Raw genomic sequence first — 144,179 nt, 5'->3', positions numbered from 1 at the left:
AATGGAAAGAGGAGAAGGACATTTGCCATCTGATGGTCTGATATCTGAGAGGTAGCTGTTAAACCAGGAGGTAGTGGAAGTAGAGAGTTGTAGATTGGAAAGTTTATTTAGGAGGATGGGATGGGAAACAGCATCAAATGCTTTGGATAAGTCAAGGAATAGAGCTGATATGAGCTAATTATTATCTCTGGCTTGGGCAATGTAGTGTGTGGAAGATAGGAGGGCAGTGGTAGTACTGTGTGAGGGTTGTAAACGATGCTGTGTGGGTGTAATTAGGTTTGCCTGAAAGAGGTAGTTTAGCATTTGTCTATGTATACATGTTTCCAGTATCTTAGAAAAGGGGGATGATATGGCAATAGACCTGTAATTTGAGGGTTCTGTAGAATTTCATCCCTTATGGAGGGGTTTTATGAAGAATTTTTCCAGATATCTGGTACTGTATTTTCTTGGCTGGATCTATTGATAAGTATAGATACAGGGTATGCTACGGATCTGGCTGCATGTTTGAGAAATAATGGAGGGAGTTTGTTGGCTGATGGGGAACAGGGCTTGAGTTTGTTAAGAAGTGAGCTGATGAAGGAAATTGTTACAGGTGCTAGAGAGAATGACGTGGAGTCTTAATATTGAGAGTGCCTGGTTTAGTAAGCTTTTCAATTGTTTCGATGAAAAAGTTGTTAGGTAGAGTTGTAATTTTACTAGAATGTTTATTAGGGAAGGGGTTTGGTGAAGAGGGGTTCCCTGGAGATAGTAATTTGTTTATTGAGTTCCAGAATTTCTTCGGGTTGGAATGTGGGTTGCTCAGAGATTTTTGATAGAATTTTTTTTTGTCCAGCAGGACCTGCTTTTTTGTTTGGTTACAAAGCTGTTTTATATAAGTTTAGGTGGAAAGTTGAGTTGTTATTTTTTTTCTATGTTCTCCAGGAGCTGTGTCTGTTGTTCATAAGGGCTTGAGTTGCCTGGTTTAGCCATGGTGCATAATTACATTTTAGCCAACTTTTTCTACTGGTAGCCAGGGTGTTAAGTCTTTCTAGAAATATATTGTTGAAGCTTTGGACAGCCTCATCAATGTGTAAAGTGTGTAGGAATGACCAGTTTACAGTGCATAGTAATTCATTTAGATTGACAGGTTTGATGTTTTTAAGGTTACGAGACTCTTTGTATTGCTGGCTTTTGTTAAGAATGGGAGAGTGTCTTACTACTGAGTTAGGGAAGTGGTCACTAAGGGAATTAGGTAGGGTGGAAGGGTTATGATAGCACTGGGGGTAGGATACTAATATCCAGTCGATGACTGAGCCGTTCTGGGAATTTTTGTGTCAGTGTGAGGCAAAGTGATCAGCTTAGGATGGCAGTATTAACAAGGTTCCAGTCAATATTTATATCCCCAAAGATGATGGTTTCATAGGGAATGGATATAGAAATCCAAGAAAGAAACTGCTCGAGTATGGGAATGTTTTACCTAGGGGTATGTAGATCACTGCAATGGCAAGTTTTTTCTGTTGATTTAGGTTACAGGTTGCTATAAGTATTTTGGCAGGGCAGAAATCAGGGATAGCTATTGAGAGAAGAGAGACAGAGGGGTCTGGTCAGAGTAGAGTATAGCTACTCCGTAATCCTTTTTTTTTTATTTCTATCCAGTCAAAGAATACTATAACCAGGGGGGAGAATTTTACAGTTTGTAATATGAGGTTTTAGCCATGTTTCAGATAGGGCAAGAAGGAGGGAGCTTTTATTGGCAATGTTTTGTATATTCATTGACAAAAAAGATAGATTTTTTTTTTTGGAGGCTTGTGATCATGATGAGTTACCGTGAGGCAGTTGGAAGGGGAGTGCTGTTGGCAAGGGCCTGGGTTGGAGTAAATATCACCAGATAAGAGTAGTATTGACCTTTGAAGTATTTGTAGGAAGAAACATTTGCAAAGGAACCGATGTTTCCTTTTGATGAGAGGTTGGGCATTCGGTCTGTACAATACTTTGAACGTGTGAAATGATTTCGTGGAATGGTTAGAGTGGGGGAAATAGGGGTGGAGTAATTATTTGTATGGTGTGTAGTGGGATAAGAGAGTGTGGGAGCTGGGTTGGTAAGCAGGTAAGGATGATGGTAAGTGGTTAGAGGTGAGAAAAGAATTAGAAAAAGGAGTGAGAGAAATAGAGTTTTGAAAGGTACAGCCATGATTTAGTTTCAGGTCAGAAAGAATTAAAGGGTAAATAATGTATTTGAAGTTAGTAGAAGAAATCAGGAATGATTGAAGGAGTTTTATTAAGTGAATAACTGAAAGAGTTAATAGCAGGTAAGGCTCAGGAGGGGAGTGGGAGTTATAGTTAATAGTGATGCAGGGTATAAGTAGAGGAGTGGGGATGTTTCTTGGCTAGTGCAAAGGCAGGGCAAAGCAGTTTTAGCTATAAAGGAAATAATGTCAGAGGTGGGTGGGAATAACGGAAGGGTAGGGGAGTGGAGTGTGCCTGAGTGCAACAAGAGCAAATGGAGTGAGACGAGCCAGAAAAACTGGACCGGGCTGCCTTCCAAGTAAATCAATCAGAAAAACCAAGCTCAGTCAATTCCAGGTCAGTGTATCACAGTATCTTCCTTATAACTAGACATTTTGTGCTACTAATCTAGTAGAGTTTGATGACAAAGAGCACTCCTTCTATAAGGAAAACATTACAACTAAGGGGTTACATAGTTGAACCTTCTCCAAGAGAAAGAAAGTAGTTTTAAGTAATTGACCCAGGAGTACAATAGGAAGAGAAATGGGGAGACCAGTAGTGTGCACACTTACAGTAAAAGGCTATAGCAAAAATTTCTTGAGTTTAGAGGACAGTTTAAGTGCAACTCTAATATACACTAGTTTAGCTGAAAGCACTTTAGCATTCCACCGATACAGGGTCTCACAGTGCAGGGCAACTGGACAGCCTTTGGTTTATTGGCGACTGGCCAGGACACAGATAAAACTTTTGCTAAGGGAACTCTCTCCAAATGCTTTATCCTGGTTCTCTAGTTACCTGTCAGACAGATCTCAAGCAGTCAGATGGAAGAACTCCACCTCTTCCTTCTTACCAACCCCCACTGGTGTATGTCAGGTATCCATCCTCAGCCCTATGCTTTTCAACATCTTCATCAATAACTTTCACACTACCATCCCTGACACAAAAGTTATCCAATATGCAGATGACTCAACTTTAGTCTGTGCTACCTCCAACCTTCCTGAACTGCTGACTAAAACCCAAACTGCATTTTTTACCACTGAAAACTGAATGCACCAAAACCACCTCTCTCTCTCAACTCAAATAAATCAAAAATATTACTTTTCCCTCCCTACAGGACTTTCTCTTATGACAAAAGTGCATTCAAAGTCCTTAGACAAACCAACTCAGCTATAGAAGTGATGCCTTTTTCAAAACTTTTTGGCATTACTATAGATGAACACCTCAAGTTCGATATCCACATTCAACAAAATATAAAGAAAACCCACCAAAAACTAGGTATGCTTTATAAGAATAATCTCTTTCTTTCCAACTCCAGAAGGTGTACCCTAGCAACTACTTACCTTCTGCCATCCTTATTATACGAAGCCCCTCTTCTAACTAATCTGACTTCTTCCATCACCTCTAAACTTGAAAATTGCTATAATAAGATCTCTAAATTTGCCACCAAATCCAAAAACTCTACCCATCATTGCCTTACCCTACAATCTCTGAACTGGCTAGAACTCTCTAACCACCTAGACTACCTATAACTTACCACTGCTCACAAACTTGTATTTCACCCAGCTAAATGCCCAGCCCTAACAAACATCCTTCCCCCATACATCCCAAATAGAACTCTGAGATCTGAACACCAAAACTTAATTTCTACCCACAAACCCAAACGACCTGCCGGCCAGCTTCTCCTCTCTCACTAGGCAAGAAATGGAACTCTCTCCCTCCCTCACTTAGAACAATATCAAACTCAGAAAACTTCAAAACCCAGCTTTTCTCATACCTGTCATCCAAATGGAAATGATCCTGCTTTCACCCTACCTAAATTCTATTAAGGAAATTCCCCAAGGAGTTCTTTATACTCCTTGTTCCTAACCTCTCTCTAACTCATATTTCTATTCTCCTGGAATGGACTCAAGCTCTTGGTAACTGATTAAGCAACTCTCACTTGATTTCAAATTTGTATATAATGTAAATAGCAACTTACTTCAATTGACTGCATGTAAAGTGTATACCTTACTTATTTTGGATAACTGCATACAAAATGTCTCCTCTCTACTAGTATAAGAATGTAAGAACCCTTAGATATTTTACTATGAAGACAGTTGATCATGCTTGCTCTGAATGCTAACATCTGTAAACAAACTGTGCTGTATTCTAATATCTGTAAACTGTGCTGTACGCTGTACTTTTTATACTTATGCATTCCTTATCATAGTGTATTGTATCTGTATTATTTACTGGACCTTTTATAATTATGTAACCCTTACTGTATTGCTTATGGAGCTTTTCTCCCCAGGCCTCCACTGAAAACTGGCACTTTTGGGCCCAGTGGACTTCCCCGGTAATCAAACTGAAAATAAAAAATAAAAAAATAAATAAATAACTGGAAATAAAAAGGAAAAGTAGGAAATATTATGTTTGAAGTTTTAAAACACTCTGATTACCAAGTAACCAAGAAGATAGAGGATGCAGGAGAAGGGCAGCAAACCTTGAAAGAAACAGAACAATTCTTTAAGCAACACAAATGCAAGGAAAGCAGAGAAAAAAAGTAAATAAAATGGTAACTGCAGTTGATACCAATTGATTATATCATACACTACACTATTATGTATTGTTATAACGGCTATGAAAAGAAACATTAACTACTAAGACACTACACACAATTATGCATTCTCCACTAAAAGATAAGAATATCAACAGTGGTATTATATAGAAACACAGAGTTGCTCCTATCCCTTGGAGGTTACAGTAAGTTCTATTCTAATTGCCAGACAGGTTAATGATCTATAAGTACAGATAGCAGGTGACAAAATTCACGTAAAGCAACATTGTACCTGCAATTTAAAGTCACAATGTGCTATGAGTATAATTGCATACCTGCATAACAAAACGCTCACATGCAGGGCAAGTAGACTAGAGCAAAAAGCAAAAATGCTTGAAATATAGGTCCAGAATATAAGTGACCATATAGAACTGTTACCAACTGAAAAAAACAGATCACGTGTGAAACTTCACAAAATAGGAATAAGGATTGCAAACAAAAAGCAATACCAGGTATTACTTATGTGCACGCACACTACTGGGGATTCCTATGAAGCAAGGGCAGGAAAACTAAGTCAAAGATGGTGCCTTTCTACTCCAGGTTTTTTGATACCTCTGTAATGGAGCAGGAGTGGGAGGGAGAAGAGCAGTTTCAAGGTGGGGGAGGGAGATAGAAAGTAATACAAGATTGTGAGTCAGAAAAAACAGACCAAACCAGCTTCCAAGAAAACAATCAGGAAAACCAAGCTCAGTCAATCCCAGGTTAGTGTATTGCAATATTTTCCTCATAACTAGAAATTTTGTGCTACTAATTTAGTACAGTGTGATGACAAGGACCGCTGCTTTCATAGGGAAAACATTACAAGTAAGTGGGTACATAGTTGAACCTTCTCCAAGAGAAAGAAAGTAGTTTTAAGTAATTAACCCAGGAGTACAATAGGAAGAGAAATGGGGAGACCAGTAGTGTGCACACTTACAGTAAAAGGCGATAGCAAAAATGTGTTGAGTTTAGAGGACAGTTTAAATGCAACTCTAATATATGCTAGTTTAGCTGAAAGCACTTTAGTGTTCCACCGATACAGGGTCTCACAGTGCAGGGCAACTGGACAGCCTTTGGTTTATAAGAGGCTGGCCAGAACACAGATAAAACTTTTGCTGAGGGGAATACGAGCACACTACTGGGGATTCCTATAAAGCAAGGGCAAGCTGTCAAGTACTTTGTTTTAGCCTGTCAAGTACTTTTCTTAGACAATCATCACATTTTTGTCTTCTTGTCTTGCTAAATAGAACAATGCCCTTATTGTACATTTTCAGAGTATGTATCTTGTGAATATCCTGTTCTCTGCTATGATAACATATTCCTTTATGCAAAGTCTACCCCAAAGATCAGCTTCTTATATCTTATGAGGCCCATGGGACTTGAAAATATAATCCTCTTGTATCTTATGAGGTCCATGGGACTTGAAAATGTAGTCCTCTTATATCTTATGAGGCACATGGAACTTGAAAATGTAGTAATACTTGTCTCCAGAGATAATTCCACATGATGACAATATGATGTTAAATTATTTTTGCTGAAAACTGTAGCTCCAATTAATTTACTAAATTATGTCATTCACAGTCAGCGCTAAATATGTTAATTTTTGTATGGACCTGTTTATCATTTTCATATCTATGCATATTTTCACTTTAGTTGGATTTCTGGGGGGGGTGATAGTTCAACATTTTATGAAACCTATGATAACTGGTCTGGTTATTTTCTTAATCATGTCTAATTTCTCTAACTTTTCAAATTCTTTCACAACTTTCTGTTTTAGGTTATCAAAGCAGGTATATTTAGATTAGATTAGGTAAAGTAAAATTAGATTAGATTAGATTAGATTACCAGATACTTGCTAACTGACAATTTGTATAGCTTCAGCATGGCATATTCACTGCCTCCCTCAGGCTCTGACTGATTCTTTAATAAAAGCAATGGGCAGTGGTGAGCAAAACAAAATTACCTTCCTAGCCTTAAACCCAACCAAAGCATCTAATTCTGTAAATCATAGTTTGCTTTCTTCCATAAATAAAAAGCTGTTGTCTGAGAAACAAACAAATGGAGTAGTTCCAAAGTAATCTAGCTTTCACTGTGGTCACAAATAATCCTTCATCCTTGCAGCCTGTCAAAAAAAAAAGAGAGAGAGGCGCCCACAAACCCTCCCATCCACCCCCTGTTATTTGAATTATTCATAAATGCACTATTTTTATTTATTCAGTCTTTGTTGACCCGGTACATGGGCTGGTCCTAAGATACGTTTTCAATCATGACGCAGGTGTAAGATGCAATTCAAATATATACATATGCAGTCATTTTCTAATACAGAAAACTTACAATTGGTACAATACAAATACCATACAGTCAACATCAATGTGTTAATATTTACATTTTTATTCCATAATCAGATGTGCAAGTAAACAAGAAAGGGAGAGGTTTCATTCCCAGAAATAATATTCCCAGTCATTAGTACAACATATATTGCAAGCCGCGGTGGTACAGAGTTAGCATTGTTGTCTCCCAGCAAGAAGTTCTCCTGTTCGATTCTCGGCTGGAGTGCCTTCTGTGTGGAGTCTGCATGTCCTCCCCATGGTCGAGTGGCCTCCGCGAAAGACATGCGTGAATGGGTGTGCCTTCGCTGAAGGTTGGACGTCAGGCTGGCAACTTGGCACCATAAAAAAAAATCGACTGCCAATCATTAGTGGTCCGGAGTTCTGCTGTGGTGTTCCCTAACCGGGAAAAGACAAACAAGTACAACATATATTTACAAGTGAGCGTTTCTAGTAATACACTTGTAGGGAGGTTTTGTCAGAGTGTAAAGCCAAGTTTTGTATTAGAGCAGGAAGTAGAAAGGAAGTTATCCAATGTCCCTAAACCAGCTACATTTGTGAGTCTCTCTCAGATGCTTGTCTTAACTCAGTAGATAGAGGATTCCAGTATGCTGGAATAATCTTGCTAAAGCTTTCTTATCCATGGGGTGGCAGAAAGGAGGTGTGTAGAGTGAGAGTATAATTTTCTTTGTTCCCGAATTTATAAGGAAATGTATTCATTTGCAGTGTGCTTTTGAGAGACGGACAGAAGTTTTTATGCAAGATTTTAAATGTAAATTAGAAGAAGAATAAGACCAACATCGATGTTAACTGGGATCCAATTTGAATTTTGCAGGGATAAGCACTGATGTTCTGCTCAAGTGAATGAAAGCTAAATCAGCAGATGCCATTAACAGATGTTGGACTCCTATTTGTGTTGTATGCGAACCTGTGAACCTTTGATCTTTAAGACTTTTGCTGTATGTCTCTTACTTGCAATAGCAAATATTATCTTTTACATTAGTGCTAGGCAGACAAGCATCTTATTAATTTTTTGAGGTCCTAGTGTTTCGTGCAGACTCTGTTTGCCTAAAGATTATTCCTCTTGTAGAGATATCTGCATGTTTGTTTAGAGGTTTTATTTCTGGTTCATATGGTGCATTGCTTATATTATTGGAATATTCATTTTTGTTTGTCTACCTAGTAAAAAAAGAAGTTGAATCCAGGACTAGGACAACTGATAATGCAACAACTGAAAATTTTGGTTTGACTTTGATTAAATAAGTAAATGTTTACTGGTTCGGCACATAAGCTGCACAGTGTTTTACCATTTAGAGAATATGGTGCTTTGACATGCAAGTTCCAGCAGAGTATTAAAGATGCAATGGCAATGAAACATAGAAGCAAGCAGACAGTACAATCTGTAACTCCCAGTAACAAAGGATTTTTTCTCTTTCTAGCCATTTTAATTTATAATTGTAATAACAACCCTGCCAGCATACATTCAGCACAGCTTTCTTACTACTATAGATGTACCACTTATTAAGTGGGGTTCCTTTTAGCTAATACTTCTTTAATTGTTAGTCTTGATTCTTCTGCTTCTGTTAATTCTAACTGTCTTGGGATAGACGTACTACTGCTTCTAAATAGTAAGGGATAAAAATGTTCTTTACAAGTTTATTACCAGGTTAGCTTTTGGAATAAATGCAACCAAAATAACCAAGTTGTCCAAGTTTTTAGATGTAAGATTGTGCATGTATATTAAACCTTCAGGAATAGATAATACTGCACATATTGCTGAAGCAAGTTTACTAAAATGTTTTAAGCCAAGTGGTGGTGATTTTACTAATTCACTTTTGAACACTAGAGATCTATTTAATGGCTTCACCACTATACCATTATTTTCTACAAGCCATATAGTCAGGGGAACATTAAGTAGCATTCCACTGTGTCTTGGGATAGAGAGAATTTTCAATAGAGTGAAAAGGATACAACAAAGAGAAGGAAAGGAAAGCAATCCATGCCTGACCAGTGATGAATTGGTAGTTGTTAGTTTACACTTATTACACCACAACTACAACAGATGAATATCATACAAATGAAACAATTTATTTTACAAGTTCATTATTGGCTTGAGTACTGGAAAATGTTTACACATACCAGTTATTCTACATTGAAAGGGGAAAATTTTTCTTCTTGACAACAATTACTTCATCTGATTGTACCTGCTCCATTTTATTTTCTGTTTTAAGAAATCTGCTTGGCCTGGTGTGTTTGTTCAATGTGGCAAATGGACACTTAAATTACAAAGGCTTTATATTTCATGTGTTTTTTTTCCATTGGTCAGTTTGTTTATTGAATGGTACTTAAATACACAGAGTATATCTGTGGCCTTGTCTTTTCTGATAAGACTCAAGGCCTGTAAAAACTGCAAGCACTGTTGGTGACTCCCTGCTGGGTGAGGAACGTAAATCTACTTTTTTGTCTGTGAGTTGCTTAAATTGATAGAGCTGCTTTCTGTTTTACCTACAGCATTTTGCTTTCTGTTTTATGAAATCTGCTAGGCTGGTGTTTTTGTTCTGTGTGGCAGATAGACACTTAAATTACCCAGGCTGCACATTTCATCATTTTTTGCATTGGTTAATTTGTTTCTTGAGTGATACTTAAATACACAGGGGATATCTGTGGCTTTGTCTTTTCTGATAAGACTCAAGGCCTGCAAAAACTGCAAGCACTATTGGTTACTCTCTGCTAGCTATTTTTTCTACCCACCCTACTTTTTAAAACTGGTGATTTTAAGTTGCCCACCCTTACTGTAAATTGAGCTTTATACATTACTCCCTTTCTATACTGCTGTTTATATCTTGAAGTATTTATTTGCCTTTCCTTGTGCTTATTTTGAGTGAAAAGAGTTCATATTGCTCTCATTGTCAATTCTACTGATTTACTTGCTCTGAATGCATTATCTAGCTAGCTGTTGGATAAAGTAGTGTATTTGTATACTCTGGCAAGCTCTTTACTGCATTTTTACACTAAGAGGACTGATAATTTTCCATCTAGTGTCAGTGGGTGATAGCCTGATATGTATAGGTTGGGGGAACAAACTAGAGATTCTTGCATAAAATTTGTTGTATTGGCAGAAGGACATATTAATCAGCTTCCCTTGTTTTTAGTGCCTTTGGAATTCTGCACAACGGACTGGCTCTTGGCTGATTTCTACAAAGTGAAGTACTTTATTGAATAATCACACTTTCATAAGTTGTTTTAAGTACACTGCAATTATCTTAAATTACGTATTGCCTTTCCTTAAGTTTAAATTTGTTTGTGGTAGTATTTCACTCCAGACAATGTCTTACAGTGCTTTTACATTAGGACTGGAATTATTCATATAGTGGCAGTAGATGCTTACCTGGTCTATCTGAGGTGGGAAGCACACAAAAAGGCTGTAAGTGTAGTCATTTTATTCCCAGGGGGCTCAGTAGTTAGTTTTCTGTATTTCCAGTGCTGGTATAAATTTGACACATTGGCATGGAGTTGCTCTCCGTGACAGTGCCCTGTACAGATACAAACATCTGAAAATATTGCTTATTTTCATTATACTTTGGAAGTTTATTGTGCTATTTATTGTTTTTGTTTTTTGCACTTTAAAGTTTAAAGTTGCATTTTCAAACTGTACTAAGGGCTGTGGTTCTGCACTGAAATACATTGTATCTAGTGTTCCTTAGTTAGTATTAGACATCTGTTTGAAATTCCTTAACACTTGGGTTCCAAACCAGTCATTTTACATTACAAGGATCAAAGTCTGTACTCTTGTGGCAAGAGATGGCTGATATCACCTATCTGAGCTGGGCATTGGTAATGGAAAGATCACTGTGTGCTTCCCTGATTGGTCTTAAGGCATAGTTAATATAAAACGTATGTTTTACTGATCATATATGAGCCTCACATTTGCAATACGTTGCTGTTCAAGCAGCAATGGTTACTGATACCTGGTATACATGCAATCACCAGCAGTTGAATATTCCCTATAAAAAGCACCTCAGAACTTTACCTCAGTCCTACGTTACTCACGGGGCAACTAATTTCCGTGGTGAGCAGTATTTATGTATTAAGCTAGGACTATTTAGGTCTATCTTACCTTATTGTAGCACCCAAGACTATTGCTGCTCAGAGAGCATCTGGTTTGGGTGCTGGGCAGCATCACTGGGTAGGTTAGGTGCAGATTACATCAAATAAGCACTCTTCCCTCATCCATTTACATTATCCACTCCTTAGGGCCTGCAAACATGGATGAGCACTGTCTTGCTATCTCTGCTTCCAGCTTGGTGGGCATGGGCATCTTGAGGTAATGTAATAATTGCCTTATGTACACTGACAACCACTTCAGTCTCAAACAGGTAAATACAATATGTGGAAGATGCAGGTACACATTGGAGGCTAGACTCTCACAAACGGACACAAAAAGCAACAAACAGGTTGTCAGCGAATTGCACACATCACTCACCACCCCCACAATGGACCTCACACACAGACCCACATATGCGGAGGTGCTCACATATAACTTACCTAAACCTGAAAGGCCTCTCAGGCACAGTCCTCAAAAACTCTGCATGCACATAAACAAGACAATTCCTATCACAACACACAAAGCCACATCTCAGTATGTCTGAACTACCAAGCCCATAAGGCAACACACTGTACCAACCAATAGCCTGGTCACAGGAGACTCCATTGTGATACACACCGATGTTTGTCTTAAAATACTGGATAAGGAGAAGATTACAGTTAGTAGCCTGGCAGACATCAGAATTCACCAGATCATGCAAGCACTCTGGTCACTTACCCCTAAGTACCAGTATGGCTCGGTCATAGTCCATGTGGGTGTGAATAACCCAAGACATACCTCCTTGCTATATATGAAGAGAGACATGATTGAATTCTCAGAATATGTGTCATAGGCAGGTATGAGCCTAGCATTGCACAGCATCCTACTATATTCAAGGATGATACCACAATACCAGCAGGTATGAGCCTAGCACTGAGCAGCATCCTACCATCTCCAAGGATGATACCACAATACCAGCAGGTATAAGCCTAGCACTGAGCAGCATTCTACCATCTCCAAGGATGATACCACAATACCAGCAGGTATGAGCCTAGCACTGAGCAGCATTCTACCATCTCCAAGGATGATGCCACAATACCAGCAGGTATGAGACTAGCATTGAGCAGCATCCTACCATCTCCAAGGATGATGCCACAATACCAGCAGGTATGAGACTAGCATTGAGCAGCATTCTACCATCTCCAAGGATAATGACACAGTACCGGCAGGTATGAGCCTAGCACTGAGCAGTATCCTACCATATCCAAGGATGATGCCACAATGCCAGCAGGTATGAGCCTAGCATTGCACAGCATTCCACCATCTCCAAGGATGATGCCACAATACCAGCAGAAAATGATTGACATTAAAAACTGGCTTAGCTACTGGTGCCATTCCAATGGGGTCCAATACTTGTCAGTGTAGGTGATGCCATCTACAATTAATTCTGCACATTTCTGGGTGTTGCCCTTATGATTGCAAAAACATTATCCACCCCTACAGTCTCTTTTTTTGGTATTGCCAAACAGACAAACCTTCCAACATAAATGCTACTCAGGACAAGCTAAAGGTTTTACTGCTCAAGTGCAAACTGGAACAATGGATGGGTCTTTACAGATTTATATATTGTTTCGAGGATAATAACCTGGGGGCCTTTCTTACCCTAGCCAAGTTTTTCTGAAAGAATAATGATGTCCTGTATCCAAATAGCACACTGAAGACCAGACATTTATAAGCTACCTCTGAACATAAAGGACATGGGTGCCAGGCCCTGTGTAAATTTCTTATTCCCCATCCACTTGTCTAGGTTGTGCTTAAACTGGGCAATAGACAAACTCAGCTGGGACACATATCTGTCTTTCCAGCATGTTCTGTTTAAGTCAAACACAAAATTCAGGTCCCTAGACCTTGTATTTCTGGTACTCTTTGACTTACAGATATGTAGGAGATTCATAAGTGTGGGGTTTTTGGATGCCATATAAGCCAGGCATAGATCACCCCTCAGCAATCTACAGGAGACTGAGTAGAAGGAAAGGGCTTTAAGGCAGTCTGCATAAGGCAGGTTTGTTACGTCTTCTATTCTTTTTGTAAGGAAACTTTGAAGTTGCTCTAGTTGCTGCATATTCCTGGTGAGGTACATGACAAAGGGAGCATTGTACTCTATGATTGGTCTGAAAAGGGAAGAGTACAGTGGGACAATGACCTCTTTGAACCTAGATGTCATGCCCTTACTTACAGTATAAGTTGTACAACATAAAAGGATTTCCTCACCACTGTGGCCATGTGGTGTTCAGAGATAAGGCTACTGTCTACATGCGTACCCAGGGTCTATGTTCAGCTACTGAAAAATAAAAAGTCAAACTGCTAAATTCTGAACTCAAAACAGTGAAAAGGACACTGAACAACAGCATCTGCAAAAAAAAAAAAAAAAGATTCATCAAATGACCATAGTTGGCCAACAACCAGGACACGATGCATAAGGTAAGTGAAGAGAAACCTTTAAAATTTGCCGTATTCCCCAGTGTAGTGCAGTCTCGGAGCTGGTAGATATAAACTCAAAACTAGCAACAAACAGGCACTAGGACGGAGAAATCACTTGAAGTCACCTGATAGTCATGCACTTAACTTTATTCCAAAAAAATAATAAAACACATAGCATAAACGCTTAACTGAGTGACCGCATTTTCATCTTCCACAATCAATTACTTTATCAGCTGTGTCCCTTCCCACTTCACAGTCTCTTAAATAGCAACTTACTCAATTAAGAAATCAAATCATTATATTAATACTAATTAGAGATGATTAAACATAATAAAACATAGTAAATATTAACGAACCACTGCTCTAGTTCAAATGCATACGAAATACCCCAAATAATTTATTAAAACCACACTCTGTTAACAGTAACCTACATAAAGCGTATTCAATTCAATACCTAAAAAACTAAAATATATTATAGTAATGAAAAATAAATAAAATATAGTATATTAGCTCATAACTGCATAATTCAAATGAAATACAAAGTCTCCATCTACTGGCCAAACAGCAGTAAAACAAGTAGCAACTTGGAAATCTTTAACAAGTATATACTAAATAAAAAATATATATAAATATATAAATAGATGTGCATACAACATACATATGTAAACAAAGGACTTCATAACCTAGTTCAAAAACCCTTTTGAAAAACTTTTAAAACTTTTAAGGCCTGAAGTCAACCCCTCATTGGTCCGATCTGACCATAAGCTAACTACCCTTGATATCCACATCCTGCCTCCACCCCCCATTAAGCAAACCATGGTAAAAAAATTTCTCCAAAGGCCAACTTCATGCTTCTTAAGACAGAAGTGGTGAACTTCATGACACCCATACAGATGGACAATACAGTTACGACTACTGAATCCTACACAATTGTACTTTATAAGCACTTACATGACTGCATGGATCATGCTATCCCAAACAGAACCAATATGCTATCCTCCAAAAAAAGGAAGCCAATCTGGTGGTGCCCTGCCATAAACAAACTGTACAACAGAAGGAAGAAACTTTTGCAAAAGAGAGTAAAATCCCACGAGTGGAGGAGCTCCCTGGTCAGCCTCAGTAAGAAGCTGCGATCCCTGATAAAATCCTCCAAAGCTAGTTGCAAAAACAAAATCGTCACTAATTCTAAAGACAACCACAAAGCATTCTATAGCTATGTCAAGAATCTCAATGGCAACACTCAGATCTGCTCTGAGTTACAGCACAATGGCACTGAATATACAGACCCAACTGATATTGCCAACATCCTGGCAGATAGGTTCAGTGCTAACTTTACCCCCCTCTCACCCCTAAAGAGCCCATCTCTATACCGGAAGAATGCAAAGTTCCTGTAATCCTGGCTGCAGAGGTAAAAACCACACTCTCCAAAGCCAAGAACACAGCATCCATGGGACCAGACAACATCCCAGGCTGCGTTCTACACAAACTACAGAACAAACTGGCACCCCACCTAAGTACCATGTTCAATCATAGCTTCACCTCAGGCTTTGTGCCTGCTGAATGGCGCACAGCAGTGGTTATCCCACTCCACAAGGGGGGAGCCACCACGGACCCCGGGAACTACCACCCCATTAGCCTGACGAGCCTGGTCTGCAAGGCCATGGAACGTATCATCATGGAACTTATAAACAAAGACATTGGTAATCTCCAAACTTTGGATCCCACCCAGTTCGGGTTTGTAAAAGGCAGATCATGTCTCCCAAACCTGATAGACTTCTTTGAAGCAGTCACCAAAGCCGTAAACAAGGGTAAGGTGGTTCACACAGCCTATCTAGATCTTGCCAAGGCTTTCAACACCATCCCCCACTCTGGAATTATAGATAAACTCACTAAACTAGGTATAAATCCCTATGTCAAAAGATGGGTTGCCAACTGGCTTACTGACAGAACCCACACTGTGAAAGTAGCAGACTCCAAATCCGACTTCAGACCAGTGACAAGTGGAGTACCACAGGGTTCAGTCCTGGGTCCTCTCCTGTTTGGTATCTACTTCTCTGAAGTACAGGCTAACACAGAAGGTCTTTGGCTAATGAGGTTCGCAGAGGACTGCAAACTAGGAGCCATAATCGAAACTCCTAACAATGTGCACATCCTATAAAAGGGCCTCACTGAGACAGATGCCTGGTGTCAAATTCATGGCCTCCAGCTCAATGCCAAAAAGTGCATTATCATCCCCTTTGGTAAAAACTCTGTACCCATGAACTACAACATAGGCGGTAGTATACTTAACACCAAAAGTGTGATAAGAGACCTTGGGACACAGGTGGACTCCCTTGATAATCACATCACCACCGTAGTCAGGAAATCCTTCTACATGGCACATCTCATTACAAAAGGTTTCTCATCCAGGAAAAAAAGAGATCATTGTTCCCCTCTACTCATCACTCAGACTCATTATAGAGTACAACGCCCCTTTTGGTATGTACCTCATAAGACATCTACAACAACTGGAAAGGCCGCAGAAATACCTCACAAAGAGGATTACCAGCCTCAAACAGATGCCCTACACAGATCGTCTCAAAAAACTCCAGCTTTACTCCATCGCATATCGCCTACTCTGAGGTGATCTCTGCCTAACATACAAAGCTATGTCAAACCCAGAGCTGTTGGACATCCTCCACTTAAAGAAATCCCAATCCCTCCGAGCTACACGCTCTAGGGACCTAAACCTTGTCACCACAATAAACAGAACATGCCAGAGGGATAGATTCCTGTCCCAGACACTTCCCATACTCTGGAATAAACTACCTATCTATATCAAACAAAGCTCCTTATTAGCACTCTTCAAGAAAAACCTTGATGATTGGATGGGAAATAGGAAATTCACCCCGGGGATCACCTCTGTGGTTCTGCTCAACAGTGGCACAGGAAAATAATTTTCTTGGTTGGCAAAAGCAAGGGTACCTTTTTGGCTGGGCTTGTATAGGCCCCAGGGCCAATAGCCTAGTACCTACCTATGAACCTATGACCTGATAAAAGCTTAGAAACTAATACATATTACAATTTGGCTGCTCTAAATTGTATCTAGTGAAAAATAAAAAAGTTGAATGCTAAATGCTGAACTCAAAACAGTGAAAGGGACAATTACTGAACAACAACATCTGTAAAAAAATTCATCAAATGGCCATAGTTGGCCAACAACCAGGAAGTAACATGATGCATAAGGTAAGTGAAAGGAAATCTTTTAAATTTGCCCTATTCCCCACTGTACTGCTTGATCTTGGAGTTGGTAGATATAGTGGGCGGGTGGGAAAGCAGCTCCACCTTGGCTGGTTATGTTTGCTGTGTTTGCAATGTTGTCTGACTATGTCCATTTGCTGACTTATTTTATCTAGTAACCTAATAATGGTTTACACTGAACCCTGTTCCTCTGATTTCTAAAGAAATCCATTTTATATACTCAATTTTAAGATTTAATTTGAAAAAATAATTTATATTAAACATAATACTTTTGAATTTTGTTTGTCCATAACTAATTCACATTAACTACTTCAATTATGTTTTGCCACATGTGTTGTCCTTTGTCTGGGCCAGTAATCAACGAGCCTCAATCCTCACCACTGACACTGGTGGAGAATGTTCACTTGGAACAAAAATGGATACACACACTATTTTCAGATGCAGCTCTATGCGCCAAACCCAATTTCCCTGAAGAGCACACAGGGTGCACACTCCAGTCCTGGGGCTGGGTTTTCCTCTCCAGGCCCCAAATAAGACTCCCCCTTTCTCACTGCAGAAATCAGTGCTCTGTGTCCCTGTTCCAAGTAACTGACACACAAACACACACACACACCTGGGAAGCGATGGCAGAGATTTACCCGCTATTCCACCTCCACCCAGACTATGAGGTAGATTCACTGCCACCAGCCAGCTACTTTAAGGCTCTTACCAGGTTATCCAATTACTCTTATTATAATTAATACTTATACAAATGTTAGTATTAACCAATCAGCAGGACTTTCAGCGTGAAACAGGCCACGCTGTCACTAAATGAATGCAATTACTCTGAAAGGTTAAACTATTTTCTAAAAGACGAGCCACATTAAAAGGTTTAGATATATTTCATAATAAATAATAAAATAGAAAACATGAAAATACCGAATATATATTTACAAATGTACTGTGCTATCTTCTCTCACAAAGCACGAGGAAACACAGTACAAAGCGGCTGCCAGAACTTTAATTAAACTTCAAACATGAAAGTGCAGAATTTAAACATAAAAATCAATAATACATGTGACTTAGAGTTAAGCGCTTTCACCTAATCCATCATAGGCTTCTTCAGAACTCATTAAAAATTTTTTAACTACTCCATCTTAAATAAACTTTTTGGCGCCAAATAAATAAAATCACATCTGATTTAAAGTGCCATTGTCATTAAATAAAATGCATAGACTAGTTCAATACAATTTCACATTCCTAAAGTATTACTTCATTCTACAGTTAACAACATGAATATATGTTAAACTGATGTAATAGCTTGAGTAGCATAAAAATAAGTGTTATAATAAATTATGCATCAAAAACTGTACAAAATGAATATTAAATAAATGAATGATTCTAAAAATGTATAATAATGCTCACCTCTACACTTATAAACGTACGCTTAATGAAAAATGCACTATAAAAAATTCACTATAATGGCTGCATTATAACTGTTACTCTATACATCCCTAAAAAATAAGAAATAAGATTCATAATTAACCTAAGTGAACTGTACGAAAAATGTATACAAACTACTCTAATGTACTGTGTTCTCTTAATTCTATAGAATGTTAAAAACTCTTATTAATAATAATTTGCTTGATATTGTAATAATTAATTGTGTATAAGTATGTTGTAACATATAATAATTGTACTTATTTCATATTTTGTAAGCATAAAGTATTTGAATAAATATATTAGTATACTGAAGTATTTAATATAACTTAATGTAAATAACTATTAGTAAAATTATGTTAATATAAAAAACTGTTGTTAAAAACTGTTCAAAATTAAAAACTACTATATATAAAAACTGTTGTTTGTTAAAAACTGTTTTAAAAAATGATTTCATAAACTATTGTACCAATGTTATATGTGCTAATCTTAGAACTAGTATCTTACCCCAATAAGGGTTTAATAGCAATAGAGTCGTTTAACCCTGGAATAGTTGCAGCATCTGTATATAATTGCCACCAAACTTCTCTATAGCTTAACTGTCCTTTTGTGTTACCTCCTTCCAATCGCTAGTAATATGTTCAATGATAGCAAATTTAAAATTGTGTAAATCACCTTCACTCTCAATATGTCTATACAATGCATTATTGCAATCTTTTCGAATGCAATATAAGTGGTCGTATATTCTTTTCTAAAGCCCTCTCTGTCTTCCGATGTAATAAGCAGGGCAAATTTCACACGGCAATGTATACCACATACGTAGTGTTGCAATTCCCTTCTCACACCATATTGTTGTCTTGTTTATATTGTCTAAGACAATTTTATTGTAGCTAATAATATATCTGCACTGGTTGCAATTACCACATTTCAGTGTGTTTTCCTATTCTTTTAAAGTATTAGCTCCTTTTCTACTGTAAGGTTCCCAACTTTGGTGTGTGAGGTATGCCCACTTTCTAGTATTCTTTTCAAATTGTATGACATTCTGTACACAAACACTGGTCTCTAGCCTACTATTCTAGAAATCTCTGAATTAGTTGTAAAATGGGCCAATGTTTGTACAAGATTTCTTGAACCATACTAGCGTAAGGTGTGTATGGTAATATATATACCATTTTGTACCCTTGATCTGTTTGTTTGCTTCCTCTGGGGTTGCTTGCAAGCGTTTTCCTAATATTGGAAAATATTTAGTCTCCCTTTGAGATGTAACATTGTAACATCATGTAACATGATTTTACTGTACTTCCTATCCATAAATAGTCTAGTAATATACTCAAATTCCAATATCATGTCATCTTGTCTGGATGTCATTCTGGCTGCTCTGATTAGTTGCCCTTGAATATGTTTTTTAACATCTTTTTAGGGTGATTACTATCGTATTGTAAATAATCGTTTGAGAAGGTACTCTTCCTATATATTCTTGATTTGAATCCTTTTCATCTCTGGTAATTATTGTGTCCAAATATGGCAAACCTTCCTTGTTAAATTAGTAAGTAAATTTCAAAAGGAACTATTATTAATAAAAGTGAAGAAGTCTTTTAATTAGTCTCTATTTCCTTTCCACAAGATGTAGATGTCAAAAACCTTGTGTAGTGGGAAATTAGAGGAAATATTTGCTCTTAAATAAGACTTCTTCTTCCCAATTTAACATAACTAGGTTTGCATAGATGGGAGCACTGGCCCCATAGCTACTCCCTTGCTTTGTTTGTAAAACTCTCCCTCAAACGATATAAAATTGTTTTCCAACACTATGGACATACAGTCCATAATGAGGCAGATTTTGTCCCAGTCAAACTCTGTGTATTTTTTGATGCTTGCACAAAACATTTGTAAACCTTCTTCACTAGGTATACATGAGAACAAATCAATGACATCTATAGTCACAAAAGTTAGATCACTAGTAAAATTGTCTATAGGGAATTTCCTTAAGAAATCCCAAGAATCTTTTAATACATGAGGTAGATTTTTGTAAATGTCTTTTAACCATACATCCACTAGTTTGCCTAGTGGAAATGTTTTTGATTTGGTGCCTGAAACTATGGGTCTGAATGGTGGGTTGCCCACATCTTTATGTATTTTGGGTATACCTACCATGTGGTTGGATATGACACCTTTAAGAAATTATAAATGTCATTATTAATTCTACTGTCTATCAAAACTCTTCCAAATAAGAATTTATCCTCTGATAGGCTATATTTATTTCATTCAAAGAAATTGTGGTGTAATTGCCTGATTCTGTCAGAATGGCTTGTATTTTGGATAGATATTCCAATTGGTCATATATAACTATCCCACCTTGTCAGGCTTCATAATACGTATACTTTTGTTTTCCTTCAATTTCTGTAACTCATTTCTCTCTTCAGTGGACAAATTGTCTCTCACTTTAATATTTTGGAATTGTTCTTTAACTTGTAAATTTCTCTCTGTACTTGTTTTCAAATAGTTCTACTACAGTATTCATGTGTGGAACAAAGAACTTTTGGGTTTTAGTAAATGGCTTTCCTTCATTGCTGGGTTTATTATTCATTTTGTTCTTGAACATAATTGATAAATTCAATTCTGGTGTACATTTTAGTTTCTATCAGGTGGTCCACTAAACCAAATTTTGGGGTAGGAATAAATTTCATACCCTTAGATAATAGTTGTAATGAACCTCTTCCACCTCAAAATTGGTGTAATTGTATATTTTAAAATCCCTTAATTCATTCATTTTATTATTGTGGTCACTTGTGTTCATTACTACAGATACTTCACTATCATTTGTGTAAGTAAATGTTAATTCCATTTGTTGCCCCTGTAAAATTTTGGTCTTGGATCCTGGGGATAATAATTTTTCTTGTTGTTCTTTCTTCCAATACTGGGGTTCCAATTCCTTGAAAATTCTGATTGTGTCCTTCACCTTCTTCATACCATTCATTTGTTCTCTCCCTCGTCATATGCCCCCCCTACTTGTTCCTCTGCTGTGTCTAGTACCCCGTACCCCATGTTCATAAAATCCTTTGATTCCGTTGCCCCTATCCTTGTTCCATCTGTATACCCTTTTTTCTTTGTACTGTGTCATGTCTCTATTCATTTTTTTGCATTTTCTTTCATGTGTAATATTGGATTTCTTTTCTACAATGGAAAACTGTTTGCTGTATAAGTCATTCCATTCGTCAAACAATAAGTCACTTTTAATTTCAGCATCCAATGTTTCTACCTCATTAATTAATTGTACTAAACTTTCATCATTATACTTAATCAACATTTTCATAAACTCAAATCCACATTGGTCAAAAAAATTATTAAAATCATCAATTACTGTTTCCTTAATATCTATTCCTAAAGGTACCTTAAAAAAACGAAGTCCCATTGGGACTATTTTCAAATTTATGCATTTGTTTAAATAAGCGTTTTCTATTTTATCAACTCTACACCGGATGGTTTATCTGATGGGTTGATTCATTCCAAACACATCAACCCTTCTGGGGACAGCGTTGACATCGATTTACCAGCAGGACAGCGGACAAGGAACATCACTGGCAGCAACCGTATGGACTCTACAGGATTTACTTTCGATTTTTCGATTTACGATTTCGAAGAAGACGAAGATTACATGGCAAGAACTGGGACCAAATCTAAACATATCAAGCCAGTAAAGACCTACGCTAAATCAGTGGGTACTTGCAAGGCCAATCAAGGTACTGTTTTACATTCTAGACCATTGAATGAGCGTAAAGATGACTACAGAGAGAAAAACAACTTGAATGATTTTTTAACTAGTGAACGCAAGTTCGATGAGGTTAACAAGGGGAAGGGAAGAACCCCAAATAATAGAAATGTTAACAATTTAGTTTTGAAGGACAAGATTTACAAAATGGGGGATATTATGTGTAAGCTTGATAACATCAAAATAGAAAACGCTTATTTAAACAAATGCATAAATTTGAAAATAGTCCCAATGGGACTTCGTTTTTTTAAGGTACCTTTAGGAATAGATATTAAGGAAACAGTAATTGATGATTTTAATAATTTTTTTGACCAATGTGGATTTGAGTTTATGAAAATGTTGATTAAGTATAATGATGAAAGTTTAGTACAATTAATTAATGAGGTAGAAACATTGGATGCTGAAATTAAAAGTGACTTATTGTTTGACGAATGGAATGACTTATACAGCAAACAGTTTTCCATTGTAGAAAAGAAATCCAATATTACACATGAAAGAAAATGCAAAAAAATGAATAGAGACATGACACAGTACAAAGAAAAAAGGGTATACAGATGGAACAAGGATAGGGGCAACGGAATCAAAGGATTTTATGAACATGGGGACGGGTACTTTAGACAGCAGAGTGGGAACAGTGCAGTAGGGGGGGCATATGACGAGGAGAGAACAAATGAATGGTATGAAGAAGGTGAAGGACACAATCAGAATTTTCGAAGGAATTGGAACCCCCAGTATTGGAAGAAAGAACAACCCAAGGGGAAGAAAAATTATTATCCCCAGGATCCAAGACCAAAATTTTACAAGGGGAACAAATGGAATTAACATTCACTTACACAAATGATAGTGAAGAAGTTTTAGCAATGAACAGAAGTGACCACAATAATAAAATGAATGAATTAAGGGATTTTAAAATATACAATTACACCAATTTTGAGGTGGAAGAGGTTCATTACAAACTATTATCTAAGGGTATGAAATTTATTCCTACCCCAAAATTTGGTTTAGTGGACCACCTGATAGAAACTAAAATGTACACCCGTAAATTGAATTTATCAATTATGTTCAAGAACAAAATGAATAATAAACCCAGCAATGAAGGGGAAAGCCATTTACTAAAACCCAAAAGTTCTTTTGTTCCACACATGAATACTGTAGTAGAACTATTTGAAAAACAAGTACAGAGAGAAATTTACAAGTTAAAGAACAATTCCAAAAATATTAAAGTGAGAGACAATTTGTCCACTGAAGAGAGAAATGAGTTACAGAAATTGAAGGAAAACAAAAGTATACGTATTATGAAGCCTGACAAGGGTGGGATAGTTATATATGACCAATTGGAATATCTATCCAAAATACAAGCCATTCTGACAGAATCAGGCAATTACACCACAATTTCTTTGAATGAAATAAATATAGCCTATCAGAGGATAAATTCTTATTTGGAAGAGTTTTGGATAGACAGTAGAATTAATAATGACATTTATAATTTCTTAAAGGTGTCATATCCAACCACAGCGACCTTGGTAGGTATACCCAAAATACATAAAGATGTGGGCAACCCACCATTCAGACCCATAGTTTCAGGCACCAAATCAAAAACATTTCCACTAGGCAAACTAGTGGATGTATGGATAAAGACATTTACAAAATCTACCTCATGTATTAAAGATTCTTGGGATTTCTTAAGGAAATTCCCTATAGACAATTTTACTAGTGATCTAACTTTTGTGACTATAGATGTCATTGATTTGTTCTCATGTATACCTAGTGAAGAAGGTTTACAAATGTTTTGTGCAAGCATCAAAAAATACACAGAGTTTGACTGGGACAAAATCTGCCTCATTATGGACTGTATGTCCATAGTGTTGGAAAACAATTTTATATCGTTTGAGGTCGAGTTTTACAAACAAAGCAAGGGAGTAGCTGCTCCCATCTATGCAAACCTAGTTATGTTAAATTGGGAAGAAGAAGTCTTATTTAATATTTCCCTCTAATTTCCCACCAAGGTTTTGGACGACATCTACATCTTGTGGAAAGGAAATAGAGACGAATTAAAAGACTTCTTCACTTTTATTAATAATAGTAGTTCCTTTTTGAAATTTACTTACGAATTTAACAAGGAAGGTTTGCCATATTTGGACACAATAATTACCAGAGATGAAAAAGGATTCAAATCAAGAATATATAGGAAGAGTACCTTCTCAAACGATTATTTACAATACGATAGTAATCACCCTAAAAAGATGTTAAAAAACATATTCAAGGGGCAACTAATCAGAGCAGCCAGAATGACATCCAGACAAGATGACATGATATTGGAATTTGAGTATATTACTAGACTATTTATGGATAGGAAGTACAGTAAAATCATGTTACATGATGTTAAGCAATATGTTACATCTCAAAGGGAGACTAAATATTTTCCAATATTAGGAAAACGCTTGCAAGCAACCCCAGAGGAAGCAAACAAACAGATCGAAGGTTACAAAATGGCATATATATTACCATACACACCTTACGCTAGTATGGTTCAAGAAATCTTGTACAAACATTGGCCCATTTTTACAACTAATTCAGAGATTTCTAGAATAGTAGGCGAGAGACCAGTGTTTGTGTACAGAATGTCATACAATTTGAAAAGAATACTAGAAAGTGGGCATACCTCACACACCAAAGTTGGGAACGGCGACAGTAGAAAAGGAGCGAATACTTTAAAAAGAATAGGAAAACACACTGGGAAATGTGGTAATTGCAACCAGTGCAGATATATTATTAGCCACAATAAAATTGTCTTAGACAATATAAACAAGACAACAATATGGTGTGAGAAGGGGTGCAAACACTATGTATGATATATACATTGTGTGGTGAAATTTGCCCTGCTTATTACATCGGGAAGACAGAGGGCTTTTAGAAAAGAATATACCACTTATATTGCATTCGAAAAGATTGCAATAATGCATTGTATAGACATATTGAGAGTGAAGGTGATTTACACAATTTTAAATTTGCTATCATTGAACATATTACTAGCGATTGGAAGGGAGGTAACACAAAAGGACAGTTAAGCTATAGAGAAGTTTGGTGGCAATTATATACAGATGCTGCAACTATTCCAGGGTTAAACGACTCTATTGCTATTAAACCCTTATTGGGGTAAGATACTAGTTCTAAGATTAGCACATATAACATTGGTACAATAGTTTATGAAATCATTTTTTAAAACAGTTTTTAACAAACAACAGTTTTTATATATAGTAGTTTTTAATTTTGAACAGTTTTTAACAACAGTTTTTTATATTAACATAATTTTACTAATAGTTATTTACATTAAGTTATATTAAATACTTCAGTATACTAATATATTTATTCAAATACTTTATGCTTACAAAATATGAAATAAGTACAATTATTATATGTTACAACATACTTATACACAATTAATTATTACAATATCAAGCAAATTATTATTAATAAGAGTTTTTAACATTCTATAGAATTAAGAGAACACAGTACATTAGAGTAGTTTGTATACATTTTTCGTACAGTTCACTTAGGTTAATTATGAATCTTATTTCTTATTTTTAGGGATGTATAGAGTAACAGTTATAATGCAGCCATTATAGTGAATTTTTATAGTGCATTTTTCATTCGTTTATAAGTGTAGAGGTGAGCATTATTATACATTTTAGAATCATTCATTTATTTAATATTCATTTTGTACAGTTTTGATGCATAATTTATTATAACACTTATTTTATGCTACTCAAGCTATTACATCAGTTTAACATATATTCATGTTGTTAACTGTAGAATGAAGTAATACTTTAGGAATGTGAAATTGTATTGAACTAGTCTATGCATTTTATTTAATGACAATGGCACTTTAAATCAGATGTGATTTTATTTATTTGGCGCCAAAAAGTTTATTTAAGATGGAGTAGTTAAAAATTTTTAATGAGTTCTGAAGAAGCCTATGATGGATTAGGTGAAAGCGCTTAACTCTAAGTCACATGTATTATTGATTTTTATGTTTAAATTCTGCACTTTCATGTTTGAAGTTTAATTAAAGTTCTGGCAGCCGCTTTGTACTGTGTTTCCTCGTGCTTTGTGAGAGAAGATAGCACAGTACATTTGGCATTGTTTGGTGGTTTCCCTCGAATATATATTTACAATAAACACCAGAGTTTCAATTCACAGGAAATATAAAAATAACATAGATGTAACAATTCAGACAGATAAAGAAAAACAGTATTTAACTAGACTCACTATATTTTCCTGACTGAAGAATTATTATTCCCTGGTTACTTACTAAAGCAAGGTAAGATGAAATTGGTGAGTGATCTTGTTAGTTCCAAAACAGAGTGCTGAGTACCATCTGTCACATCCCTCACTAGTATCTAAATACAATGTCAGTGCTGGCTATAGAATGACATCACATCTGGCTACCTAATTCTGTGGTTCCCACACTACCTCCTCACTGGAAATTGAGCCATGATCTAGCACAGATATACAACAATACACACACAGAACCTTGCTAAGACTTATTCCAGCATCTGGAGATTGTAAAACAATTCCAGTACTTTCATCCTTCCTGCAGAGACTAACCAGCCATTCTCTGGCACCCCAGGGTAGCAATTAGTTCACCACTAAGGATAATAAGAGCAGAATCCCAACCCAGACATTGTATATCTAGCTGCTTTCAGACCTGTGAGATAAAATCTTTATGGCCTAACCAAGTCATTTAATTTCAAGCTATTTTTCTTAAGGTTAGCTAGATTGAGCTTAACCCCTTCCATTCCAGCATCCTCTTTTAACATATATGTATTTCATCAGTTACAATACAGTCTGACATACTATATATATATATATATATATATATATATATATATATATATATATATATATATATATATATGTATATATATATATATATATATATATATAAAACATAACATAATGTATATTTCTTTTCACTCCAGCAGGACCCACTGTTGATTCATTTTTAACACAAACAATTTTGCAAATACATCTTTAACACAAGCATCTGTATGTATCAGTTTGATGTACAAATGACACAAAATTCTTTACAAAACTCCAGTTAGATATGATGGCATATGTTATTCATGCACTGCCCTACTCTAGCTGGTATAGCTGGTACTACCCCACATCATCACACTACATATCAAGAAACAAAATGTTAACCTGATACTAGTTATTTACTGTGACTATATGATGTATTTAATCATTGCAAAATAGTTATGCGTACAATCCAAAATCAATTCTGCTTATTGTGACAGTAAAGAACAGGTTAAACAATGAACTTCAGTGGATTTTTTCTGAAAATGTAAAATAAATGTTCTGCATTTCAGTGTGTACGGTGCACGCAGTTAACTGACTTGGCAAAAACATATAGCTTGGCATTCATTGTTAATAAGAATCAGAAGTAAAATATTTTATCTCTTATAAACTATGCAGCTTGTGAAATTTATTATCTACAAGCAGGTCAAGATGAACTCTTGTATGCAGCTGTGTCTCATCAATAAGATACGCAAGATAGGCCAAGGACGAAAGGAGTTATTCTTTAGGAACAGAATGTTTAAGATATGAAAAACAAACTGTCAGCAGACCAGCTTGAGAGGAAAGATTTATTATTCTGGCAAATTCCCAAAACTGCTGATGCAGGCAGAAAAGACACTATAAAGATTGGTACTTTTTCTTTTGTATGAGAGACTTTGATTATTCTAAGCTGAAGTACGTTTTGATGTATTATCTTTCATTGTTAATCTAGATGAAAAACCTTGTTTGCAGTAAAACGAATGTCATAACAGCAGAACTGTCTCAGTGTCTTCATTGAGTAAAGGTACAGACTACCTGAATAGTGTAGTATCACTTTAACTTAGCACTTGTATATGTAGATCTACAGGAGTCATCAAAAAGACAAATCGATGAAACACAACTGGAAATAATGATGATAACAAACAAGAAGAGCTGCAATAAAATGTAACTTTGATTCTAATTCCAGTCCCAGTTATAAAATTGTAGCTTACTCTTATCTATTTTAAAATTTTGAATTTAATAAAATGGAGTGTATTATCTAATTTATATACTATAGTTTCAATCTCTTCTAAATGAAGTGATTTCATATTTTACACATGGCATTCTGTTCTGTCTGGGACTGTTCATAATTGGGTAGTTGGGCTTAGATTCTTAAGCTAGACAAAGTATGTAGCATCTGCATTGTGAGAATTTTTTAAATTTTAAATTAGCTACATTTGTAGTACAATGAGTAGGCTTTGGATTTTATTTTACATCCAATCTTGGGCTTATTTGAAAAACTATGTGAAACATAATTACGTGCATATTGTAACAATGTGACCAAGAAATGTTTACATAACATTTTCCCAAATGTGTTAGATATTATTAAAAGAACATGGAAAAACACCATTGCCCAAGATGTATATACCAGCATATTAGATCCAACGCCCACCTTCACATATATAGTAGAAGCAATATTAAAAGAATTTTTGAGAATAACTAAAAAATGTTAGGACAAATTATTACACAAATAAAGAACATAAAAGGGCAAAATGCAGGACCTGTAAGCATTGTAAATACATCCACAAAGTACCACACATAACAACAAGCAATCATGACAGGGACTCTAAGATCCACAGGCCTGTATTCTTGCAAATGTGCAGGGGATGTATGCTTAGCCAGGTTCCCGTTCTGTGATACATTTTACATAGGTAAAACAGAGAGGAAGCTGTGGCAAAGAATTTATCAACACACTTATGATATTAAAAACAAGGATGATAAAAACTCCCATTACAAACATTCCACCCAATGTGTTAACTTAACAAAAATCTATTTTGTGCCATCAACAAAAGTGAAAAGTCTCCTAGGGGGGCAACTGGGAGGATCCCTTAACATATAGAGAATTGCATTGGAAACTGGTTAAATGAACACATCTCAGTTACTAAAACTATTAGATTAAGAGCTGCAAATGTGTAACCCATCTATAGTAAATATGTGTTATATATCTAGTTTACAAATATACCTTTCACACACTTTTAAATGCATAAGGTTTAACATATACATCCCCATGAATTACCCTGCTTTTGTAACTTTTCTAGCAGCAAAGCTTTTAAGTTCTATTATTCTAATTTTATGTATAAGTAATGTCTTTTACTGTATTAACTGCATTTGGTAATATTTAAGGCCTCTACATTTAAAAAGCTTTGAAGGACATTCATTCAGTATCAGCTGATTTTATGCCATGTGACTCCTTCTTTTAAAATAGAAAACGGTAGACTGTAATAAGATGTTATGAATGAAAGATATAAGATGAAAGCACTTAGCCAGATTTTTATTTTCATTTTTAACTATTAAAGTGATTATTTACTACATCTTGAGGCTTGCTTTACAAGCTTGGATACTTTGCTTTTATTTTACTTAAATTTCATATTTCTTTCTTAAAAGTTTATAATATCATACATCCAAATCACTTGAGTTGATTAAATGAAAACTATAATAACCACAAGGTTGACATCATCTCACTTAAACATAAAAGAAGATTTAGAATAATATATGGAATCACAAAAATGGTATATGTTAATACTTATGGTATTAACAGTGAAAATAAAATATGTGCTCTTTTTAAATTTTAAAATATTAATAAAGCAAATATAGTAGTCCATTACAAAACATGTTTATTAGACAATTATTGTCTTTGTTTAGGGATAAAATAAGAGCAGCTATGTTGTGGAAAAAAAAACAAATTAACAATTATGCCCAAACTTATATCAATCCACTCAGACACAAATGACATGCTAACAATAATAATCTTAGAATGGAACACAATTATTTATACAATAGTGAATACATATTGAAAACTAGGGTTTGGAACAAAACAGGAACAATTTTAAATTATATTAAGTAAAGCAGTTTAATTTTAGGTGATTACTTCAATTGTATTTTAGAAAAAATGGATAGGAATGCAATTAAGGGCAAAAAAATATAAGTCCCAGGTAAAACATGAAAAAATTGGACTGGCAATTTAAATATTAAAGATGTGACATTATGTTTAGAAAAAGATTCTCTGTTTTACACTCACTACTTTTACATACATGGCACACATAAAAATAGACAAAATGTATGTTTAAACTGAACTGCAAAATAAATCACATAAAGTTAAAGTTTTACTATGCCTGTTATCAGACCATGATAGCATTAGTTTTAATTTGATAATGGATTTTAGAAGACTTTCTTTACCTTTCAGGATTCTTGCATATTTAAAAAATCAACTAGACTTTAAAGATTGGCTTCAGGAAGAAATTAAACAATATATGGATTTACAAGGGAAAATTAAATCTTGGTGTTGCTAGAGAATTATACAATGGGATAATGATATAGGAACAGATTCATGAATGCCTACAGTAATGTAAACGATCTCCCAACCACATTTTTGTATTGTCTATTCACCCAGAAAGAGTATAGCAAGTATACACATGGTCTACACTCCATTGTAATATTTACAAATTCTCAATATTTAAGGCTGCAAAAAAAACAGTAGGAAAACTAAAATTAGGAGGAAGAAGGTAATTGTGTTGTCTATTCACTCAGAATGGTGTACACTTAGTATGCACTTAGTGTAAGTATTCATGAGTCTTACTTATAATGTTTTTACAAAAGAAACTAAAAAAAATAAAAAAATAAAATAAAAGTTCAAACCTGAGATAATGATAACATTGATGAGGTTAGGGAAATAGCAGTGAAGTCTGAGAGTTTATTGTCACCCAAACCAGAATTGGCTCAAGAAAAAATGCACTCTTACTCTGCTACACGGAGGGAATTGCATAGATTAGCTAATGGAACCAAATTATTATATAAAATACTCAAAACATCTTAAATCTAGATGGGGAAAAATGTTAAGATAGAGAACAAATTTTACAATTATTTGATAATCAGTATAAGATGCTGAATTAGGAAGAAAATCAACTAGATAAACATCTTAATTCATTTTTAAATAAAAATATAAAGAAAATGTTAAACTCTTCTCAATGTATACATCTTATGACAGAAATTATTTTGAATGAGATTAATCACCAAGTAAAGAAACTCAAAAATAATAAGACTCCACGATGGGGTGGGCTAATTCCAGAAATTTACAAATTATTACCTTCAGATATTATTCTATTGTTTAAGTAAGTTTTTAAACCAGTTATAGAAGATAACAATAACCCTTCTTTCATATAATTATTCTTTAACTTCACCAGTATTAAAAGATGGCAAAGATCTTGACTTATTCTCTTCATATAGACCAATAGTTTATTAAAGGCTGATTATAAAATATTTATCTCAATAATTATTAATAGATTGTAAAATGTTCAAATTATATAATACATAAAAAACAAACAATATTTTAGGAAATAGACAAGCACAGGATAATATTAAATAAATCATAACTATCACTGATTAGACAAAAACAAATGGTTCCAAATTAGCAATCATAGATCTAGGTATAGAACAAACTTTTGACTCAGTCATTTTGCCTTATTTGTTTAGATCCTTGAAAATATGTGGTTTTCCTGAAGAACATATTTAATTAATAAGTATCTTATATAAAGACTCCAAATCCTGTGTTAAAATGTGTTCATTTTTCTCCCAATGATTTCATCCAAGTAAAAATACAAAACAGGGTTGTCCTCTACTCCTGATATTATTTACCTTAGTAATTGAACCATTTGCCAATTACACAACAGATAATTTCATATCAAGAGTTGTAAAATAAATGAAATCTTTACCTCTAAAAAAATTATATTTCCAGATGATATTCTTTTAACCATTGATATCAATAAATCCTTTAAAGAAATACAACAGTCAAACTTGTTGAGAAAGTATCTAAAATGAAAGTTAATGCTAAAAAGCTGATTTTTAAATCAAAAACTAAAAAAAGCAATTTATGGATAATTAAAACACATGATCAGTATAAACTGTATTAAATATTTGTGGATTTACATATAGTATAATACTGATTCTATTTTAAGAGAAAATTATATTCATATGAGATCTCATAACATTGTCTAGAAACTGGAAGGATTTTCTTTTGAAAACAGACTTGTTCTCATAAAAAATTGTTTTATTGCATAAAATATTATATATTATTCAAATCCCTGCTTTGGTTCCTGATTAAAAAATAATAATTAAGCAATATAATGTTGAAGTTTCTTTGATAGTTGACAAAACCAAAAACTGAGTTTGCTAATCATATTAGAACATTGAATAATGGTCAGATCGTTTTTTTTCCTACAAAAGAGGCATACTCCCAGGCTGCTGTGATTAAACCATTTCATTTTAATTAGATAATTACTACAATGCACAATGGAAGATGCTTCATGTTATTATCTATTAAGATTCACCTCTAAGAACTTAATTTGCCTTAGATGCTGTGAATAACAAAGTGTTCTGTATCCTAAAAAATATGTTAATATCCCTGGTAGCACTTTAACTAAATCAAATTATATTAATATTGTATTAAACATTTAGAAATTATATTTAAACATTCTAATATTAAACATTTTTTTTTCTAAATCTGTCTGGCAGTTTGGTGAAAAGGCTTAAATAGCTGCTAATAAGCTGTTTTCTGTAGTCCAGGTTTTGGTTTCCCTCAGCCTCCATTGTCTAACTTTGTGCTTCTAAGCAAGTCACTTAACCAGACAGTACTCTCTTTCTAAGCCTTAAAAAGGTTTGTGGTCATCAGTGCTTTACACAGGTCAACAAATACAAATACATTAGTGCTTTACACAGGTCAACAAATACAAATAAAATCAAATACTAATACCAAACTCTCCTGGATTTATTGGCAATAGTATTCACACTAACTTGGGTGAACTGAAATATAACAATCTTATGTATTAATCTAATTGTTTAGATGGTACCAATGTGTTGCCAATAGATATGAATACGGCAAACTATGAAATAGACCATAGAAATTGGATCTTTTTAAGCAATGTTACATTAAACACGGGGAGGAGAAAAGATCTAATGACAGATTATGAAAAGAACAACTACCCAAAATTATAGATTTTAAAATAGAATAACTACCCAATTTTTTAAAATACTTATCACTATTCATAATTGGAAATCGATCCCAGATTATCAAGACTATATAAATTAATGTTACATAGACTTAAAATGGATAATAAATATTGAAATGTTATCAGACAATATGGTCTTAATGTTGTTGACAATGATAGGTCTAAGTTATACAGACTTTTAGAGTTTGTCTAGTTTCCTTGTGCTCTTGCACAAAACAAGGATAACTCTTCTAACTAAAACTCTTCTAGACAACTCTTCTAGTGTGGGTATTTCTGTTAGAATACAGCTGGGTATCTCTCCTTAGGGATAGCTGTGATGTGCTTGGTTTCTTGGTGGAGTTTAATGTTGCAGAGATTGTGCTTTTTAGTCACATGGCTCTAGCGAGCTACACATTAGAACCCACTGAGAAGGATCCTGAGTTCAAAGTACCATATGATGAAAGGAGATACTACCGGCCCAGCTAGCTGGAATTTTGTAAATAGTCATTTGTGAATATCAACATTATCTATATAAGATGTTTGTGTTACAAACATATTAGAACTGTATGTCATGGGTATATCAAACTGGTCTGTGCAGACGTGTGTTAAAAACATATTTTATAAAGTGCTTGTGTTTGAAATGTAACCACAGTGTGCCCTACTGGAATAAAACAGAAACTTATATGCACTACTGTAATAGTTTAAATGTATATATTTTAACAGTGGAAACTGAAATACAGGAGGTTACCTTCAGAAAAATAGCTGAAATTAAATTACTTTATAAAGTAAGATGGAGACATAATGTCTGTGCTGAGAAACTTTCTGTATTGTCTTCGGAGTGAACTAATCACTACCTCTGAAAGTATGAAGGAATGCAATTATTTTATGACTTCCAGCATCTGCCAAAGATCTGAGGTCTACGTATTTTAATAGGTAGATGCTAAATACTACCAGCTTCCAGCAGTGGGAGATTCACCTGGGACAGAGTCAGATGATGAGAAATTATGTCATTCTGCAAGATATCCAAGCTGTAATATTTGAGATATTAATTTGAAAACTCGCTGGTACAGACAGTGCATTCTGTATTATATCTTGTACCTAAGAAGAACCATTCACCACATCTGCCTTGCTCTATAAGTAAGTTTATAGGGTCTAATAACTCTCTTATAGTCAGGAATATCACAAAGCTTAATTTAGAATGTTTTCTTTATCTGAAACTGTCCTGCAATGTTGTTTTAAATATTTCCTCTGATTTTGAACTCCAATGTCACTGTGAATATATACTGAGTATTTTCTTGCTCTTTTATTATTTATTATTAAATATATTTGAACCTTTCATTGTGGTTGATCTGTCTAGAGATATTTATGTTTTGAGAATACTTGCTTATTTGTGTGGGGCATTCCTAATAGCCTTGCTCTTGGTCAAACTACCATTTGTATTAATATTAATATTACATAGTAAGACTGGACACCCTTTGTTAAGGGCCTTAAAGTAGCTGATAAGGAGTTGTCTGGTGGCAGTGATAACTTCCTTATAGTCTGAGCAAAAGAGGGCATAGCTAGTAAACCTGTGGCAGCCTTTCCCAGGTGTGTGTGTGTGTGTGTGTGTGTGTGTGTGTGTGTGTGTGTGTGTGTGTGTGTGTGTGTGTGTGTGTTTGTGTGGGTTCATGTCTACGGATCGACAACTTACTATATCGACATCCACTTCACCGGCATCTGAAATAATCGACACCGCAAATCACGGACATTTAACAGGTAAGAGATTTAAATTTCGCTAATCATGCCTACCATGTTTTAGTAAGTATGGCAGTGTTATGCATGTCTGGTAGGCATGATTAGCAAAATTTAAATCTCTTACCTGTTAAATGTCTGTGATTTGCGGTGTCGATTATTTCAGATGTCGGTGAAGTGGATGTCGATATAATAAGTTGTCAATCCGTAGACATGAACCCGTTTGTGTGTGTGTGTTTAAATCAAACCTCAGAGAGTGTGCATGTATCAGCTATTTGGACAGGTACAAGAAGCACTGGTTGGACAGAGAGGATGCTGGAGGTCTTGACTTGGCCACTCAGCTGCAATCTCAACTCTATAGCTGTGTCAGTGGCGAGTCTTACTGGGGGTTCTGGAGAAATAGGGAGAAACCACCTGTGGACTGACTGTGGTCTCTGTATGCTATTAAAGGAAATTGCACTTGATGCAGAGAGCTGCATCTGGAAACAGTGTGTGTGCACTTTTCATCCTCACAGTGTACATCCCCCACTGGTGCCAGTGGTGAGGATTCAGGTTCCTTGATTACTGGTCCAGTGCAGGCTCATCACATACCACATGGCATATATAAACCAGACCTGAACAGACCAGATGCTGGTAAACTCTGTATGCTCTCATGTGGGTGATTCTCTGCGGATACCTTGAAATTCATCTCTGAAGATGACCATCAGGGTTGCACCCCTGATGCCGTTAACTAGTAATAAATTTAAACTCATCCCCACACTAGTTAAATGGGAATTCACAACCCAATAACAATGCAAGGTCAACTCTTGTATAGATGTGTTAAGAGGAGGATGTGACTGGTGTCTTGCCTTTAACTCCTTTACTTTCTCACACCAGTCCAGCAACAGCCTGGGATACCTTGAAGGACATCCCTACTGGTCTGTGTTCTAGGTACCCTCCTCAGGTCCCATACTAGTAGAGGTGAGGTAGACCTTGAGCTTTTCCTCAGAGGGTTAATTTGAAATGCTGGCACTTGTGACAATGCTTCACATTGTGCGCTATTACCAAGTAGAAGACAGAGTGCTAGTATGAACTCCAGTTCATGAGCTAGCAACTGCAGGGACACATGGATGGTTTCAGCAACTTGGGCACTGGATAAGGGATCTTTTCCATGAAGATTATTAGAGTCAAAATCAAAATAATAAATTAATTATTTAATTAGTAAGTAAGTGAAAAAGAAAGTGATACTGGGGCTGGCACACTGAGCTAGACCAATGCATGGCACCACAGCATATAATGACAAAGGTAGTATCCACTCCCAAGTGTAGGAATGATAGGAAACTCAGAAAACTGCTGTTTCAGTGCTGTTCCTGATGCAGATCTCCAGGCTGTTTTGATTTTATGAAGACAAAATATTAGGAAACTCAACTAATAAAATGTCAGAGGCTTTTCGTGGTGAGCAAAAAGGACTGCAGGGCAGATGACAGGCCAATCATTTTTACTGTCTCACAGCTTCAGTGAGTTCAGGTGGAGAGGGAGGTAGCCCCAGAGGACTACTGGAAGGTCTAAAAACCTAGAGACCTGCAACAGGAACAGCACTAGACCAGACAACATACACCAGGTACAGCACCGGACCAGCCAACATGCACCACGAACAGCAATGGAATGGTCAAAATGAAGAATGATTTGAACACAACAATTTCATTTTCCTTCCTAGTGCACCTGAAATTCAATGATCCCCTGAGGATCCACCTCCAGACTCAATATATGTCAAGATTATAGTCATTTTTCTTGCAGGGAAAACAGAAAGCACACAAATTGTAGCCCACCCACTAATTTTTCCCAGGGAATGTGTTTCCTTCAGCATTACAAATGCCTGCAGACCTTTTCCCACTGTCTCCTCTATCACCAGCCCGCTTGCTTATTTTTTCAGTGCAATGGAAGTCACATATTCCCAGGTTAGGTGAAAGCCCAACAGTCCATTTCTTCCTGCCTGTGAATCCTATCACCCCTCCACTTTCTGGCAAGAAATGGGCACAAAGGAGCAAGCCACCCTGCTGATCTCATGGGTCTGCATACCCTCTCTGCTTAGAAATACGCTCCCTACAGTGGCTGCTCTGAGCCTGTAATCAATGACCCCAGGAGAAAGTGAGATTACACATGCTAGCTTCCCTTCTGTGAATGCACTAAGGCAGTGCAGATTTGGAGGGCTAAGAACTCCACTAGGTAAACACCTAGTGTACCAGCTAGATGTCGTCTTTGTGGTGAACTGGAGCCACCATCCCATCCCTCCATAAAATGGGCAAACTAGCAGTGGCGACTCACTCCTATACTCCCCAGCCAGTTCCTACAGGAACCAAAGCCAGTAATACAAGTCTAGTCACTTGTGGCATAGTCTGGGCCTTATCCCTGTTTAGCACAGAGCTGGCTAAAGATTATTAATATTTAAATTCTAGAACATATACCCATGTATTCCAAATATTTTAACTTCAAGGCTGCACTACCTCAGAAAAAGAGGGAATATTTTGTTTCAAAGAAGCACAGTATGACCTCAGAATTAATACAGTTAATATGCAAGGATGAATGAAGGCACAATCCCACATTTAAAAGCAAATCAGTTACATGTGATGCATTGCATATTTACATTAACTTCAATATTATGCAAATCTATATGAACTGCAAGCATGTTTCCAGGAAATACATTTCTGTATTGCACATTAGTGATTCATTAAAAGTGCCCATTTTAAACGACACCAACAATGTTGTATTAGCAAATTATCATCATCAGCCCCCCTTTTCCCATTTTTCTACATGGGGTCGGGGTATCGTGTTAACTGTTGCCAACTTTTTCGATTCAGTGCCACACTCCTGCCTTCTTCAACACTCATGCCTGACTGTCACAGATCTTCTTTCACACAGTCCATCCACCTCTTTGCTGGATGTTCTTGCTTCCTCTTACTTTCTGCCTGTCTGTCCCAAATCTTCCTCACCAGATTGTCATCTGCTTTTCTACACATGTGCGCAAACCACCGTAATCTGTTCTCATTGATCTTTTCTGCAATTGGAGCGACTTTGGCTTTTACTCTTATGTCCTCATTTCTTCATCTGTCCCACAGTGTGCATCCTATCACATTTTTCAGGCACTTCATTTCCATCACCTCTAGCTTCTTCAACTGTTCTGCCTTTACTGCCCAGGTTTCTGTACTATACAGTAGCACTGGTCACACCACTGTCTTGTACACCTTACTTTTCAGCTTCTTTGGCATTCTTCTGTCATAGACGACACCTGACACTCCATGCAAGTTGGCTGCAGCACCTCTGATTCTAGCTTTGACCTCTTCATTCTTTCCTTCTATCTCTACTCCCAGCTTCTTCTGATTTCCCCAATTTGCTGCCATTACCACTGTCTTACCTGTGCTTAGTTTTATCCCATGTGCCTTCAGATTTGCATTCCATTCTCCAATCCTTTGCTGAAATTCTAGCTCAGTCTGCCTGTACTGCCACATCGTCTGCATACAGTAGCTTTGTTGATCTGTCACCTCCAACCTGTTTGCTAATGTAGTCCATCACCAGTATGAACAACAGTGGGCTCAGAGCTGAACCCTGATGTATACTGACACCAAGTAAATATATGATTTAAAATGCATTCAATTTCTAAAGCCATCAATGTGCTCCAGATGTAGTTAAATTAGTAGCAATTCAGCAGACAGACTAGGTTAATGTGTTTATTGCTTTATTCTTAGTCATTGTTAAGTGCTCCATTTCAGTACAGGAAGTTTACTGATTACATCATATACTGATGCAATTGAACTCAAGCTAGATGCTTTTTCTGCTATCTCACTATATGAATCAAATATCAGTACTGACAATGCAGAAATCATTCATTTGTTAGGAAACAGTAATAATATTACTATAATAAACGAAGAAAACACAGTAACACTGTGAAAGACAGATCAGTTTGCTATACAGTTATTCTCTGTACCTATTTATTGAGGCTACTCTTGAATCAGTGTGTGTGTGTGTGTGTGTGTGTGTGTGTGTGTGTGTGTGTGTGTGTGTGTGTGTGTGTGTGTGTGTGTGTGTGTGTGTGTGTGTGTGCGTGCATGTGTTTATGTTTGTGTTTGTGTGTGCACCCAGGGCCCTGCAGCACTAAGGAGAGTGAATTAGATTTTGGCGGTGAGAGTCATTTGAGAAATAATTTATGTGGGTGACTTCTGCGAAGGTATAAAGAGTTCTGGGGCTTAAGGCTTTTGTTAATTTATGTGCTCCCGTGACCTAGATGCAACTAGTGCTTCTGGGTTACTCCTACAAAACCAGTGACACCTTACTTAATATGCACACATTGATAGTGAATATTTTATTTGCCTTGAGTTGATTAGGGATTGTTGACTTCAGCTGTGGTTGAAACCTCAGATCAAGACCTTAAGAAAGACTAAAGGGTTACCCTGGTTTAAATCTAGGGATAGACCTGATGGTGGGTCTTTATCTGAGGTTTCAACCACAGCTGAAATGTGTCATCCCAGAGTCATATTACATAATAATAGTGATATAAAAAAGCATTTGTGCTATAATTAGAAGGAGCTGGAAAATTCTTCAGACAGATGATCAGTTAAAAAGAGTGATAGGGGAGTTTTCTAAGTTCACATTTAAGAATAATAAGAATCTAAAAACATTTTATGTAAGGATGTTTGTCCACCCTCAAAGTTATATAGGAGTGTAAGGAAAGGTACTTATACATATAGGTGTTGTAAGGGCTGTCAGCATATTGATAGGTCTGAGATATTTTTACATCCAGTTACTGGTAGAACATACCATGTTAACACGGTAGAATTTATGTGCTGATTGTCGTACTCAAAATGTTGTTTGATTTTTATCGGTTGTTGGATATTTTAAAATGTATGATGTTGGTGTGATTTTATATGATCTGAAGAAGAGCAGTGGCTAGAAAGCGCTTATCTATCTAAATAAAATTTTATTTTGTTTTACCTGCTGTAGTGGATATCAGTGGGTTCTTTTGTTTTTTGGACTTTATTTTGTACCACTGCTAACCTTTGATACTTCTGTGGCTGTTTTGGATATATTAACTATGACTTCAGCACAAATCTGGGCCTTACCTTTGAAGTTACAGATGTTACTAAAGAATGCCCTGTGGTTATCCTTAGTAAGGGAAGATAATTTGGATTCATAGTTAACTTTGGAGGACTTCAGTAGGAGTCTTACTTGCTTGTTTAAGTTGAGGAGGGAGTGTTCCCAGTTTTGAGACCATTCCTTCCTACTCTTAGACAGCATTTTCTGTCTCCTGTTGTATAGCCTATTAATGGCAGTTGTCCACCAGGAAGGTTTGTTTTTCCTTCAACATCTTGCTTTAGTTCTATCAGGTACAGCAGATCCCTACATAAGATCTTGTACAGGTGCTTGTATAAGTCACAGGTGTATAACTCAGCATAGGTGTCTGTTCCATCAGTGGGGGAGTGGCTATGAATCTATATATGCCTTCACATAACAGGCTGTAATTGGCTATGGAGATGTCTTTTAGTCTAGTTGTTGCTAAGGGGGGGGGGGTCTTGTGTTATAGTTACTTCTAACAAGACTGATTTGTAGTCAGATCTCACCAGAGATGGTCACACACTAGGGGTGGTGCAGTAGTTTCCCATGTTGGTGTGCACCAGGTCCAGGATTTTTTTTTGCCAACTTTATTGAATTATCACTTGTGACATAGACAAATTTACATTTATACCAAAGTAATCAAATTGTATCAAATCAACATTAACAAACATTATACTTTACATCTATTGATATATATCATAGAACCTAAGCAACATTACATTCCTGCCCCTTTTTATAAACAAGAAACATCTTTTTTAAACCATCACTTATGACATATGCAATTATACATTTATATAAATGAAAATGAACCACGCCGACACAATCCTACTTGCAAGCATTTTACATGACAAACCATACTCACACACTCCCAGCTGCAAACATTATACATAATTTATAATCTACCCAATCATCTTCAGTCAAACATTACATAGCTCATGTAAGTCCTGCCTTCTTTTACACTTCATTCCTCCTCTGCATGCATTGTTCCCACAATTCCCATTTTTACTACATAGTTTGCTCCTACTCTTTTCTAAAGATCCCAATTCCACTTGTTTTATCTCTGTTACTATATTCACTACTTCTAGTATAGTTGGTTTAGATTTTTTTTTCCATTTCCTACTCACTGCTTTTTTAGCAGCCACCATAATTAGACACAGCAAGGCCTTACCATGTCTAGGAAGTTCCGATGCTGTATCATAACTCAGAAAAATCATCTCCCTCGTCACACCAATCCATCCACCCAGCATCTCCAACAGTGCTTCCGCAGGGGAATTCTTAAAGTCCCAGGTACAGGATGTTTGAGCCACTTGTGTGTGTATAACCACCTGGTTCAGAGCACTGGAGTTAACAAAGTCCAGGAAACTTTGGGAAACTGAGTTAGAACACATATAATTTACCCAGTCTATGGACGAGTAATTAAAGTCACCCAGACCAGAGTGTTTGGTTGTATCTTGATTGACTCAAGTAGATCCAAGTAGGCTGAGTAGATCGCCTGATTCATGGAGGGGTTCCTATAGTTGGAAATGACCTGAAGAGAGGACTTACCTACAGTCAATTGCCCTTGAAGTAATTATAGGGAATCATTCTGTTTACGCAATCTAGAAGTGCATTTACCTTTAATGAATATTGGTACACCACCTCCTTTAGTTCTTACACCTTCAGTTTGTGGTCTGAATGCATGGAAGGAAATGTAACCTGGTACAGATGGGGTGCTCTCTGCAGCCTTAAACCAGGTCTCAGTGACTGCTCAAATGTCAGCACCTTCCGGGGTGAGGACTGCTTCCAGTGAATGCAGTGTTTGGGTTAGACTCCTAGCATTTAGCAGTATAATGTTGACATTGCTTTTAGAGGGTATTTTTGTGTCAGGAATTTTGTTCTTGTGACATTACCTAAAAAAGGCACTATGAGTTGACTAGAGCCTTAGTCAGTAACAAAATCCCAGGGATGACAGATAAAAACCACCTCTGGCAGAGCGCTGAGGTCTGTTGACCATGTCATTCCAAGCTTACAGATACTGGATACCCTTTGAGTGACACCAGAAACTAAGCCAATTGTTAAAGTCAATCATTTTTTGTTTGTATTGAAGTTTCATCCTAGGCAAGGGTAAAATGCTAGAAAACACAAAATACTGTGGCTGAGATGAATAATCCACTGGTAAAATGAATAAAAAATAAAAGGTAAAATGCTGCTTAAGGCTAGGGACATACCTGCCTGGGACACATAATCAGAGAGCTCAGTCATGTCTCTCTTTATATAGTCCAGTGAGGTACTTCTCAAGTAATTCACACCAACATGGACTATGACGGAGTCATAACAATGCCTGTTGTTAAGAGACTTGGGTGCAATGTGTGATGTGGCAGAACTTGACACCTGGCACACAGCTGACAGTGACCTTTTCCTTATCCAACCTGGTGGGAGAGACATCTGTGTATCTCACAAATGAGTCGCCTATGACTAAGATGTTTATTTTTGTGTTATATTATGTGTACTATGTTCTGCAGAGGATGTATTATGTGTAGCATGCTTATGTTTGTGTTTGGGAGGTCTCTGATGTTTAGGTAAGCTTCTTGTAAGGGCCTCAGCATATGTAGGTTTATCTGCTGTTGGCTTAGTAGGTGTAGAAGGTGAGGTGTGCATGCTGACAACCTGCTTAGTATCAGATGAACTGATTGGTGAGCAAGAGAGCCTGGATTTTAGGTTTGTGATATAGATGCATCTCTCACATAATGAATTTGTGTGGACTAGAAGAAGTGGGTCATCAGTGCACATGAAGCAATTGCTACATTGCCTCAGTATGCCCATGTTGACCAGGCTGGCTGGAAAAACTGTGGGAAATTGTCCATCCATAATGCTAAGTAAGTTGATATGGTCAGAAAACAAGACGAGGACAGGAAGGACTAGGTAAAGGACAGGAGAAGTAGACAAAAATATGAAGCACTATTGAGTAGGATCTGTGTTGCTACCTCAAGAGCTATGCAGAATGTACCACCTGTCATTGAAGGACAATCACAAGAACTCACTGATGGAGCACCAGCAAAGTACTAAGGGAAAATTTGCAGGCAAAAGTGTTTGCCTTTATAAACACCAACAGTACCCACTGCTGTGCAGCAATGAGCAATGTGCAAATGCAGGGCTTATGTAGCAAATGAGTGCAAAGTGAAATAAACAAATTAACCAATAAAAAAGCTCAAAACTGAGCTCTGTTCTAGCAACCTTTAATCAGATGAGTTCTGATTGCACAATCCTGCCACTAGGGTGCAAGGGAACCCTCTCCAACAAAAGAAGGAGTGGTTTAGTACTCAGGTTATACAAACAGAGCTAGATTCAGCTGGTCTGAATCTACTCTATTCTACAGCAAATAAAATGCTATTATTCCTTATGCAATTACTTCTAAGAACAATTTCTCAATTTATAATTTTACGGATATGGAGGTTAATAATGTACATTTTGATTTGTTCACTAAAGGCTTCCAATTTGTTCCTTTGCGCCCTATGGATGTGACTAAAATGATTTTGGAGTTAAAGCTTTTTACTAGGAAGTTGAATTTAAATGTTTGGTTTAAAGGACAGGAACATGCTCAAGAAAAGTTTTCAAGAACAAGTACATTTAACCCACCCATGCATCCAGTACTAAAAACTTTTGAGGAATTGGTTGAAGGAGATATACGCAATCAGGTTCATTCTCACACTCCAAAGGTTCAAAATCTGTCCCCAGAATGCTGGCAAATAATGAATCTTATGAAAGCTGATAAGGTGAGAATCATGAAGCCAGATAAAGGGGGGGGGTGGTTTTGATGTATGGTTGTAACTATGAGGCTGCTATGTTTGAAATTTTGCATGATGCTGAACAGTACATCATCACCTCCATTAATGAAGTGAATATTGCCTATTCAAAGATTAATTTTATATTACATGACAATTTAATGCAGGGAGCTATTAATGAAAAATTATTTAATTTCTTGTTTGTTAACAAACCTGTAACCCCCACAATGTTTGGTATTCCCAAAGTGCATAAAGGGTTGAACCCTTTAAAATTCAGACCGATTGTTGCCGGGGGGGTAGTATTAGAGAACCGTTGGGCAAATTCATTGACATTTCTTTGAAAAATGCAGTCAGATCTTTGAAGCATGTATGTAAGGATTCTTGGGAATTCTTGAAAAGTATCCAAGCAGAATTTTATGAGAAGACTAAATATTTAGTGACGATTGATGTAGTGGAACTTTTCCCAAGTATCCCACATTTGGAAGGCTTAGAGTTGTTCAATGAATTTTTAGTTACTTCAGGTGAATTTAGTGCCAATGTTGTTAGATTGTTGGTTGAATTCATGGAGTTAATTTTGAACAACAATTATATATTTTTTAATGGTGAATTGTTCAAGCAAAAGAAAGGGGTAGCGATGGGTACCCCTTGTGCTTCGGCATACGCCAATATTGTTTTGCACATGTGGGAAAAGAAACATGTATTTACTTCAGCTTGGGCAAAGAATATAGTTCACTATCAGCGTTTTTTGGATGACATTTGTATGCTTTGGGATGGTACTTCACAAGAGTTTCAGGATTTCTTTGCTTACATCAATGAGACAACACACTTCTTAAGATTTACTCACAATATTAGTGAGAGTACTGTGAACTATTTGGATGTTCTTTTAATTAAGAATTTAGAAATAGGAGGTTTTCAATCAACAATTTATAGGAAAGCTTCATTTTCAAACTCATATCTCCATTTTGATAGTGGGCACCCTTTAGCACAAAAAAGAGGTATTTTGAAAGGGCAATTAATTAGAGCAGCTAGAATGTGTAGTACTACAGAGTTATTCTTGAAAGACAAATGCTGTTTTGGAAAGGAAATACCCTAAATGCTTATTTGACAAAATGTCAGAAGAAGTAAATAAGCAAATAAAAGATAGATATGCCCCCTTGCTGGGTAAAGGATTGAATTACCCCATGAATCTGAACAATGGAGAGGAAGAGGAATCTCACAATACTTTGGTTCACACTTTCAACAATGATTCGATTAAGTTTAGAAATTTAATTTTAAAGTATTGGCCAATTTTAAAATCTAATGATGATATTAGGAATTTTACTGCTGCACAACCTAAATTTGTTAATACTAGAAATATCAATTTAAAAGGTTTATATGAGAGGCAAGATATAATGAATTCCATTTCTCACAAGTCTAAAGTGGGTACTTACAAATGTGGGGCTTGCAAACAATGCCCATACATTTTGAATGAAGGCAACTATTATATTGCAGCCAGAAATTTTAAAATAATACCTAGGAAGTACTACAATTGTGGCACAAAAGGCTTAGTTTATCTGGGGTTCTGTACAGGTTGTTCTGGTTTTTACGTCGGGAAGACGGAAAGAACACTTCGCAAAAGGATATATGAACACTTATATGAAATTAATAACAAGAAAGAATCAAATGCGTTTTACAAGCATTCCTTAGTTTGTTCTGCTATGTCCTTAAAGTTTTTAGAGCAGGTGTTACAGAACCCTAGAGGTGGGGAATGGGAAGCATCATTAGAATACAAAGAACTTTTATGGCAGATTAAGTTAAATGCGACAAAACCCCCAGGAATGAATGACACTATTAGTATTAAAAGTGTTTTGAAGATCAGTCAGGCAAGATTATGATTACAACTTTGATTGAATAACAATTGAATGATTAATTTTAATAATTTAATATTTATAATCTATTACTAGGTTATTTATAAATTAATTTTTATAATATAATACAAAGCCCACATAATAAATACATTAATGGAGGGGGTATGAGTTTGTATTTAACATCTCTTTATTGTGTAGGTTTTAATGTGCTAGTTTTAGGTATAATACAGGCTATCTAGTTTTGTGTTCATCTTTTAACTTAATAGTATTTATTAATGGTTGAGGTTTGCAGCTTAAAGTATTTGATATGGACAATTTATATATAAAAAAAAATTTTATAAAAATTCTTTAGCATACAATGCCTTTTAAGTATTTTTTAAGGATGTTTATGTAGTTCTTTATTTAATGAATCATTTATTATTCCTTCTTTGTGTGCGTTGGCATTAATGGTTGTAGGATTTTTGGGTTGGCTACACGCATAGTCAAATTTAGTATGAAACGTTTTTCACTAATACAGTAAGTGAGTTTGACAACATGGGGTAATTTAATTATTATTTTTGAATATGTTAAACAATTCTTAATAATTTTAAAATGAGTACTAAGTAATGTTTTAAGCAAAATGATAATGAATTATGTGATCTTGATTTGTTTGTATAGTAATCAAGTTATATAACTCATTTTTAAAAAAAGTACACAATGCACTTGCACTTTAAAAGTCAGTTAATGAGTTAATTTCTGTCAATTTAATTGTGATTGTTAATTGATTGTAGTATTTAAGCTTGTGCACATCCATTAGGAAATTGTCTTGATAAAGCCTGATATTAATCAGGCGAAAGCGCTTGTTTTACTTGTGTGTTTAAAGAATGTTTCGTATCGCATTAAAGATTTTTGGATTATTTGGCTAGTTCATCTGTCGTGGTTTTTAAGGATTTCTCAAATAAAATGCACCAATTTCAGAAAAAAACAGCTCAAATATACAGGCACAATAAGCCTTCCACCAGCATTTCCCAGCTCGGAAGAGCAGAAGTTACCCTCTCCTCCCACAAGAGTGTAGACTGCAAACCTTCTTAATGTAAAATAACTGGTCTGAAGCCCAAGTGCTTAAACCAGAACTAAGGCACTTTTAGAATAACAGACACACTAAGCCTTCAACCAGCAATTCCCAACTTAGAAGGATGTAAGCTACCTCTCCTGCCACAAGAATGTAGACTACAATCATTATTAATGCAAAACAACTTGCCCGAAGCCCAAGTGCTTAAACCAAAACCAAAAGGCTTAAAATAGTTACAATTTAATCAGGCTACTAACACGTGTCAATAAATGTAGCAGAATAAATGCAATTGAACACTTTTAAGAACAAGCAGCAAAAGCAAAATAAAGTAATAAAATAGGAAGAAACACAAATATAGGAAGAAACACAAATACAGTAAAGGCAGCTGAATAAAGTGCAATTTTTTAACTTTCAGGATTGTTAACTAGTTCACAGACAGAACCAAGGAAGTCAGGATTGGTGATACAACCTCTACTAAGAGATCAGTCACCAGCAGGGTATCTCAGGGAGCCATGCTGGGACGGCTACTATTTGGCATATACTTTTTGGATTTAAAGGCTAAAGTCACATGCCTTTGGCTGATCAAGTTCACAGATGACTGCAAATTGGGAGCTATCACAGATTCCTCCCAATGACACAAACATCTTACAAGATGGTTTAAAATAGACAAATGACAAGTGCCAAAGTCACAGATTAAAACTCAGTTCTAAGGAGTATATTATAGTGCCTTTTGGGAAAACTGGCAACCAAGCCAATTACTCCATCGATAAGATACTCCTAACAGCTGACCCGATAGTCAGGGATCTGTAAAGCCTAACAGTAATCCGGCCTTTGACCAGCATGTGGCCATGGTAGTAAGAAAATCATTATATATCACCTAACTTATAAGTAAGGGTATGGTGTCCAGGCCTAAGGTGCTGCTTTATTCTCATCTTATCAGACCCATCATTGACTATAATGCCTCCTTCGTCATGAACCTCACCAGACATTTGCAAAAGTTAGAACGCCCATAAAAATTCCTTACAAGGAGAATCCAGGGTATAAACACATTGTCCAATATGGGTCACCATAACCCTTGTGACACCCCTGCACTGGCCCAGTAATGAAGGAGCCTCAATACTCACCACTAGCAACAGTGGGGGATATACACAATGGGAGGATAACAAGTACACACACAGTCAAATGCAATTTTCTTTAAGAGCACACAGAGATCATAGAAATCACAGTCAGTCTGAGGCTGGTTTCTCCCTCTTTCTCCAGATCCCCAATAAGACCTCCCCACTGTCACAGCTATAGGGTTGAGACCTCAGCTAAGCTAAGACCTCCAGTACCCTCTCTGTCCAACCATTGCTTCATGTCCCTGCCCATGTAGCTGACACACACACACTTTGAGATTTGATTTATACACAAACGCAAACACACACCTGGGAAAGGCTGGCACAGGTTTACTAGCTATGCTCCCTTCTGCCCATACTATAAGGTAGTTCCAACTGTCACCAACCACTACTTATCAGCTACTTAAGGCCCTTAACAAAGGGTGTCCAATCCTACTGTGTAATGTTACTATTATCCAAATGGTAGTCTGACCAAGCAAGGCTATTGGAGTGGCCTGGACAGTGTCACCAAATAGATATGCAAGTTCTCTAACAGCTTAAATATGTCACAAATATCAGCCACAAAAGATAGATTTAAATATATTTAATACCAATAAAAGAACAAGACAATACTCAATAAATCAACATAGTTACTTCAGAGTTCAAAATCACAGGAAGTATTTAAAACAATGCAGGACAGTCTCAAATAAATACAGAAAACATCTAAACTAATCTTTACTATGTTCCTAACTATATCTAAAAGAGTTACTATGCCCTAAAAGCTTACTTACAGAGCAAGGCAACTGCAGATGGTGATGGTGAGTGGATGTTTCCAGGTCAAAGACAAAATACAAAATGCACAGTCTCTCTCTCTTTCTCTCAGAGAGTTCTTAAATTAATATTGAATATTACTGCTGGTTTAGCTTGGATGACATCACTTTTTGTCACCTGACTTCATTTCCCAGGCTAAACAGAAACAGAATTTAACATCTCTGTGTGAAAATACATATCTCTCAGATGTCTGCAGATCTTGGAAGTAGTAAAACAATAAAACACTTTTACATTTTAAACATAGTAATTACTTCTCTTTCAAGACAATCCAAAAACTTTTAGCTCTAGACACTGTGTCTGTTGCACTGAAACTGAGAGAGAACTTTTACAACACAATTATAAAGCAATTTAATTTCAACTTATTTTCTTGAAGCTTTACTTTGTTCTAGTTTCTACTGTTAAAACATACATTTGCACAGGTATAGAGTTTATATGCATTTCTGATCTAAGTCAGCAAGGCATGCTGTGATTACATTTTAGCTCAGTACATAATAGGGTCTATATCACAAGATTGAAACCTTAGGTAGTCGAATACCTAAAGGTCAATCTCTAAATATCGAAGTGTGAAAATCACAAACAGCCATTTCTATACAGGGAAACAAGTCATTTGGCTGTTACGCAGATTTTGCCCTTTTCACAATGTAGAGAGATCTCAGAGTTGGTATATTTAGTTAGGGGGTGTGGGGGCCACAGCCCCCCACATCAGGGGATGTGGAGGGCAAAAAGCCCTCCACTTGATTTCTGTTTACAACATTTTTTTTTTTAGTTTGGCCAATGGCATTGTTTCCCTGTGTGGAAACAGCCATTCTCGATTTTCACATTTCTATATTTAGTGATTGATGTTTATGTATTAAACAACCTAAGGTTTCAATCACATAATATAGACCCTACATAACATACAGTTCTGTATAAAGCATATCAATATTCACAAATGACATAGAATTATTTATAAAATTTCAGATAGCTGGGCTGGCAATATGTCCTTATATCACAACCCTATTCAAGTGTAACCTTGACCAACGGATGAGAAATTAGAAATCCACCCTAGGTCTGGCCCCCAAGTCTCACAGTAATGCTCAAACTAATATACCCCCCACATAACCTCTAGAAACTTCCTAACCTAACATGCCCCCTCCTAATAAACACCCATGATACATAAGAACACATTTGGGTTGGACTGCACAGCAGGCTTTATAAACTCCCTGGTGGTCATTTCTTACTTCCCCTTCCTTATGGTCAGTTACTGTAACTCTGGCCTTAATGTAAAGTTTGGCAGGAGTATTCAGGCTCAATACCTCATTCCTGTATGCACTAGTCACATATAAGGGGTGGTCATGGTGAGTGGCATGTTATTCTAGGTTTAATGTAAACTTCAGCAGGTGCTTTCCAGTTCTAGACCTCCTTCCTGACTGGCTATTCTATGATTGTACTGGATGCTGCCCTGGATGAGGGATGCCTATTCCAGGTATAATGTAAATTTTAGTAGAAATGTTTAACATGAGTGCCTTACTCCTATCTCTCTGCCCTATTTTTGTATGGAGAGGCTGTTTAGGAAGACTAAACCCTCTTCCAGATTTGATACAACCTTCAGCAAAAGTTTTCATGTTTAACGCTTCATTCCTGCCTGATTGTCCTATTCATGTATAGCTAGCCATTTAGGGTGACTGACCCTACCCAGGTTTAAACCAAAGTTGGCGGAAGATTTTGGGTTCAGTGTTTCACTCCTGTGTGGCTGCAGGTTAAGGTGAAAGACCCCCATTCTGGGTTCATGCAAACTTCAGCAAGAGCAAATGGGTTCACTGCTTCATGTCTTTCTGGTTGATCTACTGTTATTAAGATGCCTGGTCATCTTGTTTGGAAATGCAAATTCATTGAGAAATCTCAGGAAACATGCACTATAAACTGTAAACCTAATCCAGATAATTTGTAGCACATCAGTGATAATCAGAAATGAAATGAGATTCTGCAAAATCATTTTATTGGAACTTCCACAGAGGTTTCTCACTAAAAGAATAAAGGGCATAAGTAATATGTCCTATGCAGACCTCCTCAAGGCCCTATCCCTGTATTCTGTCTCCCGCAGGCTGTTGAGGAGAGATCTATGCCTGGCATACAAAGCATTATCAGACTTCACTCTGATGGACCTCCTGCATATCTGCAAAACAAATAGTACCAGAATTACCCATTCTAAAGACTTAAACCTTTCCTGTGTTATAAATAGGACCTGCTGGAGAGACAGGTATGCATCCCTGAAACTACACCTTCTCCAGAACAGGTGACCCATCCATGTGAAGCAGAGTCCCTCCCTAACCCAGTTCAAATGTATCTTGGACAATTGGAGGGGGAACAGAACATTCATCCCTGGTTTGTCATCTGTTTCTCTAATGGACACAGGCAGCCTGTAAATGGTTCATCTTCCATGCCCCTTCTTGTAAATGCTTCATCTTCCAAGACCCTGGTTTCACTTACCAAGGGTACCAGAATTTGGCAGAGATTTGGGGTGCATGGCTAGGCTTAAAAAGGCCCTTGTGGTCATTAGCCTACTAAACACCTATGAACCCTGACATAATAACAAAGATGTGTGATTAAAATTTAAGAGACAAAGAGGAGATACAACTATTGAAAGAACATTTCTGAATATCTTATATAACTACTGCATAAGACAGAAACAGAAGCACTATAATTCAGGGAAACTCCCATATGGAGACAATATTAAAGCTAAACATATAGGAAAAAAACAAGTAATAAATGAAGCTTGGCAGTTTCTTCAAAAATAGTGACATAATTTTGAGTCCTGATTTGTCTCTCCAATGAAAATGCCTTAGGGAAGGAAAGAAGTGGCAAAGCCATTATAACTGAATAACGACATGCTAAAATACAAAATATGATGTGTGGTACAAATAACGAAAGGTTATACAGGATGTAAGATAAAGTTGGTCCAATGAGGATGGGGAGGGTGATAATTCCTGCTTTGTGATCAGACTGCATATCTCTGGTGTTGTTGCTATGCATCATAGCCTCTGCACTTAGAGCAACAGGAACCGAATATAGAATTGGTGCAACAGACAAATGTCCCACTTGGGCAGAATAAGCAAGTGTCACTAACAGAGGTCTGCACATAGTTACCATGACAGCATCACCAAGTGCCAAATATTTAAAGCCAATACCCATTAAAAACAAAATAAACCATTAGCGCAGTTGATTTGCTGTGGCGACCCCTAATGGGCACAGCCGAAAGAAGAAGAAGAAGCATTAATCAAATAATTAAAATAAATATGCAAACACAGTTGCTCTCCTCTGAAAAATACAAAAAATAATTTTATTGAAAAGTGGTAGCTACAATTTTTAACATAAAGATGTCTGTAAAATACAGACATTAACAGAACAGATGCTGTCATTACAATGTTACATGTGAGAGGTAAGAACACTGCCATACTGGCGTTAAAACTAACTTGTTTTAGTCTACAGAATTGCGTTCAACCCATACTCCTTTTTTATTCCAATTGTTATTTATTTTTATACTTTGTTAAACTTTTTAGTCCCACTAGACTAGTAACCTCCTTTTAGGAAATATCTCAGATGGTATTTTTGCTACAAGGGGAAATTTAGCCACGGCATCGGAGAGCTTTCCCTACTCTTTTCAACAGGTGCCATGGGAACTATTGCATCCACCTCAGCTACCACCAACTCATGTAGATGGGGCCTCGGTTTAATGTCTCATAGTTTCTTAGGTTCATAGGTAGGTACTAGGCTATTGGCCCTAGGGCCTATACAAGCCCAGCCAAAAAGGTACCCTAGCTTTTGCCACCCAAGAAAATTATTTTCCTGTGCCACTGTCAAGCAGAGCCACAGAGGTGATCCCCGGGGTGAATTTCCTATTTCCCATCCAATCATCAAGATTTTTCTTGAAGAGTGCTAATGAGAAGCTTTGTTTGATATAGATAGGTAGTTTATTCCAGAGTATGGGAAGTCTCTGGGACAGGAATCTATCCCTCCGGCATGTTCTGTTTATTGTGGTGGCAAGGTTTAGGTGCCTAGAGCGTGTAGCTCAGAAGGATTGGGATTTCTTTAAGTAGAGCATGTCCAACAGCTCTAGGTTTGACATAGCTTTGTATGTTAGGCAGAGATCACCTCTGAGTAGGCGATATGCGATGGAGTAAAGCTGGAGTTTTTTGAGATGGTCTGCATAGGGCATCTGTTTGAGGCTGGTAATCCTCTTTGTGAGGTATTTCTGCGGCCTTTCCAGTTGTTGTAGATGTCTTGTGAGGTACATACCAAAAGGGGTGTTGTACTCTATAATGGGTCTAATGAGTGATGAGTAGAGGGGAAACAATGACCTCTTTTTTTCTGGATGAGAAACCTTTTGTGATGAGGTGTGCCACGTAGAAGGATTTCCTGACTACTGCGGCGATGTGATTATCAAAGGAGAGACTACTGTCCACCTGTGTCCCAAGGTTTCTTATCACACTTTCTGTGTTCAGTATACTACCGCCTATGTTGTAGTTCATGGGTACAGAGTTTTTACCAAAGGGGATGACAATGCACTTTTTGGCTTTGAGCTTGAGGCCATGGCTTTGACACCAGGCATCTGTCTCAGTGAAGACCTTTTGTAGGATGTACACATCGTTAGGAGTTTCGATTATGGCTCCTAGTTTGCAGTCATCTGTGAACTTCATTAGCCAAAGACCTTCTGTGTTAGCCTGTACTTCACAGAAGTAGATACCAAACAGGAGAGGACCTAGGACTGAACCCTGTGGTACTCCACTTGTCACTGGTCTGAAGTAGGATTTGGAGTCTGCTACTTTCACAGTGTGGGTTCTGTCAGTGAGCCAGTTGGCAACCCATCTTGTAACATAGGGGTTTATACCTAGTTTAGTGAATTTATCTATAATTCCAGAGTAGGGGATGGTGTCAAAAGCCTTGGCAAGATCCAAAGGACAACACACTCAGGAGTGCAGAACCCTTCTTATACTGCTCTGTAACATCAGCGATCCATCTACCTGATGTAGGAATAGAACTCTCAGCTTTCTGCACCAAAGGCAAGTGCACTACCTGTTGTGCCAGTGACACTGCAAAGTTACATTAAAACTGTTTGTTAAATGTTATACAGACTGTACAGCACACTCAAACATAATACCATACGGTGGTATGGTGTGTGTGTGTGTGTGTGTGTGTGTGTGTGTGTGTGTGTGTGTGTGTGTGTGTGTGTGTGTGTGTGTGTGTGTGTCTGTGTGTGAGGGTATTTGCATGTGTGTGTGTGTGTGTGTGTGTGTGTGTGTGTGTGTGTGTGTGTGTGTGTGTGTGTGTGTGTGTGTGTGTATGTATGTATGTATAACTATATATATATATATATATATATATATATATATATATATATATATTTATGTTTACATATATCCACCTCCATGTAAAACCACAGTTCAGTGAGCATGCTCTGAGACATAAACCTCAAAGCATCCAAAATAAAAAGAATGCTTTTTGTAGGGGACAAGCCCCCCTTCCCCACATGTGAAGGGATCCACACCCCTTGCTAATTAAATGTGCCATCTAAGAGATCACACAATACTGGTAGAAAGGGCATATTCCCCAACCTAGTATTATGTCAGTTTCACAGCAAAGTCAATCAGGTTCCCTATTAACCAAATTAAGCAAGCAGGAAAGCTGACAACTTTTTTACAAGTTGCTCAATGTATCCAGACTTGTGTGTGTGTGTGTGTGTGTGTGTGTGTGTGTGTGTGTGTGTGTGTGTGTGTGTGTGTGTGTGTGTGTGTGTGTGTGTGTGTGGGCAGAGGAGTAGCTAGACCACTGGTGCCCAGGGCAAGACCCTCATTTGAACACCCCCACCATCTACACGAAATTTTTACTTTTTTGGAACAGGTGTTGGAAAAATGCCTTGACAACAAATTTTCACAAAAACATAGACCAAGAGGTTCAAAAGCATGACAAAACAGAAAGTTACACAACATAGCTTTAGCAATTTAAAGAAACCACACACATATTAACAATAAAACAGAATTCAGCACAATCCACATCTCTCTGCAGGTACAGTCCAAATGCCAACAGCAACTTAACAAATTATATTATCAATAACTTGGTAATTATGAACTGCAACACAGGAAAACATGAACTAACTGTGGCAGTAGCAGCAACAGAAGAATCATGACTCAAGGGCGAAGCAGTTAAAATATACATCCTGGCCCTTTAAAATATATCTATAATGTATGCTGCATAAAAAGTTTAGTGTGCATTGTGATACCATTTGTACCTAAAGTATGCATCATACTGACAGATAACCAGTGCTTTTCAATGACCACTGGATCTTCTAGAGAGCAGTGTGCATTTTATTGTCTGATAACAGCATCCCCAGGGGCATAATGAGATGATAGACATTTACACAGTGTGTGTTTACTGCTTAGCAACAGGGGTGTGATCTAATACGCAATATAGGCTGTACCTCTGAGAGCCTTTTCAGTTATAAAATGACTCCCAAAGTTAACAAATAAAGATAAATCAAAGTGTACACAAGTAAGCAAAAGACACTTTACTAGAAAGGCTCACCCAGACTCTGCTACACTTTGCTGTGAAGGAAAGGTTAGTTTGCTTTTTATTTGCTGTATTTTGTATTAATTTATTGCCTTTATATATTTTGACTACTGTGATTTGTTTTCTTTACCTTGTGTTTTATTTGTATTCTGCTTTTAACTGCATGTTAAAACTTCAAAAGAGACCACAGCTCTGTCTCTTGTGAGTCAGGCAGAAATTAGAACTGACCAATTAAGGACTCATACATAAGATAGAAGAGGTCACTTAAGGTTAATTATTTTTGAACTGAGGGGGTGGAGCTAGGAACTAAACCTTCTATTTAAGGGGTAAAATAAAAAGGTACTTTTCGGTTATCGGGCAACACATGGGCTTCCACCCAGTTGGACTATCCTGGTAAAAAAATGTAAAAATAAAATAAAAGTAAAATAAATTTAAGTTTATAAAACCTAGCCAAACTATCCATTTATGCTGTGCAGATGAGATCAGTAAAAGAAAACCTGAAACATGCATCCATTTGGCTTTATTGGCCTGCCCCTAATTCTGGACAAATCTAGAGTGAACATTACATCTACTTAAATGTTTCAAAACCGTACACTTAAATATCCATTTACTTGTTCTTTGTGTTAAGATGACGCGCAATGAAGTTACGTTTCAAATCGCTACACTTAAATACCCATTTGCTTTTTCTTTGTGTTAAGATGACGCACAATGAAGTTATCTGGACTGAGATTTTCTTTTGAATAGTTGGACGGTAGACGGTGGACACATGCCGTGACATAGCAAGATTTCTTTTTATCTACACAAATTATGCCTTGTGACATTTTAAAGATTGGTAGATATAAACTTATGTTCAGAGGGTGGCATAATGGTTAAGGTGTTTGCCTTACAAATACAAGGTGTGGGGTTTGAGTCTCACAAGGGATAATTGGCTAGGCTTAAAGTTGCTCACAAGGGCAGTTAGCTTAGTACTAATCTGTGAACCTATGGATCTAAGTATACATTTTCACACGTGTTTGTACTGCAGGAAATAAAACTGGTTATTTTTCATTATACATGAGCTAAACAATATATTTCTGTAGCTTAAAAGACGTCTTCCAAAACTGTCTTAGAATACAAAGCAAGACTATGGTTGTGAATAAGAGCATGCCATGCTACTGTTTTACTAAATATTCTGTAGAACAAGGTGCATTTTTTTTGGAGAATGGCAGCAACACTGCAAATAAAAAAAGAAAGATTACAGCATAATATAAAGTCCAAATCACAACAGCAATTGCGAGCTCTTGCAAAGATTCCAAGCGCTCAAATCACTAATTACAAGTGTTGCCCCGATAATGGAAAAGTACCAATAAAACATTTCAGAGTTTTACTAGAAAGGCTCACTCAGACTCTGCTACACTTTGCTGTGAAGGAAAGGTTAGTTTGCTTTTTATTTGTTGTATTTTGTATTACTTTATTGCCTTTTTATATTTTTAATACAGTGATTTGTTGTCCAGAGTGGCACCATTCTTTATTAACTACCTCTCCTCCTGGCTGCTGTGTACCCTGGCCCAGTGGGTCTGCCTCTTCTCACACTTGTAACCTCCTATCCTGCTGCAAGACTTCCGACATGTCTGCCTTTCAAGGACCCCCAAAACGAATGTCAAACATCTCAACTACATCCTTGAGGAAGTTGCTGACCTATACTCAAACTACCTTCCATCTAAAGGATCTGTGAAACTTGTAACCTCCTTTCCTGCTGTAAGACTTCTGACCTGCCTACCTTTCAAGGACCCCCAAAACTAACGTCAAACATCTCAACTACATCCTTGAGGAAGTTGCTGACCTATACTCAAACTACCCTCCATCTAAGGATCTGTGAAACTTGTAACCTCCTATCCTGCTGTAAGACTTCTGACCTGCCTGCCTTTCAAGGACCCCAAAACTAACATCAAACATCTCAACTACATCCTTGAGGAAGTTGCTGACCTATAGTCAACCTACCCTCCATCTAAAGGATCTGTGAAAGTATGTTTGACCTAGCACCTAAGCTGTATAGTTAAATTGCTCTTCTCTCTGAAGAATAAAGTAACCATTTCTGGTAAATCAATAATTTTGTACTAAATCTCCCACCTGAGTATATTACCCAGCAGCCATACCCCCTATCTATCCCATAGGACTTTTTGCTCCCTCCTCAACTCAGATCTACCAGCTGTGTCCTCTGTTCTCTGCTTTACCTGAACAGCTGAACTGTAATTTCTTCCATCTCACCACTAGGTGGCAACCTTACCTAAGCTTCAATAGGCTTCCGAATACTCCTGACTGTCATTTTTTATGAAATAAAACTTGACCGCTCTGAATCCTTTTTAGTTATCTGGCATTGTATCTGTAAACTATCCAGTCCTTTTTTTACCTTAATTTCCTTACAGCAGTCCCCTATCCATGTTACTTACTACCTATATGAGCACTCCCCTCTTACCTGAAACTACTAAGTGTGTAGTAGTAATCTGAAGGTTTCTCTGATTGTTTCTGTGAGCTTGTCTTTCAATTGCTCAAACTCGCTCCATTCGCCCTGCAGGCTCACTCCGCTCCCCTACCATACCCCCAAATTCCACCCACCCCCAGTTCATCTAACCTTATACTTCTCAAGCTACACCCCCATCCTACACTCAACCAATCAGCCCATTTCATCTCATTAAACACCTTCCCATTACCTCCATTTTTCACGTGTGCACTCTCTACCTAATCTATTGCTCAACTTCACCCTATCTATTAACAACCCCCCCGCAGATTCTATCATTCTCTCCAGCCATGGCCATTATAGTTAGGCCAGGACTCACTAACAAGTTTCTCTTTCTCTTAATCCTTACCCCTCTAATTTTATCATATTTCCTTACTTCCTATGAATATCTAACCCTTTCTTTATTTCATCACCCCCTAAAACAAACTGCTCTATGTACTAATCTAGCCCCACAAATACACAGTAACATTACATTCTCATCAGCCTACCATCCTCCACAATTTCATAGACTTTACCATATAAATTATCACCAGACTAGAAAATCTATCCCCTTTTTATGTAAGCTGTTAAAACACTCTCATACTCCTCTGCAGCATCTACTACTTCATGGTGATATTCAACCAAATCCAGGTCCAAACACCTCCATCTCTGATCCCAATTCATCTTATCCCAACACCTCCTACACTCTCAATAATTCCCATAACTCTCTTCTCATAGGCCACCTCAATGTACGCAGCTTGAATAATAAAATTACCCAACTACATGCCCTCCTAGAATTACACTCCTTTGACATCCTATGTCTAACTGAAACATGGCTCAAACCTGTTATTAAGGATAATGATATAATCCCACCAGGTTACAACATCCTACGTTTTGGCCACCTAAATAAAAAATGTGGTGGGGTTGCTATACTGTATAAATCTAAACTACAGGTATTATCAATAGATGTAAAACCTCCCCCACCTAGTAATGCTGAAATGTTAATCTCTAAACTCCAGATTAACACCAAATAAATCATTAAATATAATTTGCATCTATATCCCTCCAGGTAATAACATTAATACTCTTGAGAATATCCTTAGTTGGCTATCAATTTCCTTCCCACAAGAAACTATACTCCTTGGAGACTTCAACATAGACTGGAACTGTTGTACCTCTGGCAAACCAACTACCCACATACACCTTTATGGCTTTAATCAAATTATCACCTCCCCTACTAGAACCCATAAACCCAGCAATAAGCAAGACACCTTAGACTGGATACTGGTAAACAGCAATCCCCTCTCTTATAAAACAGGTATACTCCCTGATAATATTAGTGATCATTCCTTACCTTCCTAACTAGACAAAAAAAATTATATCCAACCAAGCAACCTTTAGAACTACCCACAACAAAAAAAACTTCAAACCAGCTAGCTTCCAAGCAGAACTTAAAGCATGTAATTGGCCACCTCTAAAATACCTACCTCTTGACAAAGCTGTATCTTATTTTAACACTAAATTCCTACAAATCCTAGAACACCATGCCCCCTCTCGCACAGTTAGGACTAGGAACAAACCAGCACCTTGACTAACAAAAGAAACAAGACAAAAAATAATTCAGTGAAATATAATTTGGTCCAAATGGAGAAATACCAAAAACCCAACTGAACAGGAAACCTTTAGACAGCTCAGAAATACTACAAAGAAATCAATACTCCAAGATAAAAAAAAAATACTACCAGGAATTCCAGCAAGCCCAGCATCAAAACCCATAAAAATTCTGGACAGCTATAAACAGCCTACTCCACCCAGGACACTCCAAAACACCTACCCCTTCCAATCTGACTCTGAATACTCCTAGCCAAATAGCCAATACTTTTAACAAATATTTCTCTGAAACAGCTCAATCCTTAGCAAATACCCTATCTTCCACTAGCATCTCTAAGACATGCTCTCTAACCAATTTACCTCCAGCCTTATAACTGCAGCCTGTTCCAACAACTCTCATCCGCACCCTACTTCACAAACTAAAACCTTGTACTCCTTCTGCTGACCTCCTCCCTGCTGAATTTCTACAAATGGCAGCTGGTGTACTTGCTTTCCCTATCTCCACCTTAATAAATAGAACTATTACAGAAGGTTCTGTCCCATCACTCTGGAAAGTCTCACATATTATCCCATTACACAAAGGAGGCAACTCAACTGAACTCTCCAATTTCTGTCCCATAGCACTACTCTCTCCATTAGCTAAAATCATGGAAAGATGCATTCATTGGCAACTACTTGATAATCTCCTACTAAATAATTTCTTAGCTGACTACCAACATGGCTTCAGACCATTTCATAGTACCACTACTGCACTACTATCCTTTTCAGAGTGTATTAATAAGAATTGCAATAACAACTTGCTCTCCTCAGCTCTCTTTTTAAGCCTCTCCAAAGCCTTCGATATGATGAATCACCACCTAATGTTAGACACCCTTCAATCACTTATAGTAGACACTTTAACAATCAAATGGTTTAAGTCATATCTAGAAAACAGACAACAAGCAGTCCTCTGGGACAATAACCTATCAACTCAGCTCCCTATCTCCCTAGGAGTCCCTCAAGGTTCTATTCTTGGACCCCTCCTCTTTTCTATATTTATTAATGATATGAATTCATCTCTCCCTCAAACCACCTGCATACAATATGCAGATGACTCTACATTAATCTGTACTGCAGCATCTCAGGCTGAACTACAGTCTAGCACCCAAAAAGTATTCAACTTAGCAGAAGACTGGTTCTCCAAACACTGTCTCCTCCTAAACCCTAAGAAAACCAAACATCTACTTTTTACCACTACCCAAAAGTCTCCCCTATCTACTTCTCAGTAGCATCAAATAATGGCTCTGTAATAGTACCTGATACCACAACTAAACTTTAGGTGTAACAATCGATAATAATCTTAGTTTTGACCCACACATAAACTTAACCATTAAATCACTTAATAGAAAACTTGGTTCCCTTTATAGGCTAAAAACCTTCCTTATTCCCTCTGCCAGGACTATAATCTCCCAAACACACCTAATTTCCACTCTTCTATATGCCTCACCTATCTATACTAACCTATCCAAAAATAACCTAAACAAACTGGCCACCTCTTATAATAACATTGCCAGATTTGCAACTGGTTCCCCATTCCGTACGCATCATTGCCAAAGTCTGAAAAGGTTAGGATGGCTGGAACTGCAAAACCAACTTCTTGTCCAACAACTAACTATTACCCATAAGATCCTGTATCATCCTACAAATATACCCATAATCTCTACCCTTATTAGCTCTTATAAAAATCTAACAACCCTACGCTCAGCAAATAAGTTACTAGTTGCCACCCTTAAATCTAACAACAAATCTGGAGATTGTCTTTTCAATAATACCATTGGTAATTCTTGGAACAAGCTTCCTAACAAATTAACATCCCTTAAATCCACACCACTTTTCAAAAAGCAACTAAGAATCTACCTATCTTTTTCCATGTACTAATCCTGACTAATTTTTCCTCCTCAATCCACCATCTTCACATGCACAAAATATGCATCCCTTGAAAGAAAGAGAAAAAAAAACTCACCCTGTCTTGCCTTTTTATAGTAAGTTTGTGTTTTTACTCTCTAATATTGCCTTTTCACATATTAATCCTGTTATAAACATGTCATTTTTGTATTCTCTTATGTAATGTATATTCACTTTTATTGGTCTCTATGTCTAATTATTTTTTTAAATATGTATTCTTACGTACTATTTTTGTTTTCAATTTACATAATGCTGTAGTGGAGCTTTTCTCCCCGGGCCTCTACTGAAAATGGACATATGTCCAGTTAGACTAGCCCGGTCAACAAATGTAAAATAAAATAAATAAAAATAAAAGTTGCCTTGTCTTTTACTTGTATTCTGCTTTTAACTGCATATTAAAACTTCAAAAGAGACCACAGCTCTGTCTCTTCTGAGTCAGGCAGAAATTTTTTTCCCACCCACTTACTGTCATGTGCTTAAATACCACTGTCTTTCTAGTTGCCTGCCTCTTATGTTAATTTGACCATATATCTCATTTCCCCTTTGCTTTCACTGGCTTGTGTGAATAAGCACAAAATTTTCATTTTGTGAAATCACTCCCCTTCAACTATTTAAATTTATTGGCCATCCTACTGTATTCCATAGTACCAGAATACAAAAGTGACCGCCCCCTTTCAATCTATCTTGCTGTTTTAAAAATAGTGACTCTCCACTAAAACTTAACTTTTTAGACAGGTAAAACTTAAGTTACCTACTTTCACATCTAACTTATCCAGTGCACACTGCAGTGTTTAGGATAAACTATTTTTTTTTTCATCTTACCTTTAAGCATCCCTGTGACTAGCACTTGCTCTAATACCTGCTGGAAAGCTCTAGGAAGCCTTAAACGGATACAAGCACTCAACTCTCCTTGTTAATGAGAAATTAATCGTAGGCACTAAACAGCCTATAATTGCAAAGTACCTTGCTAAGGCAAGGGAAAACAGCTCCTGTACTTTACAAAAAAGCACCAAACCAGGCATGTCCAAGGGTCAGCTTCTGGTGATTTCTCCTGTCCACATGGTGAATCTGGGCATACTGGGGCAATGCAGCAATTACCTCATGTACATAGACAACCCTCTCCTCCTACTACCCAACAATACAACCTGTGAGGGATGCACTTACATAGCCAAACTGGAAGCAAAGCTCTCTGTCCACCCAAGATTGTGCTATACAGTCAAGAGGGGAAGGTTAACACATGCACTACACCGCAAACAACACATTGCCCTTCTAAACCCACACCACCAACACCCACACATAGCAACATTAAATCCACATATGCGGAGGCCCTTAACTGTAACCTGCCCAAGCAACAGCCCCTAAGGCAAGAAAACATACCTAACACTTTAGTCTTAAGTGACTCTATAGTCAGGCACACTGATGTGCCACTCACCAGTATGAGTACAATGAGACAATGACCTCCTTTTTTCTGGATGAAAAGCCCTTAGTGATGAGGCGTGCCACATAGAAGGATTTCCTGACTGTTGTGGTGATGTGGTTATAGAAGGTGAGACCACTGCCCACCTGTGTCCCTAAGTCTCTTATCACACTTTTGGTGTTTAGTGTACTGCCACCTATGTGGTAATTCATGGGTACATGTTTTTTTCCCAAAGGGGATAACTATACATTTCTTGGCATTGAGCTTGAGCCCATGGCTCTGGCACCAAGCATCTGTTTCTGTAAGGCCCTTTTGTAGAGTATCCACATAATTTGGGGATTCAATAATAGCTCCCAGTTTGCAGTCATCTGTGAACTTTGTTAGCCAGATTCCCTTAGTGTTGGCCTGTACTTCAGAGAAGCAGATGCCAAACAAGAGCAGTCCCGGAATTGAACCCTGAAGTACTCCACTTGTCACTTGTCTGGAGCTGGATTTGGAGTTGGCTACTTTTACAGTTTGGGTTCTGTCAGTAAGCCAGTTGGCAACCCATCGAGTGATGCAGGAATTAATGCCCAGCTTTGTAAGTCTATCTATGATTCCAGAGTGGGGTATGGTGTCAAAAGCCTTGGCGAGGTCCAGATAGGCTGTGGGGACTGCCTTACCCTCGTCCACAGCTCTGAAGACTGATTTGAAGAAGTCAATCAGGTTCAGGAGACAAGATCACGCCTTCATGAACCCAAACTGGGTGGGGTCCAGTGTTTGAAGGTTGCCAATGTCTTTGTTTATAAGTTCCATGATAATACGTTCCATGGCCTTGCAAATCAGGCTCATCAGACAGATGGGGCGGTAATTTCTGGGATCCAAGGTGGATCCCCCCTTGTGGAGTGGGTTAAATGTGGCTGTGCACCACTCAATGGGCATGAAGCCTGAGGTGAGGCTATGATTAAACATGACACTTAGGTGAGGTGCTAGTTCATTTTGTAGATCATGTAGTACACAGCCCGGGATGTCATCTGGTCCCATGGATGCTGTATTCTTAGCTTTGGAGAGTGCGTTTTTTACCTGTGTGGCCATTATTACTGGAATTTGGCAATCTTCCAGTACTGAGATGGGTCATTTATGGGGTGAGTGAGGGGTGAAGTTGGCACTGAATTGATCTGCCAAGATATTGGCAATATCCTTGGGATCAGTATATTTAATGCCATTCTGTTGTAGCTCGGAGCAGATCTGAGCATTGCCATTTAGCTTCTTGACATAATTATAAAATGCCTTGTGGTTGTCTTTGGAATCTTTGGCAATTTTATTTTCATAACTGGCTTTGGAGGATTTTATGAGGGATCTCAGCTTCTTACTGAGGCTGGTAAGGGAGTTTTTTGCATCCTGGGATTTTCCTCTTTTCTGCAACAGTTTCTTCCTTTTGTTGTAAAGTTTGTTTATGGAAGTGGACCACCAGATTGGCTTCCTTTTTTTTGGAGGAGAGCATCTTGGTTCTATTTGGGATGACACGATTCATGCATGAGTGGATGTGCTCATACAGTCCCTTAGTGTAGGAGTTGAACTTTCAGTTCCCGTCTGCATGGGTGTCATGAAGTTTGTCACTTCTGACTTGAGTAGCATGAAGTTGGCTTTGGAGAAGTTTTTTATGGAGGTTTCCTTACTGGGGGGTGGGGTTGGGATATGGATGTTAAGGGTGATTAGCTTATGGTCCGACCTGACCAACAAGGGGGTGACCATAGTTGTGGAGCATCGATTTCCCATGTTGGTAAAAACCAGGTCTAGGATATTGGACTCCCTGGTGGGACTATGGATTAGTTGATCCAGGGCGTTGGAATTTATGAATCCCAAGAACCGCTAGGCAAAGATGTTGGTACACGTGTAGTTTTCCCAGTTAATGGCAGGGTAGTTGAAATCACCCAGTATTAGGGTGTTTGGTAGTATCTTAATATTTTCCAGTATGTTAAGAAAGGTGTAGTGAGAATCTTGGGGCATGGTGGGGGATCTGTAGAAAACTACAATTTGGATTGCAGTCTTACCTAGTGTTAGTTGCACCTGGAGAATTTCAGACACATTGTGTTGGGCAACTAGTCTGGTGGTGTGAATATCCTTGGTGAATATGGACACTCCTCCACATTTAGTGTTTTGGTCCTGGTTTGATGGCCGAAAAGTGTGGTAAGAGTTGTAGCCTGGTATTGCAGGGGTGCTCTCTGCAGGCATGAACCAGGTCTCAGTTACTGCACAGATATCGATGTTCTCCATTTTTAGGAGTGCCTCAAGAGAGTGCATTTTGAGATTTAGACTTCTAGCATTTAGTACCAATACCGTAAGAATTTGCATGCTTATACCTGTTACGGTGGTGATTTTGTCCTTTGAACTTTGCCAAAAAAGGCACTATGGGGGTGGCAAGAGCCTCAGCCAGTAACCTGAATCCCAGGGATGACAGGTGCAGACTATCTCTGGCAAAGCATCGTGGTCTGTCAATCAGTTGTCCCAGGCAGATACTGGATCCCCTTTGAATGACACCAGAAGCTTAGCCACTTGTTGAAGTCAATCATTTTGTCCTTATATTGTGATATCATTCTGGGCGAAGGCAGGAAACTACTCAGGGCTAGGGTCATACCTGCCTGGGCCACATGATCTGAGAGCTCTTCCATGTCTCTTTTCATGTAGTCCAGGGAGGTACATCTTAAGTAATTCACTCCAAAATGGGCAATGACAGAGTCATATTTGTACTTGTTGTGGAGTTATTTGAGTACATGCATTATGTGGCGGATCCTGGCTCTGCCATTACATTGTACTTCATATAGCTCCTTCAGAGCTGGAAGTGGGGATCCGATAATCTTCTCCACTACCTTCACCACCTTCTGTAAGGTCTTTCAGTTCAAGGATTTGCAGTCCTAGACTAGTCAATGTGCTTTCAATGGTACCCCTATAGAAGTTTTGAGGACAGAGGAAGGGAGACTAGTTTTCTTCAGCTTCTGCAAGAAGTGCAGGTGTTGATGTGCTTTCTTCACAATGTGGTCCATATTTGTTGCCACTGCTAAGTCCTCAGAAATATACACACCCAGAAATTTGGTGCTACTCACTCTCTTCACTGTTTCCCCTTTAATTATGAGTGGGTGATTCAAGTCCTAATTCTTTCCGAAGTCCATTACTAACTCCTTGGTTTTATTCTCGTTTAGGGCCAGGTTATTAATATCACACCAGATAATGAGGTGGTTCACCTCACCTCTGTAGACAGTCTCGTCTCCACTTCTGATAAGACCCACTACAGTGGTGTTATCTGCAAACTTGATGACCTTGTTCGAATTATGTCTAGTGATGCAATCATGTGTTAGTAAGGTAAACAGCAGAGAGCTCAGGACACATCCGAGGGACTCCTGTGCTTAGTGTTAAGCTCCTTCAGGTGTTGTTGCCCATACATACTTTTTGGGGTCTATCATTGAGAAAGTCCAGGATCCATTTGCATAAGTGGGTATTGATGCCCACCTGGGCAAGCTTCTCAGTCAGGTGTTAAGGGATGACCGTATTAAAGCCAGAAATAAAATCAATGAATAGCATCCTTACATACCTACACACATACATACAAATGCTTCAAGCATGGGCATTAATGCCCTTCTAGCTTGCCAATATACCAAAACATTTGTTCCCATAATAAATTTCCAGGCTGTTCTTAAAAATATCTAAGCTAGTACTTGCTTTAATGTAATTCGGTAGTCTGTTCCAAGCATCAGCTACTCTGTCAGAGAACCAATTAGTACACTTCTCATTCCTATAGAATCTTCTACATAGGTTATCTGATGATTCTCTAGTACTTTTTGATAACCTCAAACATTCCCAGAGGTAGTTGTCCCTAAATGCTCTATATACCTGAATAAGATCTCCTCTTAAATATCTGTAAGAGACACTGTACAAGTTCAGATATTTTAGTCTTTCGTAATAACTTAGATTTTCACATCCATGGATGCCCTTGGTATATTTCCGCTGTACTCTTTCCAGTTTATTCATGCTTGTTTTCCTGTATGGTTTCCATATTGATATTCCATACTCAAGTTTGGGTCTAATGTAACTAACAAACAATGACTTCATTATGTTTGATTTCCTAGACTTTATCAATCTTTTTATACAACCTATAGTTCTATAACTATCATTAGCCAATTGGTTGATATGATTAGAAAATCTCATAGCTGAATCTACCCATATACCCAGGTCCTTAAATGAGTCTACAGCTTCAATCATTGTGTGCTGTATTAAATACTCACCTTTCAGTTTATGTCTCCCAAATCTCATATGCTTAGTTTTTGATGCATTTATCAACATATTATTCTCCTGTGCCCAAATGGTCAATTTAGTCAAACTATTTTGCAGACATGCCTTATCTGTAACACCTGTAATCAGTTTACCCAATTTCAGGTCATCAGCATATAGACTGTAGAACACCTCAGATGAAAAAGTAAGGTCTGAAAGATACAATCTAAACAAGGGCCTAAGAGAGAGCCCTGTGGGACACTTTGACTGTAACCAAGGATTTCACATGTCCAGTTGGTGTGTGATACTTGCCATGTCCTATTTGTAAGTCATGCAGCTATCCATCTTATCAACAGTACATCAATACCTAGTACTAATTTATTGATCAGTGTTTTGTGTATGACCCTGTCAAATGCTGAAGTTAAATCTATATAAATCACATCACAGCACAATTTTTCATTCATAGTTGTTATTATATTGCTATAGAACATCATGTTACTGGTGGTAATAGATATATTTTCAACATATGCATGCTGATATATGGTTTCAAGTCCCAACCTATCCAGTTCTGACAATAACTTATCCAGTATTACCTTCTCCATTATTTTTCCACAACAAGAAAGTAGACTTAAGGGTCTGTATGACTCTGGGTTTGTCCTACTCCCCTTTCCCTTAAGGACAGGTTTAATAAGTGCATGTCTCCAATCTTGAGGAATCTCCCCATATTTATATGACCTAGTGAATAATAGATATAATGGTAGTGTACGTTCTTGCTTAAGTGTTCTCATGTCATTATTACTTATTCCATCTCCCCCCTGTGCTTTGTTTGGATCCAGTTTGCACAGTTTTTTTTCAATATAATCTAATTTGATTCCAGTATCTGGAGTTACCTAGATGTCACTAGGACAACTTACCACCCCTTTTGTGGAGCCAAACTGTTTTGCATAAGATTTTGTAAATATATCTATAATCTGTTGTGTCTGAGAATAAATTTTAGAATCTGCAGACAGTTTATCAGTTTGTGTATCTTTAGTCCTTCCGCATCTTATGTATCTATAAAAAGGTTTCCTATTATGCTCAATATCTTTATATAAATTTTCTTCAAATTTTTCTTGATTTTGTCTAACACTATGCTTAATCTGTTTTCCAGCTTGTTTATTTCATTTTTCAAAGTTGTAGTTTTACCTCTCTTCCATTTCTTATATTTTTTGTCTCTCACCTTAATCAGGTATTTTGTTCTTATGGGAATATACCCCCCCTGAAGTTGCGTGCCTAGATCCTGATGTTAAACATTTTTTTTTACTTTTTGCACTAAAACAGTTTCTCTTTCAAAACTTTCCACATTCTATCCGCAGTTTTTCCACTGAGCACCTCACTCCAGTTAGTTTTATATAGTAACTGTTTTACTTCCCTATAATCTGCAATTAACCTTCTGTGCATTGGCTTAAATTTCAGTTTGGCAGAATTATCTAGCAACAAATTAACCTTAATAACCCCATGATCACTGCGCATCAATGATGGTAAAACTTGACTTGAAGTTACAGTAATTTCTTTGTAGTATATTCCTTTCCCTGGTAGTTTTTTTAATAATCTGAAGCATTTGTTTTTCCTGAATATACTCTGTGAATAATTTCTTTACTAACATTGTTGAATCAATATTATTCCAGTCTGTTTCTGGTAAATTTAAGTTCCCAGCCCAATCAATTTTTGTGTGCCAAGGATTTATGAAGAGCAAATGAGATGGCATATGTTGTTGAGCAGCCAAATTGAAGTGAGTCTAGTGATGCTAGTAGGTTTGCATATAGGTGGTTCTTGATCAGCTGCTTGAAGCATTTCATCACCATTGAGGTTAGAGCAACTGGACGGTAGTCATTTAGGCTGGCTGTGATTTCTTTGGTAGGGGTATTAGAGTAGTATTCTTGAAGCACCTTGGTACTCAGGCCTGGCACAGAGATATGTTGACAACGTCCATGAGTACTGTTGACACTCGAGCAGCACAGTCTCTCAGCACTCTCCCTTGAATGTTATCAGGGCCAGCTGATTTACTGGGATTTACCCTGCTTAGGATCCTCCAGACTTCCAGTGGGTTAAAGCAGAGTACTTCCCCATTTTGTTGGATGGGGAGTTTAGTTGCATGTTTAGTTGTATGCACAAGCACCAAAATTAAACACTTCACTCATGACCCATTCAGTAGTTTGTCCATGTATGCACAAGCACTGAAATGATACCAGAATGAAACAGTTCCCCAACAATCCCTTCAGTAGTCTTAAGTACTCAAACAACACCAAAATTAATCATTTCCCCCTCAAATGTCCCTTCTGTAGTCTGTCCAAGTATGCTGTAGCACTCTTATAACAAGAAAATCAATAATTTCCCACACAAAGATCCCTTCAGTAGTCTATCTAGGTATGTACAAGCCTTCCAGTGACATCGGAATGAAACGTTTTCCCCATTGACCCCTTAGTAGTCTGTCCAAGTATGCACAAGCACCAAAATGAAGCATTTCCCCCAACAGCCCCTTCAGTAGTCTGTCCAAGTATGCACCTGCATCAAAATGAAACATTTCTCCCAATGTCCCATTCAGTAGGCTGTCCAAGTATGCAGAAGCACCAAAATGAAACATCTCCCCAACAACGCTTTCAGCAGTATTTGTAAGTATGCACAAGCACCAACACAAACTAGTAAATAACCTTACTTACTTCAGGGACTTGTTGTTTCTTACTTCCTGGTCTCTGTCCCCACACACCAAATGCACCCACAGCAAGTGATTTCAATTTAGAAAAGACTGCATAACTCAGCTCAGTGTGGGCACCAATGATACAGCCCAAGATGCTATCTTTCTTGCACTGCAAAATTACTTAAGCAAGTGTGGAAGGCATGTAGCAGCATCTCAAACATCCATTCGAAAATAAAATGTTACGCTAAAATATATATTTTTTTATTTTATATCTGCAAGTTGTACCCCAGGCAAGACAGCACACAGAGCGATTGCCCCATTTGCCCCACCCTAACTACTCTGCTGTGTGTGTGTGTGTGTGTGTGTGTGTGTGTGTGTGTGTGTGTGTGTGTGTGTGTGTGTGTGTGTGTGTGTGTGTGTGTGTGTGTGTGCGTGTGTGTGCGTGTGTGTGTGTGTGTGTGTGTGTGTGTGTGTGTGTGTGTGTGTGTGTGTGTGTGTGTGTGAAGTGAAAGCATTTTAGTATTACTATACAGTTATGTTTTCCTGATTTTAACTGCCTTTTCATGGTATATTCAAAAATCTTTCTAAGTGACCTCTAATACTCTGTTGGAACAGATATATGTCATAAGCCAAAACCTGAGTTTTTATGTTGAAGTACAACTATAACTTCTTGCTTTTTACAGTATCTATGCAGCTAGTATTTCACTTAACTCTCACCTGCCAACAGAAGCATAGCTGGCTTGCAGTTTATACCCTGCTTGCACTGGCTGCCACTGAGATCAAGTTTTAGTTAAAAAAAATCTTGTTTTAAATTCTAGCAAACTACTTGCTACAAACATAGCATACAGTTGCTACAGTTTATATCCTTACTGCATGAAGTACTGTAGCACTCAGATTTTAGTTAAAAAATAGATGATTTTGTTTTCTTTTAAACTGTAGCAAACTGCTATAATGCAGTAAGCAGTTGTTACAGTTTAGACCAAACAAAAAGTGCTACAGTTCTCAGATTTGACCATAAATGCAATACCAACTTTTAAAAGCTAGTATGGCATTACATATCAGCATCAACTGATGCCCCCAAACACTTTGTGCCTGGAGCTGTTGCCCCTCTTGCCCTGACCTAGCTATGCTACTGCCTGTCAAGGTTAATACTGCCACCTCTGATTTCAGTGAAGATCCTGTAGGCAAAATCAGAGTCTGAAGCTGGAACTCTAAGCAGTTTACCCCAGTGATTGCCAGAGACTAGCAATTAAGGCAGATAATTAAGGCTATCAGTTGGCAAGCTGCTGCTTTTAGTACAGGGTTTGATTCCCTCGACCTTCATTTGCCTACTATGCAACTCTGAGCAAATTATTTAACACTACAGTGCTCTGGGGAAATATGGAAATTCATCTAAACTTTTCAATACTCCAGTAACTACTTATGAACCTATTCATTATCCATATCCGTTATTAAATGTAAAGAAAACACTGCCTCTTTCCAGGGTTTTGCACTTTTCATAACTTTAGACACAATGGGAACAGTGGTGGAGTCTCCATATTTGTTAAGGAACATATTACCTCCAGGCAGATCCTAGGGACTCACAAACTGATGTCAACGAACTTCAAATCACTCTAGGTAGGATTATTTATCAACTAATAGCCTGTTGCAGAACACCCACTTTGCCCCCTAATAACCATGTAAGATTCCTCGGTGTTCTAAATGATCTCCCTATTAGCAAACAATCTCTTATTCTGGGTAACTTTAACTACCCATTACTAAACTGAGACACTTATACCTCCAATAAAGGATATGCCCAAAAATTCCCTTGAGCAGCTGGTAAATAAACCACCTAATGTATACAGTGTTCTCGACTTGATTCATAAAGATATGGCTTGACTAATGCACTACTCCTCAGGTATCTCCCTCCCCAGTGAAGTCTGACCAAAACTTGAGACTTTCTCCTTTAAACTCCTAAAAGCTCCTAGAATAAACCTCACAGAATTTAAGGACTACAAACATGCCAACATCAACCAGCTCTATGACAAAATAAAAAAAAAAAAAATACCTTAAGATTGCAAATCACATGACCTTAACATAGCAACAAGTTTCATTGAGGAATTCTATACGTATTTTAAAAAATGCATAGCGTTAGCAGTCCCCACCAAAACCAAGTTATCATGGAAAATTAAAAAAAAACACCATGGTGGACCACTGCCATAAATAAGCTTCACAATAAAAGAAAGAAACTCCTAAAAATTATTCAGTAGATCCAAAATCCCTGTTCTCATGTTTAATATCAAAAGCATTACAAAAAATGACGAACACTAATAGTTCTACTAAAGAAGCACAACAGAAAAGCATAGGTGCACCAAAGACAAATACACAGTAAGTAAAAAGGCACAGTGCACCACAATGAATCAAAATCCACAGGGCACCACAATGAACCAAAAGTCACAATGCCCACAGTGAACCAAAAGCCACAGTACACCACAATGAACCAAAATTCACAGTGCACTACAATGAACCAAAAGCCACCAATGCAGCATAATGAACCAAAATCCACAGTGCACCACAATGAACCAAAATCCACAGTGCACTACAATGAACCAAAAGCCAAATGCAGCATAATGAACTAAAATCCACAGTGCACCACAATGAACCAAAAGCCACAGCACACCACATTGAACAAAAACCCACAGTGCACTTTACAGGTCTGCCACAGGAACCAGAAGAACAAGTACTTCTTCCAACTTTTAATGAAACCATGATAGAAGTTGCAGTACCAGTTCATGAAACATGTCTCAGTAAAATCTGAGCAACTACTTTCATCCTTTTCATCAGAACTAATCTGTTTTTGCAGGAACAACTGTCCCGTGGTGCAAATTAGAATTAAAATACTATAATGAAAAACTTTAAAAGAATCCACTACAATTCATAAAAATACAAAGATGAATTAAAATTGATTATTCTCCTGTGAAGCTTAAAAACAATATGTTGTTATCACAATATATTGTTATTGCGTTACAAATACTTTTTTATGTTATAATAAAGAAATGTATATAAATATAATGTAAATATAAATAGAATCATTTGATAAGAATTAAAGCAATGCCAGCAGTTATTGCCAAATATAACTGAAGTCAAATTTAGTGCCAGCTTCACCCATGAGCTGTCTCTTCAAAACCCTGAAATATCTAAATCCCTGAGCCCCATAATATAATAATCTATAAAGATAATTTAATGAAAATGATAGCCAAAACAAAAAATACTTCCTCCATGAGATCTGCAATATACTCAGTTGCTTAATTAATAGAGTTAAACATTTTCTTGCAAACACATTCTTTAACTGTTTAACATGAACACAATTTAATCTGAGTTTAGCAATTGGTTTTGTCCCTGATGAGTGGCGCACTACAGTGGGTGATGCCCTCCATGAGGGTGGCCTTACAACTAACCCAGGTATAGACCTATCAGCCTAACAATCCTCATCTAAGAGCCATGTAACATACTTTGGCCTCATAAACTATTATATGAAAAGTCCTCATAGACTTTGTGAAGGCTGCCAGCTAGCCAGCTAGAATTTTGTAAATAAGTCAATGTCATTTGTGAATGGTAATATGATTTGTATGATTGCCTTAGAAATGTAAGAAAACATTATGTTCTGTACTGAGTTTCAAGATTGTAACCACAGTGCACCCTGCTGGAAAAGAGCAGAAATGTGTATAAACTACATGCCTTTGTAAATGTATGTGTTGGTGGTAAAGGCTGGAATATACAGAGTTGACTTGCAAACTCTAAGAAAACAAGTAAAGAGTTTTACAATGTGTATAAAGTTAGTTTATCTCAGCTAAGATTTAGAATGTCTACAGCTAGAATTTCTTTCTATTGTCTTAGGACAGAGATATAATTACTAGGTTTCTGATGTAAAGTGTTTTTGTATTGCTCTGTGACTTCCTAGCAGCTGTACATCTGAAAGATAAGTATTTGTGACAGAGACATGTTAAATTCTCTTGTTATCTGTTTAGTCTAGGAACTAGATGCAAGTGTCAAATAGTGATGTCATCTAGCTAACCCAGTAGTAATGTGTATTATTAATTTAAGAACTATCTGAGAGAGAAAGAGAGTGCATTTTGTAACTTGTTCTGGATCTGTAAACATCCCAGCATTTTTCTTCTATATTTGCCTTGCTCTATAAGTAAGTTAGTTATGGTACAGTGATTTCTCTTAGACAGAGATAGGAATACAGTAATATTAGTCTAGATGTTTTCTGTATTTATGTGAGACTGTCTTGCAATTTTGTTTTAAAGTATTTCCTTTAATTCTGAACTCTGCTGTCACTGTGAGTTAATGAGTATTGTCTTGTGCTTTCATTATTTATTATTAAATATATTTAAACCTTTTAATTGTGGCTTATTTTGTTTAGGGATATTAAACTCTTAGGGTACTTGCATAGGTGTTTGGTGATACTGTACAGGGCATTCTAGACTAGCCTTAAATGTTCTGGTCACACTTACCATTTGGGTAACAGTAACATTGCACAGTAGAATTGGTCACCCTATGGTAAGGGCCTTAAGTTGCTGATAAGTAAGTAGTGGTTGGTGGCAGTGATTACTATCTTTTAGTCTGGGCAGAAGGGGGCATAACTAGTGAACCTGTGCCAGTATTCCCCAAGAGTATCTGTGTGTTTGTATATAAATCAAATCTCAAAGTGCATGTATGTCAGCTACTTGGGCAGGGACACGGAGCACTGGTGGGACAGAGAGGGTGCTGGAGGTTTTGGCTTGACCACTCAGCTGAGGTCTTAATCCTATAGCTGTGCCAGTAGGGAGTCTTATGGGGGATCTGGAGAGAGAGGGAGAAACCAGTCCCAGACTGACTGTGATTCCTGTAGGCTCTTAAGGGAAATTGTACTTTACTGTGTGTGTACCTGTCATCCTCCCAATGTGCACATCCCTTACTAATGTTAGAAAAGAAAGTATTGTATAAAGATAGAGTTAACATTAAAAGGCATCAAGCACACTTACAGACCATAGGAATCCTGTGATTTGGATTAGCTCCGCTCTGCTCAGGCTCGCTCCACGCCCCACCCTGCCCCCAAATTCCACCCGCCCTTAGTAGTGCTAAATTTATAATCACCTTGCCACACCCCTCTCATCAGAAACAATCTGCATTACCCTATTCATTCATAGGACCCAATCCTAATTACTTAAACTCTCTCCAGTCACTTACTCCAATCTAGTTAGTAACCCTCCCATCTCTATTTTTAAACAAGCATTAGTTAAATATCTCTATAATGCCTCCACAAACCTTCACCATACCTCCAAAATCAAAGCCTTATTACTGCCTAATACCCCCACTGATAATTCTCTATCTTCTCACAGCCTATGAATATTATTACCTCCCAGGCTCTCACTACCCCAAATCCAAAACCAGCACTCCTAATCTACCAAATAACTTTTATCAACTACTACCCCACCTCTCATCTAACTCCTCTAATGCAAAAACTCAGCATCCCATTCGGGCCACATATAATAACCCCAGAACTAAATATTATCACGAACTCTTACTAAAACTCCAGAGACTCACAATCAGATTACAATCTAACCTCATAATTGATGGGGACATGCACCCTTACCCAGGCTCAAGCCCACCTGATGTAACCATCCCCACAAATAACAACCCTGCTAGCCTGCAAAACCTAAACAAACCCTCCAACTCACTCCTAGTCTGTCACCTAAACATTAGAAGTATAAATAATAAAATTCATTACTTGCATACCCTCTTGGCTGTGCATTCCCCTGATGTACTGTGCCTTACCTAAACCTGGCTCAAACCTTCTACTACTGATAATGAGGTTATACCTCCAGGTTATAATATATTAAGACAAGATTGCATCTCTAGGAAGGGAGGGGGATAGCCATTTTGTATAAATCCACTCTAGATGTAACCAAATCTAATACTCCACATGCCTCACCAACTGATAATGCAGAAATACTTATTACTACGTTACAAATCAATAAACACAAATCTATAATATAAACATTGTGTGCATCTATATTCCTCCAGGTAACAACACAAATACCCTGGAGGGCATCCTCCAATGGTTGTCCATAATCTTCCCCCAAGAAACCATTGTTCTTGGGAACTTTAATATCAACTGGAACACCTGTTCCTCAGACTTCCCTACTACCCATATAAATTTGCATAGCTTTACCCAGGTCATACCTACCCCTGCTAGAATCAGTAAGCCTAACAACAAAGAAAGTATTCTTGACTGGATTCTAATAAACAACCACTCCCATACGTATAAAGCAGGCACCCAACCTGAGGACATAAGCAATCACTTCCTCACCTGTATACTCAGGCAAAAAAATGACATCCGTCAACTATCCACCTTCAAAACTATAAGGAGCAATAAGAACTTTAATCAAACTAAATTCCAAGATGAACTTAACTCATGTGACTTGACTGACTTAAAACTGATTCCACTAGATGAAGCAGCTTCATACTTTAACTCCAAGTTTCTTGCTATCCTAGATAACCATGCTCTCAAAAGTACTATCAGAACCAATAATAAAGTAGCACCATGGCTGTCAAAAGATACCAGACAAAAATTCATATGCAGAAATAAAGCGTGGGCCTCCTGGAGAACCGCTAAATCCCCAGAAGACCAGCTTATATTTAAACAACTAAGGAATGATACAAAGAAGTCTGTTATGCTAGACAAAAAGACTACTACTGTCATCTGCAACAAAAACACCAAAATCATCCGCAAAAATTTTGGTCTAGCATAAATAAACTTCTCCACCCAGGACAATCGTCTACCCCTACCCCCTTGACTACCTTCCAAAAACCTTCAAAAATTGTTGCTAACACCTTTAACACTTTCTTTACAGAAACCATTGAATGCCTTGCCAACAAACTATCTCCCAGTAGCCTAAGTCCTACCGATCCCACACCCAATAATCATATCCATTTCAACTTTCAGCCAGTACCAACATCTTTTATTAGGTCACTAATCAAGAAATTGAAACCCACCACCCTTTCGGTAGACCTACTACCCGCAGAGTATCTCCAAAAAGCTGCTGATGAAATAGCATATCCCATTTCAATACTAATCAATAGATCTATTGTTGAAGCTTATATCCCCTCTATCTGGAAAATCTCCCACATTATTCTTCTCCATAAAGAGGGAAATTCCACTGAACTCTCAAATTACAGGCCTATAGCCATCCTGTCACCCTTGGCAAAAATTATGGAAAAATGTGTCCATAAACAACTCCTAGCCTCTCTTAATCTGAACAATCTCCTAGCCCCCTCCCAGCATGGATTTAGACCTTACCATAGTGCAACCTAAGCCCTTCTTTCCTTTTCTCACACAGTAAATCAAAACCGTAATAACAACAAGCTATCCTCTGCCCTCTTCCTAGACCTTTCCAAGGCATTCGACATGGCAAACCACCAGCTACTCTTAGGGATACTAAAAACATTTTCCATAGATAACCTAGTAATTAACTGGTTTCATTCCTATCTAAGTGGCAGACAACAAGCTGTACTATGGAAGGATAACTTATCTTCCCTATTACCAATCACACTTGGAGTCCCCCAGGGGTCTATATTAGGCCCCCTCCTACTCTCCATTTTCATTAGCGATCTGTATAAAGTCATCCCAAATGCAACATGTATTCAGTATGTGGATGACTCGACCCTAATCTGTGCTGCCACCTCCCCCACAGACTTACAGTCTTTATCCCAAAACACCTTCAACAAAGTAGAAAACTGGCTCACTGGTCGCCATCTACTATTAAACCCAAATAAAACTAAGCTGCTACTCTTCACTCCAACTCATAAGGTCCCTTTACCATCACTTACCATAAAATCTAACAATGGCACCATAATTTCCCCAGAACCAAGTATTAAACTACTAGGTGTAATAATCGACAATAATCTTAAGTTTGATGCTCAAGTCGACAAAACTATTAAAACAGTTAATAAGAAACTAGGCTCTTTATATAAGCTTAAACAATTCCTAACCCCATCAGCTAGGACTGTGATGGCCCATACACATTTGCTATCAACCCTTCTTTATGCCTCACCTATCTTCACAAACCTAAACAAATCTGACCTCAATAAATTCACTAACTGCTACAATAATATTGCCAGATTTGCCTCAGGTTCAGCATATATAACACATAACTGTCTAAACCTTAAATCGCTAGGCTGGCTAGAACTACCCTGCCAACTTCAATATAACCAATTAATAGTTGTTCACAAAGTTCTCTCCCAACCAGACAACACACCCATACTGAAACCCCCTACAGTAACCTAAAAACACTCCGCTCCTCCAACAGAACGCTAGTACAAACTGTTAACTCCAACAATTTGTCTGGTGAATTACTATTTACCAACTCTTTTGGCAAAACTTGGAACTCACTTTCTGTGGAACTCACTACATTTCCCTCCTTAACTCAACTCAAAATATCTCTTAAAAAACACCTAAAAATGCATTGGCTATGTCCCTGTACAAACCCTGACTAATCCCTCCTCAAATACTATCTATAAATGAAAACCTTGCTACATGTAAAAACTTTCATTGTTATTACTCTGATACATTAACTGATTTAGAAGATTGACTACATGTCTCTTACCTACTGGAATGTACTACAGAAAGGATGATAACTTGGCACAACCATGTACTACTAAAAATGCATGTGTTCTCCCTTAAAAGTTAATAATTTCTAAATATTTCCTATATGTATTCTAGAAAATCTCGAATATGCATGTATCTATTGTTGAACAAATTTTGTAATATTTCACTGTATGTATCCATGTAAGTATATCTGGAGCTTTTCTCCCTGGGCCTCCGCTGAAAATGGACCTATATCCAGTACGACTTTTCCCGGTTAACAAATGTAAAATAAATAAATAAAGGATTGCTGGGCCAGGGCAGGGGAATCCCATATTAATTGTTTGGCAGTGGTGGGATATCCACATCAAATATTAATTGGTTGATAGTGGTGAGATAGCCACATCACATCTTAATTAGCTTGTAGTGGTGTGGATACTGAATTCCTGTAGCTTGTGTACAGTGGTCACTGAAGGTATTTTTGTACTCTAAATCAGCCATGCAGTGAACATTCAGAGTTCATATCACAATTGTTTTATTTCTTTTGTTAGCTTAGTTAGTCAGGGAGAGCAGGCAAGCATGTCAGCAGAGGAGTATGGCAAGCTGACAAGGAGCCAATTGGCTGAGATGTGCCAGGCTAAAGGACTGGTGCATGGAATCTTGACTAAAGCAGACATGATTGCAGTTTAGTCACAGCTGCATCGGAGAATAGCAACCAGGAGGATGATCAGACTGACCGTGGGGATGTACAACTCTCAGAAAATGGACAGCTCAACCTTTCCACAGAGGACTTAAAAATCCGTCTGAGCTAAAGAGACTTGAGTTGGAGGCCAAGCATTTGGAAATGGAAGCAGCAGAGAGACTGAGACATCTGGAAGCTGAGGAGAAGGAGAGGCAGTGGCAACATTAAAAGGAGATGCTGACTCTACGCCAGAGTCTCGGAGGTAATGGAGAAGGGAGTAATCGAACCCCAGAAGTAATAAAGGTCAATAGATTCCATCCACAATTTACAGAGGGGGATAATTTTGATAGTTTCATTCATATGTTTGAGAGGGTATGTAAACAGTATAATGTTGACCAAGGGCTCTGGGTATGGTTCCTGACCCCCTTACTCCATGGAAAAGCTGTAACTGTTCTGGCCAAACTGTCTAATAATGAGTTTTTAAATTATAATGTTGTAAAGAATTGTTTGCTAGAATTTCTTAAGCTAACCTGAAGCTTATAAGAAAAATTTTCATGAGCATAGACGCAAGGCAGATGAAAATGAGTGTGAATATGTTGCTGAACTAAGCACCTATTTTCATATGTGGATGAGTGGATGCCAGGTCACCACTTTTGAAAGGCTGGCAGACCTTTTGGCGAGGGAACAATCCCTTAGTACTTTGACTGAGGACATCAGCATCTGGTTAGTTGATAGACAATGTCTTATTGTAGATGAGCTGGGGAAGAAGGGAGACCTATACCTAGCAAGCAGGGCATCACTGCACAGGAAAGGAACACCCAGTGCTCCTCATGGGTCTAAGGGAACCCATGGTAGGCAACCCAGACTGCCTCAACAGAATCTGCCAGTAGAAGGGGAAGCCACTAGTCCAGGTATACATCCAGGACCTAGGGTTAAATGTTTTAATTGCAACCAGTGGGGACATGTAGCATATAGATGCCCATGGAGGCAAGGTAGGGAACAAAAGTTGGGAGAACCAGTAAGTGGGAATGACAAAATCCCAACAGGAAGTTGTTTCAACACAAAAAGGGTACCAAACTATCACAAGAGGTTATATCCTATCTTAATGAAAAGCAAAGAGACCATTGCTAAGAGAGACACAGCCTGTGACATAACCATTGTGAAGCTTGCAATGGTTACGGAGGAGCACTGCTTGCCTGGGCAGTCTACTCCAGTTAGAGTTTTAGGAGGGACCCCATTCCAAATACCTTTGACTAGGGTTCACCTTGACTGGGAAGGTGGAAAAGGAAACCAGCAAGTAGGTGTGTTTGAGGATATCCTTGAAGATGTCCTGATAGGGAATGATTTTGATAATGCAATACATGTGTTCATGCAGTTATATGCAGTCAGGCTTGGAGACAAGCATGTGGGTATGTTAGCTTGGGGGTGACCTAGACAGACCGCACACTTGCAGCCTTGACTGGTGATGTGGTTACTTCAGGGAGGGAGCTACCCTGTAGCAATGAGACTGAAGGTGATCCACAGCTGCTTGTGGGTACTGATGTTCCCTTGGACAGAGTGACTCCAGGGGCAGAGGTGAATAGTAGTACCCAGGCTGACAGTGAGGCACCGCTGTCAGAGAATACCAGACTTCCTGTGGAAGAGGAGCTGGGAAGGGTTACTAAGAGAGAGTTGAGACAGGCTCAGCACTCAGACCCTACATTACAAGGCCTTGAGAGAGGTAGCTAGGGAGGCACCTGATTCTCAAGGGACAGGACAATCTGTATACTGGGACAAGGGATTACTGTATAGAGAGTGGAGGGCTAGAGGGTGGGAGAATACAGCAGTTGGTAGTGCCCAGAGCCTACCATCTGACACTTCTAGCCATAGCCCATGATATTCCCTTTGCAGGTCATATGGGCATAAAATGTACAAAGAGATGTATTATGCAGAACTTCTATTGGCCTGGGATTTCCAGAGATGTAACAGGGTACTGCAGGACCTGTGAGCAGTTCCAAAAGATAGTCAAGGCAGGAGATAAGGTGAAAGCTCCTTTGATGGCTTTGCCTGTGATTAAGGAGCCATTTCAGAGGGTAGCTGTGGATATTGTGGGGCCTCTGAGTACCCTAAGTTCCACAGGGAAAATAACTATATCCTAGTGGTACTAGATTACGCTACAAGAAACCCTGAGGCAGTGGCTCTGTCCTACATTGAGGCAGAAAAGGTGGCAAATGCTTCGTTAGAGATTTTCAGCAGGGTAGATTTTCCAAAAGAAATACTGACTGACAGAGGTGCCAATTTCATGTCAGACCTGCTGTCTGTGGAAGTACTGTGGAGTGAACCACCTAAAGACCACCCTCTACCATCCCCAGACTAATGGTCTTGTTGAGAGGTTAAATTCTACACTCAAGACGATGCTACAGGCATTTGCAGACCAGTTTAAGAGGGACTGGGACAAATATCTGCCCCATCTGTTGTTTGCTTACAGAGAAGTTCCCCAGGAATCCACAGGTTTTTCACCCTTGGAGTTAATGTATGGGCATAGGGTGGGGGGGCCTCTAAATTTAATTTGAGATGACTGGGAGGGTGAGTGTGAATCTCACAAGGAGTCTGTTGTGGCATATATCCTAAACCTCAGGACAAGGCTCAGGGAACTCATGGGCTTGGCCCAGGGGTACCTGGCAGAAGCCCAACAGCAGAAAATGGTCTGGTATGACAGGAATGCTTGAGCTAGAGAGTATGCTGTAGGGCAGCAGGCAATGGTTCTCATTCCTGTCAGACACAACAAGTTCCAGGCAGGTTGGGAGGGACCCTACAAGGTGGTAAGGAAGGTCAGTGATGTTAACTACATGGTAGAACTGCTAGGCAGGATGCAGGGCCACAAACTGTACCATGTTAACATGATGAAACCTTACCATGATAGGTAGGCCTTTGTGCTGAGTATTTTCAGTGGATTGCTAGAAGAGTCTGAGGGGGATCTGGTGACTGATTTCAGTGAGGCTTGAACTAACACCTCAGTGGAAGGGGTAGCAATGTCCCAGCAGCTATCTCCTACCCAGGTTCGAGAAATCCGAGCAGTGTTACAGGAGTTTGGGGATATGTTCACTGGGAAACCAGGGTCCACCCACCCGGTGCAACACCATGGGGATACAGGACACCAAAGGCCTATTAGGCAGGTCCTTTATAGGGTGCCTGAGAGAGTCAAACAGACTCTGAGGGAGGAGATACAGGAAATGTTGGAACTAGGAATAATTCAGGAGTCCAGCAGTCCCTGGGCCTCCCCAGTGGTGCTGTTACTGTAAAAGGATGACAGCACCAGGTTCTGTGTGGACTACAGGAAATTAAATAGTCACACAAAGCCAAATGCTTACCCCATGCCTAGGACAGATGAAGCTCTAGAGCAGCTGGGTGGGGCTAAGTATCTTACCACCATTGATCTTACCAAGGTTTACTGGCAGGTGCCCTTGACTCTCAGTGCTAGAGAGAGGTCAGCCTTTGTGACTCCTTTTGGCTTGTATGAGTTCACAAAGATGCCCTTTGGGATGAAAAATGCCCCAGCAACAGTCCAGAGACTGGTAGATTGTATCCTAGCATGAGCAGTAGATTTTGCCCTTGCTTGCCTAGATGATATTGCCATCTACAGCCATTCCTGGCAAGAGCACCTTCAGCATGTCAGGGAGGTGCTGGGAAGACTACAGTGGGCAGAGTTGACCATTAAACCTAGCAAATGTCAGGTACGTTTGACAGAGGTCTCCTGCCTGGGACATAGAGTGCGGAGTGGTAAGATCAGGCCAGAACCGGCAAAAGTGGAAGCTATTCAGGCATGGCCTGCACCTGTTCCTAAAAAAGCAGGTGAGGACATTCTTAGGGACAGCAGGGTATTACAGAAAGTTTGTCCCCAGTTATAGTACCATAGCTGCTCTCGTCACAGACGTGACAAGGAAAAACAGGCCAGACAAGGTTGTGTGGACCCCAGCATGTGAGTAGGCATTCCAGAAGCTTAAATGAACTTTGGGAGGACCCCCTGTGTTAGCCAGTCCAGATTACAGCAAAGAATTTGTTGTGCAGGTGGATGCTTCAAACCATGGGGTAGGGGCTGTACTTAGCCAGATTTCTACAGAGGGATAAGAGCACCCAGTGGTTTATCTCAGTCATAGGCTCCAACCAAATTAGGAATGCTATGCAGCTGTAAAAAAGGAATGTCTAGCCATAGTGTGGGCACTGTAGGCACTTCAGCCTTATCTGTATGGAAGAAAATTCACTGTAGTTACAGATCACAATCCCCTAACATGGTTATATTGAGCCAGCAAGCAAAATGTCAAGTTGCTAAGGTAGAGCCTAGGGTTGCAAGCATATGATATGTTAGTGCAGCACCACAGTGGAGTTAGCAATGCCAAGGCAGATGGGCTCTCAAGACAGGGAATGGGGTAACGTATTCCCAGATAGGCTCAATCCTCTCAAGCAACATTTCTCAAGGGTCACTTGAAAAACTAGCCTGAGTTTTCAAGGGGGGAAATAATTAATTTGTGATGCCCGTGCCCTGCCCCAGTAATCAAGGAGCCTCAATCCTCACCACTAATACCAGTGAGGGATGGGCACATTGGGAGGATGACAAGTACACACACAGTAAAGTACAATTTCCCTTAAGAGCAAACAGGGATCACAGTCAGTCTGGGGCTGGTTTCTCCCTCTCTATCCAGATCACCAATAAGTCTTCCCACTGGCAAAACTATAGGGTTAAGATCTCAGCTGAGTGGTTAGGCCAAAACCTCCAGCACCCTCTCTGTCCCATCAGTGCTTTGTGTCCCTGCCCAAGTAGCTGACACACACACACTTTGAAATTTGATTTATATACAAGCACACAGACACTCTTGGGGAATACTGACACAGGTTCACTAGCTATGCTCCCTTATGCCCAGACTAAAATATAGTAATCACTGCCACTAACCACTACTTACTTAGCTGCTTAAGGCCCTTCCCAAAGGGGAACAATTCTACTGTGCAATGTTACTGTTATCCAAATGGTAAGTGTGACCAGAACTTTTAAGGCTATTCTAGAGTGGCCTGTACAGTATCACCAAATACATATGCAAGTACTCTAACAGCTTAAATATCTCTAAGCAAAACCAGCCACAAATATAATGTTTAAATATATTTAATAATAAATAATAAAAGAACAAGACAATACTCATTAACTTAACATAGTGACAGCAGAGTTCAGAATCGCAGGAAATACTTTAAAACAATATTGCAGGACAGTCTCACATAAATACAGAAAACATCTATACTAATCTCACTGTATTGCTGTCTATCTCTAAGAGAAATCACTGTACCTAAATAACATACTTACAGAGCAAGGCAAATATAGATGAGAAATGTTGGAGATGTTTACAGGTCCAGAACAAGTTACAAAATGCACTGACTTTCTCTCTGAGATAGTTCTTAAATTAATAATACACATTACTGCTGGGTTAGGTAGATGACACCACTATTTGACACTTGCATCTCCCTGGCTAAACAAATACCAACAAAATGTAACATGTCTCTGTCAAAATACTTATCTTTCAGATGTACAGCTGCTAGGAAGTCACAGAGCAATAAAAGCATTTTACATGTGAAACCTAGTAATTATCTCTGTCTTAAGACAATAGAAAGAAACTCTAGCTGTAGACATTCTGTCTCTTAGCTGAGATAAACTAACTTTATACACATCATAAAACTCTTTACTTATTTTCTTAGAGTCTGCAAGTTAATTCTGTATATTCCAGCCTTTACCACCAACACATACATTTACATAGGCATGTAGTTTATTCACATTTCTGCTCTTTTCCAGCAGGGTACTCTGTGGTTACAATCTTGAAGCTCAGTACGGAACATATAGTTTTCTTACATTTCTAAGGCAAGCATACAAATCATTTTACTATTCACAAATGACATAGAATTATTTGCAAAATTCTAGCTGGCTGGCTGGCAGCCTTTACAGACTTGACCTCCAACAATTTGACTTTGTGAAGGGCAAATCCTGTTTATTTAATCTGGTAAACATCTTTGAAAGGGTTACAGAGATTGTAGATGATGGCCATGCAGTGCGTGTGTTTTATTTTGTCCTGGACAAGACATTCAACACAATTTCATATACTGGCATTATATAGAACCTAAATGTTTTAAAACTTGACCCATATGTGGTAATATGGATAGCAAACTAGGTGAACAACAGAACCCAAGCAGTGAGAGATACAGGTGCCTCATCAGAAAGTAATAGTGACCAGTGGTGTCCTACAGGGCTTGGTTTGGGTACTTCTTTTGGGATTTACTTTTCAGAGCTCCAAACAGAGAGCCAAGCAATCTGTATAACAAAGTTTACATACAACTGTAAACTGGGGGTTATTGTTAAATCACCCTCTGACACCCAAACTATTCATAATGGAGTCTCCCTGGTAAACTAAACATGGATTCAGACTTAACTGCTAAAAGTGTAGTATCATCAGTTTGGCAGACAACTCCTGTCCTCATCACACTGTGTAGACAACAAAAAACTATGAAACAAAAATGTAGTCAGAGAACTTGGAATTTGGGTTAATAGCTCCCTTTCTTTTGACCATCATGTGACAACAATTGCAAATAAATCCTTTTATTTTAGCCCTGCTAATTGCTAAAGGAATATTATCAGGGTCTAAAGAGATAATCACTCCCTTATAGTTCTTTAGTCCAGTTACTGAATACAATATTCCCCTTGGGTCACATCTCATTAAGCACATTAAACAGTGAGAAAGACCCCAAAGCTTCCTAACTTAAAAGATCACAGGCCTAATGCCCCTGAGCTACCAACAGAGGTGGGATGCTCCATACATTTTTTCAGTGCCTTACAGACTTTTGAGGGGAGATCTGTGTCCCACTTGCCATGCCATTAGAGACCTGATCGTCCTGGAACTCCTGCATTTATGCAAGTCCAGTATCTCCACCACTACTAGAACCAGGGAAAAATATCACCAACAGATAAATAAAACATTTTGAAGAGGCAGGTTTATAACACAGTACCTCCCACACCTGGTAGAAATTTTCCCTGCATTTTAAGTTGTGCAGTTCACTATCTCCCTTCAAACATAACCTAAATAACTGAATATGATATTCACAAATTTAAATCCTGGATTGACTAGTATGGCTCTCCTGCAGAAAGGAGGTGTGGCTTGAGGGAGGGAATTGGCAATGTACAAATGATCATATGATGCTATAATCTATGAATCTATGAATAATAATATAATATATCAATAATATAATCTATGAATGATCATATAATCTATGAATGATCATATGATGCTATAATCAATTCTTACTGAAATTGGTACACCTTGTTTGCTGTAGCATAGACTAGATCCAGGCCTGCTGAATCTAGCTTTGTTTGTATGCTTGTTGTTTGTTTGCTTGTTATTTCCCTGAAACGCTAATTCCACCTAAAACGTGGCTTTTCAGCGCTTCTGTGGATCCCTAGTGATATCTGCATTGCTTACTGTACTTATTTCCTTGTTTCACTTGAAAGAAAGTTACTGTTTGTCGTTTGCATTTAAGTTACCTGTAACACATTGCATTTAAGTTACCTGGCACTTGCTCACTAAAGCAATTATATAAGTCAGCACTAAAAAATTAAAAGCACTACACCCTCACAAACTCCCCTTGAGTACCTTGTTCCCCATTAGCCCTTTTTTTCAATTATAAAGGAATTCCCAATACTATTCTAGCATGTCCAAAGGTCAGTTGTCAATCTCCTCTCCGGTCCAGCTGGTGAATCTGGGAATCTTGAGGCAATGTTATAACTGCCTCATGTACACAGGCAACCCTCTCCTCCTCCCAACAAATTACAACACATGTGAGAGATGCAACCATATAGCCATACTGGAGGCTACGTTCTCTCAACTCAGTACTGACGAAACCAGTCAGGAGGAGAAGGAAACCACACTCACTACAATTCCAGTCTCACATAGACATACCATGACAGCAAACCAAACACATAAACACACAAAAACATACTCTGAGGCTCTAAATAAAAATCTGCCTAAGCAGCAGAGACCTCCAAAGCAGACACCCAAGCAACCGCTACCCCAAAACAAAACACGTGCAACACATAGCTCACAAAGCCAGTGTGTCAACAGTAACAGCCCTTAAGGCTAAACAACACACCTGATACACTTGTAATAGGTGACTCTATCATCAGGCACACTGACGTTCCGCTCACCAGGCTGAACAAGGAGAAGGTCATGGTGAGCTGCCTGTCGGGCGCTAGGATCCGCCACATAACACAAGTACTCAAGTCACTCCAAGGCAAGTACAAATATGACTCAGTCATTGCCCATGCTGGTGTGAATGACCTGAGACATACCTCCCTGGGCTACATGAAAAGAGACACCGAGGAGCTCTCTGAGCATGTAGCCCAGGCCGGTATGACCCTGACCTTGAGTAGCTTCTTACCCTCACCAAGAATGATGCCACAATATGAAGACAAGATGATCAATTTCAACAATTGGCTTAACTATTGGTGTCATTCAAAGGGGATCCAATGCCTGTCAGCCTGGGATGACATGCTCGACAAGCCACGATGCTTCGCTAAGGATGGCTTGCACCTGTCACCCCTGGGCTTTCAAATATTGGCAAAGGCTCTTGCTACCCCCATAGTGCCTTTTTTAGGCAAGGCTCAAAAGACAAACCCACCTCCATAGGTATCACAAGGGATAAGAAACTAAGAGTAATGCTACTCAACGCCAGAAGTCTAAACCTCAAGATGAACGCACTCAAAACTCTCCTTAGCATGGAGAACATCGATATATGTGCAGTAACAGAAACCTGGTTCAAGGCTTCCGAGAGCACCCCAGCACTACCAGGTTATACCTCATACCATGCTTTTCGGCCCCAAAACTTGGACCGAACCACAAAAGGAGGGGGAGTATCAATATTCGTCAAAGATACCCACACCTCCAGGTTGGTGGCACAGCATGAAGCATCAGAGACTATCCATGTGCAACTAACAGTGGGTAAAACTGCCTTCCAGTTTATAGCCTGCTACAGACCACCCTCCCAAACCCAGGAACCCCACTTGGCCTTCCTGAGAACACTGGGAAATATGAAGGTCTCTCCAAACACCATTATATTGGGCGACTTCAACTACCCAAACATAGCCTGGGAGCATTACTCTAGCTCCAATACTCTAGCCCAAAGGTTCCTAGAATTTATAAACTCAAATGCTATGGAACAACTTGTTACCACTCCCACAAGAGGGGAAAACATACTGGACCTGATCATCACCAACATGGGGACTCTATGCTCCAGATCAGAAGTGTATCCCTCATTGGTAAGATCAGACCATAAACTAATCTCACTGGATATTCACATCCCGACTCCACCCCTGCCCTGAAAACCACAGTGAAAAACTTCTCTAATGCAAATTTCACACTCCTCAAAACCGAGGTGGAATCCTTCAAAGCCCCTGGGCCTGTAGAAAATACGGCCCAGACCGCAGAATCCTTTATAAACGCATTCTATGAACACCTTCAGGAATGCATGGATCATGCAATTCCAAATAAAACCAAGAACCAATCCTCCAAAGGTAGACGTCCTGTCTGGTGGACCCCAGCCATAAACAAACTATACAATAGAAGGAGGAAGCTACTACATGATAGAGCAAAATCCCAAAAAGGAAAGGCATCTCTGATCAGTATTAGCAAAAAACTACAGGCACTCATAAAATCGTCTAAGGCCAGCTTCGAGAGAAAAATTGCACAGCACACTAAGGATAATCACAAGGCTTTCTTTAGTTATGTTAGGAACCTGGGTGGGAATTCCCAGATATGCTCAGAATTAGTCCAAAATGACAAAAATACACCGAACCCACAGATATTGCCAACATCCTAGCTGACAGGTTCAGCAAACTTCTCTCCCCATCAAAAGGGCAAATATCTATCTCAGCAGAGTGCTGCCCCCCTGACATCTCAAATTCTCAGGTAAGAACTTCCCTCTCCAAAGCAAAAAACACAGCATCAATGGGACCAGACGGTGTCCCGGCTGCGCCCTACATGAACTCCAAGAAGAGCTAAACCCAAACATAAAACTACTGTTCAATCTCAGCCTTACTACAGGATATGTACCCAAAGAGTGGCGTACAGCAACAGTGGTCCCTCTCCACAAAGGTGGTGCCTCAACGGATCCTGGAAACTATCGCCCCATAAGCCTGACTAGCTTGGTCTGCAAAGCTATGGAAAGGATCATCATGGACCTCATAAATAAAGATATTGGGGACCTACAGACACTGGATCCTACCCAGTTTGGCTTTGTTAAGGGCAGATCCTGCCTCTTAAACCTGGTTGATTTCTTTGAAACAGTCACCAAGACCATTGACGAGGGGAAGGTGGTCCACACAGCCTACCTGGTCCTCGCAAAAGCCTTCGATACAATACCCCACTTAGGCATTATAGATAAGCTCACCAACTTAAATATAAACCCCTATGTCACTAGATGGGTTGCAAACTGGCTCAAGAACAGAACCCACATGGTTAGAATTGCTGGAGCCATGTCAGACTCCAAACCAGTTACAAGTGGCGTCCCACAAGGCTCAGTCCTGGGACCTCTCTTGTTCGGTATATATTTCTCGGAGGTACATGCCAACACGGAAGGACTGTGGCTGACCAAGTTTGCAGATGACTGCAAACTGGGCACCATAATCGACACTCCAGCTGACACAAGCATCCTCCAAAAGGGCCTCATAGAAACAGACAACTGGTGCCAGAGCCATGGCCTCAAGCTAAATGCCAAAAAGTGTATAGTCATCCCTTTGGCAAAAACAAAGTGCTCACAAATTACCACATAGGTGGTAATCCATTAAGTACAGAAGAAGTAATTAGGATCTGGGGACCCAAGTTGATAGCAATCTCTCATTTGACAACCACGTGGCCAAAGTGGTTAGAAAAACATTTTATATAGCCCACCTAATCATGAAGGGATTCACATCTAGATCTGGGGAGGTCATCGTGCCTCTTTACTCATCCCTCATCAGGCCCATAATTGAGTACAATGCCCCTTTTGGGATGTACCTTACCAGACACCTGCAGCAACTGGAAAGACCCCAAAAGTACCTCACCAAGAGGATCAAAGGGCTCAAACAGTTGCCATATGCTGCCCGGTTAAAGAAACTCCAGCCTTACTCAGTGGCATAACACCTGCTCAGAGGCAATCTGTGCCTGACGTATAAAGCCATGTCCAACCCGGAATTAATGGACATGTTGCACCTCAGAAAATCCAAATCCCATCGAGCTACGCGCTCGAGAGACTTGAACCTCAGCACTGAAATAAATAGGACATGCTCGAGGGACAGATTCATAACCCAGAGGCTCCCTTCACTCTGGAATAAAATCCCAGTCCAGGTTAGGCAGAGTCCCTCATTGACTCTCTTCAAGAGGAATCTTGATGAGTGGATGGGAGATCATAGGTTTACCCCGGGTATCACTTCTGTGTCACTGTTAGACAGAGGCACAGTATACTAACCTCAAAAAAGGGCATAGCAAAATTATTTTAAAATGGGTGGCGAAAGCCAAACACACTCTGGCTAGGCTTATAAATGCCCTAAGGCAGATAGCCTAGTATGAACCTATGAACCTATGAATCTCTGCAGAGCTCCAGCTCTGGAATATGTGACATAAGCTAACCATTGATTTGACAAATCCAGCACTCTGTGTCTTTTATAATCCATGTTCTGGAACTGTCCTCTGGATTGTGATCAGTGTTGTGGCACAAAGAGATAAAGCCCTGACTGTAGCTCAGGTGATGCAGGTTCAGTTACCAGCTCGGGTGCTTGAAGTGCTGGTAAGGGAGGACACACATTCCTATCATGGATACAGGGATGGTGCAGGACATTCTCTCTCTCTGCTAGAGTTCTGACATAGGCCAGAATTTAGACAGGTAATGCCAGGTTAGGTGGGTGGGAGAGCAGTTGTGGGTTATCCCTAACGGCTCTGGCTACTCCATATTGCCTACCAAGCCTAACAATCGTTGTCACTGACACATAGATGGAGAGTGCTAGGGCTAAAGAAAATCCTGGTCCGATTCAGAATGATGAAACTTCTGATAGTTCAACCTTGCCACCTGGCAATGACAGAAATACTCTGAATTTGAGTCCTTAGCCCTGAACAAATAGGAATGTTGAGTAAGCCAGGAGGAAGGTCAGGTACTAGACAGATATACTATCTATTTGAAATCTTGCTTTGACGTTCTATGCAAAGGCTGAATTTGTTAACTTTTGTATTGTTTTCCATGAATTCTGCCATTAAGTCTTACTCAAAAGCTTTGGCATTGGTGCAGAGGTTAGTGTTGTCACCTCAGTGTAAGAGGTTCTCTGGTTCGATTCTCAGCTGGACTGCCTTCTGTGCGGAGTCTGGATGTCCTCCCTGCATTTGTGTGGGTTTCCTCTGGGTGCTCCAGTTTACTCCCACATTCCAAAGACATGTATCTGGAGTACTTCTCCCCGAGCCTCAGCTGAAAATGGGCTCTGTCCCAGTTGGACTTTCCCAGTAAACAAATGTTAAATAAATATAAATAATTTTTCCATCCCTTACTAGTTGTAGATATCAAACTGGTGATACTCCAAACATTCAGACTATAAGATATACATTTCTTTGCCTACTGTTTTTTCCATATTGCTCTGAGAATTCATAGAATATATTCCTTTTTTCCTTTGTCATTCATTCTTTTAGGTTCATAGGCTCACAGGTATATATTGGGCTGGGATTCCTATTACAAGAATGAAAGTTCACAACTTCGAACTTCTAATAGGAAGCCTCACTTACAAGAAAGTTCACTTTAACGAAAGTGAACTTCCGCAAAAGTGCACTTCACCGAAAGTACAGCAGCACAGTGGAGGACATCAAAAAACAAGCTATGTCCCCCAATATGGTGCTATACTCACGGACCTTAGGGTTAGGGCACGGGTTAGGGTAAGGGGATAGTTAGTAAAGCTATCCCCTTACCCTAACCTTAAGATTCATGACTATCGCACCATAGTGGAGGACATTGCTATGTCCTTCACTGTACTGCAGTCATCACGGACCTTAGGGTTAGGGCACGGGTCATGGTAAGGGCTATCCCTTTAGCATGACCCATGCCCTAACCCTAAGGTCCGTGAGTACTGCACAGAAGTTCAGTACAACGCCCGTTCGTTGTACTGAACTTCGTGTAAGTGCACTTTTGATTAAGTGCACATTCGCTGCAGTGTGCATTCCATACACTATTTCGAAGTAGTGAACCTTCAATCTAGTGTATGGAATCCATTCGGCTGATGACTACAAGGGCCTTTATAAGCTTAGTCATTTAACTCAACCCAATTGTGTCCCTATGTATCATGGAAGTTTATTAGAAGGGAATATATTAGTTAGGAAGTTTCTAGAAGTTATCAGAGAGGTATGTTACTTTGGACATTACTGTCTGCCTCTATCTATCAGAGAAGGAGGGGCAGACTCGGAGTAAATCTCCAATTTACCATCCACTGGTTAAGGGTTACACTTACATAGAGTTAGGGATGGCCTCTGCTTCACATGGATGGAGAAACTGTTCCTGAGCGTGGGAATCCTTTGAGACATGTATCTGTCTCTCCAACATGTCTTATTTACGTTTCAAGCAAAATTTAAAAGCTTGGATCTAGTGGTTCTGATACTGTTCATTTTGTCAATATGCAAAAGGTCCTTCAGAGTTGGATCTTATTTAAATCACAAGCAAAATTTACATCCTTGGATGCAGAAGTTCTGATGCTGCTCATTTTCACGATGTGCAAAATCCATCAGAGCAAGATTCTTAGCCTCATTTCAGCACTGCATTTCTGAATTACACAAATTTCTATCTATTTAAAAAAATAGTCCTTACTATTAGAGATTCTACTTATAGCCTAAATTGTCTGTGTAAACAATTTTTCTTTTGGGCCTACATCTCTGTTTTCATATGTCAAAATAAAAATCACTGCATTGCATCCTGTTTCTTCGTGTCTTAATCAGCTGCATCACAAGTTTCCTGTTAACCTGACAGAAATAGTTAACATAATCTGCTCAAATCCTTTTTTCCTTGTTGATGTAGATGATTAATGGAGTACTAGCTATGTATTTATTTTATTTTTCACTTACTAGCTAGGGTAGAACAATACCAAATGGACCACTTTCAGCTTCGGCATGGAAGAAAAAAAAGCACCATATCAATCAAAGAGTAAAATCTTGAAATATGAAATATGCAAAAGACAGACAATAGCACTAAGTCTTGAAGCATGTACAAGGTTACAGCTTTTAATTGTACCCAGTTCAGGTCAGGATACATCACTGCTGTGAAAAAAATGAATGCAATTAAAGGACATTTCATATCCTTCAAAACCTGAATACTGCCCTCTCTTCTACTAGCTTTAATAAATAAGATGGACATGTGGGTCTGTTGTGAAATACATGAAATACCTTGTACTGTAGGTACAAGGAATGCATTTCACAATTAGTGGGAAAACAGCAAATCATAATCGTCTGGGGTGCCTTCTGCGCAGAGTCTGCATGTCCTCCCTGCATTCATGTGGGCTTCCTCCGGGTGCTCCGGTTTCCTCCGAAGCTTAAAAGACATGCATGTGGAGCATTTCTTCCCCGTGTCTCCACTGTAAATTGCCTTCATTCCAAGCCGGACTTTCACAGTAAACAAATGTTAAATAAATAAAGTCAAGCCCCCTAATCTCACATTAAATGATATTTCATTCATCACAAAAACAGACCGCCTTATACTCCATTTATCTGCTTTTTGGAGGATTATGTTACAGTAGTAATTCTAATGTTCACCACTGACATCAATGGATTATGTCAGCTGTCTAATTATGTACTGAATAGGACTTTACATAACTGGTGTAGGTTTTTATTAATGGAGTGTAATTAAATGTATCACAAGTTGTTTCTTCTCTGCTGTAACCTAAATCTTAATCTTTTTTTTTCTACCGTCAGTTCTTTATATAGTTTAGTAGTATAGAAATGGTGATATCAGGATTTGTTAGTTTTTTTGCTTTTGGGTTAGTTGTTTTGTTAGTTTTGGGTTATTGGCAAGTTCAAATTAGAATTTTTAATCTAGTTTATTTTATTTTAACAATTTTTAATTCTGATAAGATAAAGTTTCGTATGGATGGAGTTGATTTAAGCAACTAGTTTTGTTTTTTAGGGACGTGATTTTCTGTGCATATATATTTTTTTCTATTGTGGTGAATGTAAAATGTGTGCAGCTTCACTTTATTTTATTCAGGTAAATGTAGGTTTCAGTTTAGGAAAATGTTTCACATGGGCTGGAGTGTTTTAGGAGTCGCAGTGTCTACATTTTGCATGTCTATGTCCAAAATCTTAAGATAAACTCTCAACAATGTGCTGAGTTGGCTGTAGATGGCACTACCTATACTCCTCCAGAAGATATATCAGACTGTTGGCCAATAAAATCAGCACAAATTTCACCCCCTCATCACCCCCAGTCACTCCCCACAAAATACCCCCTACCATACCTTTGTTATCACAAAAGAACAGGTCATCACTGCTCTCTCTAAAGCTAGAAACACAGCATCAATGGGCCATGATGGAATCCCAATGTGCCTATTAAATAGCTTGAAACATGACCTAGCATACAATCTCATATCTCTATTTATCCACAGTCTCCAGACAGGCTTTGTCCCAGGAGAGTAGAGGACACCAACAGTCATCATTCTGCACAATGGGGGACCATCAATGGACCCAGGAAACAACCAACCCATAAGTCTGACTAACCTCATATGCAAGGCTATGGAAAGGATAATCATGGACCTTATTAACAACAACATAGGAAATCTCCATATTATAGACCCAACCCATTTTGACTTCATCAAGGGCAGGTCCTGCCTGCTCAGTCTGGTGGACTTCTTTGAGTAGGTCATTAAGGCCATGGATGAAGGTAAGGCAATGCATACTGCCTACCTTGACCTGGCAAGACATTAGACACAATACCTCACTAGGCTATTATGAACAAATTCCCCCTCTCAAAAATCCTAGAGAAATGCATTCATAAGCAAAAACTTACTTCAAGAGAAGCTTTTGACCCCCTCTCAACATGACTTCAGGCCTCATCATAGTACCTCCACAGCCCTTCTGTTCTTCACCCAGTCTGTCACTGAGGCTAGAGACAACAATAAACTGGTGTCATGTCTCTTCCTCGACCGTTCCAAGACATTTGACACTGTCTCCCACCCTAAGCTCCTACCTAAACTATCCAATATAAACCTCTCCTCCTCCACTATCCTCTGTTTCTCTAGCTGTCCAAACAACAGACCACAATCAGTTAGATGGCAAACCTCCTGCTCTCCTTTCCTACCTGTCCAAACCGGGGTCCTTCAAAGATCCATCTTAGGGCCTCTACTCTTTAACATCTTTACAAAGATGCTCAACTCTGCCTGCTGCACTTCATCACTGATTAAATATGCACATGATTCTACTCTTGATACCTGCTCTAATCACCTCACTGACCTCCACACCCTCACTCAGAATTATTTCAACACCATTGAACACTGGCTGATCAACAACCAACTCATTCTTAACTCTAAAAAAAAAATAAATTACTTCTTTTCCTTCCTAAATCCATGTCCAAGCCTAGCCACCCCTTCTGTATCTCTTCCCTGGACAACACTATCACACATGCTGACTGCCATACCAAACTCCTAGGTATTACAATAGACAATCAACTAAAATTCGACCTTCACATCCAACAGTGCATTAAAAAAAACTAATCAAAAAATGGGTCTACTATATAGAAACAAAAAATATCTATCCAGTGCCAGTGCCACTAGGGCTTCTGTTGCCCAAGCCTACCTCCGCCCTTGCCTAGTCTACTCTTCCCCTATATTTACCCACCTCCAAACCAACGTCATAGCCAAACCTGAATAAACTTACAACTAAATTGCTAGATTTGCTTGTAACCTCCCTTACAAAATTCACTAGTGCCTCGCTCTTAAACAATTACACTAGCTTGAGTTCCCTCAACATCTCCAGCTATCTCAGCTACAAATGGCTCATTTGCTAATTAACAAACCCACAGTCTGTCATTTTTAATTTTTCCAAGTCTTTTGGGTTTCTAATACCATGACGGGAATGGACCCCATTTTCAGGTCAAAGTACGATTAAAGTTCATGAAATTAGTATTGTTTCACTCTTTGATGTCAGCCAAAAGTTCTCTTCGCAGCACCCACAATGTGCCCAGAATGAATCCTTCTGCAATTCGTACAGTGTTATATGAATTGGTAACATATCTAAATACAACTGTAAATTCTTTTTATAAGCTCCGTTGCTCCTACTACTATTGGAACTGTCTGGGTATCTTTCTTCTACATGGCTCTCATTTTTGCCTGCAGATCCAGTTATTTTATGACTTTCTGTCTCTCTTTACACAAGACACTGTAGTCAGTGGGTGTGGCAATTTCAATGATCAATGCTACTTTTGTCTTCTTTTCTTGGACATCTATATCTGGTTTTCTGACATCTGTCTTTTGAACTGTTGGTAATGGGTAAGCCCATGTGATATAAACTTCATCATTTTCTATGATACTTTGTGGCTCATGTTTCCAGTGTTTTTCAGCCACTTCAATACCATAATGTTTGCACAATCTCTAGTGTAACAGTCTCGCCACATTATTATGCCTTTCAGTATACAGTTCCTCTGCCATTAATGCGTCGCAACCAGCAACAAGGTGTGTGACTGTTTCCAATTCAGTTTTACAAAACCTACATTTGTCTGTTTTTCCCACATGTTCAATGGACTTTGTAAACCAGTGTGTACGTAGCTCACTGTCTTGGGCTGCCAATATTAACCTTTCATTTCTTGGTTTGAATTCGCCTCTCCTTAACCATTCCTGCGTTCATTCCTGATCAACATGAGGTTCTTCCAGAAGTTCCACATTTCTTGCCTTCTCATCTGGTCCTTTACCTTATATTCTTTCTTTTGTTTTTTGGCACATTTAGTTGCTGCCTGTTTTTTGTCCACTTCTGGTTTAATTTCTATTCCTGCTTAACATCGATATGCTTCTGCTAAATTAAGCAGAGACATCATCTTAGATTTATTCTCCTCATGTTTCAAAACTTTCACTACATTTGGATCTCGTGAGGTCAGTAGATATGTGTGGAGTCCCATGATTGCAGACCATACATGTAATCAATTTCAAGGAGGCCCATTCCCTCCTTTTGAATGGGGAATATATAATCTTGGTATACAGTGATTTTTATAAATCATTTGCTGAGCATGAAACATCCTTCTTGTTTTAATATCCAATCTATCCAACACTTTTTGGGGCCAGTCAATCACTCCAAAACTGTAAGTTAGGACAGGAAGAGCAAATTGATTTATAGCTTGGATCTTGTTCCTAGATGTTCTCAGGATTAATTTAAGTCTTCTAAAGTACTCCTTACTGAGTTTTATTCACATTTGTTCACGTTTTAATGCTGATCCTTCATCAATTCATAAGAATTTATACACTCCCTCTTGCTCAAGTTCTTTTATATCACATTCTTGTCCCAAACTGATGATTTCCTGGTGCTGCAGGTTTCCTTTTTTAAATGTTGCTTTTGCACGTTTATCAAGACCAAATGACATTCCAGTATCATCTGAAAAAGTTTTGACAACCTGCAGCCATGCTTTCAATTCCTCATCTGATGAGCTATACAGTTTTAAATCATCGACAAAGCGAAGATGAGAAGTCATTAAACTGTTGTTTTCTAGGAGCCAAATTGTAGCCATGGCCTAAAATGTTAAGTAAACAGCTTAATGGATTAATGGCAAGGCAGAATAGCAACAGTGACAGAGAGTCACCCTGGAATATCCCCATTTGAATTTTTATCCTTGGGATAATAATCTGTCCTTTATCATGGCTTAATTGCAAAATGGTCTGCCATTGTTTCATGGTTACTGTAATTTATCCATGAATGTGGGATACTATCAAATGCTTTGTTCCTTATGACTTTCTTTTATTGCCCTTTTTTTCTACTGCCATAATTGATTTTTCTTCCAAATGACTATAAACTCTATCTGTGTCAATTCCCATGATTAGTTTATACATCGTTGGAAGAAAAGTTATTGGTCTATAATTTTTAGGGCAGCTTACAGGTAAGAGCATTGTTTTTCCTGTTGTTAAGCAGTGCAGTGTCTCTTCAGGGTGCACATATAAATAGTTCTTGGCTAAATCCTCATGCAAAGATGTTAATACTTTCAGCCAATAGTTAAATATTGCATCTGGGCCTAGGGTTTTCCAATTAGAGCCTTTTCTTAACTTTGTTTCAATCTCTCTGGCTGTTACTTCATCCCATTTCATAGCCTGTACATTTAAGCCTCTTATTCTTTCTTTTACTTCTTCTATCCATTTAGAATCTTTCTTATGTTCCACAGGATCTTCATAGATACTTCTCCAAAATGTATCTATTTCTTCTTTTTTGCTGGTCTTTCAATTCCTTTTACCCTATTTCCCAATTCTCTATAAAATTTTTTTGGATCATCAATAAATTGCTTATTTTGTACTTTTCCTTTATATTTATCTTCATATCTTGTCTTTCCTCCTGTGCTGAAATTTTTAGTTTGTTATTAGTGATAGTGCATGATAGAGCCTGTTATTAGTGATAGTGCATGATAGAGCCTGGTCTGTTCTAATACTGCACATTGCTTTTATCACATCTATCTTTCTTAGTATTTTTGTTGATCTGTTCCCTCTTCTATAATCTTCTAACAGTGAGACTTCTTGTCTTAGCTGCTTTATAGTTTTCTCCATTTGATATTTCCATGGTGGTATTCACTTTCGCCCCTTCCTTTCCCTTGCTACCCTGGGTGTCCCTCTATGACCAATGTTATATCTCTCTCTGTACCTGCACATCTTCTCCATAGTTCAGAACAATTACTACTCAACACTGACAAGCCAAATAAAATAGGCAAATTGATCTATTAATGCTCAATATCCCATATTTGGAACAAACTCCCCTGTAATATACATTCTTTCAAATCTACCTCACTCTTCAAAAAAGAACTAAAAAAACTACCTTGTTAATACTCATTCCTGCTCTTGCAATCACCCTACCTGACCACAACTCAGTCTCCCTTAATCATATTCTGCTTTCCTTTACAAAATATTTTGACTAATGTACAACCTCTCTTCACTCTGCTTAACAGTTATATGCTTTAATTCACATTCTATTTCCAATACAGATTAACTTTCCTGCTTCCTTCCACTTTTCTCTTACTTCCTTAAACTTAGCTGTCATTTATGCTTTCTCTATCTCTCCATTTCTAAATCAGTAATATTTTTTTATTCTCCTATCTGTCTTATCTTATAAGTTCAAAATATATATATATCTGGTTTATTTGTTATGTTAATATGAAAACACTGATATATATATATATTTTATCTTTTATCTGTTATCTTCTGAAGTTTTTTTCACCATTTTATTTTTACTGTTTTGCATATTGTCTGTTGATCTGTCATTTCAGCATGATTATATTTCTTGTATTGTTCATACATTGTACTCTTGTTTTGTTCTGTGTGGAGCTTTTCTCCTTGGGTATCCACTGAAAAAAGGTCACTTGACCCAGTTGGACTAACCCAGTCAACAAAAGACAAATAATAAATAAATAAATTCATAAAATTGGGCATAAACCTCAATGTCACCAGATGGATAGCCGAATGGCTCACAGATAGGACACATGTCATTAGAATGGGGGAAGCCACATCCAGCATGAGGCCAGTCACTAGTGGAGTAACACCCTTTCCTGTTTGGGATATGCTTCTCAGATGTCAGGGCAAATGTAGATGGCCTTTGGCTGACCAGGATTCCTGATGAATGCAAGTTGGGGGTGATCACTGATTCCCCAAATGATGCTGTCATCCTACAGATAGGACTGATGCAGACTAATGACTGGTGTCTGTGCCATGGCCTCAAACTAAATGTGAAGAAATGCAGAATAATACCATTTGAGAAATCAAATAACCCTGAAAATTACAATACTGATAGCACCCCTCTAAGTGTGGACCCAGTGGTGAGAGATCTGGGTATTCAGATAGACAGTAATCTGAACTTTAACCAACATGTGTGCACAGTGTTGAGAAAATCCTTCTATGTGGCTCAACCTTTAGTTAGGGCATGGCATCCAAATCTAAGGATGTCATAGTACCACTGTACTTGGCCCTCATCAGACCAAAACTCAAGTACAATGCGCCCTATGGCATGCACCTCATGAGGCACCTGCAACAGATGGAGCATCCTCAGAGTTTTCTCACCAAAAAATACAGGGTTTAACTAACATGTCGTATGCGAACTGATTAAATCACTATCATTGTATTTAGTTTCTTACCGATTACTGATGCGGGATCTATGCCTGACCTACAAGACAGTCCTTCAGCCAGCCCTTGTGAAACTGTTGCAAATTCACAAAACTAACTGCATGAGGGTTACCCACTCCAAGGTTATAAACCTAATCGCTGACTTGAATAGATCATTCTGGAGAAACAGATATGTATCATAGATTGCCCTGCTCTGGAATAGGTCTATTCTTCTGAAGCATAGCAATTTGTAGACCATCTTCAAGTGCAGTCTGGGCCAATGAATGGGAAATCACAAATTCAGTCTTGAGGTGGCGCCCATGACTCTTATGGACAGACACAGTCTGTAAAAATTGTTGCTGAAATTTAGAAACCCGAGACAAAAAGACTGTAAATAAACATCAAAGAAAGTTAGCAATGCTGAAACTTTTAAAAATAGAAACACCTACTGCTCATGTCTGGAAGCACTTGGAGATCAAACTGAAATCAGAAAAACAACCTCTTCATTTAAACACACCACTTAAAAAATACCCTTTTCAACATTTTGCAAGCCCAAAACAAAAACTCCTCCCAAACACGGCTTTAAATTACTTTATATATTGAAGTAACTTTATTAAAACAGAAGGTAAGCACTTTCACAGAGTAACCTCTGCTTCATCAGACCATGACAGAACACAAAGTCTAGGTACTATTTAAAGTAAAAAACTCAACCAATCACAAAGAGTACAGCAGTCATGTGATGCCACTAATAAAAAAATTCTCCTAGTCAATAAAAGCAGCCTACCATTTGTTAAAGGCATAGCAATAAAAACAATTTTCCCATCAACAAATGTAAAGATTTGTTAAATTTATTCCAAACACAGTAATAATCATAAAAAAACATCAAGTAGCCTCTGTATGTTGCCTCAAATCTGACCATAAATATAGACAAATGCATTAAATGTAGAAGCAGAAAGAATATCAGGAACGTGCTTGAATGTACAGGTGTAACAAAAATAACAGACCTAATAAATGTAATACATAAGATCTGCACACTCACTAAAAACAACATCACACACATTTAAACCTATTAAAACTAGGTATGCAGTTGTATACATGCAGCAGAGAGAGAAAACAAAAAAACAAAGTATATTCTAATGGAAAACTAGAATAGAAATAGAAGCTAGATAAAAATTTGTATCAGATGCTCTTGTATAACAAATAAAAAGGGAATAATGCACACCAGTTTGAACGAAGAACAAAACACACAGAAAAAATGTATGTAGCAAGACCTATCAGTGTCGCAATGGTCTTTTCTTTAAAACAGGGTTAAGGAAGACCCTCTCATATAAACTTGGTTCAACATATGCTTTCAGCAGTAAAAATCATCTCTGTTCACATACTTCAGTTCTGTTCTTCTTATCAAATTCCCTATGATTGTGACTCATTAACTCTCACACAAAAAAAACTTGAAGTAATGGCTAGTTCCTGTTTTGGATCTGACTGCTACATTTACTCCAACCTTAACTCAGTGGTCTACTTTTCTTTCTGTTTAGTGTATTTTTGCAAGCACCCCTGCACCCTGAATCCCCTGCAAATTATATATACCAACTCCAAGATAGCACTACAGTGGAGAAAATGGTAACTTTCCCAATCCTCACTGTACTATGATTTCCCTTCACAATCATTAAAAATGGAAAATTTTTCCCTTGCATGATATATGTTGAAATGAAGAAGCTGTTCTTCTAACTGCAATGCAATCTTCATTCAAAACACCTGAGTGCTTCCAGACATGTGCATTAGGTGTTTCAATTTTTAAAAATTTCAGCATTGTTAACTTTCATTGATATTCATTTGCAGTCTTTTTGTCTCGGGTTTCTAAACATCGGTGTTATGGTATTTTGATCTACTGAAGTAGATTCATCAAGATATACAATATATGTAAATAGATAGATACACACACACACACACACGCATACTATTATATATATATATATATATATATATATATATATATATATATACATATAAACCTATGGGTGTGAATGCTGGCAAGCCATGAAGGACGGCTAAAGTATTCTAATGAGTTTTATCTATTTGATGTAGCTGGTGCACTACTCATATATTTTTTTATTCATCCTTTGTCTTGGAGTATCATCAGCTTTTGTCTGCATTGTCTGCAAAAGGTTATCAATAACCCTGGTGCATTATCAAAGCTATAAAAAATTCCTCCTAAACCCACTATTCTTACTATGATGATAGGAGGTATTGCCAGCCATGCAAGGGAAATAAGGCAGTGGATTTGTAACATATGCCAGCATGGCTAGCTGGAATTTTGGAAATAATTATATTTCATTTGTATATCAAACTGATTTGTACAGATGCTTGTGCTGAAAATGTATTTGTGAGGTTTGCTTGTGTTAAAATGTATCAACAGTGTTCCCTGCTGAAAGGAAAAGAAATGCACATGTATTATTGTAACTTAGTTAAATGTGTACATTGTAACAGCATGTACCGGAACTGAAGAGGTTAATCTTAATCCACCTGACTTTGCAAAATATTCTTGAAATTTAATTACTTTATGGGTTATGCAATAAAGATGTTATCCCACAGTTTTGAATGGAGCCACTGCGGTGGTGGTGCTGCAGTAGCGTTGTCGCCTCACAGTTAGACGTTGCCCATTCAATTCTCAGTTAGAGTGTCTTCTGTGTGGTGACATGCGTGAATGGGCATTCCTTCATGGAAGGTTGTGCGTTAGGCCCGGCAAGCCAGCACGTAGAAATCTACTGCCAATCATTAGCGGACAGGAGTTCCGCTGTGGCAACCCCTAACCGGGAGAAGCCGAAAGACACAACAGCAACAACAACAACCAGAGATGCAATGCCTGTGCTAGAGAATAGGTTGTAGGTCCTGCAGGAAGAGTGAAAGTGTTTTATGGTTTTATGATTTCCTGTAGATCTGAGCAAACCTCTGTGTGTATGGCAAGACATAGGTGCTAAAATCCTGTTGGCTTCTAGTGTTGATGATAGCATGGGAAACAGTCAGATGACCAGATGTGTGTGATGGTGTTCTGTAAGCCAAAAATAATATTTAGATATTAGTAGGTGTTTGCTCTCAGCATTCTGCAGTCTGCCTTGGATCTGGCAACAAGGGCCACTCACCCACATCCTCTTACCTATGGCGGTAAGTAAATTAACTAGGGAACAGTAATGCTTTTAGATTAGTCAGAGAAATATAGTGAGATGAGAAGTACTGTTTTTCTATAACAGTGTGAAACTTTCCGTCTGTGTTATTTTTAATATTCCCTGTGACTGAAACTTCTGTATGTACTGTAAATAGATATTTCACATTTTCTGGTTCTCTTATTATTTATTATTCAACATATTTAAACTTTTTATTGTGGCTGGTCATTTTTACAGAATATTTAAGCTTTGAGAGTATTTGCACATATTTATTTGGTGATATCTCTGCCCACTCCAGAAAGCCTTGCTGTTTGGTGAACATTACCATTTGTATTAATACTAAATTCACCCAGTATAATTGGGTACCATTTTAAGAGCCTTATAGAAACTGACTGGTGGCAGTGAACTTACCTTATAGTCTGGGTAAAGTTGGTAGAGCGGGTAATCTGTGCTTTTACCAGGTGTGCGTGTGTGTGTGTGTGTGTGTGTGTGTGTGTGTGTGTGTGTGTGTGTGTGTGTGTGTGTGTGTGTGTGTGTGAAAATTAAATCTCAAAGAGTGTGTGTGTGTCAGCTACTTGGGGCAGGGACATGGAGCACTGGGTTCACTGGTGCCAGTGGGGAGCTTTAGTAGGGATTTGGGGAGAGGCAGATAGAGACACCCATACCCTAGGCTGTGTGAGTGCCCTGTGTGCTCTTAAAGGAAATTCTGCTTGATGCAGACAGGTCTGCATCTGGAAATACTGAATGTATCCATTGTATTCCAAGTGAATGTTCCTGTACAGTTTCAGGGTTAGGATTCAGGTTCCTTGTTTACTGACCCAGTGTGAGGACATCAGATGTTGGTGAGCAGTGTTGTGGCTATTGAACTTCTGTAGCCTGTAAGCAGTTGTCACTAAAGGTATGCATTCTGTCAGTAGCTACACGGTGAATGTGCAAAGTTTCATATCACAATGGTTTTTATTTATTTTTTTGTTAGTTTAGTTTATTCAGGGAGAGCAGGCAAAAAATGTCAGCAGAGGATTATGGCAAGCTGACAAAGAACCAGTAGGCCAAGGTGTGCAAATCCAAAGGACTGATGTATGCCAACCTGACTAAAGAGGAAATTATTTCATCCTTAATCACAGCTCAGACCAGCAACCAGGAGGATAACCAGTCTGGTGATGGAAATATGCAGCCCTCAGAAACAGGACAGTTCACCTTTTCCTCAGAGGACTTAAAAATCCATCTGGAGTTAAAGAGACTTGAACTGGAGGTCAAAGATTGGGAATTAGAATCAGCACTGAGACTGCGGTGATTGGAGGCTGAAGAAAATGAGAAGCAGTGTCAACATAAAAGAGAGATACTGACTCTCTGCTAGGGTCTGGCGGTAATGGGGAAGGGAATAACTAAACCCCAGAAGCAATACAAATCAATAAATGTCTTCCACAATTTACAGAGGGGGATAATCTTGATAGTTTCATTCATATATTTGAAAGGGTATGTAAACTGTATAATGCTGACCAAGGGCTCTGTGTATGGTTCCTGATCCCTTACTCCATGGTAAAGCTGTAACTGATGTTTCTAAGTTGTCTGATATTGATTGTTTAAATTATGACAAAGTCAAGAAATGTTTACTTGAATGCTTTAAGTTAACAAATGAAGCTTACAGAAATATGTTTTGTGAGAATAGACACAAGGCAGATGGAATTGTGTGTGATTATATTGCTGAGTTAAGCACTTATTTTCATAGGCGGGTGAGTGGGTATCAGGTCACCACTTTAGAAGAGCTGATAGACCTTTTTGTGAGGGAACAAGCCCTTAGCACTTTGCCTGAAGACATGAGAATCTGGTTGGCAGACTGAGAATGCAACTCTGCAGATGAGCTGGGGAAGAAAGGGGATCTGTACTTAGCAAGCAGGGCATCACTGCAGAGGAAATGGATACCCAGTGTTGCACATGGATATAAGAGAACCAATGGGGCAGCCTAAACTGCCCCAACAGAGTCCACCAGTAACAGGAGAACCACTAGTTCAGGTACACGGCCAGGATCAAGGGTTACATATTTTAAATGCAACCAATGGGGCCATGTAACACATAGATGTTCACAGAGGCAAGGTGGGGAACAAAAGGCGGGGAAGCTAGCAAGTAGAAACAACATTATGCCAGTGGTAAGTTGTCTGGAGACAATAGAGGTACCAAACTATCACAAGAGGTTATATCCTATCTTAGTGGATGGAAAACAGGCCACTGCTAAGAGATACACAACCTCTAGCATAACCATTGTGAAGCCTGCAGTGGTTAAACAAGAACATTACTTGCTTGGACAGTCTACTCCAGTCAGAGCTTTATGAGGGGCCCCATTCCAAATGCCTTTGGACAGGGGTCACCTTGACTGGGAGGATGGAAATGGAAACAAGCAAGTAGGTATGTTTGAGGATATCCTTGCAGATGTCTTGATAGGGAATGATTTTGATCATGCAGTACCTTGTGTGCCTGCAGTCAGGCTTGGAGACAGAGATATGTGTCTGGCAGCCTGGGGGAGAAACAGGTAGACTTCATAACTGAAGCTAGGGTTGGTGAGATGACTGTTTCAGGGAGGAAGCTACCCTGTAGCAGTGAGCCTGAAGGTGAGCCACAGCTCCTGGTAAGTACTGATGTACCCTTGGACAGAGTGACTGCAAGGGCAGAAGTGAGTGGTAATACTCAGGCCAACAGTGAGGCAACTGTCAGAGAATACCAGATTTCCTGTGGACGGGGACCTGGGAAGAGTAAGAAAAGTACAACTGAGAAAGCCTCAGTTCTCAGACCCTACACTAAGAGGCTTGAGGGAGGTAGCTAGGGAGGCACCTGGTTCTCAAGGAAAAGGGGAATCCGTATACAAAAACAAAGGGTTACAGGATATAGAGTGGACCCCTGAGGGAGGGCTAGAGGGTGAGGTAATGCAGCAGTTGGTAGTGCCTAGAACCTACCACCTGACATTTCTAGCCATAGCCCATGTCATTCATTTTGCAGGTCATATGGGCATAAAGTATACCAAGAGATGTAGTATGCAGATATTTTTATTGGCCTTGGTTTGGAGGGGCTGTAACAGGGTACTGCAGGACCTGTGAGCAGTGCCAAAAGGTAGGCAAGGCAGGAAACAAGGTCAAAGCTCCTTTGATCCCTTTGCCTGTGATTGAGGAGCCATTTCAGAGGGTAGCTATGGATACTGTGGGGCTTTTGAGTACCCCAAGCTTCACAGGGAAGATGTATATCCTGGTGGTAGTAGATTATGCCACTAGATACACTAAGGCAGTGGCTCTGTCCTCCATTGAGGCAGAAAAGGTGGCAAAGGTGCTTTGTTAGAGATTTTCAGCAAGGTAGGTTTCCTGAGAGAAATACAGAGGTGCCAATTTCATGTCAGAACTGCTGGCTTGTCTGTGGAAGCACAATGGGATGAAGCACCTAAAGACCACCCCCAGACTAATGATCTTGTGAAGAGGTTAAACTCTGCACTAAAAACCATGCTACGGGCATTTGCAGACCAGTTTGAGAGAGAGTGGGACAAATATTTGTCCTATCATCTGTTTGCTTAGAGAGAGGTACCCCACGAATTCACAGGTTTTTCACCCTTTGAATACTGAATGGACATTAGGTGAGGAGACCTTTAGATTTGATTTGTGATGAGTGAGAGGCTGATTGTGAATCCCACAGGGGACTGTTTCAGCATATGTTCATAGGTTCATAGGTAGATACTGGGCTATCTCACTTTAATACTACCTTCTTACATCTCCTTAACAATCATGCTCCCTTAATTACTAAAAGAATAAAAAGGAAAGCCACCCCCTGGTTAACCAAAAGTACACCAGCCACCATGCGACTTAGAGATAAAGCCTGGACACAGTTCCAAAGAAACAAATCTATATCTAACCTCAATGAATACAAAACACTTCGTAACTCAGTTAAAAAGCTTATCACATCAGACCATCGAAACTACTTCATCCAACTTCAAAGCAACCATAAAACCAACCCACAGAAGTTCTGGAGAGGTATAACTACCCTCCTAAAACCCGGTAATACAGAAAACCCTAACCCCTCCCCAAACATACAAGACTCTGATCTAGCTACCCAATTCAATTTTTTCTTCATTGACTCCATCTCAAAACTTACCTCTTCTTTTTCAAATAATAATCCACCTCCTACCTCCACTTCTTCTTCAAATAATAATCCACCTCTTACCACCACTTCTCCTCTCCCACCTCCTTCAAATAATAATCCACCTCCTACCTCCACTTCTTCTTCAAATAACAATCCACCTCTTACCACCACTTCTCCTCTCCCACCTCTCCCACCTACTTCTTTCTCCCACTCCTCACCCTCTCAACCCCACCATTTTCATTAAACCTATTCCTACTTCTACTATAAGAAAACTCCTACAGAAACTGAAACCTTGCACCAATGCCCCTGATAACATTCCCTCATACTTCCTCAGCATAGCTGCTGATGCTATTGCCCTCCCTATCAGTATCCTAATCAAACGCTCTATCCAAGAAGGTCTTGTTCCTCAAATCTGGAAAAAGCTTATATCATTCCCCTGCACAAAGGAGGTAACAATACTAATATTTCCAACTTCCGTCCCATCGCCATCCTCTCTCCCATTTCTAAGATCCTAGAGAAATGCATTCACCTTCAACTCCTCCCCCATCTCTTGGACAACAACCTATTAACCCCTACCCAACATGGATTCAGACCCCATCATAGCACTATGACTGCTCTCCTTTCCTTCCTTGAAACTGTGAATAAAGCTAGAGATCTTGGCTTCACTGTATCTACCATCCTTCTCGATCTCTCTAAGGCCTTCGACACTATCTCTCATAACCTTCTTCTTACTAAACTAGATAACCTAAACCTCTCACCCTCTTCCCTCAAATGGTTTACCAGCTATCTCTCCAATAGGCAACAAGCAGTCAAATGGAATAAAGCCACCTCCTCCTTCCTCATCACCCCCACAGGTGTCCCTCAAGGTTCCATACTAGGACCCCTTCTCTTCAATATTTTCATTAATGACTTTTACCACTCCATCCCTCTTACTAGCATTATCCAATATGCAGATGATTCCACAATCATCTGTGCTGCCCCATCCATCCCAACTCTTTTAAAACTAACTCAAGATGCCTTCTCTACCACAGAGCAATGGATGAAAGATAACCATCTTGCACTCAATGCTAGTAAAACTAAACTTATGATTTTTACCTCCTCCAAAACCAAGAACTTCGATCAAAATTTATTCTCCATCACCAGCCAAAATTCAACACCTCTTGAACTGGTATCTGAAGCCAAACTACTAGGAGTTCAAATCGACAACAGGCTTAAATTCAACTCCCATCTACTACTAAACATAAAAAAACCACCAAAAAATTGGTATGCTCTACCGACAAAATCGGTTTCTCACCTCAACTACCAAATTTACTCTCTCTACTACATTTCTCTTACCCTCCCTTCTCTATGGAGCCCCCCTTCTAACAAATCTACAATCATCTCTCAAAACCAAACTGTCTTCTTGCTACAATAAAATTGCCAGATTCGCCACTAGCAACAAATCATCAACACATCACTGTGAATCTCTCCACAAACTAAACTGGCTAGAAATACCAAACTACCTATCCTACATTCAGCTCACCTATGCCCATAAACTCATCTTCCAGCCTTCCCTCTGTCCCTCCCTCGCCACTACCTTTAAAATGCACCACACACAAAGAATTTTCAGATCTAATAATCAAAACCTTATAGAAGTTTACCGACCACTCCACCCCCCAGGACAATACCTCCTGTCACACTCTTTAACTCGCTTATGGAACTCCCTTCCCCCCTCCATTCTTACCACTACTAGCCTCCAATCCTTTAAAAAATCACTCCACTCTCATTTAACTTCCATATGGGAATGCTCCTGCTCCCATCCCTCATAACCTACACTCTGCTTCATTCATCCTCTCCCTTCCTTTCTCAAATTCCAGATAACAAATTCTTGCCTGTCTCTAGTACCTAGTAACTCCTGACCCTACTCCATCTAACTACCTATTCTCATTCCAACTGGAAAAAAAAAAAAAATTTGATATCATTTCCTTTGATTGAAATACTTTTCATCAGTCTGTTTACCTCTGTAATGAACCTGCAGTCTGTGTGTGTGTATATTAAGCTTAGTTTGTTTACCTCTGTAATCTTCATCCAATCTATGTGTGTATATTAGTCTTTGTGTAACATGTATTTAGTAGCTTTTAAGAGTATATTAAGCATTGTTTGTTTACCTTTGTAATCTACATGCAATCTGTGTGTCTATTAATCTTTGTGTAATATGTATTTAGGAGCTTTTCTCCCCAGGACTCCATTGAAAATGGGTTCATTAGGCCCAATGGACTATCCTGGTTAAACAACTGCAAATAAATAAATAAAATAAATAAAATCTGCCCTAGGGCATTTATAAGCCTAGCCAGAGTGTATTTGGCTTCTGCCTCCCTATTAGATTAGCCTACTGTGCCTCTGTAAAGTAGGTCACAGAAGGTACCCTTTTAAGATTAGTTTACTGTGCCTTTGTCTAGCAGGGACACAGAAGAGATCCCAGGGGTGAATTTGCAATTTCCCATCCACGTGTCCAGATTTCGCTTGAAGAGGGTCAGCGAGGGGCTATGTCTAACATGAATTGGGATTCTATTCCAGAGTGAGGGGAGCCTCTGGAAAATGAATCTGTCCCTCCAGCATGTCCTATTTATTTTTGTGCTGAGGTTTAGGTCCCTGGAGTGTGTAGCTCTAAGGGACTTGGATTTTTTGAGGTGGAGCATGTCCATTAATTCTGGGTTTGACATGGCTTTGTACATCAGGCATAGATCAACTCTGAGTAGGCGGTAAGCAACTGAGTAGAGCTGGAGTTTCTTTAGTCGAGCTGCATAGGATATCTGTTTGTAGCCCATAATCCTCTTGGTGAGGTACTTTTGGGGTCTCTCCAGTTGCTGCAGGTGTCAGGTAAGGTACATCCCAAAAGGGGCATTGTATTCAATTATGGGTCTGATGAGTGACGAGTAGAGGGGCACAATGACCTCTCTTGATCTAGATGCAAACCCTTTCGTGATAAGGTGGGCTATATAGAAGGTCTTTCTAACCACTTTGGCAACGTGATTATCAAAGGAGAGATTACTATCTACGTTGGTCCCCAAATCTCTAATTACTTCTTCCGTACTTAATGGATTACCACCTATGTGGTAATTTGTGGGCACCTTGTTTTTCCCAAAGGGGATGACTATGCACTTTTTAGCATTTAGCTTGAGGCCCTGGCTCTGGCACCAAGCATCCGTCTCTTTGAGACCCTTTTGGAGGATGCTTGTGTCAGCTGGAGATTCGATTATGGCCCCCAGTTTGCAGTCATCTGCGAACTTTGTCAGCCATAATCCCCCCATTTTAGCCTGAACCTCAGAGAAGTATATACCAAACAAGAGAGGTCCCAGAACTGAGCCCTGTGGGATGCCACTTGTAACTGGTTTGGATTCGGACATGGCACCTGCGATTCTGACCATGTGGGTTTTATCTCTGAGCCAGTTTGTAACCCATCTTGTGATATAGGGGTTGATATTTAAGCTGGTAAGCTTATTTATGATGCCCAAGTGGGGTATTGTGTCGAAGGCTTTTGCGGGGTCCAGGTAGGCTGTGTGGACTACCTTGCCCTCATCTATGGCTTTGGTAACTGTTTCATAGAAATCAACTAGGTTTAAGAGGCAAGATCTGCCCTTAACAAAGCCGACTTGGGTAGAGTCCAGTGTCTGGAGGCTCCCAATGTCTTTGTTTATGAGTTCCATGATAATACGCTCCATAGCTTTACAGACCAGACTAGTCAGGCTTATGGGGCGATAGTTTCCGGGGTCCGTTGTGGTACCACCTTTGTGGAGTGGGACCACTGTAGCTGTACGCCATTCTTTGGGTACATATCCTGTAGTAAGGCTAAGTCTGAACAGTGACTTAATGTGAGGGTTCAGTTCTTCTTGGAGCTTGTGTAAGGCGCAGCCTGGGACACCGTCCGGTCCCATAGATGCTGTGTTTTTTGCTTTGGAGAGGGCAGCTTTCACCTGTGCATCTGTGATGTCAGGGAGGATACATTGAGTTGGGATAGGCATTTGCTCCTTACATTTAACTCAATAAAATAAAGTGAAACTGCACACACTTCCCTTTCACTACATTGGCAAAAAATAAAATATTTTTATGGTTATCCTTTGCTTAGGAGACTACTTTTGTCTCATATTTAGCTTTTGAAAACTTCACTAGTTCCTGGATTTGCCTGTTGAGACTAATGAGGGATTTCTTTCTCTGTTGTGCTCCCTCCCACTTACTTCTAGCCAGGATATTCTTCCTTCTGTTGTATAATGTATTTATGCCAGTGGTCCACCAGGATGACTTGTGTTTGTGAGCTAGATCTAAGTTAATTTGGTCTGTTATTTCCATTTCTATGCAGTTATTTAAGTGGTTGTACAGGGCAGACATATATACTTCTGCATAGGCCTCCATGTCTTTGGGGTTGGGGAAGCTTTAAAATTACCTATGCTAACACTTAATAGAAGGTAATTTGCCTTGGAAACATTCTTTAGTGTTTTGGGGTTTGATGGGGTTTTACCATTACATTTATTTAAAAGAAGATGGATTTATCCGGTCTTACCAATGAGGACATTATGCTGGGGGGGGGGGGGGTGCAACACTCACCCATGTTTGTGAGTACTATTTCAAAGATATTTGAGCCCCTAATGGAAGTGCACTGACAAAGTCCAGGAATCTCTGAGCTTGTATGTTAGTGGTCATGTATGTTTCCCAATTTATAGAGGGGGAGTTAAATCGCCCATGAGTAGTGTGCTGGATTGAATGGTAAGTGATTCCAGTGACTTCAACTATGCGTAGTGGTTTTCATGGTTCATGGTTGGGGACCTGTAGCTAGCAATGATATGGTGGGGGATTTTGTCTGTGGTCAGCTGGACATGGAATAGCTCAGGTAAGTCATTCTGCTTGATCAATCTTGAGCTGGGATTGTTTTTATGTAAATAGAAACACCTCCTCCTTTCATGTTTTCCTTTTCAGAGGGTGGTCTGAGTGAATGATAGGCATCGTAGTCTTGCAGTGGCAGGATGCTTTCCACAGCCTTGAACTATGTTTCTGCAACTGCACAGCCATCAACATTCACCAGGGTGAGGAGAGCTTCCAGGGAGTTCAGCTTCTTGTTAAGACTGCTAGTACTGAGCAGTAGTATCTTCAACTTGGCATTAGAAGACTTTGTTATGCTGGTAGGTCTGTTTGTTTGGCACTGCCTAAAAGAAGCACTATGTGAGTGGCTAATGCCTTGGCCAGTATTCAAAGCCTAGTGGTGACAGGTGCAGACCATCTCTGGCAAAGCAATGTTGTCTGGTGATCATAATTGTCCCAGGCTGGCAAATACTGGATCCCCTTGGAATGACACCAGTAGCTAAGCCAATTATTGAAATCAATTATTTTATGTTTGTATGGTGGTATCATTCTTGTGAGAGTAGAATGCTTCTCAGTGTCAGGCTCATTCCCACCTGAGACATATATTCAGATAGGTCCATCTTGCCTTTGTACATATAGTCTAGGGAGGTGCAGCTCAGGTCATTCACACCCACATGCACTATGACTGAATGATTCTGCTACTTGTGGTTGAGTTACCTGAGTGTCTATGTGAGCTGGTGAATCCTGGCCCCTAAGAAGCAACTGACTGTAACCGTCTCTTTATCCAATCTGGTGAGGGAGGCATCTGTGTGTCTCACAATAGAGTGTCCAATGACCAAGATGTTTGAATGTGTGCTGTTTCACTTTAGAGGCTTGCTTGTGGAGACACTGTGATGTGTGTAGTGGTTCGTGTTGACTTGGTTTTGTTGCATGTGGTTTCTGAAGCCAGCATACAGGAGGCCTCTAAGGGTTTAGTAAGTTACTGGAGTAGTAAGTTTGGACAGCGTAGTCGTGCAGCGGTAGCATTGTTGCCTCACAGCAAGAGGTTCTCCGGTTCAATTCTCGGCTGGGGTGCCTTCCGTGTGTAGTCTGCATGTCCTCCCTGTGTTCATGTGGGTTTCCAGTGGGTGCTCCGGTTTCCTCCCACGTTATAAAGACATGCATCTGGAGCATTTCTCCCCATGCCTCCGCTGAAAATTGTCTTCGTTCCAAGTCGGACTTTCCCGGTTAACAGATGTTAAATAAATAAATAAAATAAAAATACTTGTGATTACCTCAGCATATGTGGGTTTATGTGTAAAGACCTTATTTAGTGAGGGAAATTATGTGCATCTTCTGAAATCCTGTTTGTCATTTGATTTGTCAGTATGTGAGAGTCATGTCTCAATTTTCATAGTGTAACTATATATTTCACATACTGTGTTTGTTTCAGGATTATGTGGTTGTCAGTATACACAAGACAATTGCTACACTGCCTCAGGATGCCCATGTCCACTAGACTGGCCACATAGATAGCTGGAAAGTGCCACTCCATTATTTCAGGTTTTTACTATGGGTTTAACAAGAGTGAAGAGTGGGTACATTTAACTGGACTGGGAAGACTGCATACAGACAAAGAATGGGTGCTATAGTCAGTGTGAAATGCAGCTATCCAAGGGAATGCTGCTCTGCCCACAAATCAGATGCTTCTAGAATAGCAGATGGACTGGGGAAGGCGGCAGAGATACTTATGTTAAGGGAAAATTTTAACTTGAAAGGATTTGCATCAATACAGGGCACTGCTAACAAACACTGGACTTATACAGAAACAGAAAAACAAGTTTTACAACAGCAAGGCCTACAGACCAATCAGGAAAACACATAATAAGCTTTCAGCCAGCAGCCCCCAACTCAGATAGGTTTGCTACAACACACTTCTGCCACAAGAGTGAAGTCAGAAAATCCTCTTAATGTAAAGATGCTGGTTTTAGAACTCAAGTGTAGGGGAAACCACATGGTCTAGATACTATAGTCCTGTAAAACTTGCAGACACAATGAAATTAAGTGGAAAGAGTTCAGCTTTCAAGCTCTAATAAACTGCGAGAAATATAACAAATAAAGGAATCTTATAAAATACAGTAAAATAATCAAATGTCCAAAGTGATACTTCTTTTTGTTCTTTTAGCAGCAGATAGCTTTAGATGCAGCAGATTCTTTGTAACTCTCAGGTGAATTAGCCAAACCAAGAGCAGCTCTGGGTAATGAATAAGAATGCCAAAGCAAGTGAAAAGCAAGATGTACAAATCAGTGGTGTGACCAGAACTAATGTATGATACAGAAACCTGGGCAGTAAAGGCAGAGCAATTGAGGAAGCTAGAGGTAATGGGGATGAAGTGCCTGAAATGGGTGGCAGGATGCACACTGTAGGATAGACAAAGAAATGAAGACATAAAAGCAGAAGAAAAAGTAGCTCCAATTGCAGAAGAAGACAAAGAGAACAGATTATGGTGGTTTGGTCACATGTGCAGAAAAGCAGAAGACAGGTTGGTGAAGAAGAATTAGGCTAGACAGGAAGAAAGAAAGAGAAAATAAAGATGTCCATCAAAGAGGTGGATGGACTGTGAGAGAAGACCTGCAACTGTGAGGCATGGATGTTGAAAATGTTAGGAGAGTGGCATTGAATAGAGGGAGATGGGACAGCTGACATGCCACCATGACCCCAAGTAGAAAATGGGAAAAAGGGGTTGATAATGATGATGATGATGACACTCAAATGGGTCCCCTACACATCACTGAATCACCACTTGCCAGAAACCCACATGAATGAGCCAAGAACACCGACAGGAACAAAACACCGACCACTTGGAACACAACTTGGAACTAACAGTAAGTAACTGCTCAGCCAGCATGTTGACCTTTGCCCCTTACCTCCACTGCAGTGGGATCTCGGAGTTGGAATATTTACTTAGGGGGAGTGTGGGGTGCAAAGCCCCCCACGTGGGTGTGTTGTATTTTTTCTGGTTTACTGTTCTTCCTGGTTGGCCAACGGCTTACTTACTGTTAATTCCAAGTCAGTGTTTAAAGCGGTCAGTGTTTTGTTTCTGTTGGTGTTCTCGGCTCATTCATGTGGATTTCGGGTAAGTGGCGATTCAGTGATGATTAGGGGATCCACCGAAATATATATACCATATACAACACTGACAAACAACTCTAAAACAGTCCCTTACCTTGCCCTTATTCTAACTCTAACCTGCAAACACTTGCACACACACTCGCTCTACAATCCAGTCCTATTTTCCAATATAAACTGCTGACAAAATAAAGTGCAGCTATGGTATTTGTGTGTGTGTGTGTGTGTGTGTGTGTGTGTGTGTGTGTGTGTGTGTGTGTGTGTGTGTGTGTGTGTGTGTGTGTTATTTATGCACACACACATATATATTCGTTGAATACATGAGAATCTGTTCTGTGATTCATGAAGTATCTTACAGTGCAGCTTATGAAGTAAGTATTGCAAGGAATAGTTTTGCCACGAGCCACTAACCAAACTTCCTAATCTTACATTTCAGGATAATTCATGTATCACACAAACCAGAACACTATGTACTCCATTTATCAATTTACATATTTTTTAGTTTAGAGTAGAGTGGGGTACAGTAATTTTAATATCTTTTTGCTGAATAGAATTTTAGGTAATTTGCACAGGTTTCTATAATGGTAGGCTTGCATTTTAGTTCTGATGTCATTTATTTTCTTCATATCAGTTCTTTTATTTTAGTAGTATTGTGAGGACTATGCTAAGATTTCTTAGTTTTATAGTTTAGCTACTTTTTAATTAGCTTGATCTTAATTTAGTTATATCCTTACCCATTTTGCTATTAATGTTGTTTTCCAATTAGTTATTTACTTTTTTCTTTTTGGTTGTTTGTGAGTATTGTTTGAACATGACCAACTACAGGATCAGCACAGCTTGCGTACTGCACTTGTTAACAAGAAATAGAAAAAGCATAAAGAGCATACTGCATTTACAAAATATAACAGAGAACAGAAGGATACAGTAACAGAAGTGACATCATTATTATCCAAGAAAGCTATAATATTATACAAATAAGAATAAATGCCCTGTAAGACTACTTTGTAGTGAAACTGTGTAGAAATATACAGATTATACCTTTAGACTGTAAAGACTTCAGATCCATATCTCAAGCATAATTAACTTTTAGTCTATGTTGATAAGTATGGTCTACTTTGCAATCAACAACACATTTGTGGGTTCATGGGTTGTTACTAGGCCAGTGATGGTGAACCTTTTGTGCCTGGAGCTTTTGACATCACAAACCCCAAATAATTCAGTGCACTTCACATGAGCAATGAATGCAAAACCAGTGTCTTTGGTAACTTGGGTGTTGGTGATCGCTATGTCATCCAAAACGTTGTGGAGTGTGTCATCTTTGACAAGTGTGTCATAGGTTCGCCATCACTGTACTAGGCTAATGATGACTAGGGCCTTTATAAGTCTAACCGTGCACCCTGACCCAATTTGTCCCACAGTCCCTTTTGCATCTATTAAGAAGGGGGTATGTTAGTAAGGAGGTAGCTAAGGCATTTGTGTGTAAGTGTGTGGTACAGGGGTGGGGGGTTAATTGAAGAACATTTTACTTACCAACAGCCTCTATCCATCAGAGAGACAGGAGTCAGACTGGCTGTTAATTTGCAATTTTCCATCCAATAGTCAAAGTTTCATTTGAATAGGGTCAGACATGAATTCTGCTTCATCTGGATGGAGAAACTGTTCCATAACACAAGTATCCTTTGAATCACATATCTGTCCCCCCAGCATGTTCTGTTTATGTCATAAGTGAAGTTCAAATCCCTGGATCTAGTGTTCCTAGTGCTGTTTGTTTGAAATATGTGATCTACTCAGTGGCATACCGCCTGCTCAGAGGCGATCTGTGCCTGACGTATAAAGCCATATCCAACCCAGAATTAATGGACATGCTGCATCTCAGAAAATCCAAATCCCATCGAGCTACGCGCTTGAGGGACTTGAACCTCAGCACTGAAATAAATAGGACATGCTGGAGGGACAGATACATAACCCAGAGGCTCCCTTCACTCTGGAATAAAATCCCAGTCCAGGTTAGGCAGAGTCCCTCATTGACTCTCTTCAAGAGGAATCTTGATGAGTGGATGGGAGATCGTAGGTTTACCCCGGGTATCACTTCTGTGTCACTGTTAGACAGAGGCACAGTATACTAACCTTGAAAAAGGGCATAGCAAAATTAATTTAATATGGGTGGCGAAAGCCATACACACTCTGGCTAGGCTTATAAATGCCCTAGGGCAGATAGCCTAGTATGAACCTATGAACCTATGAATGCTTCATTTGGACTGGATCTCAGGATGTCTTATAAGCCAAGCATACAGTAGATCACCTCTCAGCAGCCTGTAGGATACTGTGTACAGAAATAGGGCCTTAAGGTGATCTGTGTAGAACAGAGTATTCTTCTGGTGAGGAACGTTTGAGGACATTCCATCTGTTGCAAGTACCTGGTTAGGTACATGTCAAAGGAGGCATTGTAGTAAATGATGGGTCTGAAAAGGGCTGAGTGGCATGATACTATAAATTCCCTGGACCCAGAGGTTGTCATAATGGTTAAGGTGTTTACCTTACAGACACAAGGTGCAGGGTTTGATTCTCACATGGGGTAATTGGCTAGACTTAAAATGGCCCACAAGTGCAGTTAGCCTAGTAGTAATCTAGGAACCTATTAGAGCATTAGCAACACCTGCAAACATTTTATACCACATAAATAATGGCCTTATTCACCAACTACCAGCCCATAGCTATTCTATCTCCTCTATCAGAAATACTTGAGAGATGCATTCACTCTCAAGTTCTAAACTACCTCTTGCTAACAACCTCCTATCTAACAAACAGCATGGTTTCCGACCATACCACAGCACAACCACTGTCTTACTTGCTTTTGCTAATACAATCCTTCAACATAAAAACAATGGTTATTTCATCTCTGCAACTTTCCTAGACCTATCTAAAGCATTCAACATGGTCTCTCATAAACAACTCATTACTGCCCTCAATACTCTGTCCTTCTCTCAATCTGTCACAAACTGGTTCCAGAGCTACCTAACTGACTGCCATCAATCCGTTGTTAGACATAGTGATATGTCTCTCCAACTCCCTGTCTCAATAGGTGTTCCCCAAGGATCCATCCTTGGACCCTTACTCTTCTCCATATTCACTAATAATCTAGCCTCTGCTACCAAACAAGCCACTCTCGTACAGTCAGTACGCAGATGATTCCACCATCATCTGCTCAGCCCACTCCCTACCTGAACTACAAAAGACCACACAGGAAGCCTTTTCCTCAGTTGAAACTTGGCTTTCAGATGCACAATTAATACTTAACCCAAACAAAACTCCTCATCTTCCAACCCACCAAACACAATCTAAATACCCACCAATTTAATATTAAAGCCAATGACAACACCATTATCCCCCCAACAGACCACACCAAACTACTTGGAGATGAAATTGACAATAACCTCAAGTTTGACATCCACATCTCGTTAGCCATAAAAAAAGTACACAAAAACTAAGAGTTTTATATGGAAATAAGCAATTCCGCACCAAAACAGCCAAGATTTCAGTTGCAAATAGCCACCTTATCTCCACCCTACTATATGCCTCTCCAATATCTTCCAACCTAAGGCAAAGTGAGTTAGGTAAACTTGAAGCTTGCTACAACAAAATAGCAAGGTTTGCTACTGACGCAAACTACCGTAGCCACCACTGCACCTCACTTACTGAAAAAGGCTGGCTAGAACTCCTTCACCTCCATCAATGGTACCAACTCTCACTTGCCCACAAACTACTAAATCATCCTGTAAAAGTCCCCTCCCTCCAAAATCTACTTTAACCCTATCATACCACCAGACCACTAAGCTCCAGCAACTAAAATCAATTACAGGTAACTAGAACCAGGAACTCTGCTGGAGAAGCTCTCTTCTCCTACTCCATAGCAAAATTATAGAATACCCTTCCTCACACTATAACTTCTGTGTCATCATGCACTAACTTCAAAGCTGCTCTAAAATCTCATCTAAAAGAGCACTGGGCATGCCCCTGTAACAAACCTGTCTAACATCTCTACCCCAAACTCTCTAATCCCTTTCTTCCACCCCTCTTAACTACCTCAGATTGCAGCCAAATACATTGCTTGTAAACCTATATCTCAGCTGTAATCTTAGCCACTGTTATTCAAGGGTAATAGCTGCTAGCTCAGCTATTAAAATACTTGCTAATCTTTATGGCACCAATGATACAAGTGTTGTACCATTTAACTAAATACTTAATTTCATTTTGAACTATAACTGTTTACTACTATTGTTAAACAAAACCTACCTATACTTCTTGTAACTTGTAATTAATTGTTTTTAATTGTTGTTTTTATTGTGGAGCTTTTCTCCCCAGGCCTCCACTGAAAAAGGACCTGTGTCCAGTCGGATTTTCCCGGTCAACAAATGTAAATAAATAAATAATAAAATAAATAAATTATTTCTGCAAGAGCATGCACTGAACTGACTAAGGCATTTGAAACAGTGAACCATTCTGTCTTGTTACAAAACGTTTACAAACTGATCTTTGGCGAAAATATCATTGTCTCGTTCCACAGTTATCTAAATGAGAGAACATTCCAAATATATACACTTTTTCTGATAATGTAAAGTACTACTTTTCTCCATGTTTATTAATTATATCTCATTTGGCATCCAAAATCTTAATTTTATAATGTACAGTGATTATATTCTTATGGCAGAGCCCTTGCAAATCAACCTGATTTTTGCAGCTCAAGCTTCGGCCATGTTTCCATAAACTAGCCACATGATTATTTGCACCAGACTATTAGTTAACTCTAAAAAAAAACAAATGGACTTTTTGCCACGCCTCAGAAATTGGCAACCGGTCCCATTCTACTACTTGCAGATAAGAGAAACTTTAGTCCCAGTGTTACTCGACAAAAGTAACCAGACCCTCCCTAATGTTATTTATCAATATAGAAAACATAGCCGCCAAGGTAATTACTCAGCTAATGCTCTGCTACCCTATTTCTCACTTATTGTCTCTCACTGTATGATCAGCCATAGCTAAAATGTTCTACCTTTCACAAATCACAGAAAATAAAATTTTCCAGTTTGTTCATTGAGCAGGCCTAAACAAGCATCACTTGTAACCCATTAAATTATGTTAAGTGGTTATCCATCTCCAACAGGGCAAACAACCTATACTCTACTCTTATTTACAAAATATTCTACACCGGTTATTGTCCCTCTCTTAAAAGACTGTTTCCAGTCTGGGAAAAAAATACTTCTTAAGAAGCAGCCAAGATAACACACTCACCCTAACCAGGCCCAGTTTCAAAAAAGCAGTTGTTAACACAGTCTTTTCTAGAATACTTTTTGCTATCTGGAAGAACATTCCACATTTAGTTAAAAATAACCCAACATTACAACCCTACAATACCTTAAGTAAATATGTATAAGATGAGGCAAGGTGTAGCTGCTTTCTTAATATGGGATAATACAATACAATACAGTGCAATGACAACTCTAGCCTAGATCTATTTAAAGGTGAAGCCAGTCTGCTATGTACTTGACCAACAAGTGCTCATGCTTAATAACTAATTTGTGACAGCCATATCTAATTTGTTTTCTTTCCATTTTAAGTTATCCATATTATATATAACTTTATTTGCCTGTATCTGCAGTTTCTTTGATATTCAGTTGTCAGCTGTACTTATTTCTCAGTCTTGTATTTTGTCATTTATCTAATCACCCTGGGTCATGACTGAAGGGTCAACAGACCAGCTTACTTACCTAGTTAACAAACTAAAAAAACAAGAGATTGCATTTGTATACACATGACTACGTGTGGTAAAGGTCAATACCATACTTTAATTGGGCAGTGATGCCATGGTACCACAATACTCATGCAATACGACCTATGCAGCTGTTTTGTTTGAGTAGAGACTCTTTGTACAGGGTTTTAAACTTGATATAGTTAGAGAGGTCTGTCAGCCTTGAGGGAAGTGCTTGCCTTAACTTGGGAGCGAGAACAGATAAGCTGGGATACATGCAGTGGAATTTAGTTTCGGGAGTTTGGAGAACTGGCTATGAGTTAGCTGTGGCTAGTAATTTATTTTCAATTTTTTTCTTTTATTTTAATTTTTAATTTCGAAAATGACAATTTCCATTTATAGGGATTAGATTTACATATCTGTTTTTCTTTTGGGGAAGTTGTGTATGTATTTGCGTTTGTAGTATGTGGAGTTACTTTTTATCTTGAGATGAATGGGAAATGTCACCCATGTTTTACTTTATACTTTCTTTTATTTTTTGTTTCTTTTAGTAAGTGTAGATTTAAGTCTGAGGTTCTTTAAGGTGTTCTGGTGTTGTGTACATCTATGTGTTGCACGTGCAAGGTGTCAGTTTTTAATTTGATCAACCTAAACAGGCGTATAGACATTATTTGTTTTTATTAGCTTTTGAATCTACTTTCAAAGAAGTTTTCTCTCCCCAATGCAGGTATATTAGGTACACTTCATTTGCAGTTATTCTCCCCATTCATCACAATTTGTGAGGCTAACTGGTATTTCTTTTGATCTTATCGTTAACTTTAAAGTTCAGGGCTTTGACTACCTTTTCAGGGATGGTGACATCGGTCAAACCAGGAGTGAATTTATGAATAACTATAAAGCTGTCCCACTCCTTTTTAAGTTCAGATAGTGTCAAACTGCTTAACATAGAGAGGGAGTTTGTTCCAGAGAAGCAGTAGGCATTGTGTGACAAACTTATCTTTCCTTCTTGTTTTATTTATTTGTTGGAGTAGATTTAGATTTCTGACCCTAGTGTTAGTTGGACTGTTTGATTTATGGTGGTGTAATATTTCTTAGACTACTGGATCCCTTGTAGTGCTATAAGCAACACACAAGTTGCCCCTAAGGAGTCTATATGAAACTGAGTATAAAGCTAAAGTCTCCAGTCTTTCTTGGTAGTTCAGATTTATTAAGCCCATGATCATTTTAGTTACAAGAAGTTTTTCCAGCTGCTTAATATGCTTAATGAGGCATGCTGTAAAGGGGGCATTGAACTAAATGATGGGTCTACTCAGTTTGTGGGGTACAAGGAGGCAAAGACTTCTTTAGACCTAGAAGAAATAACCTTTTGCTATATGAAGTGGAAATTAAAAGGATTTTCTACCCACTATTGCAACATAATGGTCAAATGTGAAGGAGCTACCCACCCACGTTCCTAGGTCTCTCACCACTTTTTTATTTTAAAGTGGCATATTATCTTTGCTATATGTTGTAGCTAAGGTGTGCTTCCAAATGCTACAATGTTGCAATTTGGGGCATTAAGTTTGAGTACTTGTTTGGCTTGCTTGCTGTAATTTGCTTAATTATTGCTGATCTCTGCATTTTATTTTGAATTGAAGTTTTTCATTTAAGGTTTAGTTACTTCTATTTTGTATCTTATTCTTGTGTTACATTTCTTTTGTTTTAAGTTTTCTGTTCTGTTGGAGTTTTAAGAGGTCTTGGCTGGGGTCAGTTAGAAAAGTTGGCAAAGAGTTCCTTTGCAAGCAGTGAATAACATCAGCTAATTAAAAGGAGGAGCTGATAAATAGCATTCCTCATTTAGCTAAAAATATCTCAATTTACCGGAGTGCTTGTTTGGCTTGCTTGCTGGACTCTGCCTGAATATTGTTGATCTCTGTCTGCATTTTATTTTGAAATTATGTTTTTCATTTAAGGTTTGGTTACTTGTATTTTATATCTTAATCTTGTATTACATTTGTTTTGTTTTAAGTTTCCAGTTTTGTTGGAGTTTTAAGAGGTCTTGGCTAGGGTCAGTTAGAAAAGTTAGCAAAGAATTCCTTTGTAAACATTAAATAGCATTAGCTAGTTAATGGGAGGAGCTGAGATATAGTATTCCTCATTTAGCTAGAAATATCTCTAGTTAGCTGGACTGTTTGGCTTGCTTGCTGTACTGTGCCTGAATATTGATAATCTCTATCTGCATTTTATTTTTCCTACCTACCCGCCCAACTGTTGTATTCTTAAACATGGTGGCTTTTGTTTTGGATACTCCTCCAAGTCCCATCTTATCAATTCATTCTACTGAGTACAGAGAGAGAGAGATCATTTATGTAGGCTCACCTTAGTTTCTTAACCTTAAATTATCTTTTGTTTCTTCCCTTCCCACTTAACTTAAACAAAAAAATACACTTTATTCAACTGCTTTTACTGTATATGTATGTCTTCCTACTTTATTAGTTTATTTTGCTTTTGTTGCTTGTTCTTAAAAGTGTTCTATTGTATTATTCTTGTTAGTAGATTGATTAAATTGTAACTATTACTCTAAGCCTTTTAGTTTTGGTTTAAGCACTTGGGCTTCAGACAGTTGTTTTACATTAAGAAGGTTTGTGGTCTACATTCTTGTGGCAGGAGGGGTAGCTTACATCCTTCTAAGTTGGGAACTGCTGGTTGAGGACTTAGTGTGTCTGTTATTTTAAAAGTGTCTTAGTTCTGGTTTAAGCGCTTTGGTTTCAGGCCAGTTATTTTACATTAAGAAGGTTTATTGTCTACACTCTTATGGGAGGAGAAGGTAACCTCTGCTGTTCTGAGATGGGAGTTGCTGTTGAAGGCTTATTGTGCCTGCTTATATGAACTGTTTTTTTTTCTGAAATTGTTGCACTTTGCTTGCTGTAGCATAGACTAGATTCAAACCTGCTGAATCTAGTTCTGTTTGTATAACTTGAGCACTAAACCAGGCCATCTTTTTGAAGAGGGTTCCCCTGCAACCCAGGGGAGGAGTATGCAATTAGAATTCATTTGATTGAATGTTGCTGGAACAAGGCTCTAGTTTTAAGCTGTTTTATTGGTTAATTTGTTTAAATTATTTGCTCTCATTTGCTACATAAGTACCACATTTGTGGTGGTTTGAGCTTGTTTGCACATTGCATACTGCTGAGTAGCACTGGGCACCATTAGCAGTTATAGACACAAGCATGTCTGCCTGAAAATTTCCCTTTAGTACTCTGCTGGCGCTCCTTCAGTGAGTTCTCATGATTGCCCCTCACTGACAAGTGATACCTACAGCAAAGGTCCTAAAGAACCAACATTAAAGATCACTTGCTAAAAAAAGGCATGCCATAAGTAATATGCCACCTGCAATACTCACCAAAGCACAGGTATTGATTAGACAGGTTTTTGTTTTATGAAGATGTCAGTAAACTCTGTCAGAAATCTTTCAAAATAAACTAGAACACAGGAGCAATAACAGTATGACAACCTTTAACCTCTTTTCTGAGACTGGCTACCAGTGCAACAGTGAAGCTGCTATCAAACATTTATAAGCTATGCTTCACTTTGGAGCAGTAACGCTGACTGTCAAACATGGCACAAGATCCCACTCTGCAAAGAAATGACCTCTTAAATAGGCTTAGACTAGATATATATTATTAATCTTAGAGGATACTAGCACCCTTCACTGCTGGAGTCCGTATCCCAAGCATCCCCAATACTTGGAAAGGAAGAAAGCAAAGACCTAAATAGAGGTACGTCAATAGTCCTGAAAATGGCTTTTGATGGTTGCAGATGACAATTGTCTAAAGTCCTTTTCAGGATTACCAGCGTATCTCTATTTAGGTCTTATAATCAAGAAACTGACCTGTAAACAGCTAATGGAACTTACACATCTGTATTAGCAGTGCAAATCCAGAAATGGTAGTTCAACATCCTAACCATTGTTTGTTGAGTGATAAATGCAATCTTCAGTAATATGGAAATGAATCTAGTAGTAGATGACATTTTCAAGACCTAAAAAGGGCATCTGAGTCAATCAATCATTCCTGGCAGCTCAGAATATTGGAGAAAATGGGGTTTGTTTTGGGTCAAACTGGTTTAATAACTACCCGAAGGTTATTATTAGACCATTTTGTTAAGTCTGAACCAACCAGCAACAAAAATGTTCAGACTGAAGTTCAAATATATTTAAGTGCTGATTTCCTAAATATTTTACAAAATGGGTCATCAGCTTTGGAAGATGAAGATAGTGGGCAAAATTTCTACCCCTTGCCACAACAATTTTGATGACTAAATGTGCACTGCTTTTATTCCACAAGTAGTTGGTATAGTTGTAGCAGCCTTAAAAAGACAGGCAGTACTTTGCTTATTGCAACATTTAAGCAAATATATAAATATGCTGCATGATTTCACAGTTATAAGACTAATATGGTTTTAAATAAGTAATGTATGAAGTGACAAACACATGAAGTCAAAGCGATAAATAAATATCTGTATGCAGTTTCCTGCAATATGTTACTTAAGGGTCTAATTAATCTTGATGTTGCTCAGGCCTGCAGTACTATTTTGGTTGTGGAAAAAAACATGAAAGTGCTATTCAAAGCTTACCTCCAGTGTAATGAAATGAAGAGATCACAAAAGTACATTAAAGCCAAGTGTTCCAGTTGGATTGGAGACAACAGACATAAACCTATACAGCACAAACAGCACAGGATGTACAGAAAAGATCCAAATCTGACCACATCCTGTGGCTCAAGAATTATGTGTACAAATGTTTTGTCATAAGTATTGTTATCTTCAATCCCATTGAGAAAATCATAATCAAGTTGCAGCCACCATGCATAGCTACTGCAATGACAGTGCAGAGAGTTAAGATGAAGACATCAACAGTTGTTTCCACCCAGTAGGCCAATGCATTTCTTACTGCTGTAGCAGTTAGATATGGACTTAAGCTCAAAAGCCTAAGGGCTATGACGTAGCCAACATATTTATGTTGAACATTAGCCATGTATCCTGTGCTTTTGGTTGAAATGTGCTGATTTGCTCTTTGTGTAAGAGGTATTTTCACTTTTCTGTCTTTGTCTTTTGGAAGAAATGTATTTGTCGCCTCTTCTGCTGTAACTGCTTTGTTCATTCTCTTCTCTTCCTCGTTGCCTAGGTTTTGTCACCGCCAACAGTGAATGGGAAGTGTTGCAACACGTTTCAGAAAATATCTACAATTGAAACTAACATAAAGTGGGATCAGAAATTATGTAACAGATAAGATGAAATAACTAATTAAGCAGACTGAGCAAAATGAATTATTTCTGTCCACAACCTGAGCCACAGGCTAAAGGGCAACATGTTGAAAACAGAGGGCATAACTATTACATCATATTACATTTACTTTTGGACACAATCCACATATAATCATACCAATCACACTAAGGTTACGCTGAGTTTATAAAGCTGAGTAACAAATGTTACTACAACCTACTAAATGGAGAAGGAATAGGACTACTGAAACAGGGAGGTTATAATGCAAATGGGAGTAATACTTCCGCATTAAGTAATATAAGCAACTCTATAGCAGGTAATCAGTTTAGTTTATTTACATGCAAACTTTTATCGAGTGTTGTCCTATAAAGTCAGTCTGTCCATCCACTACTCCACATACTTCATCTGGTAAACATACTTTGCTTGACTAGATCTGTATCAGCAGTCATAAGCATGGTTGACAGCTATATCTAGAAAACCATCTATTTTCTGTCACCACTGCAATGTTTCCATGCATTTCTCTTATCTTATTTTATCTGATAAGTCCTGGTACCATTTTAAGATGTTGGGTTTTCAAAGAATTCTGTCTGTCCTGTCTATTGATTAAACCCGTAGCCACAGCCTTGTCCTCTGTAACCTTTCGGTCAGATTGTGAAACAGCCTTGCAGTTCTTTTTCAGCATACTGGCAAAAAAACTTCATGAACTCAACCACCAAAATCATCCTGGCTACTACCTACCTGCTCCCCCCTCTTCTCTACGGTGCTCCTATTCTGACAAACATTCAAACTGGACTCCTACTATAATAAAGTAGCTAAATTCACTAAATCCACAAGCACCAGAGGAGAAAGGCAACACAGACCTTGCTGGAAAAAGATTTAATGTCACTATACCGACTGGAACACAAAAAATAGATCCAAAACAGTTCAAAGCAAAGTAGCTAAATTCACTTTAAATGCAGCCCATTACACACACAACTGCACAGCTCTCAATACCCTCAGCTGGCTCAAACGTCTTCACCTCTTAGACCATCTACAATTCAATATGGCACACAGTTACATATCAAGCCGATAACTGTCCAGCACTCAGCTCACTCCTCCAAATCTTCAAACCCACAAGAACACTCCATTCTGAACATAAGTAAGTAGCAACCCTACACAGACCAAACAAAAAAGCTGGACAGTGTCTGTACTCCTACACTGTAGCAAAGTTCTGGAATGCCTTACCAGCCAGCGTCAGAGCAATTATAAACCACAAGAATTTCAAACTCACCCTAAAAAAAATACATCTGTCCCTGTTACAAAACAATCTAGCAATCCCTATCCTGTCCATTTGACCTAGCTTCCCCCTTTCCTACCCCCATCCCTACCTTCAACTCCATTAATTCTACTATGCTTCCTTCTTCCTCCCAAGTACCTTCTTTTTCTTTTCTCCTACTTTACCATACCAACTTTTCTTCCACTCTTCCTTCTAAAGAAGACACAGTTGCCTGATTTATTGAGTCCTGACCACAAATACTAAGCTCTCTCATTTCTCTCTTCAAATTATTTGCATCTTACTAATGTACATCAGCTAACCCTCACTTTCTCTTAATCTCTTTTTCCAAAGGTTTACCTGCAGTCTATCTAAAAACCTATGCAGACGTCATTTCAAACTATACAAGCTTTCATTATAATGTATACAATCAGCCTGTGAAAAAGGATTGTAATTAGATAAACTAATTATATTAACCTATATCTCTGTATCTCTAGATTGCAATTACTGCTGTGTTTATCAACTGCTTATATGCCAGTAGAGCTACATTGTTACTTTGTAAGCTACACTCCCAAATGGAAATATAACGATCACCGTACTTTATTTTATCAAATGTTTTTACTTTCTGAAGCTTTTCCCCCAGGACCTCTACTGAAAATAAGCTCCTAACCCAGTCAGGCATTCACAGTCAACAACTGTCAAATAAATAAACGCTGCTTCCGCTGCAGGATAAACACTGTCCTTATAAGACCAAACAAATCTTAGATCCTGGTGATCTACTCATTAAACGCATGTGAATCCTGGTGATCTACTCATTAAATGCATGCATTTGTCAATTGCAGACATGCCTGGAAAATGTACAAGTGCATCACGGAACCAAGTGGTTTCCAAGACTATTGGGAGGGTGGCCTAATGGTTAAGGTGTTTGCCTTGCAAGCACAAGGTGCAGGGTTTGAGTCTCAACAAGGGATAATTGGCTAGGCTTAAAATGGCTCGCAAGGGCAAGCTAGCTTAGTACCAATCTATGAACCTATTATATTACTAGAAACCAATGGCAGAAAAGGTTTTTCCCATATAGAACGATTTGCACGTTATAAATATAGGTACAAAAGGTAAAGCTATAACTAGGAAATGTATCTTTCTTTTGTGATACTGATTTCTCTTTTATTCTCATATACTTGTAAAGATTATTCACTGTTCATCCAATAACAAAGACTGAGTATAGGTTTCATAGTTTTGCAACTTGTAATACCACTAATACGATTTACATTGCTGTCTATATGAAGTGTGAATCATTCTGTGAGGGAAAGACTAATAGAAAATTAAAAGGAAGGATTTGTTGACATCTATCTGATATAAAAAGAGAAGTGAAAACTAATGCATTAGTGTAACATAGATCAGAGAATGGTCGAATGCATTATTTTAGGTTTGCGGTATTGTAAGTAATAGAAGGGAGTGTTGGGATGGGGACTTAAAAAAGTAAGACAGAAGTTTGTGAGGATAAATGAATGAACATGTTGATATCAAGCACCTGGTTTAAATGACATACATAGCTTAAAGCCAATTTTAAAGATGCGTTTGTTAAAGTGATTGTTATTAGGTTTTATAGATATTGTTTTAGTGTTTATCTTTAAGATATTATTCATTATGTAAATTAGTTGGGTGAAGTCACTGCACAAATTTATTTAAATGAACTGGCACCTCACCTAAGTGTCATGTTTTATCATAGCTTCACCTCAGGCTTCGTGCCCACTGATTGGCACACAGCTGCAGTTATCCCACTCCACAAGGCGGATCCAGTTTGGATCCCAGGAACTACTGTCCCATCAGTCTGACAAGCCTGATCTGCAAGGGCATGGAACGCATTATCATGGAACTTATAAACAAAGACATTGGCAACCTTCAAACACTGGACCCCACCCAGTTTGGGTTCGTGAAGGGCCGATCTTGACTCCTGAACCTGATTGACTTCTTCGAATCAGTCTCTAAAGCTGTGGATGAGGGTAAGGTGGTCCACACAGCCTATCTGGACCTCGCCAAGGCCTTTGACATCATCCCCCACTCTGGAATCATAGATAAACTTACTAAGCTGGGCATAAATCCCTACATCACTCGATGGGTTGCCAACTGGCTTACTGACAGAACCCAGACTGTAAAAGTAGCTGACTCCAAATCCAGCTCCAGACAAGTGATAAGTGGAGTACCTCAGGGGTCAGTCCTGGGATCGTTCTTGTTTGGTATCTACTTCTCTGAAGTACAGGCCAACACTAAGGGGACTCTAACTAACAAAGTTTGCAGATGACTGCAAACTGGGAGCCATTATTGAATCCCCAAATGATGTGGATATTCTACAAAAGGGCCTTACAGAAACAGATGCTTGATGCCAGAGCCATGGGCTCAAGCTCAATGCCAAGAAATGTATAGTTATCCACTTTGGGAAAAACCATGTACCCATGACTTACCATATAGGTGGCAGTACACTAAACACTGAAAGTGTGATGAGAGACTTAGGGACACAGGTGGACAGTGGTCTCTCCTTCGATAACCACATCACCACAACAGTCAGGAAATCCTTCTATGTGGCACACCTCATCACTAAGGGCTTTTCATCCAGAAAAAAGGACGTCATTATCCCACTGTACTCATCCCTCATTAGACCCATTATAGAGTACAACACCCCATTTGGTATGTACCTCACAAGACAGCTGCAAAACTGGAAAGGCTGCAGAAATACCTCACTAAAAGAATCACAGGCCCATATTATAAATTCATAGGTTCATAGGTTGGTACTAGGCTAGCTGCCCTAGAGCCTATACAAGCCTAGCCATAACAATTCCCTGGCTATTTCTTACCACACTATTTACTTCCCTGGACCCCTGTCTAGCAGGGTGACTGACGTGATCCCCAGGGTGAATTTCCTTTCTCCTATCCAATGGTCAAGGTTCCTTTTGAAGAGGGCCAAAGAGGCACTCTGCTTGACATGTATGGGCAATCTATTCCAGAGTCTGGGGAGTCTCTGGGTCAGGAACCTATCCCTCCAGCATGTTTTGTTTATTGTGATGACAAGGTTTAGATCCCTGGAGCGTGTGGCTCTGAGGGATTGGGATTTCTTTAAGTGTAGCATGTCCAACAGCTCTGGGTTTGACATGGCCTTGTATGTTAAGCAGAGATCGCCTCTGAGTAGACGATATGCGACAGAGTATAGCTGGAGTTTTTTAAGGCGGTCAGCATAGGACATCTGCTTTAGGCCTGTGATTCTTTTAATGAGGTATTTCTGCGGCCTTTCCAGTTGTTGCAGATGTCTTGAGAGGTACATACCAAATGGGGTGTTGTACTCTATAATGGGTCTAATGAGGGATGAGTACAGTGGGATAATGACGTCCTTTTTTCTGGATGAAAAGCCCTTAGTGATGAGGTGTGCCACATAGAAGGATTTCCTGACTTCACAATGGAACCTTATCAGAAATGTGAACATCTGCCAGTTTTCAAACAAAACACTTCACTCCGCTATGGTTTCTCTTTATTTTCTTTCCTCCTTTCTTTCTTTTTTTCCTGTAACCAGCATTCTGGACAAATCCAGAATGTGTGTGCCTCTCACATCTATAGTTTTCTCCCTAAAAGTGATCAATTGGTAGATACAGATTTATTACTTTTACATCTGTTTTATTAGACATTTTTCCAAGTCATATTCACCTTAGTAAAAATATTATCCTGTTCAGTCTTACTTTTGTTACCTTTCACTTGCATATAGATTTATTTATTTATTTTAATTTATTGTCTGAGTGACTGACTATGCAGCTTTCTGGTTACATTATAACAAAACCTGCTTCTGACTACAGAAGACATGCCAACCCTCTACAGCAGTGGTGCACAACCTTTTTGTGGGGAGGGCCACTACACGAATTCTTAATGCATCTGCGGGCGACCTCAAAACATAATAAGTCATTACAAGTTAACAATAGGTACAGGCAGGGGTACCATATTTCTGACAGGCCAGGTAGGGACAAAAAAAACGTCTTTCACACTAAGTGAAGACCAAAAAAAAAGGTCTTTAATGCAGAACATCGCAGTTCCACATTAAACACATGTAGCTCTGTGTTTGGCGATTTTTGATGGACTCGTATGCTTGTATATGAGCCAATCAAAAACTCGCACAGTCGACCCTCTTCTGTTCAATGCAGAACATCAGACAATTCCACATTAAACAGAAGTAGCTCCGTTTTGTGATTTTTTTGATTGGTACATATACCGAGATACGGGCCAATCAAAAAAAAAACAAAGAGTATGCTCTTTTGCCAGGATTTTAACTGGCAGTGTGGGACTCGAGATTGGGCTGCTGATCCTGGGCTAGTCCCGCTCAAATAGGCATGTCTGGCAACCCTGGATACAGGTGACTTACATTTTTACTTAAGGCAGCAGTCATGAAATTGTCTGTTTTCTACATCAACTTTGCATTTAACTTTATTCTGGCTTGCAGCCATGACTTATTACAAAGTCTTGCAGAAAGTTACTACTGTTTACAGACTATAAGTTATAAACAAGAAAGAATAGTTACTTCCACAGCTAAAATTAGAGGTGTGCGCAACTACAGTCAATTAGGTAACTAAGCACGTGTGAAAAGTTTGCATGACTGGAGTAAGGCATAGTATATTTTTACTTTTCTAAAAATGTTTTGATTACTCTCTGGGGGCAGGATGGTGTTGCGCTGAGGGCGGGATTTGGCCCCCGGGCCGGACATTGTGCACCAGTGCTCTACAGAACAGTTTTTCCCCTCTAATGCATCATCATAAGGTGGGACCAGATGACATGGAATCAGGAAGTAATTGGACAGGTGTTCAGCATACAGTAAACAGAAACAACAGTTTATTAAACTTAATAAATCTAAGTCAACTGAAGTTACTAAAGTAAAAACTGCACATTTTAGAATAAGGAAGCCCACTTTACAAAATGAGGACATAATTATAACAAAAAGCAATGGTAAAAATATTTGCAGTTGATCTTTTAGGAAAGCTCACATCACTCCCATAGCCCTTATAGCATTCACCAACCACAGTTCAGTGAAGGATGCTAAGCTCAAAGATCAGTGTTGCAAACCTAACTAAGGCATTTGACTCTATAAAAACTCAGCTCTTTTCATAGAACTTTCAGTATATGATTAAATGTTCTTCATATTATATATGTTTAGTAATTATCTGCACAAATCTTCCTTCCTATAGCATTACCAGTGAGTAATAAGTATTTTCCCTCACCTAATATGAAAAGGAAAGGACTAGTTTTGGGGCCAATTTTTCTTTAAATGCTCCCTTAATACATTTAAAAAACAGATCTCTCAGGTAAATCATTCAGGTAAATAAATTACTTTAGTGTGTAAGGTTGTCTTTCACGCACTTGTGTAATGGCCACTTGTCACTCCGGTGCTTGCAGCTGAATGTTCATCTTTTTATTTAAGTGGTAGAAACTGAAATACATAGACTCTAGCTGTTCATACTTTCCCTGATCTGGTCTGACCTCAGAGGCGTTATACTTAAAGGGTGAAGATAGAAGGCCTTGGGTTAATGCAGTGTGCTGCAGGTATGAAAGCCTTGGGTTCAAAACATGGCAGAGGTGTTTATTTAGTCCTTAGGAAATTTAGCCAGAATAATACTTTCTTATATGGTACTAGTTGCCACCCAAGCCATTTAATGAGGATAAATAGATTATGCAGTTCTGATGATGTATGTGAAAATTAATTATTAATGACAGAAAATATGTTTATAGAAAGGGGGTATGATAGGAAAGTGGTGGAAGAATCGAAGAAGAAAGAAATAGAATATAGAATATAGATATGGAATAACAGTAAGAGATGATAATGTTTTGGGGAATGTGATAAGGGAGAATGAAATAGGAAAGAAATATGTAAATAATGAAAAGATAAATGAAGAAGGAAGTAGAGAAGTATATTTTGTTACCACGTTTAATATATTGACAGAAAGTATAGTTAAGGAAGTTAAAAAATAATGGAAAATGGTAACAAATGTTAAAGATCTGAGATATTTGGTAAAGAGACAGATTAAGGTTTCTTATAAAAGAAGTAGAAATCTGGGGGTTCCTATCAGTTTGTCAAAACTTTAGCAGTTGGAACAACATATGTTCAAACTGTGAAGTTCAAAAACTGATTATCGTGAAGCCGCAGAACACCAAATTCTTTCCCAGGGAAAGAATTCTGTGGGCCGTTTTTGTGGCTTCGCGATTTTTAGCACTGTAGTGGAAAGTTACGGGTCAGGTTCAGGTAGGTGTGCGATTGTGTGGACGTTAGGGTTAGGGTGTGGGTTAGGTGAGTTAGGGTTAGGGCGCGGGTGAGGTGGGTGTGCAATAGTGACAGACCTTAGGGTTAGGGCGGGATAGGTGAGTTAGGGTTAGGGCGCGGGGTCAGGTGAGTGTGAGATAGTGACTAACCTTAGGGTTAGGGTTTGGGTTAAGGTAAGTGGATAGATAGTAGTGTATGTACAGTTTAGTGTAGGGTTAGATGTAGGATTTTAAGTGTATGTGTATGGATTGCTGGTTTTTTTTGGTGTGCTTGTGTGTGTGTTTCTTGGAACAGCAAATTTTTTCCCTGGGAAAAAAATCGCTGTTCTAAGCCTCCAATGCTTTTGCACTTCGAGGTTAGAAGTTCGAACATATGGTGTTCGAACTTCTGCCATTTTGACGAAGTGATATAGACCCGAAATCTGGCAGATATGGTGGTACATAATCGTTTTGTACCACCAGAGGTCACTATAGATTTTAACCCTATGCAAAATAGAATGGGAACCATAGCTTGTAAAAAGTGCTTAGTTTGTAAATATATAGTAAACACTTTTTCAAAAATCAATTATATAAGTTTTACATCTAGGGGCTTGTATACGTGCAACAAAGAGGTAGTAGTTTATGCCCTAAGATGTAGTTGTAACCTTTACTATATAGGAGAAACAGGTAAAGCATTTAAGATCCATTTACAAGAACATATACGGGACATTAAAAATCAAAAAATGGATAGTCCCTTAGGACAACACTTTATGACTGCATACAATACTGAACCAGATTGTTTAGAAGGGTGTATTTTTGAAAAAATAAAGGTGTCATTGGGAGAAGGCTTACATATAAAGATAAGTTAATGAAGAAGTAAACTATTCTTATTTTAAATATAACACTCTGGAACCCTATGGGTTAAATAAGGAGTGTAATTGGAAATATGTAATTTAATTAATTGTATGATGAGTTAATTATTTGATTTTATTGAATATATAAGGTGTGATGCATTGAATGAATTTTGTTCTCATTGAAGGCCTGGTGCCGAAGAGCTAAGTTCTTATTAAATCTTGGTGAAACTGCTTTGGGGTCCGTGACTTTATACATTGTGGTCTTTTTTTGCTTTTACTGCTTTGCTGCTGTGTTTTTTGGGGGGTTTATTTAGACCTTGCTGGACAGGGGAAACAGGTGTTGACTGAGAGAAGATGGGCAAAATTCTTGGCTGAGCTTACAAGGGCCTCCGGGCCAATCGCCTAGTATCATCCTATGAACCTATGACAACCTCACTTTGTAATCTTCCCAGCAGTTTCAGCCTGCAGGTAAATTGAAGAAAAAACAAAAGCATGCAGTTTGGGACTCAAATGTGCCTTTGCATGATTAAAGATGATGGGGAATTCCTATTCCAGAAGAAAAACTGCTCTGAATCTGTTAAAATTGTAAATGCCTTGGTTTGAGTTAGGCTCTCCTTTAAATTTTTAGCACATCAGTAAGACAGTTAACAGAACTATTTAAAGTCTTGTAACATGACACAACATTAACAATTTGCTAACAAATAAAGCAAGACTAAATCTAGCTAAAGTCCTTATCAAAATATTTAAAAATGCCCATCAGGATATCATCTGTACTCCTGCAGAGGTCATCTTTTGAATGCTAGTAACTTTAATCAAAATGTGTTGGTTTTGGTTTATTCCATTGTTCCAAGATCAAACCATCATTGCATTCTTCTTCTTACATTCTTAACTATGGGTTACACTTTATCTTGGTACTGTAGGCAATGGACACAAATGAAATAATTCAGTTTTTACTAACTTTTATTTTGAAATTGGTAAAAATCTGACTTTAGGATAAAAAACTCATACCGTCAAGAGACTTCAGTATAATTTATTTCATTAGTATATTAACTGTACTAATAAAAAAATCCTATAGCTTCTCACTAAAAGTAATAAAAAATGCCACTCAAAAGTAAAACATCATGCTTTTCATTAACATTGCTTGTCATCTCCCCCATACAGTAGTAGTCCATGGTTAATGCTCTGTTGTATTTATCTGATCAATCCAAGGCATCTGCTGATCTCTGCAAACCTTAAGTAGAAATTTTCACTGTATGTTGCACTTTTGAGCTGCATTTTTACCATGTCACTGCATATTTGAACTGTTTTTTTTCTGAAATTGCTGGACTTTGTTTGCTGCAGCATAGACTAGATTCAGATCTGCTGAATCTAGTTTGGTTTGTATAACTTGAGGAATAAACCAGGCCATCTTTTGTTGGAGAGGGTTCCCCTGCACCCTAGTGACAGGAGTGTGCAGTTAGAACTCATCTGAATGAAGGTTGCTGGAACAGGGCTCAGTTTTGAGCTTTTTTATTGGTCAATTTGTTTAAAATCAGTTTACTACATAAGCACCTTGTTTGCGTGGGTTTGCACTTGTTTGCCTATCACACACTGCTGAGCAGTGGTGGATACCATTGGTGATTATAGATGCAAACACCTCTGCCTGTGAATTTTCTCTTAGTACTCTGCTAGTGCTCCATGGGTGAGTTCTCGAGATTGTTCCTCACTGATAAGTGATAGACTCAGCAAAGCTCCCGAGGTAGCAACACAGATCCTACACACTAGCCTTTCATATCTGTTGTCCACTTCTCCTGTCCTCTACTTTACCTGGTCCTTCCTCTACTCTCCCTGTTTACTGACCGCATTAACTTAACTAGCATTATGGATGGACAATTTCCCACAATTTCTCCAGCCAGCCTGGTTGACATGGGCATCCTGAGGCAATGTAGCAATTGCCTGATGTACAGTGACAACCCACTTCTTCTAGTCCACACAAATTCATTATGTGAGAGATCCATCTATATCAAGAAGCTAGAATCCAGGCTCTCCTCCTCACCAGTCAGTTCATCTGGGTCTGTATCAGAACATAGAAGTTTTAAAACTTCGAATGTTCTAATATTGACCCGTTTTAATCGAATGCTAAAAATAGAGAAGCTGCAGAACACTGAATTATTTCCTAGGGAAAGAATTTGGTTGGCTGGTTCTGTGGCTTCGCTATTTTCAGCGCTGTGGTGGAGATTTATGGGTTGGGTTCAGGTAAGTGTGCAATTGTGTGGTTGTTAGGATTAGGGCACGGGTTAGGTGAGTTAGGGTTAGGGCTCGGGTTAGATGAATTAGGTTTAGGGGCGGGTTAAGTGAGTTAGGGTTAGGGTGTGGTAGGTGAGTATGCGATAGTGATGGACCTTAGGGTTAGGGTTTGGGTTAAGGTAAGTGGATAGATAGTAGTGTATGTATAGTTTAGTGTAGGGCTAGTTGTAGGATTATAAGTGTATGTGTGTATATTGATGTTTTTTAGGTGTGCTTGTGTTGTGTGTATGTGTTTCGGAATAGCAAATTTTTTCCCCAAGGAAAAAATTTGCTGTTCTGAATGTTCGATATTATGTAGTTTAGATAGTTTAGGTTCGATGAAATGGCATTTGCTATTTTCATCTTTCGATAATGTAATATAAATGCATTCATCTGATACTAAGCAGTTTGTCAGCATGCACTCCTCACCTCCTGCACCTACCAAACCAACAACATATAAACCTGCACATGTGAGATCCTTACCAGAAGCTTACCTAAACATCAGAGACCTCCCAAACACAAACATAAGCATGATTTACATAATACATCCTCTCAGAGCATAGTACATATAACATATCACACACCAGTGCATCACCAGTCAAGCCCGTAAGGCATAAGACAAAAACAAACAACTTAGTCATAGGCGACTCAATTGTGAGAAACACAAAGGTCCCTCTCACCAGACTGGATAAGAAAAAAGTCATAGTCAGTTGTCTATCAGGTGCCAGGATCTGCCATGTCATACATGCACTAAAGCCTCTCAACAACAGGCACTGTTATGACTCTGTCATAGTCCATGTTGGTGTGAACGACTTGAGGTATACCTCACTGGACTATATGAAGAGAGACATGACTGAGCTCTCTGATTATGTGTCTCAGGCAGGTATGTCCCTAGCCTTAAGCACCATTTTACCTTCGCCTAGGATGATACCTCAATACAAACAAAAATTGGTTAACTTCAACAATTGCCTTAGTTTATGGTGGCATTCCGGGGGGGGGGGGGTTCTGTCAGCCTGGGATGACATGGTCGACTGACCTCATTGCTTTGCCAGAGATGGTCTTCATCTGTCACCCCTGGAATTTCAGTTACTGGCTAAGGCTCTAGCCACCTCCCATAGGGCCTTTTTAGGCAATGTCACAAGAACAAAATTCCCGATGTAAAAATACCCTCTAAATATAACCTCAAAGTTATGCTACTAAACGCCAGGAGTCTAAACCAGAAACTGCACTCACTGGAAGCAGTCCTCACCTTGGAAGATGCTGACATTTGTGCAATCACTGAGACTTGGTTTAAGGCTGAAGACAGCACCCCAGCTATACCAGTTACATTTCCTTCCACACATTCAGAGCACAGACTGAAGCTGTGAGAACTAAAGGAGGTGGTGTATCAATATTCATTAAAGAAAAGGAGAGAAGACCCTGGAGAGGTGGAGATATGCTCTAGAGAGAAGAGGAATGAAAGTCAGCAGGACTAAGACAGAATATATGTGTGTGAATGAGAGGGAGGATAGAGGAATGGTGAGGATGCAGAGAGTAGAGTTGGCGAAGGTAGATCAGTTTAAATACTTGAGATCAACAGTTCAGAGTAATGGTGAGTGTGGAAGAGAGGTGAAGAAGAGAGTAAAGGCAGGGTGGAGTGGGTGGAGAAGAGTGTCAGGGGTGATTTGTGGCAGACGAGTACCAGTAAGAGTGAAAGGGAAGGTCTACAAGATGATAGTAAGACCAGCTATGTTATATGGGTTGGAGACAGGGTTGGTGGCATTGACAAAAAGGCAGGAATCAGAGCTGGATGTGGCAGAGTCAAAGATGTTATAATTTGCACTGGGTGTGACGACGGTACACAGGATTAGGAATAAGTATATTAGAGAGTCAGCCCAGGTTGGATGGTTTGGAGACAAAGCCAGAAAGGCGAGATTGCGTTGGTTTGAACATGTGCTGATGAGGGATGCTGGGTATATTGGGAAAAGGATGCTAAGGATGATGCTGCCAGGTAAGAGGAAAAGAGGAAGGCCTAAAGATAAGGTTTATGAATGTGGTGAGAGAGGACATGCAGGTGGTTGGTGTGACAGATCAAGATGCAGAGGACAGGAAGAAATAGAAACAAATGATCCGTTGTGGCGACCCCTAATGGGAACAGCTGAAAGAAAAGAAGAAGACACCTCTGCATTGGTTAAACAGCACAATTCCCTTGAATTGCTTCAGATGCAATTGGCTGTATGTAAACCCCTCTTTGGGTCTTTGCCCAGTGACGGCTCATGCCATTGGACTGCAGCCCTCCCAGCAAAAAGATGGAAATCTGAACATTTTACATTGAATAAAAAAATAAAAAAAGTATTTCAATATTTTGTTTGTTGTAATGTTGTGCTAATATGTGCTCCTAAGCGAGTCCGACCAACTTGCAAGGTCCCGGAACTCGAACTGCGCATGCTCATCGAGTTCCAGGTTTTTTTTTTAGTTTTTTTTCTTTAATTAGTGAATGTCTGGAAATCTAAATTAGTGTAAAAGCAGTCCAGATTAAAGAGAAGGCATTAGTGTGATTCCCAGAAGTCTATGCGGTTTAACCGCACAGTAAAGTAGAACTGGGTCCGGACTGCCACATCCGAATGCTCGTACATTACGTGGACGGCTGGATTGCTATTGATTGGTTCTCACTCTCTTCTCAAAAAAGAGAGTGAGAAACAATCAGAAGTAGTAGCCTGTATGTAGAACACTAAGCACAGTACTTGTCTTTGATTACTTGTGTGTTACGGAGGGTACACTACCGTTGGTGAAAGTAAAATTAAACAACTTTGTTTTTTTCAGTTTGCTTGCCTTTTCACCTTGCTGGCTTGCTTACGAGCAGCTGCAGTCACCAAGTCAGAGAGGAAATGAAAGAGTTCCTTTCATCGTGAAGGAGAAGATGGACAGTCACCTTTTTAACAAGTGAACTGAAGATAAACTGAGGTAGGTGCTGGACTCGGCTCTTTACAGAATCAGACGTCAATATAATTTTTTTTTTATTTACACTACAGTAGTACTCACGAATGCAGCAGTGAAAATCTGCACTAAATAAAGAGATGTGTCAGTCAGTGCTGTGTCAGTCTAATATTGTATTGCCATTGTCATCACATTCCTTCATCTAGCTGGAAATTATGTCATTAGGGTATTTTTTCATACATTTAATCTAACTAAATAGTAGCAGTCTGATGTAGCTGCTATAAGAAGGCTTAAGCAGTTCTGTGAGCCAAGAAAGACTTGTAATACATTTATCATTTTTTTTTGTTAAAAATTAAGGGTCACTAAACTCTGTTGATGCCATGTGACTGAACTGAGTTACACAGCCAAAGATTACGTTTTGAGATAGTCATGACTCATTGCAGAGAGAACATAGAATTACCTGTACTATCAAAAACGACAAAGTGAAATGCAAACTATTGTCAGAATCTGAATTAATTTTGCACAAAGCTATGACTGTGTGTATAACAGCACAACTAACTAGCAGATAAATAAAAGAGCTAGATGACAATCTTTATGTGTAGAGAATTAAAATGAAGCCACTAACACCAGACAGGATAATTCTGTCAAAGCACAATACAATGTGAACATGTTTTAAACCATATAGCAACAAAGTTCAGTGTTAAAAAAGTGAAGTGTTCAACTGCAATTTTGGTCAAGTCTTAATTATCGGAGTGATAAGATGCCATGGTCAGTGCTTAACAGGTGGTGCAGGAAGTGTGGATTTCTAACCATTTTCCCCAGGTTTGAAAATTTAGAGAAAAAAGAGGAGGACTGAAAATATTTTGCTATATGATTAATGGAAATAAACTGCTGTTCTATTACAGACCTAAATAACTGTGACTGAAGCAATTGTTTTCAGTCTATTAAATTTCCTCATGAATGCTGGTAATATAGGTGAAGTACATCTGTTTTGTGACTGGGCACAGGAACTCATTAATGTTTTCTATATAAAAAACAAAAACACTAGACTTATAAGTTGCTCATAAATGAGAAAAGTCTCTATTTAAGCTACATACTAAATCAGAATGCAATATGTTGTTGTTGTTGTGTCTTTCGGCTTTTCCCGGTTAGGGGTCGCCACAGCTGAACTCCGGTCCGCTAATGATTGGCAGTAGATTTTTACGTGCCGAGTTGCCAGCTCTGACGCACAGCCTTCAACGAAGGTATGCCCATTCACACATCTCCACACAGAAGACGCTCTAGCTGAGAATCGAACAGGACAACGTTGTACTGAGACAACAATGCTACCGCAGCACCACCACCGCAGTATAAATCAGAATGCAATATCATTACTAAAAATACATTCAGAGGACTGGTTTGAAGAGCTATTTGTCAAACAGAAACCACCGAGTCACAAAAACTGTCTTGTATGCATACAAATATACAAATAAAGATTGCAATTTACTGTTTCGAGTTGTATGAATACAACAACTAAAAATCTCAAACAGACTACCTTGTGAAGAATTGGGCGTGATTAAGTGAATCTGCAGTGTGCAGGTGAAGGTGTAGAACATTAAAACATGCCATGTAGTCAACATGATTCATGGACTCACAAATTACTTGATTTGCATGAGAGTAAAGTAAATGACTCTGAGCTGTGTTGGGAGCATGATTCACTTGTTTGAGAAGCAGATTATTTACAAGACCAAATAGCATTAGTTCACAGATTTGTGAGGCTAAACATTGGCATATTTGTGGAGTAGAATATGTTACACCAAACAAGCAAGAAAAGTGTAATATGCAATGATTATGCAAAGCAAAGTACATGCAAAAATATGAACTTTAAAATTCTCATTTGTTATTTTTGGATAATATTCTCACTTATTTACGGCCTCACAGCAAGAGGTTCTCCCGTTCGATTCTCGGCTGAAGTGCGGGGAGTGCCTTCTGTGTGGAGTCTGCATGTCCTCCCCGTGGTTGGATGGGCATTCGAAAGTCATGCGTAAATGGGCGTGCCTTTGTTGAAGGTTGGTCATCGAGCTGGCACCTCGGCATTCGTGAAAATCTACTGTCAATCATTAGCGGACTGGAGTTCCGCTGTGGCGACCCCTAACCGGGAAAAGCCAAAAGACAAACATTCTCACTTATTTACTGGACTTGACAATTTATTACAATAATTTACCTATAATACTAAACAAGATTTGGAGTTAAAAATGATAAAATATGCTATTGTTAGGATGATAAGATGAAAAGAAAAAAGTTACATTACTCATTCAATGTACTACACTTTCCACATGTAAAATCAGGACATGACTGTTCATATCCAACAAAATGCTTGTTCCAAACCCACTACACAATAAAATATGTGGAATAATTAACAGGGCATCATCAACTGTAAAGAAAAGGAAATGTGACATAGTGTTTTGCCCCAGAATGTTATGTAAAGGTGAGTTTATTGTTAATAACTGTCAAAACTGCAATATGTTGTAAAAGAATAACAGAGTAAACATTATGACAATATTTTATTTATCTGTTTTATTTTAGCCCATTTACTGGGGTAGTACACTGATTTCAACAGAACATTTGCAGGCACAGCCCTGGTGAAGAAATTCACAAAATATAAACCAGAATTAATTTACAAACATGTAATCAGTGACAGAACGTACAGAGTCTAGCAGGCAATTGAAACAATGAGCAAATATTATTAACAGAGTAGAAAAATAAATGTATTTATTTTAGTTGTAAATATGCAAGGTAAGTAGCAGGTGAGAATAAAGGATTGAAGTAGGGGTGAAGTTGGCCGGGGGAGAGTCAGGTGACGTCCAATGCCATCAGAACTGTTTATACTCTATCTACATAGCTTAACAGAATCTCGGTCTTCTTTTTCGTGATTTGACTCTGCTAAGCTAATAAGTTACTTCATTCATCAGCTGCCTGAAATGTAAACAGGGCTTCGGTTTTTTTCTTCAGGCAAAGTGGTATTGTCACTCAGATTTCCCCAACAGCAGAGAGCTTTTCACTTCAAATGCACAAAACAGGAACTGAAAGAAAAATAACATTTGTCCAAAATCAATGTTTTATGACAGGACAAATCCATGCATCATCCCTACCTGCAAATATACCTCACTACACCCTTTGTGCCTTGTAAGTTATTGTTGTAACCATCTCAGATGTCAATCAACATTTAACATCACTCAGAAAAAAAGTTGCCTTTTTCTTTTTTCAGTGAATTTATTAATGAATGTATACATTTGTTAACATATTTTGATAGGCTACCTGAGCGGGTCAAAAACACCACATCATTCACTAACACAGCATATGTAAAAAATGCATGCATGTATGTATGTAGGTGTGTATATATATATATATATATATATATATATATATATATATATATATATATATATATATATATATATATACACACATTTATGGATTCACTACATAAGACCGAAAACCCATAATACCGACGCCCATAATCCTGAGAACAGCTCCCTTGCACCCCCCACGGTCACACTACACAGACAAACACACAAAAACACCACCACACACCTACATTCCCCTTGCACACACACACACACACACACACACACACACACACACACACACACACACACACACACACACATCACAGTCACAACACGCACTTGCACACACAAAAGCCCCTAACCAACACACTCAGACATAGATACTTATCTGACCTTCCACCATCCATTCACAAACCACAACACCAGAAACACTACTTCAACATCTCCAATCCTCGGGATTTTGAAATTCACGCTTCTGGTCTTCCGGTCTTCTCATCTTTCGGGTATCTGGTCTCGGGATTATGGGCACCGATATTATATATATATATATATATATATATATATATATATATATATATATATATATATATATATATGTGTGTGTGTGTGTATATATATATATATATATATATATATATATATATATATGTGTGTGTGTGTGTGTGTGTGCATGTATATCTATTTATATAGTCTGTGGGTGTGTGACTGAAGCAGCTATGGAATTTGAAACCATCAGTCATCATCATTAGCATGGGTATTATTTTCTTCCTAAAGGAATTTGTTTCTCCACTCAGAAATGCATTCTGCCTTGCACTATGCATGCATAACTGTAACTGTAGAAACAGGAGTCTTGCAGAGGCTGTGTTGCTATTTTTCTATTTATGATACTATACCTGCAACCAAAAGTGAAACTGAATGTGTTTGTAGCCATGACAACAAAAGTGAAAAATATTGAATATTTGTGTATGT

General features: G+C 38.6%; 1 pseudogene; it reads right to left on the bottom strand.

Moving 5' to 3' along the window:
* Positions 1-49,390: 49,390 nt before the first annotated feature.
* LOC122795039 lies at positions 49,391-126,208 on the bottom strand (annotated as a pseudogene).
* Between the last annotated feature and the right edge of the window lie 17,971 nt (positions 126,209-144,179).

The sequence above is a fragment of the Protopterus annectens genome, chromosome 2.part1 (genome assembly GCF_019279795.1).
Source record: "Protopterus annectens isolate FY-2018-M chromosome 2.part1, PAN1.0, whole genome shotgun sequence".
NCBI classification, from domain to species: domain Eukaryota; kingdom Metazoa; phylum Chordata; order Ceratodontiformes; family Protopteridae; genus Protopterus; species Protopterus annectens.
Note: the sequence above shows the minus strand (reverse complement) of the source record. Positions and strands in the feature narration are given on the sequence as shown.